At 42.3% G+C, this 144179-nt stretch overlaps 1 protein-coding gene and 1 pseudogene across 2 annotated transcripts; one reads left to right on the top strand and one right to left on the bottom strand.

Annotated features, from left to right (window-relative positions):
* Positions 1–81680: 81680 nt before the first annotated feature.
* Positions 81681–123730, bottom strand: LOC147446403 (uncharacterized). 2 transcript variants are annotated; one of them, XM_086525639.1, is made up of 5 exons: positions 122562–123730; positions 121459–121511; positions 121222–121388; positions 120449–120582; positions 81681–82835 (listed from the first exon to the last, which is right to left on the bottom strand). In XM_086525639.1, the coding sequence occupies exons 1-5, from the start codon at positions 123643–123645 to the stop codon at positions 82414–82416; spliced, it is 1860 nt and encodes a 619-aa protein (XP_086381765.1). In that variant the 5' UTR covers positions 123646–123730; the 3' UTR covers positions 81681–82413. The 2 variants fall into 2 exon arrangements, with proteins under 2 accessions (XP_086381765.1, XP_086381766.1); XM_086525640.1 differs by lacking the exon at positions 81681–82835 and adding an exon at positions 84546–84843.
* On the top strand, positions 84850–88256 carry LOC147446404 (uncharacterized; annotated as a pseudogene).
* Positions 123731–144179: the final 20449 nt, after the last annotated feature.

Here is a 144179-nt window from a genome sequence, read left to right as displayed (position 1 = left end):
CGAACTCCGATTTAGGTGATCTATAGCCTCAATCGAAGAGCACGAAGCCCTCTACGCATTGATGTAAAGACAGAATTTTTCTGTGTAATGGAAGGCTTTGCTGTAACAGCATCTCAGAACTGAAAAAACTGTCAAAACTTTGCGTTTTTGTTGCCGACTTGAAGGCAATGTCAGACAAAACTCGCAAGGGTGGAAAAGCCACACTCGCCATGGAGAATGATGCAAAATCTCCAAGGAATTTGGATGCTAATCCAACCACATCGTCTACAACAACGGAAGCAATGATCATGGCTTACTTGATCTCGTTACAAGAAACCGTCAACAAGCAAGGTGAAGAGTTGCGCGCACTTGCAATGGAGAATGGTACTTTAAGAGTTCTCGTTGTGGAGAATGAGCACCTCAAGAAGGTTCTTGAAATGCAAACAACACGCTTGATGCATCTTGAGAATGAAGTTCAAGAATGTAAACGCTCTCTTGTGGACATGAATGTAGTGAAAGAGCGCTTGAGCAAAGTTGAGAGTGATCATGTATTGAAAGAGGAAACGATAGATACAATACGACATGATGTATGTGAGATGAGAAATGCATCCAAATCATGGGCTGATATATGTAAGGATAATGTGGTTTCTACATCTCCTATCACGCAAGCCGTTGTCCAAGCAAAGAATGTAGAGAATGTGGACACTCAAGAATTGCAAGAACGACAAAAACGCTCAAAGAACATCGTCATTCGTGGAATCAAGGAGGAAAGCATGGAAACACCCCAATCTCTTGCGGTTGCTATTGAAGAGTTTTTTGCTACACACTTTGGCATGTCAGGAATCATGGCTTATGGTGCACATCGAGTTGGAAAACAAGGAGTCCCTCGCTCGGGAGAAAGACCTATTGTATGTACCATGGCTGATGAGGTAAAGAGAAAGATCATCCTTGACAATGGTTGGATCTACCTCAAAGGAATGGGTTGTAATGTATATGAGGATCGCACTCTTATGCAACAAAATGTACGTCGCAAAGCATACGAGGAAAGAAGCAAGAAGGTTAAGGTATCATCTCAAGAAGAAAAGGCACTTGAGGAGGATGCAAGTCCACCCAACAAATAGGGACACATGATCTATGAGACCAACTCACGCTTGCGAATAAGCTTTTGGAATTGTAATGGGTATCCATGGAATGCGGGAATTGGCATTGATGAGCTTACCAATGACTCCGATGTGATACTTCTTGTCGAAACATGGGAGCATGATGCGCAACGAATTCTTGGATTTGACAAATACGATGTACATTCTTTGATGTGGGCCAAAAATGCAAGGCAACGAAGAGGCCAAGGAGGCGTAGCATGTATGACCAAAAAGGGTTTGAAAGATGTTTCCATTGTCAAAAAAGATAAGTATAAACGCTACTTATGGCTGAAAATCAGCCCACCAAATGGTCAAGTCATGTTTGTGGCCGGCTGCTACATTCCTCACTATGACTCCAACTTTTATGCTCGCTTGAATATGGATAGAGATCAGCCCTTTGTTGAACTAGAGGAAGACATTGCTCATTACAAGGATCAAGGTGAAGTCATTGTTTTTGGAGACATGAATGCTCGCACAAATATGTTACAACACGACACACAACAAGTCGACATGCCGCATGTATCAAGAAGAGTGGATGACTCATACATGTATAATCGAAGTTCTAATGATGCAAAAGAAGTGGATCACTATGGAAAGTCACTTCTACATATGTGCAATAGTACCGGAATGCTCATTGCAAATGGTGTATCTCTATGGCAAGGCACCAATGACTTTACATGTAGAAAGCACAATGGTGCTAGCGTGATTGACTATATGTTGTTCTCAGAAGCCACTCTAGAATGCATACAAAGCTTTACACTTGGTGAATGGAATCCGGAATCGGATCATAGGATGTTATGTATTGACCTCAAGTGTGGTAAACGGCCCGAGCATGTAGCCTCCAATCATGATGTGAATCATTTGTACCTACGTCTAGACTTCAAACGAGCACTTATATATGCTGATATGGTGGACCAAATGTTAAGCATGATAGAGCACCAAGGGAGCCCAACATTAGAATGCAAGTGGAAAGTTTTCAAAGAAGTAATTTTCTCTTGTGCGAAGGAATGCTTTTCGGCGAAACACATGTCTTGCAAAAGGTCTAAGAAGGGTAGCACCAAGAAGAAATGGTTTGACATGGAATGTAGTCAAGCCCGAAAACACTTGCTAAGATTGGATGCAATCAAAGACAAGGAAGTTTACTTGGAATGTTCACACACATACAAAGCACTTGTTCAAAAGAAGAGGAGAAGGTGGGAAGTCGAAAAACAACTTCTTTTAGCACAAGAGAAAGCACATGCATGTGGCAAGTTTTGGCAAAATCTAAAAGGCAAGCGCGTTGAGAGCTTTGGTGACTTGACTCTTGAGGATATGTATATGCATTGTAAGAACCCCTATGAGCAACCCAATGTTGATAAGATGGAGGGTTGTAGCTCCCTTCCATTTATGTCTCCCTTCTTTACCATTGAAGATGTATGCCACGCGCTTGAGAAACTTGCTACTCGCAAGGCAGGTGACCTTCAAGGTGTCAAGGCTGAAATGATTAAATGGACAAGCAAGAAAACACGATATTGGATATGCGATATGTTTAACCTTGCACTTCAGTATGGCATGCCTCATGATTGGAGTGCAAATTGGATCAAACCTTTGCACAAAGGAGGAGATGTAAACAATGTGAACAACTATCGCACTATAATGGTTGGTTCTTTGATGGCAAAGTTATTTGGATGTATCATGGAGATGAAGATAAGTGAATGGGCTGAAAAGAATTGCAAACGTGCGCTTGGCCAAGCAGGTTTTCGAAAGCATCATAGCACTATTGATCACCTTGTCACTCTTCGAGTTCTTATGGAAGCGTCTCGACTGAAAGGAAAAAAGTTGTATTGTTGTTTTGTGGATTTCAAGAAAGCTTTTGACATGGTACCACGAGGAAATCTTTGGAGACGTATGCAAAGCCTTCAAGTGCCGAGAGAATTTATGCATGCAGTCTTTCGCATCTACCAAAAAGTGATATGTCGATTACGTATGGGAGATGGAATTTCAGAATTTTTTGCAAGCACTATTGGTGTCAAACAAGGATGCCCACTTTCCCCAACCCTCTTTGGGCTACTCATTGATGAATTGGAATACATGGTTCTTGATTTTATGCAACAAGAAGGCATAGAAGAGGTTAAGATTGGAAATGCGGTGATCATGCTTTTGCTTTATGCCGATGATGTAGTGCTCTTGGCACATACCTTAGAAGATGCACAAAAGCTTATGAGTGTCTTGGAACGCTTTTGCCTACATAGCGGGCTGATCGTGAATGGATCCAAAACCAAGGTTATGCTTGTAAAGACCCTCAATGACGAAAATCCATGCATTGTATACAACAATGAGAAACTTGAAGTGGTAGATCACTTCAAGTACCTTGGCCTTGAGGTTCCATCCAATCATAAATGGAAGGATTGTGCAATGCGTCGCTTGGAAGCCGGAAAGAGGGCTTATTATGCATTTGAGAACATGTGCAATGCAGGAGAGATCAAGTGTTGGGCTCTCAAAAAGTACCTCTTTGACACATTGGTGACACCGGTGCTTCTTTATGGAGTGGAGGTGTGGGGTGGAAGCATCGGGAAGTCTACTTGGAAAGAGTTTGAGAATGTCCAAAAGCGTTTTCTCACCAACTTTCTCCAAGTCAAGACACAAACACCCTACATGCTCTTACTTCTTGAGTCCGGATCGCTTCCCATTGAGGTCTTGGGCATGGAAAGGGTTGTGGAGTACATGCGTAAGACACAACGTAGCCCTTTGCATCGACTTCCTAGAATCGCATATGAAGCAAGTCAAAAGGTTCAAAAGACATGCAAGAGCAAAATACTAAGTTCGGGGTGGATGCTTGATATCAAGAAATGGTTTGGAAGATGGGATGCATGTCACTTGGTCAAGGATGCGTCGATCGACTCCCAAGTTAATGAGGCCTTCTTACAACGCCAATGTATCATGGCTTGGGAGAAATTCGGAGGTTCTCGCTTCAGCCATTACACCACACACGTTGCCCCAAACTACAAATCTCTCTTCTTCTCGGAACGAGGTAACCGAACCCATTCCTACATCCTTGAGCCCATCCCGTTGAGTGCGATCCGCACCATTGCCTCCATTCGTCTTAGCTCCCATTCTCTACGCTGCGAGACAGGACGTTGGGGCACTGGCGAGGAGTGTCATCGACTTTGCACCTTATGCCCTCGTCAAGTGCGAGAGAGTGAGTACCACACACTACTTGAGTGCTCAGCTTTTGACCACATTAGGTCCTCTTTTTCCCATATATTCAGCCATGAGCTCTCCCTACATACCTTCCTCTCCCAACCACGATGTGGACTCTCTATTGCGACGCTCATTTCAGCCATTTTTGAGCATCGAGAGTCACTTATGAACTCCACTCACACCACGTGACATGTTCATTTGGTCCCATACGTCATCTTTGACCTCCGAGGAGGATAATAGAACTATCTATCTATCTATCTCTCTCTCTCTCTCTCTCTCTCTCTCTCTCTCTCTCTCTCTCTCTCTCTCTCTCTCTCTCTCTCTCTCTCATGCATGTTGTGTCTCCCTGTGCAATTGCAAGTTGTTGGCAAGCAGCTAGCATATTGGGTCTTCATCTGATGCACAAGACGAACTCCAGCTCCTCCTACTGCAGAATCATGCCCTCGAGATCATGCCCCATAGCCTGTTCACTCTGTGTACCCACTCTCCTTTTAAAAGGAGAGCAAGTCATTCTCCATCATCTGATGGATAAGAATGGAATTCTAGAGCTGAGTTGGTCATCTCCCCTTCTCTCTCTCTCTATCTCTCTCTCTCTCTCTCTCTCTCTCTCTCTCTGTGTGTGTGTGTGTGTGTGTGTGTGTGTGTGTGTGTGTGTGTGTGTGTGTGTGTGTGTGTGTGTGTGTGTGTGTGTTGGAGCCCAACTTGTCCAACTTTTGTAATGAGCCCACCTTGTAAAGCCAATCAAATTCCCATTTTTATGTCAAAGACGTCTTACCATTTTGATCCACTTGTCTAGATTATGTAAACATTAATTAGTCGTCCGGGACCCAGATGCGTTTCCACTTTGTAATTATGATGAGTAGAACTCAATTAAAACCCCATGTACATTTTGAGCTAAGGTGACTAAAGTATAAAGGTCACCTTAGAACCATTTTTTAAGAACAACATTTTTGAATGATTAATCCTGTGTTGTACGAGTCTGAGAGAGAGAGAGAGAGTGATTTTATCCTCTTCGCTACGCGCATCTCTCTCATCGGATTCACGAAGCGACCACACCATCACGGTAGCCTCTCCGAGAGCTACGCGCCCATGCCACGCATTCGCATCTTGGAGATGTTCGCGAGCGACCCTTCCACGAGCTTGTTTTGCTTGTAAGTAGCACAAACAGTGTCTGTTTTCAACAATCAAGTACTTTATGGAACGAGGGCGAGACTAGCGACGCATAGATGTTCATAGACTTAGGTTTCACACACTTTTAGGTTATGACATGTGAGTCTATCATGACTGTATTCGAGGTAGTTAGGGTTATAATCGGGTGAGATTGGACTTATAGGCAAGTGTATCCTAGTAAGAAGATAGCACCTAGCAAGTTTGAAGCAATTCTGAGTTCATTTGATGTACAAACGGTGTTATGGGCGTTTAGGGATAGAGTGGGTTGAAGTTAACAAGGATTAGTGATTGATGCATCATAGAAGTGCGTATGTGTAGGTTTGTCTCAACCTGACAAGCTAACGAGATTGCCTCTGTGCACCTACGGGTTAGTCGTGTCACCGGATGATAAGTATGTTGTCTGTGTTGTGCTTGTGAGCATGAGAAGGGGAGTAGTTTTCCCTAAAACATTGGCGCCGTTGTCGGGGACACAAGACCTTAAGTAGGGAGATCTACGTCACTCGTGTGATGGTTAGCCTACTTTAGTTTTGACTAGAGAGAGCTTAAACTTTTAGAACAAGATCCAGGAGAGGGTATCCTGAGGTCTAGTGGATAGCCAAGAAGCATGTGTCTTGCCAAGGGTCTATGACTAGTTAGATTTAGTTAGGTAGGATAATGTGGAGTTATGGTTTTGAGTGCTTGTTATGGTTGTGTAGATATAGTGTAGAAAAAACGTTGTGAAAACGCAAAACAAACAAAAAGAAGAAACAATAAGGCTGTTTGCTTGCCTTGAAAGCAAAACCCACACAATATACTCTTTAAGGGTGTGAAAAGAGTAGACATTGAATTTATGATCCAACGCTTGAGAAAACGTTAAAATTGCGACCAAAACCAACAAAAAGAAACAAATGATTGCCATAAGAAAACACTAACGGAACCTAGAGAGGCCAATAATAGATATAACCACTAGCCTGGGGTAAATTGATTGTGTCATGAGGTACAACTGATATTCACAAGCTTAAGTTGAAGTGTCATCAAATTTGCATCACTTTAAGTGCATTTGAGTTGTGATTGCCATAGAAAAGTGAAATTTGTCAAGTGTTTGAGTCCAAGGTCAAAATAAGTCCAAATTCAGTGAAACTCAGGGGATAGACTTATATGGGCACAGGGAAAACAACTGTCCAAAAATAGTAAAAAATCACATCCCAGTTGCTCTCTGGTGAGTCTATCGTGATAGACGAGTGATTTGGAGATAGACTAACAATCTGGAAAAAACCTTTATACCACAGGTTGAACACATCCATACAAGGGTGCTCACAAAAATTGAGTGAATTTGAACACCATCTTGACCACCAAAACTCAAGACTGGTGTTAGAGTCTGAATTCAGAGACAGTGTGGCAAGAAGTCTTTGACCAAATGTCCAAACAGTGCACAAACTTGTCAATGCACTATACAGGGAGTGGGGAAACTAGCAGTGGGGAGAACTTGTGAAAAAGGCCAACACTGGGGAAATTGCTGAGTCTATCGCAATAGACTCGGGAATTAGTAGGGGCTAGGGACATTAATTTTCAAATTCCTCCTAGAGAGAGCTTAAGCAGAGCCTAAATAGCACACACACCTAATTTCAAGGTGTTTAGATCACTGAAAGTGAATCTAAGGCCCCGATAGAGAATCATGCTATGACAAAAACACTAAAATTGGCCCAAAACCCAAACCAAGTGTCCAAACTTCATAAAACTTGAGGGATAGACTATATAGAGAGTAAGGGGAACTCAAAGGTAAAGTCAAAATTTTAAATTGACTTACGCTGAGTAATCTGTCAGTCTATCGCGATAGACTCAGAAAGGGATGATTCAGACATTTTTTTGCAGATTGTGACTATACTGCTAGGACATACACTTCACATAGATCCCAGCCATCATTTCACATTTGAAATTGGACCTCGAGAAGACTGACCAGTTGTCATAAAAAAAAGTGGTTGTTGTACATAATTGAAATATTTTCCTTGCTCAAGGAAAACCTTGGTGAACAGACTAACCATACTTGTGTAGATCCCAGAAGGAGATCATCACAGAGCCGCACAGGAAGAAGGAGTCCATGTAAGCTTTGAGTTTGCAATACAGCTTTGATTCTTATGTATTTAAGGTCGGGAGCCTTTTTTAAGTCAGGAGCTAAAAGTGTCAAAAGTCAAGTAAGCACCACGTCCACTGAATAGAGTGTAACTCAGGCAAGGCTAGATCCACTAGCACCAATTACTGAGGAGAGTAGTGATACTGACACTTCGTCAGACAAATCCTTCTTCATGATGGGTAGTCAACAGCCAGGAGGTTTCACCTATGACGGACCAATTCCAGGAGGAAGCACCTCCCTAAATCCATTGAATGATTCCAGGTTCACTGTAATCTTCTTAGAAGGAACAAACTCGAGGAGAGCCTTAGTTTATTCTAACTATCAAGGACGCAAGTGTATTTGTATTGAAGAAAGACCGGCTCAGAGAATGGAGATAATTCGAGGCTATGATGATGGAGATAGATTCTGAGACGAAAAGGGGAACCACTATCTGATAGTTAGTAACCTTGAGGATTACAACAGATATGGAGATAACGTGGTGAAAGGGAAAATGGTTTCAGAAACCCAAGAGCCGCCTCCAAACATTGATTGACCTGGAGCGCTTTTTATGTATGATAAGAAAACAACCAGGGTCTCAACTTATAATGAGAATGTGGGGATTTACAAGCATGAGAGCGAGGGAATAGTTTCCTACTTTCGTTGCAAAGAACCATACCCAAATGAGTTAAGCAAAGACAAGGTTCTTTACTTATTCTCTTATGAAATTGATATAGGGAAGGATATCGTTTTTGTTGATAGGTACGGACGAGAATACCAACGTATTCTCCCAGAGGAGGTAGAAAAGGCAACAATTCCAGGAGCATCAACATATGCCCCCGAAGAAATACCAAGAGCCACATACACCCCTAGCAAATCAACAAATCCATTTTCAGAGGAGTGTGACGCGACCTCACATTCTACCCGACAACCAACGTTCAACTACCAGGACCAACCAGCTACCCAACCATCATTGCAAGCATGGCTTCGACAAAGTGCAACATTAGAACAAGACCGAAACCGAGATGGTTATCAAGCCGCACGAGGGCTAAGGGATTTACAAGAACCACCACCCTATTCACGGTATCAAGGAGAGAGTAAGCCAAAGACTCAAGGGTCAATAGATCCTGGAAGACCACCCATAGAACGAGTTGGAAGAGATGAACCATCTCTTGCAAGAACTGTTAGAAATTATGGCTTAGGAGCACCACTGGGAGAGGAACCTGGCCACTACAGAAGACCAGAGGAGGTATATTGACTAGGACGTGGAGATCCAGTGATAAGATTTGTAGACCATCGTAGAATTAGACATTCTCAAGTGCAAAAATGGGTAAACAAGAAATACATAGGTAACAGGGATCCAAGGGATCATGTAGCAGCCTTTGTGCGGGTAATTAGAGCTAAAGAGGTGTTAGACTTCCCTACCCAATTTGCAGGGTTTGGACTAACCCTAGAGGATGATGCAACTACGTGGTTTGACTCTATGGAGCGAAGAGACTTTGAGTATATGGAGGAGGTGTTTGACGAGTTTATTGAGGAATTCTCACAAAGGGGAATAGCTCATAATACTGTCTCACAAATCCACAAATTCAAACAGAAAGAAGAGGAATCTATGAGAAAGGCAGCCCTAAGACTAAAAAGATATGTTAAGTTCTGCCCTGTGGAAGAACTACCAACTCAGTCCAGACTTATGCTTATATTTATTCAAGGACTGAGGAATGCAGATCTCCAGAAGGACTTACATATGAAGAGGAGCACAACATTAAATGAGTTAACTAAGGAGGCTCTTTACCTTGTAGAAAACTGTGCGGTCTACAAAGAGGGTGAATTCAAGGATCTTGACGACGATTCATCCTCACAACAAAGTGGAAGCAGTCCATTAAGATAGCACCAAAAGGAGAAGCCGCTGTAAACCAGGAGCAGCTTGTAGAGGAAGTGCTAAAAAATATTAACTTGTACGTCAAACCCCAGGCTAAAAAGCCCAAGTGGTGTGCTATTGAACAAAAATGGACAAACCATGAGACGGAGGAATGTTATTATAACAAGGGATATGTGAGAGAGAGACCTTACGCTCCCCAAGCTCAGGTAGCTTCTCCTCAAGTTCCACTGATGCCTAGGTATCAAGCAGGCAACTACCAGGACGTGTAGGTGTAGAGAGACCACAACCAGTGTTGGGGCAACAACCACCCCTACCAGGATTACGACCAGTCGGCATAAGATACACACCAACCGTAACCGAATCAGAAGAGAAGGCTTTGGTGCCTATGCATGCATATTACGAAGATCCCAATGAATATACTACAAATCCTGTCTATTATCCACCAAAAGAACCCTCCACACCAGAACCATGGAGCATGATAGGAAATACAAGACCATGAACAGGCAGCAGGAGAAGGGAGATATAGCTTGGATGAACGAACATTGTTGTTCATAGCCAACGGAGACATGAGCGACAGAGGCATGCACACCAACAAAGAGGAGCTCAAGGAGCACCTCAACAGCCTAAGGGACCATGCTACAAGTGTGGTGGAGACCATTGGCTGAGAGACTGTCCTCATGATGAAATCATTAGGGTCAATGCATATTGCACCGAGTGTGGAATTACTCACTTGAATCCTGATTGCCCTAAGAACCTAAGCAAAAGAGCAAAGACTACTTTGAATATGCTCGGAGCACTGCCTTCCATTGGAGGGTCAAAAAACGAAACTACGATTCTTGTTAAGGTCTTGACAAGAGCCCAAACAAGGAAAAATGACAATCAGCCCAATAGTAACGATGAAAATCAAGATGAAATCAAGACTGACAAGTCTAGCGTGAGTCGTGATAATCATTGGAAAGAACGAAGAGCGAAAATGAAAGCTAGACGTGAGTGAAAACAGAAAGTTGTAGAAGCTGAGCTAACAATGGCTCGAGAGCAACTTAAACAACAAAGAGAGTCTGACTCTCTAAAATCGACGGAGGGACCAAGGAGCGCAAGCTCAGGAGGGTCTGTATTGGTAGATAAGGTCAATGAACCCTTAGATGCAATCTTGCAAGCATATGAAGCAAGATTGAAGAACAGACAGACTCTAGAGCAAAGGTGGATGACATATCCATATCTAGAGATAGAAAAACAAAGACTAGAGATGTGCAAGCAGTTGATTGAAACTGCACAACCCTTACTAGAGCCTCCACCTATGGAAGTGAGGGATAGAATAATTAAACCACCAAACAATGAAACACCTATCAAAACTGAACAAAGGGTACCTGACAAGATAGAAAACGTTAAATCCTTGCCTGATGTAGAGGATGCAAGAATCGTGCCTAATAGCATTGATGAATCACTGAAAGATTTTCCACCATATACACCCATTGTGGAAGACATTGGTCTGAAGAGCTATGGGAAACGGTGAGAAAATCTCAAGAAAAAATATGAGATAAAAACAGTTGAGTCAGCGACTTTCTCAGAGTTGAACTTGAATAAACCTCCATGGGATTTAGACGCTAAATCATTTCAAGGGGATAATGGTTCAGTTGCATCCGAAGATAGCAGACTAGCATCACTCAGAACTTTGCCGCCATATATGGGAGACTACGAGGCAAGGTCGCAAATTCGAAGGGTACCTTCTCAAAGAATAGGAGGGTCAAATCAATTGGACACTAAAATTTTGACAGACTTGTTGTCTACTCCGGTCAAGTGTACAATCACATTGGCAGAATTGTTAAAAATTAGGCCAAGCATGTGGACGGAAGTGGGAAAATGTCTTGAAAATTTTGGTATAAGGACGCCTCTTAAGTTCTTCGAAACTGATCTTAATGACACAGAACCGAAGAGAGTCAGCACTAGACCAGTGCCTCTCAACAAGGTCGGAGAGTATTGTGAGGGTAAAGACGGCAACACTACTCTACCAGTCGAGTATAACGGCATAGAGACTAAGTCCATACTTGATAGTGGAGCTGGCATTGCCATTGCTACCAAATTTCTATGGAAAAAATGGGGGAAACTAGCAATACGAACAACTAGAATGAAATTGCAACTAGTGGATGGGCACATAGAAAGGCCTATAGGATTGCTTGAGGCAATTGTGGTATCTTCATGTGGCATAGATTATGAACATACATTTGCCATAATAGACTTCGGCAAGAAAAACAATTATAAAATTATCCTTGGTAGGCCGTTCATGAGGCAACTCAAGATGGTGCAGGACTGGGGGTATGATTATTTGTATCAAAGACATGCTGAAACCACTACATGTGTAAATATAAGGAATCATAGCTACCATGATGTCACGAGAACACCTGTGGAAGAATTCAACTTAGCCACCATTAGTGGATCAGAAGTCCCAGCGTGGTTCTGTAAGAAAAAAGAGATATGGATGTACGGAGCATCTCAATGTAGTGAATTCGACCACAATGAAAGGACACCAGAGAGGGTATTGGAAGACGATGCCTATATACGAGAGCCCTTCCCTGAAGAGAAGCTCGAATCCCTAGAATGGTCTCAAATTTTGGCTACATTGGATGTATACGTCAATGAAGTCACTCCCACAAAATTTTGTGACGAGAATGGCTATGATATCGTACCATACTACATGTTGAGCAAAATTGTGGAGGAATACGAGAACGAAGGAAACACTGAGAATAGGAGGGTCAATCAAATGGAAACGAAACTTGATATGAAGATAGTGGGTTATCTGGACATCCCCACTAAAAACATCAAGCAGAATGGAGAAGAATTTTATGATTCTTCTGATCAATGTGAAAACGAAGATAATGCGGATGACGAGAAGTCAGAAAATACGGAGGAAGAAGACCATCAGGATCAAGACAATGACGTCTTTTACAACTTCCCGAACCAAAGTGTGAGACGCCAAAAAAGATACAAGAGTAGGTGACACCATAACAGTCGACCAACTAGGTTTAGACCTATGCCCGAGTCCAGGAGCAAAACACATTTCCTTATGAACATTCATGCTGTTGATTATGCTAAGGATAAAGTGTCTGGAAGATTTCTTAAGGTTGCTGAAGATCCAGGTTTTAAGGCAAGACTGTTAAAACTTAAGAAAACCAGCAAGGCAAAAAAAAGAGTTGCAAGGGAAATATTGGATGTCTTTGGAGATCCAATTATAACGAAAGTTGAGCAGAAAAAGAAATACAATGATTTGAAACAAAAACTGAAAAATGTATGGACAACGAAAATGGAAAGTGGCGATGGATCGAACGCTAGTGATGGGAGTAAAAAGATAGATGTACCTCCTCACTATTGTGAGTCCACCATTCAGGAGATAAAATTGGTGGTCCAACAACAACTGATGAGAGAGCCTAAATCCAATGAGTCCTATGATGGGCCAGAGAATGCCAAGAAAATAGACCTAGCAGAGCTGAGAGAAAGTCCTCGACCTGCTTACATTGCCACAGATCTAAGCCAGGAGGAAGAGGACTTACTGATCAAAACGCTTAAAGAATTTCGTGATGTATTTTCCTGGTCATACAAAGATCTCAAGGGGGTGGATCCTAACATCTGTGAACATTCGATCCCTCTGAATTCGGATGCAAAGCCAAGCAAACAACGTCCGTACACGTACAATGAGACATTCGCCAAAAGGATCAAGGACGAGATAGACAAACTTATGGATGTTGAATTTATTTATGAGATAGAGCACACTGACTGGGTGTCGCCGATCGTGGTGGTACCTAAGAAAAACGGGAAATTATGAGTGTGTGTGAATCTCAAGAAGGTAAATGCAGCAACAATAAGGGACAATTATCCTCTCCCTATCACGGAACACGTCCTGGAACGAGTAGTAGGCAAGCAGGCCTATAGCTTTATGGACGGATTCTCTGGTTATAACCAATTGGGGGTCAAACTAGAAGATCAGTACAAAACAGTGTTTGCAACAGAATGGGGCATATATGCGTTCAGGGTAAATGCCATTTGGCATGACCAATGCTCCAGCCACATTTTAGAGATTAATGACACATGCTTTTAAAGAATACTTGCGAATATTCTTGGATATTTACATGGATGACTTGTGTGTCTATTCTCTATTGAGAGAAGACCATATAGATCATCTTAGAAAGGTATTCGAAAAATTCAGAATGTATAGGATTTGCCTCAACCCAGAAAAATGTGTATTCATGGTACGACAAGGTAAGATCCTAGGCCACATAGTCTCGGCTAATGGAATTACCACTGATGAAGACAAGGTAAAGGTAATCATAGAATTACCAAGGCTAAACACTATACGAGAGGTACAATCATTTATGGGACATTGTGGATACTACCGACGTTTTATCTACATGTATGCTGTAATAGCAAAACCCTTCTATAGTCTGATCACGATTTTCATATGGACCGACGAATGTGAAGAGTTATTCCAAAAATTAAAAGAGGCACTGGTATCTGCACCAATTCTAAAAGCACCAGATTGGTCAAAGATTTTCCATGTACATGTAGATGCTTCGGCATTTGCAATAGGCTGTATATTAGCACAACCAAGGGAGGGTAATACAGATTTTCTCATCAGTTATGCTAGTAGACAACTCAAGAGTGCAGAGAAGAATTATACCACCACTGAAAGAGAAGGATTGGGTATGATATACGCGGTAAAGAAATTTCGTCATTATTTGCTTGCGAACAAATTCACATTTTTTGTGGATCATCAGGCACTTTTGTGTAACACGGGTCGAATTGTAAGATGGTTCATTGTGTTGCTGGAGTTTGATTTTACAGTAGTAGTAAAGAAAGGAAAAATTCATCAAAGAGCAGACCACCTTTCTCGAATACTAAATGGCGAAAAGGCTACTGGTGTAGATGATGATCTCCCAGATGCATACCTGTTTAATATAGAGATGGTACCGAAATGGTCACAATAGATTATTCCGTTGTTGACATATGGAATGAATCTTGACAAAAGACACACGGTGGAAGATGTTAGACAAGCACAAAATTACACTATGCTTGCGGGAAGAATGTATCATCATGGTAACGATGGGATTCTAAGGTTGTGTATAGATCCAGAGGAGTACGATGCGTATCTAGAGGAGGCACATACACAAACAGGGGGATTCCATCGAGGAAATCAAATAACCTATGAACGATTAATAAGACTTGGAGTGTATTGGCCTGGAATGGCAGGCGATGTGGCTAATTACATCAAGAAATGCAACTTCTGCACCACCAATACCACTGTGGGTTATGCCACATTATACCAAGTGACGATAGCACCCGCATGGAGTCATGCTATTGTGGAATATTTAACTAATAAGGAGTTACTTGGAGATTGGTCTAAAGCCAGACAAAATGCTTTACAAATCAAAGCAAATAGGTACACCATCATTAATGACCAATTGTATAAAAGAGGAACGGATGACCAGTTGAGGTTAGTTCCTCATGAAAATGACTACTTTCCATTATTGGAGCAAGCTCATGTAGGCATAGCAAGAGGTCATTTTTCAGCGGAGAGAACCGTAAAAATCATTATGGTTGCAGGCATATGGTGGCCGACCATGATTCAAGATGCAGCAGAATTCGTGAAAAGGTGTGATGAATGTCAACGCACTAAGGTGCCAGTTAAAAGAGGCGACATGCCTTTAAGACCAATGATGAGTTCTCGAGCATTCGCTAAATGGGGATTGGACTTTGTTGGTCCTATTACTCCACCAGCTTATCGTTCACAAGCACAATACATCATAGTGGCCACTGATTATATGAACAAATGGGTGGAAGCAAAAGCCACAACAAAATCAGATGCTAGAACCACGGCACAATTCTTATATGAATATGTGTTTACATGATATGGCCTTCCAATCGAACTAGTAAGTGATAGAGGGACACACTTTGTAAATGAAGTTATCGAACATCTCTTGACTGAGTTTATTCATCGCAAATCTGCACCCTACCATCCACAAGCCAATGGCCAAGCGGAAGCAACCAACAAAATCTTGTGTACAGTTCTTACGAAATTGGTTAGTGAAAAAAGGACGGACTGGGATCAAATGCTATATTCAGCATTGTGGGCTTATCGAGTTGCACATAAAAAAACACACAATGCTACACCGTTTAATATGGTGTATGGGTTAAATGCAATACTGCCTATTGAATTTTTGATTCCAACGCTAAGGGTAGCTAAACGGTTGGACTGGACGGGCCATGAACTTTCAGAAAGGTTAGATGACCTAGAAAAACTAGATAAGTTACGACTCAATGCGGTAGCAGCCATTTTTGCAAAAAAAAGGCAACAGAAAGAGTTTTTTGACAAACATGTCAAAAACAAGGACTTTAAAACGGGGCACTATGTCTTGGTATACACCCTTAAACAGCATGCCAAGAAGATAAAGAAAAGAGGAATGGGGCCTTATTTGATACAAGAAATCTCGTCTAGCGGAGTAGTAAAACTGTCGACACTAGATGGAAAAGAAATGCCGAATTGGATTAGTGGGTGTCATTTGAAAAATTATCATTTACCTCTAACTCCTCGGATGTTGTTTCAAGTGCATTATGGCAAAGCTATAGATAGGAACAGCAACGAGTTCATGACCAAGCACAACAAGAAGCCAAGGAACGCATTGCTAAACAAAAGCAGTTTCTAAGGATAATAAACATGGTCACACCAATGATGACTGAAGAATATCCTCTTCCAACATTCCATACAATCGAAGCGGATATACAAAGCGAAGAATTAGCAAAGACAATCACAGACTTTATGGCTCAGGATGACAGCACCATTGACACTTTAGAAAATACATGGTGTAGTCCTTACATAAAAGCATATGCAGGCATAGAACAAGTAGAAATCTATGCATTGCTTGACACTGGAGAGAAATTGAATGTCATCAGCTTTGAGCTCTTTCAAAAACTTGGACCAATGATGAAATTATCAGATACACACAGGTTGAGAGTAGCATCGGGTGATGAGGTGACCACGTTGTGGTCTACTATGTTACCAATCATAGTGCAGGGGCACACGTACACTCCTAAGTTCCATGTGCTGCCACCAATTAGATCGGCAACGCCGTGTATCTTAGTAGTGTCGTGGATGAAAGCTAGCAGGGTATTCATTGATTTGGATACTCATGAAGCACTGTTCAGAAAACTTTTCAGAACCCTTCTTATCATATGATAGATATATGTCAATGTGGAGACAGGAGTCAATACATCCGCAATGCATTCATCAACAACAACCAAAGTTTGGATGGCAAGAAATGTATTATCAAAAACCAACAATCATGCAGGGAACCAGGCAAGTTTGGGTACGACGTACAGATGTAGCCGAAGCATAATTTCATCAAGGGCAGAAATATCAATTTTGGCTCAAGCAAGACAGATTAATTCCTATAAAGGAATTGACAGAATAAAAGACAAAACACCCAAAGCCAGCAAAGCTTAAAAGAACAATTATTAACAAGCAGATCCGCAATGGACTATATTGGTATGGCGTCCAAAATTACCAATTCAGAATGAGCCAACAACACAGGTATGGATGTCGAAGAAGACCAACGAATAGTTGTCTACAACTGTCAATGACAAGCTAGACCATACAGCCATCACGTTCAAACACGTAGCGTCCACAACAACAAACACGCGGATCTGTACAACCAAAGTCATCACAAAGATATGGAAATGAAAGACACTTCAAACAGAACATGCAACAAAGAATACAACCATATTGACTTCAGCAGAGGCACAACCAAAAGTTCATACACCTTGGAAGACCATCAAACAAAGAGCGGCAGAATTACAACTTCTTATCGCCAAGAAAATCTGCCAGCCAACTCAGGTTACCACAGGAAACATCAACGATGAATGCCAATAAGCGTATCGCTTATACCATCCTCTTACACCGCATAATTTTTTTCTAAATGCATTGACTGTGCATGCATATAGGGCTACTTTACAAGGCCTGCATTAGCACGAGTTAACGCCCATGCACAGCACATACCCTTGACGATACCCTGTCATCCGGGAGGACTCCGACCAGGAGGGGGGGAGGCATTCCAAATGCGGACTCACGTCATATATTAGAGGGCAATGTTTGTGATTGATTTTTCAACCATTTTTGCATTTTAATTGTGTGATTTTTGGGAAAATAATATGCCCTCATAATTAATCAAGAGTGGGGACCAAATGATCATATATGGGCCCCTAGGGATGTGTATATACTGTAAAGCAAGTCAAAATTGGCCAAAAATCGTCAAAAAACACCAAACAAATAGGCCAAGGTTGACGATTGAGAGCGAGAATGTACATAAATGAGAGAAAAGTGAGCTACAAAGTGTTTTGCTATTCATTGATATTTTTATAGGTTATAATTGCTATTTTCGGGTTATTTTGGGATTTATATGCTTTATTTTAGCCATTTTCTAGCAAAAAATATAGAAAAAAATCCATAATCCAGATGAAACACAACAGAACAGACGCCTGATTAGAGCAAGGTAAAGAAGACACAGAAAAAATATGGAGTGCGAAGGTGACAGAGCAAAAATGGCCACCGTCATGACGGGACCTCCAAAATGAGAAATTTGCAAAAATTGTAGAACTAGAGCAAACGAGGTCCAAATCAAAAAACAAATTGAGCCTAAACCGCATCTCGCGAAAAGCTATGGCCACAGGTAAAAGATGGGAAAATTCCATGTCGAAGCCTTGATCACATATAGGGAGGCTAGGCAAGAAATCTCTCATTTGATTCATTTTCCATTGTGAGAGAGAGAGCTCCCTACAACATCCAAGACTTCCAGGAGCTCATCCATCGTGCATGATCACCAGATCGACATCAGATATGAGAGGTATGCTCGTCAACACTGACTCTAAGTGTTGTTTACTTCAGTTAGTCGCAAAACCTCGCGAGCACCACCATCACAACCTGTGCACACATACTGTAGACCGGTTGTTAGGAAGACCTAGAGACCACCAAATGGAACCAAAATTGAAAGGCACAATGCCTATAGCTTAGGGATCAAGCCTATGACCTCGAAAAGCGCAAAGAAAGCCTCCCAAAAAACCCTAATTTCACAGGGCCTACAGAAGGGCAGCTGACCCAAAGTGATCGGAAATGAGCCAAAACTCATAGACAGCAAGCCAATAACCTTGACAAACAAACTGAATGGTTAGACCATGAAAAAGTCAGTCAAAACTGAGCCTAAGGTCTCTATCTGACGAAAACTGCGCAAAGCGTCACGAAACTCTAACGGACCGACCAAGTGACCAAATGACACCAAATTTGACAGGGTACATCCAAAGGAGGTCAACTACGAGTTGGAATGTTGCCACTCAAGACGAAGCACTTCCACGAGGGAAAACGCCAGCAACAGGCCAGAAAGACGTTCAAATGGTCTTTCTTGGTGATGTAAGCACCAAAAGAAGAACAACTGCTTCGACGGAAGGTCAAAAGGAAAGGAAAGTCAGTCTGAGTCATACAATGACCAGAAAGTACGATGACCATCACCTAAGTGGTCTACTCCGACTCCAGAAACAGCCAAGTGCTGCCAATAGGGAGTACACTTTTCCAAATTGGTTAAAACTTAATCTGTGTGTCTAGGAGAGCTTACTAACACCATTGTGGTTAACTAACATTAAAAAAAAACTTGTAAAAATGACTAGATGCTGAGTCTATCGCGATAGGCTTGCTCATACACGTAGACACGTAAAATTTTGATTGTGACTTCATAAAGGGTACTAACAAGGCCTAATAACCCAAGATATCAAATCAAAGTGCAAATTTGCTCTATCTTGACCAAGAAACTGAGTCTATCGCGATAGACCAACTACTCTTATCTTTGAGGGGGGCTTTTCAAAAATTATCACAAGGATAGACTTGGGGAAGAATATGGAGGCAGTACACCAATTTTGAGACAAGATGGACTCATATGACAAGAAGAGATAGACTCGATAGCAGCTCAGAGTCAAAACGAGACACCTCAAGGACAGACAGTTAAAATTCACATGTGAGGGGTCAAGGGACCTTACATCAACTAGGAGAAGGCAGACAGATGACTACAGAGCAAAAATATAACAAAATGACACTAAGTCTGAGTCTATCGCGATAGACTAAGCAGAATGACACAGGGCCATTTGATCAAAAATTGGAATCAACAGTTGGCTTCAGCATGATACAAGAGGTCTACCCACTAAGTTTGAGACCAAAACAACACAAAATAATGGAGATAGACCAACATCTCCTTGGAGGGAATCTGGAAAAAGGAAAGTTGATCCAAAAGGGGTTCACTTGACATCCATTTGAGATGGAAATGGAATCAGTTCATATACAAGACATGGGGAATCTGAGTGTGAAGTCACATGTGAAAATAAAATCCCCTCTGAGAAGATACTGAGTCTATTACGATAGACTCGGCAGGGTGTGAACTTGGCCTGATTGTGAAAGTGTGACCATATGGAGAGTTTAGAAACCATATGCACAGGTACCACACAAAGTTTCAAAGCATTTGGACACATTCTCCTTCATCGACATCATTAATTTGAAGCCGCCAGAGTCAGACACTGAAAGAACTTTTCTATTTGCTAACATTTTTCATTAACTCATCTTGGGACTAAGAGGGCTCACCTAGATGCATGCTTAAGTGATAATCAATTTAGAAAAGAAGTACTATGTTTGTACATTAACCATTACTTGTAAATACAGGATCCATGGACGCTTCTCCGGGAAAAAGAAAAGGCAAGAACCTGGCAATGGAGGGTGCAAAACCCTATACACTCCTACACAATTCATTAAAGCCAGGAGCCACATGGATACCTGCAGACGTGCAACAGGCAGCAACTTTCCAAATCTACCAAGGTTCTTATGTGGATGACAAAGGAAATTTAGTGGATACAATATTGATCCCCAAGGAGGCAGAAAACTACCTGAAAAGATCCCCACAAAGATCATGGCTAAAGAAAGTTGGCTTATGGAACTTTGTTTCACTGCCACTAGTGGGGATAGATTTCAAGAGGGTACAACAACTAATTGAGACTATCCAAGAAGACGGAACTTGCAGGGTTGCAGGCATGGATAATGAGATGATGGAGATTCAGATCACCAAGGAAATCATCAAAGAAGCGTTAAAATTGTCTGATCAGGGAGCCAACATGAGAGAAAGAAGGAAGAATCTCACAGTCTACCTGCAGAGATCCAAACTACCGTCTTTTGAACTCATAGCAAACCCAAAAGTGAGGGTACTGACATAGGTATACAGTCAATGTTTGTTGAGCTACAGCAAGAGACCGCCTAGATACACTACACCTCACGGGGTCATCTCAACAACAATGACCTGGGCTATGGGAATGACACATGATTTCTATATAGATCATGCATCATATCTATTTGAGGAAGTAACAAAGCTACAGCAGGACAAGCCAAATTACATTGCAGGAGGAGAAGTACTCACCAGAATGATATACCGTGCCATAGGAGCGGCAGATCAGCTACCACCTGCTCCTCACAAGAACGACTAGCTGGTGCTACGAGAGAATATTGAAGACAGACAACAAAGGCGAGTACCTCCCTCTACTAACACCATTGGAGGACGCAGTCTAGAAAGAGTCACCAAAAGTACACAGGAAAAGATGAAAGAAGAAAGAAAAGCTAAAGAAGAGAACTTGAGATTAAAGAAGAAGAAAGCGGAAATTGAGAACAACACCAGATTGCAGAAGGTAGCAAAGATGGAAAGAATGCTAGAAGGCTTTGTACTAGAAAGATCTCTACGAGGCGATGTAGGCGCCACTTGGAGACCCTCTAGTAGCACTTACACATTAAGAACAAAGAATAAACACAATCCATCTTTTGAGTTGGACTGGTTTGAGAGATACATCCAAGAGAGGAATGCTACGGATGAGCCAGAACTACCACTTGAAGAGGAGGATCTCCAAACCTTGAGAGATCAATTGAGACCAACTATACGAGATGAGGAAACACCACCTCCATCTCCAAGGCCAGAGACAAGTGAAAGGCAATCAGCTCCACCTATTGACTCTCCTCCGCATTCAGAGAGCTCACATTGTGATGAGAGAGTTCCTACACCACCCAATGGAGAAGAAGAAGAAAGGACAGATGGCCATCTAAACACTGGAATAGTATCAAACATTGATAAAGGCAAGCACATAGAGGTAGATCTGACAAGATAAAAAGCTTCCTCCTCTCAAGAAATTGAGTTGGAAGCTACTTTAAACCTGGATTTACAGTCAATGGAGACTCTACTAAACCAAACAAGACTGCACAGTCGGTTGTTAGCTGACCAGAACAGGGCAAACAAAAAGAAATTGGAAACAACCCATCAAGAGGTTCTGAAGTTGCAGGAACAAAGAGATGACAACCTTAAACTGATCATCATTAAAGATGCTGAGATCTTGGGTCTCAAAAGCAGAGTAAACCTCCTCAAAGAAAATTTACAGGAGTCAGAAAGTTTCAATGCCATTTGTGAAGATACAATCAATGTGTTTCATGAAGATGTCAATGACAGAGATGAACAAATCCAGAGGTTGATGGCAGAAAAGCAAGATGCCCTGGAGACAGTCAAAAATTTACAAGTCATAATTGATGACTTACAAATTGAAGTGAAGGATTTGAGAGCAGTAACCGACATACAGGCAAGGGAGATAGAAAGAGCAAAGAAACAAAAAACGCTGCTACCAGCAACACCGGTGGTCCAACCGCAAGAAGACGTGGAGGTACTGAAGAGAGAGCTGGAATTGGAAAGAAAACAGAGATTAATGATAGCCGAAAGTGCACTTAGAGCTGAGGATCGATTGCAAAGGCAAATCTCGGATTTACAAAGTGAACAACAACAAGGACCAGCTCATGATAGTGAAATAGAAAGCCTCGTTTCCAAGTCCATCCAGGAAGAAAATGAGAATCTGCACAACAAAGTAAAAGAGTTAGAAGAGGCTGCAACCCAAAAAGAGATGGAATTTCAAACACTCCAAATCAATAATCGAACATGGCTGCACAAATTGCAAGTCTCCAAACTGCAAAGCAACCCCAAGGGCAGGTGTGGGTGCACATGGTGCAAGCGACCACGGATTTGGTTGGCCTAGCATAACTATATGAGGGTGATGATGACTATGAGGAAGGATCAGAGGACCATGGGGCCCAAGATACACAGAATGATCAAGCTGGCTCCAACAACCAAGAAGAAGACGAAGATTCATTCACAAAACGTGAAGAGCAGAAGCTGGCCGAAGAAATGGAAAAGCAATCAGAGATGATGTGGTACAAGGCCATGAAACTAGATAAGGAGATGCTACAAGGACTCTCGAGATCAGGCAAGACAGCAACAGAGCTACGGGAAGAGTGGAATGCCCCAATGTTACCTTATGCTCTGCTGAAATATGAAACACCGACACATCAACGGCACCTATAGCAAAGGAAGAACAAGTGCCACTATTTGAAGGAGAATTACAGGTTCGGGAACATCAAAGTAGAATAGTAGATAGCTAGCCAAAGTGGAGGCGTCAGTGGCTTTTGGATCATCCTAATAACCTGATCCACTTAGTCAATGCACCACCTGAGCTCAGAGATGATAGAAATTTTTGCCCAACACCCAGAACTTATACTTACAGCCAACATAAAGCCTTACAAAGCAGAAATCCCACATGGCTGAACTATCCAATTTTGCTAGGACCGGTCAAAGGAGAGAGAATACCCGGTTCTTACATGGTGAAAGACAGACAAAGACATTGAAGACAAAGCCCGTCATGTCGTGGTAGACATGAACTAGGAAGGGGGGAGTGTTGGAGCCCAACTTGTCCAACTTTTGTAATGAGCCCACCTTGTAAAGCCTATCAAATTCCCATTTTTATGTCAAAAATGTCTTACCATTTTGATCCACTTGTCTGGATTATGTAAAGATTAATTAGTCGGTCGGGACCCATACGCGTTTCCACTTTGTAATTATGATGAGTAGAACTCGATTAAAACCCCATGTACATTTTGAGCTAAGGTGACTAAAGTATAAAGGTCACCTTAGAACCATTTTTTCAGAACAACATTTTTGAATGATTAATCATGTGTCGTACGAGTCTGAGAGAGAGAGAGAGTGTGTGTGTGTGATCTTATCCTCTTCGCTACGCGCATCTCCCTCACCGGATTCACGAAGCGACCACACCATCGCTGTAGCCTCTCCGAGAGCTACGCGCCCACGCCACACATTTGCATCTTCGAGCTGTTCGCGAGCGACCCTTCCACGAGCTTGTTTTGCTTGTAAGTAGCACAAACAGTGTCTGTTTTCAACAATCAAGTACTTTATGGAACGAGGGCGAGACTAGCAATGCATAGATGTTCATAGACTTAGGTTTCGCACACTTTTAGGTTATGACCTGTGAGTCCATCGTGACTGTATTCGAGGTAGTTAGGGTTATAATCGGGTGAGATTGGACTTATAGGCAAGTGTATCCTAGTAAGGAGATAGCGCCTAGCAAGTTTGAAGTGATTCTGAGTTCATTTGATGTACAAACGGTGTTATTGGCGTTTAGGGATAGAGTGGGTTGAAGTTAACAAGGATTAGTGATTGATGCATCATAGAAGTGCGTATGTGTAGGTTGGTCTCAGCCTAACAAGCTAACGAGATTGTCTATGTGCACCTACGGGTTAGTCGTGTCACCGGATGATAAGTATGTTGTCTGTGTTGTGCTTGTTATCACCTGTCACGCGGGTGACCCGGGTTTGATCCCCGGCAGCGGCGCCAATGTTTTAGGGCAAACTACTCCCTTAATCATGCTCACAAGAACAACACAGACAACATACTTATCATCTGGTGACACGACTAACCCGTAGGTGCACAGAGGCAATCTCGTTAGCTTGTCAGGCTGAGACCAACCTACACATACGCACTTCTATGATGCATCAATCACTAATCCTTGTTAACTTCAACCCACTCTATCCCTAAACACCCATAACACCATTCGTACATCAAATGAACTCAGAATCGCTTCAAACTTGCTAGGCGCTATCTCCTTACTAGGATACACTTGCCTATAAGTCCAATCTCACCCGATTATAACCCTAACTACCTCGAATACAGTCACGATAGACTCACAGTTCATAACCTAAAACTGTGCGAAACCTAAGTCTATGAACATCTATGCGTCGCTAGTCTTGCCCTCGTTCCATAAAGTACTTGATTGTTGAAAACAGACACTGTTTGTGCTACTTACAAGCAAAACAAGCTTGTGGAAGGGTCGCTCGTGTGAACAGCTCGAAGATGTGAATGCGTGGCGTGGGCGCGTAGCTCTCAAAGAGGCTACCGTGATGGTGTGGTCTCTTTGTGAATCCAGTGAGGGAGATGCGCGTAGCGAAGAGGATAAGATCTCTCTCTCTCTCTCTCTCTCTCTCTCTCTCTCTCTCTCTCTCTCTCTCTCTCTCTCTCTCTCTCTCTCTCTCTCTCTCTCTCTCTCTCAGACTCGTACGGCACAGGATTAATCATTCAAAAATGTTGTTCCTAAAAATATGGTTCTAAGGTGACCTTTATACTTTAGTCACCTTAGCTCAAAATGTACATGGGGTTTTAATTGAGTTCTACTCATCATAATTACAAAGTGGAAACGCATCTGGGTCACGGCCGACTAATTAATCTTTACATAATCCAGACAAGTGGATCAAAATGGTAAGACATCTTTGACATAAAAATGGGAATTTGATAGGCTTTACAAGGTGGGCTCATTACAAAAGTTGGACAAGTTGGGCTCCAACTCTCTCTCTCTCTCTCTCTCTCTCTCTCTCTCTCTCTCTCTCTCTCTCTCTCTCTCTCTCTCTCTCTCTCTCTCTCTCTTTGATCATGTGCAACAAAATATTATCTGCAAGGATGTTGAGTCCAATGCTAAGGCTGGAAGGAGCAACCCATGAGCATGTCGCAGGAAGAGCCCCTACAACTTGTGTGCCAGCTCCAGTGCATCCGGCGGCTTCCTTATCTCTCTCTCTCTCTCTCTCTCTCTCTCTCTCTCTCTCTCTCTCATATATATATATATACACACACACACACACACACACACACACACAAACACACACACACACACACACACTTTTGGTCTCATAGATCATAATGGCCTTTTGGAGGTATGGATATAACAATTTGTTTCATCTCTCTCTCTCTCTCTCTCTCTCTCTCTCTCTCTCTCCAATGTGGGACTTTGTCTATCAATTTTTAGCTTAATGTATCCTAAGTTCTTTCAGTGTTGAATGCCCTCTCTTTGCATCAGCTGAAAACACCCTAGAGCGTATGCACAGTAGGGCCAAAAATGATTCAAAAAGGGTTGTGTAAGAAATTGGTTAACTTACTAATTAGAAGAGCCGTTTATGGTCAAAACGGCTCCAAATTTGGCCGTTTTGATCATTAAAGCATATCTACGCAATCTAAAATGTATCTAGGTACATATCTCTAAATATTCAAAAAGATATTGTTTTCTTCACATTCCTTTGCGGCTCACCTCGAAATTTGTTCTCATTTACTCCACTTGACGGCAGTATTTTCCACTTTTGAATCACTCAACCTCTGTTTTTTCTCTCTCACCTTTCACGAGCTCTCTTTCTTTTTTGATGCACCTTGTTCTGCTATTACGTTATCTCTATTATTCTTTCTGTGTGTTTATTACTTACAATGAGTAATACATCTTCCATTATTGATAACCGCAGGTTTCACTTGAACATTAAGCTAAGCCAGGAATATGCTACTACGCTGAGTGTCTATCAAAGACCACTTACAAATGCAATTGAAGCACAACAACTTCACAACAAGGGAAATAAACACAATTATATATGGACAGATGGGAGCTTGTATTTACTGGATCCCAGCACTAGAAGGTATCCATCTTTTCACACACCTCATGATTTGATGAGATTTGTTGGAGATGGGGTTGATGGCTTACTAGGATATAGTTCTAGGCTATCTCATTTACACATTGAATCATACACATTAACTGAATATCTCAAAATTGTTTTGTCTTCAAATGCAACAAGAATTTTAGAACTTGAAAACCAAATAGCGTCTCTAAAACAAGAAAATCATCAGCTTCAGACTTTAAAAGAAACTCCAATCGGTTTAAGAGCACGACTCAAACAAATGAGAGATGTAGTAAACTTAACAGAAGGTTCTGGACAAAGAAGAAAAAGATTAAAGATTACTAGAGAACATGTGACTAGCGTTTTAGGACTTATATGTCCAATGTTCAAGAAAGGGGGAGATTTTTGAATGAGCTAATGAACAAAAGTGACATTTTGAAAATACCTAAAAATCAAACTCAAAAAAATTGGTATTTCAAAATTTACTAAAAGATATGGGTTTATTGGTCCAACCTTCTCAAATGCAAGAAGCTTGTGACACAGTGGGGGTGAGTAGAAGGGGTTACAGAGCCATCTCTAAAACCTGGTTTCAGGTTTTAGAGTACTACAAGATTAAAGCTTTTGGGTTGCCTAGGCCTCAAAATGTTGGGAAAGTAAGGACTCTGTTAAATGAAGAAATACCCGAACATTTTGAAGAGTACTATCATATAGAAGGAACGATGCCATACGAAAGACAAAAAAAAAAATCTTCTTTTGAGTATAATGTTTGTAATAACATTTGGATGAGTATAAAAAAAGTTCAATCTGCTATGGTGAGATACTATAACATGCGAGAAGTAGATTGTGAAGGAAAACTTATATTTGTTATAAAATTGGATGAAGCGCAAATTCAAAAATGTCAAAAAATGGAAAGAGTGCCCATATCCCTAATGAATAGAGCATTGGATTATAGCCACGGTAAGCTTGATTACCCATACCACAAAAATCAATAAAAAATGGAGCTTTGGTGGATTGAAGCAGCTCAAATACCAGTAGAAAATCACGATACATTGAAATGGCTCTTTTTGCAAACCGATATCCCTTCTGTTATACAGGACCAAATGCAGGTGAACAACACCGTGTAGATGGTATGGGTGACTTTATTGTAGAATGACACTTGAGTGCCAACCTCAAAGCATTGAAGTGCATGTTTGGTGTATGTGGAGGTGCCAATATCAAGTATCCATGTCTATATTGTATGGCAAGCATTGGAACAAAAGAATGGCTAGCAAAACACGAGGTTGGAAAACCACCATCGAGAAATAGTGTGAACATCATTGACTACCCATCGTCTTTTATGATTTGGGATCCAATTCTAACGATAGATTTAAAAAATGTACACATATGTACAATGCGTGTAGAGATTAGAATCTTGGACAAATTGCTTCAACTCCATCTTGATTATGCATATTCTATTAAGCCAAGTAATCTTGCAGACGAGTGCAGAGAAAAATGTGAGGCTTTGCTTTCTCGAATGGGTTTTCATGGTGGTCAAGTGCATCTAAAAAATGATCCTACTCTTTCAAAAGGAACGGGTGATTTTTTGCAAGATGTTTCAATGGGTGGAGCAAAAGCCAGAAGATTTTTGAGCAACCATGACAACAAACAAGTTGACGCTATGTGGAATTTCTGGAAGGATCTTTGTGTAATACCAACCAATGTCAAAAGTAGACTAGACGTAGCCAACAAACGTATGGAAGTGTGGAAGAAGTTGGACACCTTTTTGAAAGTTTTGAGACAACAAGTTAGCTCTGCTACTGATGCAAATGACTTTAAAAAGACAATAAAGCTTTTAATAGCTGGTATCACAGATGCTTGGGGAGCAAAAGATATCACATATTACTTGGTGAGTATTCAATTACTTTTTAAAGTCTGGATAGTATTTTACATTGCATCCTATGGGTTCAACTAACCTTTTTTCTTGATTTTTAGCATATTATGTACCTAAAGCCTTTCAACTTTTCATTTCCTAAACTCGCCCTTTATTTATGCATTTGAGATGTTTGGAAAGGATTTTTACTTTTTCAAGATTGGAAAGCCCTATAGCAGATCTTTCATTTTATTAGGCAAAATCTCGGTCGATTCTCTCATGATCTTCTACATTGCTGAGGCAAGGCACTAAAAGTTGCAATGCATTGAATGGATCCGAACTCGCAACCTGACGCACAGTGAGTCACTGTGCTAACCATCTCAGTGCTACAAGAACATTGTCGCCACTGAGATATTTTTAATAGTAGTAAAAAAACTTTCATGTCTTCTCCTTTGTCATCCTCTCATACAAACATGTCTCTCCCACAGTCTGACAGTGCCGTTCTCCTCACTTGGCTTCACTGCTACCTTCGCTCCTTCATCCCTAGCTCGTCATGCCGCCCCTTCCCTTTCTTTTACTTTTGGAATCATCTTGCTAGATTCTCGTTAATACTTGATTTTTTAAAAATTATAGGCACATACTATGCATTACGTGTACTTACTCGGTCTATTTCCCAATTCATTAATTATTACATCCAAGAGCATCTCATTATTAGTATTGGCGCCCAATCCAAAATTGAGGACACCTTTCACCTACTAAGCATTTTTTTTTTTTGCAAAACTCACAATTGTGAGTGAATTATATTAATCATCCCAAAAAATTACAAGGTCTTGCCATGCTCATGTTGAGCCATGACATCATCCAAGGACCATTATTACATCAGCTATCTGGGCAACCACGCCTAACGACCCTCCCCCTTATCCTTGATACACAAGGTCAATTATCATGTTCTTTTGAGCTCTTCCATTTACCAATGGCCAAGATTTTCCCACTTCTTAGGCATTCCATCTGCTGACAACAAGGCACAAGTAGTCCTAGACCAATCCTCCTAGTTTTGCTTGTGCCCGAGCGTCCATATTAGCACATTGCTTTCTTGTATAATTTATGTGAAGCTTGCCACCTCAGCACCTCCTTCAAACACACAGCGGTTCCTTGTCTGCCATACATTATGTAAGAAGAAGGATGTCATAAAATCTAATATCTAGCTTACCCAAATGACTTTCTCATATTAAACTGATCATTTAATGTGGGAGAATAAACGGGAACAAGAGTTAGAATAGAGACATGTGCTTCTAGACAACATATCTCAGCAGGGGATCAAAAGGAGAGATGGTTGCATCTCAATACGGGTCCAAAAGGATATGGTCTACCAAAGAGCAATGTGCAATAAGTGCTTCTAGACTTATCTCAATAGGGGACCAAGAGGAGAATGGTTACATCTCAATACGGGTCCAAAAGGAGCTAGTCTATCAAAGAGCAACGTGCATCTAATGGAGCTTAAAAGACCTTAGGGTTAGCTTCATTAAGACCTCCAATAGTTAGTGTTAAAAGTCCTTTGGCCTTAGGAAAGCTAGGACTGATCTTGAGGTGGGAACCTGACCTATGCTTGAGGTGCTTGTCATGCTTGATGACTAAGGTAATTGAGGTGCTTGTCGTGCTTGATGACTAAGGTGCTTGAGGTGCTTGTTGTGCTTGATGACTAAGGTGCTTGTCATGCTTAATGAGGAAGGTGCTTGAGAAGCTTCCCATGCATCGGGGGTAATGTGCTGGAGTCAAAAAGAGACCCTACAAAGGAGGAGGAAAGCCCCAAAGTTAGGGGAATCTTTGACTTAACCTCCCACTCACCCAAAGGGCACCCCTTTTCTCAAGGGGCACATGGGACACCTGTTAGACTCTCCCTATGCTAAAGAGGGGTCCAATGAGCTTCTAGTTCCATTCAATAAATATCTAGATATTTTCAAGCTCTATCTCTCTAAGGGGTAAGGAGGACACTTGTCCAAAGACTACCCATGTACTTGAAATGCATGGTGCATATGATTAGCTAGGGGGGAGAGGGGTCCAATGAGCTTGAGGCATGAGCAAAAAATAGAACTTGCATCACTATTTTGTAAATCTCTTTCATCACTTTGTTAACAAGAAAAACCTCCAAGCTATTAAGTTCATAATGGGTAACCAGAAGGTCAATGGTTTTCCAGCTCTTGCTATCACTGTCCTAAAAGTGCCCAAGTCAATTCAGACCCTTATTATTTAGCTTCCTAGCTGTTTCTATCCAACAGGACTTTGTGGTGGATCTACAACTTTGGAAATCCAGGGGGACCAATGCAAAATGGAGTTCTTGAAGTATCTGGTTTCTTCCCCCCACTTTAGGACTCTTGCTGCTCTATTGCATTTTCTTACCAATTCTCTTGAGCTACCCTAGTCTTAGGGGTGGGCTAATAGTTTGTCATGAACATCTACCCCTCTCCACTTTCCACCTTTCAAGCCAAGTTTAGTTGCTTCTATCATATAACTAATCATAACAGCCCAATCTTGATCCTGTTTAGCAAAGGAAACAAAAAATTTGGTGCAGCAAGCTTCTGCGTGGGCCACAGGGTTGAGAATTCTGAGGCCTCCTTGATTCACCGTCCAAGCAACTAATTCCCAACAGGCCCATTGACATGGTCTGGAGGATTTCGTGTTGTTTTTCCATAAAAACCTCTTTACTGGTTTTAAGAACTCTTTCTAGTGACACTTAGCCATCTTGAGAAGCGGGCTAGTGAAGGCAATGTAAGGGATCATAAAGGCATTAATCACTTTTATCCAACTTGGGAATGGGAGAAGAGCATACTCCCACCTACTCATTTTTGTTTTGATTTTTTCAAGCACCCACTTAAATCTTTGTTTGTGAGTTACGTCCAAGGGGGCTCCTAGAAGTCTGAAGATATTCCCCTTTGTGACAATCTTCCGCGACCAGCCAGAAGGGTCAAATGAGTCATTTTTTGACAGGGAGATCAGCCTTGACTTCTCTATATTACATTGGGACCCCAAAGCTATTGAGGATACTTGTACAATCTCCATAGCTTTGGTGATGACCTGGGGGCACGCATTCAAGAAGAGAAGAGAATCGTCTGCAACAAATAATTTTGCTAGCAGTTGGCTATTTCCTGGTAAAGCCAGGCCTTGCAACTCCCCTTGTTCCACACTAGCTTTGAGCATCGTGATTAAAGGATGTGATCCTATGGCAAAAAGAAGGGGGGCCAGAGGGCATCCCTGCTTAATAGACCTTTTGACCTCAAAAGAGTCCACAATTCTACCGTTAAATAGGAACGCTGACTGGCTTCCAGTCCCCAATACACGTACCAGACGACATAGGCAAGACCCAAAGCCCAGAGCTTCCATGACGGCTTCTATATATTTCCATGTTATTATGTCATAAGCCTTATCAAGGTCCAACTGCAGCAGAATTCACTCTTGTTTTGTGAAAGTTGCGTATTCGATGCCCACCATTGCTGCCAAGATGTTATCGTAAATGGATCTTTCTTTGATGAGCCCATGTTGATGGGGAGAGATGATCTTGGTTAGTAAGGGGGCTAGTCTGAGGGCTACTGCTTTAGCAATAATTTTGTAGGCCACCAACACCATCGTTATAGGGCACCAATGTTTCAGTTGAGAATAACAAATCTATTTTGGGATGGGTTTGATAAGCCCTCTCTTTACACTTATCTCCAACGACCCTTCCACAATGGCTTTATTGTCCAACCTTGTGACTGGGACCTTGAGATCATCCCAAAATTCTCTAAAGAATTCCACCGTCATCCCATACCAACCAGGGGACTTTTCCTTGCCAAGGGCTTGTAATACTAATGAACATTCATCTTCGGAAAATGCCCCTTCCAAGCTATTAACTTTTGAGTGGGGAATCTTCTTTTTGACACTCTGAAGTAAGGTCCCTCTAGCTTCTTCCACTTTCTAGGACTGGATTCTCTGGCCGTCCAATGATTTGACTAAGATAGATCAAGATCAGACCAGCCATCTCATCTTGGTTATGAACTCCTATCCCTTTCTCATCATAGAGCAAGCGGATGTGGCCCAGGCTCTTCTTGATTTTTGAAGCCCTAAAAAATTGAGCTTGATTCGAGGCTTCACGTTGTAGGAAAGTCTCCCTGGAGAGAAGCCTTGCCTTTCTGATATCTTCTAGCTGCTCATTAGCAAGGTTAGATTTCGCTTCGAGCCATCATTTGTGCTCATCCTCGGTAGCAAGCCCAGTGGCGTTTAAAGAGGTAAGCAATTGTACCTCCGTTGTAAGATGCAGAAGGTGCACCTCCCTAGCTATTTTGATTAGGGGGGCCGAGCTTTTGATTGCTTTTTGGATGCTCCGAGCAAATTGGTCCCACGCATTGTGTTTGTTGCGGTCGACATCTTTTTTGATCGTACCCAATGCTTTCTTGGTTAGATTCCTGAAAAGAGGGTCTTTGAATAGATGTGCCCTTGTTACTAATAGTTTTTTCCCACCTCTTGGGGTCTGCTCCTCCCCTTTATTCTTCTTAAAATGTATGTGCAGAGGCATGTGATCCGAAAGGCTTTTTGTTGGGACTATCTTCATTTCCATCAACAACGGTATCCAGTCAGCTTAGTGTCAACAATAACATTTGTCCAGCCCGGAGGCAGTGTGGGCATACTGGAGACTTGTGTAGGTGAAACCAGGCATGCTGTTCCATGGGCCGACTTCCCATAAGTCGATCATCGCCCACTTTTTGCACAAACTTTTCCATTTATTCCTTTCCAAGCCAGCCAGCATACTGAAGGATCCTGTTCTATTCCTACTCTTTTCTACCATATTAAAGTCACCAATCAACAACCACTCACCTTCAATAGGAGTATCTCTAAGATGCATCCATAATTTAGCTCTATCTTTTGCATTGCAAAGGCCATACACATTCAAAATGGTGAAGGGATTCCCTTCCCATTTGATTCTATTCCCCAAGATTCTATCGGATGGGTGGTTTAGAACCAACTTCAGCTCCAATTCCCTATCCATGCAATGCTGAGGACGCCACCAAAACCATTACTTCCTTCTCCATAGAATACGAGTTTCTTTCCTAGCACCTGCTTTCTCTTGCTATGAGCATCTAAGTGGTGTTCCTGGATGGCCTAGATATTGACTGCCTTCTCCTTTTTTATTTCCTCCCAAAATAGGGTACTCTTCTTATGAGTTTTCAACCCCTTTACATTCCAAGATTGGATAGTGAGAGACTCCATCATTAATTAGGGGTTCATTGGGATAGAGGAACAAATTCTTCAGCATCTGAATCATGCCCACCCCCCTTTTCCTTAGTCTCAGGAGAGTTCGGGGGTTCCAAGTCAGGGAATTTCTTTTCTTGCAGTGCTGCAAATGGATTGTGTAGTGGGACAGTGAACCCCCCTCCTTTCAAAGGGGTGGAGGATGGAGTAGATCCTTTCACCTCAAGTGTTCTCACGACTTCAAGCACTTTGGAGTCTCTTGCCACCACTACCTTCACCTTTTGGCTCTTTTTAGACCAGGGACTTGAACAGTCGTCACCGTTGTCAATGTCATAAATTTTGGGGTAGCAGCAGGAGTAATGATCATATTATTATTGCATTCAGAGATTCGTTGTATGGGAATCGATTCCTCCACAAAATTTTCCTGCATCTTTATATCCATTTTGTAACATACCGTATCTTGTTTATCCTTCCCTGCATTTGCCTCTTCGTTACTGCCTCCTTGCTTCTCCAGCCCTTCCATCAGGGTTTCCTTTCCACTAGGGACCTATGCTGCTGGAGCTGCATTACCATTAGTTTTCAAGGGGCAATCCTTGGCGAAGTTTCCAAAGTTGTTACATTCAAAACATGCTCCAAAGTATGTCCCAAATTTTAGCGGAATAGTAACAAGCCCAGCTCCAACATTGATTACCATGCTCTTAGGTGGTGTTTTACACACATCCCAGCCTATACAAACCCTGTTTGAGGTTCTGCCAAACCCTCTCTTGCTAGGTATAAATAAGGGAGTGCCCAGTTGAAAGGGCAAGGGGACTGGAACATGCTAATCTCCACCCAGCCATGCCCTATATAGGCCCTTGGCCTACTAAATATAGGGACCCCCTTGACAGCATGTCCATCCTGGCCCTTGGCCGTGACTGGTCCTACCCTTGTCCTGACATTACTCCCCCCTTGGAGAAGCGTTTTCGTCCGCGAAAACACAAGTCATGGTATCTCCATATGGTACCGGTTTCTATCCAAACATAGTGTGTAGACTCCATTTAGAACGCTCATGAGCATGGTAAACGAGTTTATCACAGCACAGGTGTACCAAAAAGAGTACCTCTTGTCACTATCCATGAAAGTAACTTGCTGACATAACTCATCAGCCAAGTTTAAGTCCTTGACTTGTTCCCAATTTTCATCATCAGTAAACAACCCCACCCTAACGAGTGTTCAAGGTTGAGAACCTGAGTTATACATGAAGGGACTACACCTAGTCGCAAACATGTTTTAATTTATAGTAAGCAAACTCTAAGTAGAGCAATAAATGCTTACTAATTTTGTCGCTTGGTGCTAACATACGCACTTTGCATATCCTTCAGCACCAGATTACACTTTGTAATTTGCCTATCCCCTTGGATAACTGACAAAACTGAGGTGTGTTCCCTCACGGTTTACAGAGAGTCGTCCCAAATGACTAGTAAATGGAAATCACAATATCGTGTAACATTGTTGAGGAATCAACAATGTCTGGAATAACCATCATGGTTTACTTGAGAAATCCACAAACACCCAAATCGAGCCATGACCTCTATTGGGGATTAGTAGACCCAAAAGTAATCTCATAGAGCTACTGCACATAGAGTGCAAAAATGCTTCATAAGCAACAACTTGAGGAATATGCATGCCATTCCAAATCAGCCTTTGCTAAACACTAGGGCCCATAACACCTAGTGTGCATGCATTTAGCAAGAAACAGATCCGAACCTGTATATCCATGGTGAACATTGCCAATACTTATGGAAAATGTGATGCGCCTAGCACACATTAAAAAGGAATGTAAATAGTTCTGAAAAGAAACTAAATACTTTCAGTTGCAATCTTTTGCAAGCCTTGCTAAAATGTCTGAATCACAATAGAAGGTGAAACACTGATCACTTCTAGGTACAGACAATGAAACTTTTTCATTAACAACTTATGGCCTTGCTATATGTATAAACAACCATCTGTAATGGTGTTTAGCAGTACTTGTAGCTGAACAAGTCATTCTAAGTATCCGACAATTTTTTGCCACTGAAATTGCTCCTGATACGTCGTGCTGAAAATGGTCTAGAAAATAGATGTGACCAGCACCTAGGGACTTTGTCGTGACACATATTTGAAATAGGGGGCACCAGTGTCAGTCCCAGAGACTCATATTTGCCACATGTGGAATATGTCTCAACTAAGGATGTCTGAAAAAGAACATCCTTCAAGTACAAGATGTACTTGTATGTGGAGGTAACTCTGAACACTCTGTGACAAGAGTGAGAGGGACCCTCATTCATTGCTCCACGCTGGCTAAACCGAATTCCTTGAGTTCCTAGACCATGTTGTATCCCATGTGACAACATGTGCCAAATCGAATCCTACAAGTGGATTCATAACAGCATAATGTACTTTGGACACTACGGCCCAAAATACTTGTTTCGACATGCCCTTGGCATGACCTTGGGGATTTAATGGAAAGGTCAGTTACCCGTATTCAAATGCACAGGAGTACGTCTCCCACCTGTGAAAAACCAACCAACATTGCACGGGAAACCCTGGGTGTTGACTTCTCAATCCAAACCAGTTGGGTAGAATCTACGTAGTCAACCCCTTGGAAAGACCCTTTGTAGAAACTGCTCAACTAGCAGGTAATGGTAACCAACATAGTCAACCGTATATAAAAATGATGGGAGTCAACTTGAAAGTTGAATTTGTCCACAATCCCTTAGTAGATTGCAGACTTCTTTCCTTGAAAGTACAACTGAGATAGATCAAACTGTGATCCTCAATGCCTATGGGGTGATTTAGTAAACACCCGTTGGGTCTTACCCCGAAACTGTAGTACCATAGACACTCATAGTGCTATAGAGAGAGCAAGAGATCCCCACAAGTGAGATGCCTAGCTCTTATGAATAGCCATGCTGCTTGCTGCCTCTAGACTCCGTGGTACAGATCAACTGATGTGAGTTTAAGATTACAAAAACTCACTTGAGCGTCGCACTAAAAACATGGAGTGCAAAAATGACACCCTGAATATCCGTAATGACAAGACGCTTGCTTGTCCATTAACGTCGAGGTGTTCGTGGTGTATTCCACTAGGCAGATCTGTTCGATCATAAGAACAATCACCCACAGAATGCCAACCGTTGGGTCGTACCCGAGATCCGACAATGACTCATAGTCACGTGTGTAGCTCATAGCCCTAATGGCAATTAGTGTTCAATGAACAAACCGATGAAGACTAATTTAGATGGCGTCTTGCCCTATGTCTAGCTGAGAGTTAGTGCACCTTGGCTCAAGCTAACTTTCAAACAAACATGTTCAAAAGCGTCATAGAAATTTTTCATTATTCTATGAGAGAAATAAGAAAGAGAGAGAAAGAGAGCATGCTGGACTGAGGAACTTTCCTTAAGTGTGTGCATCTTATGCATAGCGTGTAACTTATCCTATAAGCATGCAATAATCTGGCTGTATAATGCTCGCAGCGAGAGATGTAACAGAAAACACAAGTCACATCCTGTTGCACTTATCATGTAGGGGATCGTGACTGTACGAAAATGACTTAAATATGGCACTTTTCTTGTGAAATAAGTCCTATTTTTAGGTTCCTTTGAGTGTTGTGGCGTGCTTATAGCAATCAAAAACCATACTAAACAATCCATCACTTATCGTGTCCTTGACAGAGTTGCGAGTGTGATAGCGAAAGCGTAATTCATGAGGCGGTAGAGTTAAATTCACCCAACCATCATGCCTTGCATACAGAATTGTAAGCCCTGGTCGAGAGCGATGGCCGCAAACGTGAGAACCAAAAAGTGCCTTGTTGGCTTCACATAAAAATGTCAAAGCACTTTTCTTTGCACAATGTACAATATTGTTCAGAATAAATGTGAAAACATGAAAAACAAGTAAAACTTAAAATTGTCTAACCTGGTCACCCCGTTGGAACCAATTTTCTTGAAAATCTGAAGGAAAAAACTCGTTGGAAGATGGTTGATATCCATAGCTACTGTGCGAGAGAGAGTTGTCGTGTATATCATATACACCCTCTTGGCATGTAGAAGAACATGCTAACAAACTGACAAATTCCTCCAAGGTTTTATGCTCATAGCGTAAGCCAGATGAGAAAATGTCAATGCAAGATGCCGAATTGGAAGCCTTGCTTCCCTTAACAACGTATGGAGTTCAGGTTTCTGGTAGTTTGTTTGATTCCGGCACCTAGCGAGATGAACTATGCACGGGAGTTAGCATATGTATCATATACACATGCATGGAATGTAAAATTATGGCAATTGTTTCCCATTTCGTATTCTAAAAGCATATTCCATACTGTGGAAAACGCAATGCCAAATACCAAAAGGAAGCCTTGCTTCACATAAGTTCTCATGTAGTTCTGATGCAGATAGCAACCAGATACGCTTGCCAGTTGAGAAGGGCATTCACAGCTTACTCGACCATGTCGAATTGTATTATGTAGTGAAAAAACAAAAGAAAAAATTCATGCAAAGTATGTACCTTGTACCTGATTGGCTGGATTATTGTAATTCTGAGGATTTGTAAATCGATCTCTACTCCCAGGATGGCATAGAAAACTCATCTAAGCATGCTTGTTGAGAATGGGTAGATCTTGTTGTTGCCTGATTTCAACAATGACAAACAACTGGCCGAGGAGCCATGTCCCAGCAAACTTGGTTTACAACTTCGTGAAAATGTAATCAGTGGTTGGCTTTGCCAAATATTGGCACCTTAAATGCCACAGGCCTTGCCTGTACCAGTATGGCATAAGCCTTGCCTGACCCGGAGGAGCAAACATTGTCGAGGATCAAAAATTTCCAAACCAAAACTGGGAATTTGACAGCTATAACTGTAGACCCGAACTTGCTCAAATTGCTCCATGCTTTGCTTGTTGTGCGTATAATGCAGATAGATCTGCGAGATTCAAAGAAGTTATCATTAAAAATATTAAAGTCGACTTGCTTACTAACTCTTAGAAGTCCATTTCGAACGGCAGAAATAGTAGGGGAAACATGTCCATCCGTGCCAGAATTTTTCCCAAAGGTCGTGCATGCGATGCCCTTACTGTGACAACATTGTGCATGGCTTTGTTATGGTTGTCGATCTCGTGAAATGCTATTGGATGCACCATGAGGCATCTCCCATATACCAAACAACTTTGTCGTGCTCGATGAAGATTGCGAATGACTAGCAGCAACTATGAAGCCTTGCGATGCATGTAGTCCTGGTTCATCTTGCATGATTGCGCAAGACTCAAGCTCTGCATATTTGTGAATGTGTTTTGCTTTTGCTAAGGTTGCAGAAATTCTGTAATATTGTGCCTTGACAATCTCTCTTCTTCTCTCTCTATTGACTCTGGTATTTTAAATAATGAGGAGACAAGATGGGAGCCACAGTCACATGCACCCCATTTTCCTAGTCACCAGAGTGGGACACTCACTTCAATTAGAAATATTGCTAAATCCTCTCCTCCTTCCCTATATAAGGAGGCCATGAGAGCTCACCAGGAAAACAAAAACACACACAACATCACCAAAGAAGACACTATGCATTGTGTGTGCCTAGTGCATACACACACACCCACACCATCACCATCACCGCAATCACCATGCTCGTCTTGAGCATGACCTCTACACCCTTGGGCTATGGAAGATGAAGGGCAGCTAAATGAAGGATGATGGCCATAACCCTCGTGCGAGTCTTCTCCATCAGCTCCCACCTATGCGCCATGTGCTCTACCACTCTCTCCCTTCTCATTCCCCTACCCTATGCTCCCCATTTCATTGCCTTATTCTCTAAATAAAGCTTGAGGTTTTGTGAGTATGTTTTCCTGCAATGTTTTCCCCATGTGAGGTGTGCGGAATCGCCACTTAGTCTTGTGTTTGGAGTGAGCTTATGTATGTGTGAAGGGTGTGCGGATTTGCCATCCTTCTATGGTGCCTAAGTACTAAGACGCAATACCCCCTCCCTCACTCTCTCTCTCTCTCTCTCTCTCTCTCTCTCTCTCACTTGATCTCATTTCCCTTCCTCTTCATCATTACTCCCAAGCATCCATCTCTCTTGGATGAAAACTTTGTTATGGTGGTGTGTTGTTTGCATCCTAGCCGCTGAAGCTAGGTGGTGCCCCCTGTTTGCTTTACCATGACAGGCTCGAGGCGCGCCATTCGGTCCCCGGTGTTTTAGAGGCCGTCGGGGTTCGGGGTCGCTTTGCTCCCTTGATTTGGTGCCCCCACTGAGGACCTTTTCATGAAACCCTTCAGTTTACAAGACTGAAACCCCTAAACTATTGTGAATGGATGAATGGCTAGCAGGATTTGCTAATTGGACGACAGAAGAAGAAGAGCTCCAAGCACAACTAGACGAACTCTGCATCTCCATCAAAGCTCGAGTGCCAGGCATAATGGTAATCGATTTGCAGTGGGAGAGTCAACCAATACGCCAAACCCAGTGGATATACATAGGCCAAGTGCCAAGAAGAAGAAGGAGAAGGTCGAAACCATGTCTGCAACCTACAACCAATCCACAACAACAAAATGGAAGGAGCTCTACACAATAGAGAATCAACACTATTCTACTTTGAGAATCGGGTAACTCAAGTCACTGAGGTAATTATCACATTCAGTTTTCAAGTCGCACTTGATTGTGCAGTACAGATAACGGAATCATTGGCTCACACTCTCACTAGAGAAACTAGGGATCTACTGAGTTTTGCAAGCTAAGCAGTGTGTCTTTCTAGCTCTCTCTCAGTAATCATGGCAAGTGTAGCATTTCCAACATTTAAAGGAAAGAAGGGGGAGGATTCGGTAACAGACTTCCTAGATGACATTGAAGTAGCATGTGTAGTGAGCAACAAAGATACGGATGAATCCTAGGTTAGAATCTTTAAGCATCTCATGAAGCTAGAAGCTAGATCATGGTACAATGCACTTCCACAAGAAACCAAGGATGACTGGGAACCCTTAAAAATCTCTTTTAAGAGGCGCTTTGGGGGAGGTACCACTTCAGAAAAGTTGTGGGACAAGTTGAGAGACTTGAAGCAGGAGGGTCTTTTAGAATATGCCACCTATGAGTCCAAATTTGTGGATTTGTGGGAACGGTGGGTTGAGTCACTGGCAAGGGGGGAAGCTGCACCCGATTTCCTAAAAAAAGATCGGTTCATGCATGGCTTATGGCTGCTTCTCAAGGAGAAGGTGAAAGGTAGATTCCTGGCTACGTACGAGTTAGCCGTTGAGATTGCTCGCCTTAAGGACAAGAAGCTGTGAATGAAAGCCAAAGAAACCGAGTCAATAGAAGCAGGAACATCGCGTCGACCAGCAACTATGACAACCACCATTCCACCACCACCACCGGCTCTTGGGGTAAGAGATGACCAACAAGATATGTTGGCCCATATTACTGACCAACTGCAGAGTTTGTCTGTCCACTTAATACAGCAAGGGAGGAGACAAGAAAGAGATCAAGCCCGTGGAAGAGCACGACAACAAAACAGAGAGTATCACTGCTACAACTGCAGAGAAGATAGTCACGGTATGTACTACTGTCCCAAACCACGACAAAACTATAATAGAGGAGGTAGGAGGAACCAATTGTCACCCCCTAGAGAAAGAACACCCCCACCCCGAGCACCAGCCCCACCAACACAAATTCTACGTCCGCCACAATCACCACTTACAATCATCCTACGCCCACCATCAATTGGTACCCGCACACCAAGTATCATTGGTCTTGCAGAAGAGGTCAAGATGAAGGTAACCGAAGAAGGATCAAGCGAGAAGTTTATTCAAAGAACTGAAGCAGTGGAACAAGAGGTTAAAGAATCAAAAGATGCTACCCAGGTGGGGGAGGTAAGTCAAGAGAATTGTGTTACAAATGTGAGTACATCTTTAACCTTGAATAAAATGGGCACCAAAGCGATCAATCGACAGCATTGGGCAGTAAGGGTAAGAAGGTGTAAAGTGTTGATTAGGCCTCGTCAGAGTAAGAGGAATGCAAAGGGCATGAAAGATACAAGAGAAGAGGAAGACCAGCCTGCTAGCAAGGCTTTGCAGAAGGTGGACAACATATCAAGAAAAGGGGAGGGCTTTGAAAACGGAAGCCTGTGCACCAGCATGGACCCAGGACAGTGTAGCAAGCTAAAGGAATCTTGCATCAAGGCAGTTTCACTTGAGGACCATAACGAAGAGGTAAGTATGACTGAAGGTTTGGAGTTGGATATTGCTCCAGAGGCTTGGCAGTCGAGCAAGACTTTATTGTGTAGTGTTATAGACTTAGAGATGGGTAATGCCTCTAGTCTACTAAAGGGTGTTATAAACTTGGAGATGGGTAATGCCTCCAGTATATGTGAGGATGTTCATAGTAAGTTTGATGATCAATATGTTGCCAACCTTTTAAGGATGTTCCAAACTCCTCCACAACATAGCATTGTGTTTGCATGGGATGCATCACACCTATGGCTATGGCTAGCCGCTATAACATATAGAGAGAAGATCAGCATGGAGATAAGAGCAAAGGAGCCATGGATAGACAAAAACCTGATAGAATGCAAGAATGAAGACCTCCTTCGCAATTTGGTACAATTTTTTACAAATAGTGCATCCTCTCTTTGGAGAAAGGTAAGTGGATTACGCTTGTATTTAAGCCGCAAGGTAGGTGGCTTGCTATTAGCATCAGTAAAGGAAGTTGACATGTTTCAGCACACCCAAAAGAAGCATGATATGCTTGCAGTTTTTTCCAATCATGGCAGTAAGCAGGATTCTGAAAACAACTGGAGCTCACCACACCAACAAGGCGGCCATATATGGTGGATTCTTGGCACACTCTTGGGAATCATAATTTTTAGTTCTGTCTTTGCAGGAGCCAAGATGCTCATTTCCCCTCTCGCTACTGGTGGTTACAAATTTGGTCCAATTTGGCATGCAAATTTTATTGTTCGGACACTGCAGACAATGATCCTATTTTTCACTTGGGATCCAGGAGGACATTGGCACAAAGTTCTGGAAGCCATGGGCTTCCCCTTTAATCAACCGACACTATTCCAATGAACAAGCTATCACCCGGACCTGTTACAGATTCATGAATATCCCAGAAATCTCACCAATGGCCAAATGGAATGGCTAGTTCAGAAGGCAACTCGATATCGGATCCTACAGCTCAGCGGAAGAAGAAACAGAGCTAGAGACATGAATGCCTCTAGCCTTAGGGGGAGGGCTAATGAGGCAAGCTTTTCCATGCATGGGAACCCCCCCCCATATATTTTTGCCCTTTTACCAAAATATTTCCCATTATATAAGTTTCTTTTGATTTTTTCTTCCTTTTTCACAAACGTTTTAGCCCTTATTAAATAAATAAGACTTATGCTAATCAATCACGATGTAGCATAAATAAGTAAGCTTTCTTTGTTGATCTCTCTTTTGACCTTAAATATTAAATATATATAAATTACATTATATATTTTAGTATTTTCTAATATATTTTTCATGTATGTATATTATTCCACCCTACCAAATATTTTATTTACTAGTTTTCATTTTCAAACCTCAACCCCACTTTCAAATTTCAATAATACCTCCATCTAGATGATTGCCAATCTTTTCAAAACTCTTGGTCATGTTTTCATACACATGAAGCAGCTTACACTTGAAGGCAAGAGAGAAGTCCACTCAAAGGGGACCACCAAAAGACTTTTGCATCCACAAATAATACATTATTTGGCTGAATTTTTTAAGTAAAGAAGAACCCCGAATCTAAAGGAGCATTCAACATGAAAGATGTAGCTCGTGATCTCAACTTTTAGCTCAATTTTTTTCAGAATTTTTGGAGTTATGAACGCGGAGCTATGATTTTTGTAGTGGACCCCAGTTTTCTCATGTAATGGTGACACAGGCCATCCCTAGTTTTCTTCCCTTTAGAATGGCTATGGTTCTACAAGTCTTCAAGCATGATTACAAGAGACAAGGCTATTTTAATGAGGTCTTGGCAAGTCTAGAGTGATTCTATCACCATTTTTGGAGGATCCATCCTCATCAACAAATATCCACCTTCGACAACCTCTCTTATAATTTTCTTACCTCTCTCTTCTCTCCCTAATAAGCTTATGTCTAGCCAAAGCTAGACTATTGTAAATATTTCCTATCCTCTACATCCTACCCACATTCTCTCTTCTTCTCTCTCTATTGACTCTGGTATTTTAAATAATGAGGAGACAAGATGGGAGCCACAGTCACATGCACACCATTTTCCTAGTCACCAGAGTGGGACACTCACTTCAATTAGAAATATTGCTAAATCCTCTCCTCCTTCCCTATATAAGGAGGCCATGAGAGCTCACCAGGAAAACAAAAACACACACAACATCCCCAAAGAAGACACTATGCATTGTGTGTGCCTAGTGCACACACACACACCCACACCATCACCATCACCGCAATCACCATGCTCGTCTTGAGCATGACCTCTACACCCTTGGGCTATGGAAGATGAAGGGCAGATAAATGAAGGATGATGGCCATAACCCTCGTGCGAGTCTTCTCCATCAACTCCCACCTATGCGCCATGTGCTCTACCACTCTCTCCCTTCTCATTCCCCCACCCTATGCTCCCCATTTCATTGCCTTATTCTCTAAATAAAGCTTGAGGTTTTGTGAGTATGTTTTCCTGCAATGTTTTGCCCATGTGAGGTGTGCGGAATCGCCACCTAGTCTTGTGTTTGGAGTGAGCTTGTGTATGTGTGAAGGGTGTGCGGATTTTCCATCCTTCTATGGTGCCTAAGTACTAAGACGCAATACCCCCTCCCTCACTCACTCTCTCTCTCTCTCTCTCTCTCTCTCTCTCTCTCTCTCTCTCTCTCTCTCTCTCTCTCTCACTTGATCTCATTTCCCTTCCTCTTCATCATTACTCCCAAGCATCCATCTCTCTTGGATGAAAACTTTGTTATGGTGGTGTGTTGTTTGCGTCCTAGCCGCTGAAGCTAGGTGGTGCCCCCTGTTTGCTTTACCATGACAGGCTCGAGGCGCGCCATTCGGTCCCCGGTGTTTTAGAGGCCGTCGGGGTTCGGGGTTCGCTTTGCTCCCTTCACTTCCCTCGGTCAAATTTCAATTTTTGATATACCACGCATTTTGAAACATACTCTTGTATGTTTACTTTTCATGGTAGACCAACATAAATACATTTCTACTCCTCAAAGAGTAGATTATGGAATCCCCATTTGCCCCACATAAGGAGAAGCATGGGATTCATACATGACTTTCTTATTGTATGAGTGAGTAACACATAGCCTATTGCCGTTTGGAAGATAACCATCCTCCAAGGTAAATGGTTCTTTTTTCTTCCCTAATGCAAAGGCTATAATTACGTACTTAAAGTCTCGGTCAGTAGTATACTCATGTGTCATAAAAGATAGATCATTGTGAGTTGTTATAGACACCACATTTACCCTTGGCCGTCGTAAAAGTGCATCAACCACTTGATTGTGCTTGCTAGCAATGTGAGCAATATGAAATTTAAATTACGAAAGAAAATTTGCCCACCTCATTTGTTTGTCGGAGAGCTTGGTTTGCGTAATGAAATTCTTGAGGCTTTGTGAATCATTTGTAGGATGAATGGAGTCCCCAAGAGATAGTGTTTCCACATGTCTAGGGCATATAGAACGACTAGTAGCTCTTTTTCATATTTGCCCAATAATCACGTATTAGAGTTGATTCTTCGACTCTCATATGCTATGACATGCCCTTCTTGAAGCAAAATAGCTCCAAGGAAATCACCACAAGCATCACATTAGACCTCAAATGGCTCTGAGAGATCTAGTAGTGTGAGCACAAGTTGAGAGATAAGCTTCTTGCACTTTTGCAGACCATGAATACTTAACGTTATTTTTTGTTAAGTCATGTAATGGGCCTGCTATTAGTGAGAATTTTTCTATGAGTCATCTATAGTATGCATGCATACCTATAAAGCTTCGTACCTCCTAAAGATTCCTTGGATTAGGCCATCCTTTTATTACCTCTAACTTTGTTGGATCCATACGGGTGCCATCTTTAGAGATAATGTGACCTAAATATTGAATCTGTTGTAGGAAAATTTTACTTTTCTTTTGATTAATGAAAATCTTAGTCTCTCTCACAACTTGAACGATTACCTGGAGGTGTCGCTTGTACTCCTCAAGAGAATTTGAGTGGCGGGAAGATTTTTTTCCGCATCATGAGTTTGAATGTGGTTAGAGAATTTGTCAGGCCAAAACTTGTAACTTATCGAGTAGATCTTCTACCCGAGGCATGGGAAATCTTTTTGTTATAGCAATCCTATTTAGTGCTCTATAGTTGACACAGATGTGATATGTGCCATCTTTCTTTTGCACTAAAAGTAATGGTGAACAGAATGGAAAGGAGCTAGGCTTCACCATCCCTTTTTTTACCAATTCATGCAATTGCCTCATGATCTCCTCTTGTTGAGCTTGTGAAACTCAACAAGGAGGTTTATTAGGCAGTGAGCTTCTTGGTAGGAGCTCTATTGCATGGTCATCATCCCTCTTTTTGGAGGTATTTCACTAGGGATGTCATCAATGAAAACATCTTGGAATCCATTTAGAAAATTAAACAATTCTAATTCCTCTTGATTCCCTTTATTGCTGCTTGTGAAACCATCAGAATCATTTACAGGTTCTCCAACAAAAATCATATACGCAGAAGTAGAGCTTTTCATGGACTTATCTAAAGCAAGCGTATTTACAAGGGATATGGTGTTCCCCGACTCAATAGCATCTATGTACATGCTCTTTTCCTTGTATGTGAAGTAAATTCACCTTTTAGGGAACTTCCTGTTGGAAGCCATGCGGTTAAACCATGGTGCCCCTACGATAACATCCTCATGTTTGAGAGGGGAGATGAAGAAATCCTCTTTGTCCACATAGATTTGGACATGAAACCTCAATTTTCCACTTAAGGGAGTAACTGAGATGTCTTGTCTCTTGATAGCTCCATCGGCTTTCAATGTATCTTCCATCTTGTGGGCTTGTATGCCTAGCTTGGTGGTCAACTCTGTGGATATAAATATGTGAGTTGAACCAGGGTCAAACAAAATAAAGGCATCATGCTCTTGCATCTTTCCTCAAGCATAGAACAGGAGAAATCCTTGGCAATGAGCATCCTCTTTTGGAGCTTCAACCATAGAGGCTCTAGGTGGCTCATTGCACACATTTCTTTGGGGGCAGGCACAGTAGGCCTATCCTTGCTCCTCGCACTTTGAAGCACCGGTTATCTTTACAATAACTCTCTAGCTCCTTGGGAGAAAGTCAATTCTTGCCTTTGTAGACTCCTTTCTCCTTTGCTTTATTAATGTTGATAGAGTTGCCTTGGGAAGAATTTTGAGCGTTGTTCTTCCCCTTTGCTTCACTTCAATCTTTGTTTTCCATGGGCTTGGCATTACTTTTAGCCCCTTGTTGGAAATTGATGTGCGAAGCAACCATAGAGTGGTGGATTACTTACATGATACAATCAAGTCGTTGGGTGTTGACATACGAGGCCATTTCTTCAAGTAATCTCGCACAGAATTGTTGCTTTTTCTTGGCAAAGTCTATCTTTTGAAAAACAGTAGTCTTGAGATGTAAATCCCAAAACTTGTCCACATATTTGTGGATGGACTATCAGAGAGAAGCTTCAAACCCCAACATTTTGCTAAGCACTTTGTCTTTTGCATTCCTTGCAAGGAATTTCTTCACAATGCAAACTCGTAGATTTTTCCATGTCTTTGGGGATTCATCGTTGCCATAAAGGCAACATTGACGAGTAGATTTTTGGAAGTGCATAGCTACATGACATATCTTGGAGGAATCTATGAAGCCCTCATCTCCAAAGGCCGCATCAAAATGTTGGATGAAGGCCAGGGATTTTAATTACGCGATGACGCATTTTGTTAAATGTTAATTATTGTTGTTATTATCACTATTTTTTTCATCTTAATAACATATCTAATGTCATGACTTACGAAAACCGGTAGAAAACGTAGAGCCGGCGGGGCAACCAATAAACCTCGGCAGGCCCGGCGGGCACTTTACAAACCCCGGCGGGCCCGGCGGGCAAAGCAAGAATCCCGCCGGCCCCGTCATGTTCCCCCTCCATATTTGGCGGCTCTATATAACCCTGTAGTAGACATCACATCACATCACCGCTTCCTCTAAATTTGGTCATCCTTTAAAATTTAGAAGAAAAACTAAAGGTAAAAAAATGAATAGTCTTTAAAAAAAAATAAAACTTAATGAAACTATGATCATGGATCATTAGTTCTTTTTTGGACTAAACTGATTCTTGAAAGGAGGTAGAAAGGTGAATCTTTGGGTCGGTATCTCTACATTTGGGATGGACTAATCTCATGTTTGGCTCACCGTTATATTTGCTAAATTGATTGCTATATTGATTAGAACTTCTATCATGGGTCATTAGTTCTTTTTTGGACTAAACTGATTCTTGAAAAGAGATAGAAAGGTGAATCTTTGGGTCGATATCTCTACTTTTGGGATGGACTGATCACATGTTTGATTCACCGTTGTATTTGCTTGCTATTCCGATTAGAGCTCCAATCATGGGTCATTAGTTCTTTTTTGGACTGGACTGATTCATGAAAGGGGGTAGGAAGGTGAATCTTTGGGTCGATATCTCTACTTTTGGGATGGACTGATCACATGTATGAATCACCGTTGTATTAGCTTGCTATTTCGATTAGAGCTCCAATCATGGGTCATTAGTTCTTTTTTGGACTGGACTGATTCATGAAAGGGGTAGGAAGGTGAATCTTTGGGTCGATATCTCTACTTTTGGGATGGACTGATCGCATATTTGACTCACCGTTGTATTTGCTTGCTCATGTTTGAGTACATTGAGGTTTATTCCCTTCAGGCTTCACTACTACGCTTGTGTGTGATATTGATTATAACACTAATGTTTGGTTTGAATAATACTTGAAAGAAGAGATAGCATACTGAGCTATGTTTATTGGTATTGCAGGCATCCAATAAGTATGTCTTCCACCGGGAATGTGAGCGGTGATGTTGGTGTCTCAATCCTGGCTTCCTTGAGGAGACCTCCTACCTCGATGCTAGGTCCTGCTTCGCAGGGCACCACTTCGCAGGGCAAGCGAAAGGCAGGTGGAAAAAGTCCAGGACCCGAGTGGAATTTTTCCACAAATTTAAATAAGTATCAAGATTGGAAATGTAACTTTTGTGGCGAAGAGAAATCTGGAGGAGCACCAAGAATAAGGGATCATTTGCTAGGTGGCAATACCAGAATCCAAGGAGGAAAGTGCAAGGGCTTAGGTGCAGAAGAAGCAGCTATGCGCTTAAAATCTTTAATTGGTAAGCTAATTTCCACGAGCAAAAGATCAAAACTCTCTACTTTCGACCATCACACCCCCGTATCGATAAGATCAAACCAGTATGAGGGATCATTGGGTGTAACGCCCACCAATGGAATCACTCAAAGTAGGGAACCAACTTCTCATATCGATGGAAGTACACCTCCAAACCATGGATCTCCTGACTTTCAGGTAGGATCGTCAAAGTAGACAGGTTAGATTACAGACGAGCTTCAAAACACTTGCCTTAGAAGAAGCACAACTTGCACTAGCTAAAGCCATCTATTTCACTGGGGGATCATTGGCCATTGTCACCCGTGATGCATGGAAGTCAGCTTGGAAACGCATTGGGGAGTATGGTGTTGGATTTACCCCTCCAACATATCACCATATGAGAAACCAACTGTTGGATAAATGTTACACAAGCACACAACAGGATATTCAAAGGGTAATATTAAATGCAACAAAATAATTTGGATACACCATAGTTAGTGATGGTTGGTCCAACGTTCAAAGGCCGCCATTGATCAACATCATGCTTGTATGTCCTCGTGGTGAATGTTTTATCAAAGTTGTGGATAGCTTTGGTCAAATAAAGTCTGGCAGTTTTATAGCTGACATCATTGGCGACGCAGTTGAGGAACTTGGAAAAGAAAATGTTGTCCAAGTAATCATGGACAATGCCAAAAATTGCAGGGCTGCAGGTAGAATACTTGAAAGTCGCTTCTCTCACCTATATAGTGCTAGTTGCAGTACACACAGCTTGAACTTGGTATTGCAAGATTGGTACAAGTTTTTATTACTCATACATCATCCATGGCGCATAAAACCCAATTTTTAAAAGTGCTTTTATAAGTCACAAGTCTCAGAAAACCCTGCTTCATAAAGTACATCATATATCCATCAAAAAAAGGCTACACTCATTTCAGAGGGAGGGCGTAAGCATTGTTCTGGCTGGGCTTCAAATCTTTCTAATTCTTCGTCCAAAAGTGCCAAGGTCTTTCTGTCTGTGGATTTCTTCCTCACCCAACCTTCCACAACAATCCTAGATATGGCTTGTACCTCCACTGAAACCTTATGTTTGAACCAATCTGTGTCGTAGTAGTCAGAGCTCTCCACAAAACTTACAAAATTGCCATATCACCCATCCTATGGCATACACATCTGTGGCCTTGGTCCATGGGCATAAATTCTTGCCATCTAGTAACTCAGGAGCTTGCCAAGGATGAAGCTTTTTCCAGTTTTCATCGGTATTGTTGGTCTTTTGTGTCTCTAAGCCAACACGCAGAGCCAATCCCCAATCAATTATTCCAATACGGGGAGTGAGATCCTTGGTAAAGTCCAACATGATGTTCCATGGATGGAGATCATTGTGGATCACTCCCTCGTCATGTGCGAATCACAATGCCTTCACCAAGGCATGGATCAACGAGGGAGCATGATTGCACAGGCTCTTGATACGTGTTTTCTTGTCTTCAGAGGGCTGCTCCCATTTAAAGTCTTCAGGGATCTTTCCTTTCCCCTCTTGATGCGCTACAAGCGTCGTGAAAGAGCCATGTGGAAGGGGCACTGTCTCCATAAGATCACCTAAAGTTCCCCATTGAAGTAGGGGAATATCAGAAAACATGGCAACGTTACAGAGTGGGCAATACTCCTCACAATCCCTCTATGGTTGAGGTCTACTCCACTTTCTGATGCAAAGATTTTTCACTAATGCTTGGCATGTCCTTTGAACTCCTTGGCACAATAAGTATTCGTTGCAGGAAGGAAACTGATCCCTTTGATTTAACTTGCCACCCTGTGCCATAAGCCCCTGACCCAAGTTTCTTGATCTTCTTAATGGACTTATTTGGAATGCCCAAAGTCATACTACATTCAGAATTGTATATACGGCTCTCTAGGTGACTGGCAGAAGCAGTAGAACCCGATGTTCCCTCAATGGCAGCCTCCTCAATAAACGGTTCTCCAACTTGGCTGCTCCCCATAACTCTGGTGATAGCCATTCGCATTTTCTTGCTTAGGCCAAACTGTGTGTCTATGTGGGATGCTCGCCTTGACCTCTCCTTCTCAGCTCTCCATCTCGCGTTCCAATGCTCTAGCTTACCCTTGTCTACTTCTTGAGGGCATTCCTCTTTCAAATCAGAGGCCACCTTGGGCAAATTGCCCACCCAACTGCTCAATAATGAGATTATTGATTCGGTTGTTTTGTCTGGATATAACAACAAAATTTTGCGGGCAATCTCACTGTATAATGATTGCAATCTAAACTCATCTGCAACAATTTGCGCTATATCGTCGGGATCTAGTGCACTGACGATTGTAATCAACAATTGTCTAATTTTCTTTTTGAACTCTATCATTGAAGTAGCAGAAGGATCCATTTTGCCTGCAATGGTATTATTGCAAACAACACATTGTGAAATATAACTATGTGCCACTCCATTTGGATCTTTTCTAAATTCTACGTGAAAGAAAAATTGCAGTATAGACCATAGATCTCGTACGCTTTTGCAGTGACACACCTAATCGCAATTGCAACCATGTGCCAATGCCTCACCGTACAACAACTTACAAACAGATTCTCCTGTCATTCTAGCAGCAACACACATAGTCGCAATTGCAACCATGTGTCGAAGCATGAATGACTGGGAGCAACATAAAACATAGTCACCCTACGCTTTTGCAATGACACACCTAGCCGCAATTGCAACCATGTGCCAGTGCATCCACTCACGGTGACTTCTTTCAAACAGATGCTCCTGTCATTCTAGCAGAAACACACCTATTCGCAATTGCAACCATGTGCCGAAGCATGAATGACTGGGAGCAACATAAAACATAGTCACCCTACGCTTTTGCAATGGCACACCTAGCCGCAATTGCAACCATGTTCCAGTGCATCCACGCATGGTGACTTATTTCAAACAGATTCTACCGTCAATCTAGCAGCAACACACCTAGTCGCAATTGCAACCATGTGCCGAAGCATGAATGACTGGGAGCAACATAAAACATAGTCATCCTATGCTTTTGCAATGACACACCTAGTCGCAATTGCAACCATGTGCCAGTGCATCCACGCACGATGTCTTCTTTCAAGATTCAAGCATATGAAACATTATGAAATTATTTGAGCACACATTCATGCATTAGATGCTACCGTCAATCTAGCAGCAACACACCTAGTCGCAATTGCAACCATGTGCCGAAGCATGAATGATGGGAAGCAACATAAAACATAGTCATCTTGCGTTTTTGCAATGACACACCTAGCCGCAATTGCAACCATGTGCCAGTGCATCCATGCACGGTGACTTCTTTCAAACAGATGCTCCTGTCATTCTAGCAGCAACACACCTAGTCGCAATTGCAACCATGTGCCGAAGCATGAATGACTGGGAGCAACATAAAACATAGTCACCCTACGCTTTTGCAATGACATACCTAGCCGCAATTTCAACCATGTGCCAGTGCATCCACGCACTGTGACTTCTTTCAAACAGATACTCCTGTCATTCTAGCAACAACACACCTAGTCGCAATTGCAACCATGTGCCGAAGCATGAATGACTGGGAGCAATATAAAACATAATCATCGTACGCTTTTGCAATGACACACCTAGCCGCAATTGCAACCATATGCGAGTGCATCCACGTACGATGATTTGATAAAAGAAATTTTATACCTTTAAGTTTTAACGCAAAAAACTCAAAAAAACATCAATAAAATAAGGAAGGGATTAAAAAATTACTGCTACACTGCTTTGAGAATGTGGAAAGCTGCCAGAAAGTTTGGTGAAGAAGACTTTTCAATGTACCTCTCTTGTGAAAAAGACAAGCACTGGCGTCGTCTTTATATAGCCACGGCGGGCCCGGCGGGAAAGTTGATTTACCCGACGGGCCCGGTGGGCCATTTACTTAACCCGGTGGGCCTCGAGCCGGTCTCCAAGTCTCCTTGCAGGTCAAAAAACATGAATGTCAATTAACGTAATATTTGTTATTTTGCATTTCTATTGTTATTAACCTTAAATTACAGTGTGATCACGTCATTTTGAAATCCCTTATGAAAGCCAATAGTTTGTCGGTAGCACCAAAGGTGCCATCATAGGTGAGAAACGAAATACTCTTTCCTCCCTCTTTGAGCTTCTTGAGCTTTTGGGACCTTCGCCATGCAAGGTAAGATTTGCGATGTCCTCCCCTCTTGTATTCTCTAGGAGAATAGCTATTGCTTTTGTTGGAAGAGGAGGAAGGTGAAGAAGAGTGAGAAGAGGGTGACCTCTTTCTTGATGTTTTCTTCCTTTGTTTCCTCTCTTTCCTTTTGGAGTGACGAGGAGAAGGACTGTGAGGTGACCGTTTCCTCTTGGGAGGAGTTGTTGATCGTTTAGACCGCGGTCTTCATGGAGCCACATCTTTAAAGGAACTTAGGGATTCTCTTCTTCTACCACCTACTTATGCTATGCGAACTAGGACGCAAGAGAGATTTTGTCACAACCAAGAACATGTGCCACAAAACACACACAAGCAACCTCACACCAAGACACACACAAAATGTACCAGAGAGAGCTAGAGCAAAGGGAAGAGAGAGAGGAATGGATCTTGCATAATACCTTATTTGTGACATTCTCTAATGAAGATGGTTCGTTGTGATGCTATCGTAGACCTTGTATAAAGCTAACTCAATGCTTAGTGAATGTTAAACATTGCCAACACACACACATTGTCTTAGGGTGTGGGAGACCTCTCACCACAATACACTCTTACAATGGACACAAAATTGGCAATGAAAGCACACTAAAACACTTTCTAAAGCAAGATCAAACGATAGAAACTCAAAATACACAAGTCACCTTGAATTCACCAAACCATATGGCACAAGTGGAAGGACAAAGATTTGAACATCGAATCACGTCTTTTATGCACCAAACCTCAATTTATTGATGATGGAGGCTCAATAGTGGTTTTGAGATTTTTGAACTCACACTCTAGAAATGTGTAGCTTGAAAGCTTCTCTCACACCAAAAGTAAAGCTCACAAAGTGGTTGCTACGCCTAAGTCTCTCTTCACGCATAGAGTGTTGGGGTGCTATGTGAGAGATATTGGAGGTTGTTTTACAAGAAGGAGAGAGGCCTATTTATAGGTTGGAGACCCCTCACTAAGATTATTGGAAATTCTAATTTACAAGCTAACAAATATGGATTATGATTTCTTTTTAATATCAAAACATTGCGGGCCTTCTTTGTCTGCTTGAGTCATGGATGTGGGCTCAAAAGAGAGCATTATTGATGGTAGATAAGGTGAAAGTAGAGTTTTTAAGGAATGAGAGAGAGAGAGAGATTTACTATGCACATGTCTTGAGGTGAGGTGTCTTTTATGGTTAGGTCAATGGCTATTTTGTGTTCGTATGTTAGTGGTTAGTGTTAGTAATCACTAGAAAGTTAATGTTATATTTTACAATGGGTAGAATGAGGTGGATGGTTGAAGTAAGATGGTTGAATGAAGTGAGGAAATCCTTGTGATGGTGAATCTTGAAGAAGGACTTACTTGTGTAGGTTCCCAAAATGACTATCGATCCTCTTCTTCTTCTTCTCTTTTTTATGCCACTGCCGTCAAGGTTTATTACCGCGATGAAAATGGCAATTCGTTGATGAGATCTCCAAATTTTCAGAGGTTAAGCATGGTTTACATGCTGAATTTTATGTATATAGAGAAGGGTAAGATGCAATTGTACTTTGGAAGTAATAGAGAGAGGCATAGAGATGTTGTATGTAGCTCATATGAGAGCTATGGAAGTAAGAGGCGAGGTTAATGGTAAACAAGATGAGAGAAACCATGGAAGGTGCAGGTTCCAGTGAGAGATTGAGAGGAATGAGTGTGTGTGTGTGTGTGTGTGTGTGTGTGTAGAAGTGTGGAAAGAGGTGAGAGAAGACTATGGGCTACTTGTGAGAAAAGTGGGTAGACTGTGGTCCACTCAAAAAATCCTAGCTCATCCGTGGTTGCTCCAAAAATCACCAAAATTTTGGAGGTGATTATCAGTTTTTGGTCCACATTTTATCTTTTGACCACCGCTTCAAATTTGGAGTGGAGATGGATATAAAAAATCCCACAAAAATACCTATTTTTCTTCACAAAAAAGTCTTCAATGGCCCCCTTTTCTTGAATTTGCATATGGCTCCAAAGGTGAGCCCCTTTTTGCATGAGAGCATGACCTAATTGATTCTTAGAGGTTTGAAAATATGCATGGTTGTGGATTATGCATAAATATAATATATGGATATGATGAAAAAATGAGTGTGTGTGTGTGTGTGTGTGTGTGTGTGTGTGTGTGTGTGTGTGTGTGTGTGTGTGTGTGTGTGTGATGTATATCCCCCCAACACCCCCCTTGCTTGCTTGGGGTGAGTTGTAGCTTTTACACATGTTTCAAGCTCATTGGACACCTCTCCCCCTAGCCAATCACATGTAGCATGCATTCAAGTACATGGGTAGTCTTTGGACAAGTGTCCACCTTACCCCTTAGAGAGAGAGAGAGCTTGAAAATATCTAGATATTTGTTGGATGTAACTAGAAGCTCATTGGACCCCTCTTTAGCCCAACCAATAGCATTCAAGCACACCATGTGGTTAAGCTTAGGGAGAGTTTGACATGTGTCCCATGTGCCCTTTGAGAAAAGGGGTGCCCTTTGGGTGAGTGGAAGGTTAAGTCAAAGATTCCCCTAACTTTGGGACTTTCATGCATAGAAAGCTGCTCAAGCACCTTCCTCATTAAGTTTGTAGGGTCTCTTTTTGACTCAAGCACCTTTCCCCCCCAAGCATGGGAAGCTTCTCAAGAAACTTCCTCATTAAGTTTGTGTGGGAGTGTGGGCGGAGAGTGTGCAAGAGAGGGAAGGAGAAGGGGAAGGGGATGAAGCACAGTACACAGCAGGGAGTTTGGGTTAGTGGAGAGGAAAGTGAGAGAGAGAGAGAGAGCAACTCTCACCCTTTCTCTCCCTATATTCATTTGGGTGAAAGTATAAACAGGGGCGGTTTCCCACGACCACCTGGCCTACACCCCAACAACCTCCCACTTGAAGGTCACGATGGCCAATAGTGGCATGAGTATAGTTAGTCTATACAAAGTTGATGAAGCATTGCCAAGGCTTCATCCTACACCCATAAGTTCTATACAATGTGTAAATCACTCCGAGGCTAGGCTCTTTGTGAGAGCATCTGCGGGGTTGTCGTCAGTGTGAACCTTGACAAGCTCGATACGCTTGCCAGCCAATGCATCTCGTATGACATGGTATCTGACCTCTATGTGTTTGGAGTATGCTTGCATTGGGGTACTCATTGACTTCCCCCCCTGCATACTAAAACGTTGCAAGACTTTGTGAATGTACTTTTCTTGAGATAATTGAAGAATTCCACGTTGCCTGTCTCTCTTGATGTGCATACCAAGAAAGTGATTGGCATCTCCCAAATCCTTCATGAAAAACTGAGTGTTTAGCATCTTTTTCAACTGATTGATCTCATCAATTGATTTGCCTGCGATAAGCATATCATCTACATACAAGATCAAGATGTTTAAAGAACCATCGTTCAATCTTTTTGTGTATAAGCAGTGATCCTCTTGACTTCTTATGTAACCCTGAGACTGCATGAATTTGTCAAATTTTTGATACCATTGCCTTGAACCTTGCTTGAGGCCATAGAGTGCCTTTTTAAGTCTACAAACCAAATCTGTCCTCGTTGGTTTTTGGGTTTCACATACGAGTTGTTTCATGTAGACATCTTCATCTAGATCCCCGTGAAGAAATGCTCCATTTGGACAAGTTCCATGTCCTGGATAGCAACCAAGCCAAGCACGGTGCAAAGTGTAGTCATCTTCTACTGGAGAGAAAATCTCATCAAAATCCACACCTTTTTGCTGCTTGAAACCCTTGGCAACTAGACGAGCCTTGTATCTAGGCTCGGGATCTTCCGATGTATACTTCTTCTTGTATACCCACTTGCAAGGTAAAGCATTTTTGCCTTTTGGTAATTCAACCAAATCCCATGTCTCCTTAGCCACAATCGAATTGTATTCTGATTTCATAGCATGCTCCCACTTAACGCTATCATCCATTTGTATAGCTTCTTTGTAGCAGGTTGGCTCTCCACTGTCAGTGACCAAAATGTGGTGTAGACCCAGCTCAAACCGCTCGAGCGCACGTGATACTCTCTCAGAGCGTCTCAGTGCCTGACTGTTGGACTCAGGTCTCTCCGGAGCAATAGTAGTATCTTGCACTTGAGGAGTAGGTGCAACACTACTGAACTGAGTTGGTTCGGAGGCTACATCCTCAAAACGAACACGTCTGTACTCAATATCTTTGATGGGCTTCTTGTGCATTTTTTATTCATCGAAAATCACATGTGAGCTACGAATGACTTTGTTTGATTCTGGGTGTCAGAGACGATATCCCATCTCTCCGTTTGCACCATATCCAATAAAAATGCATTTGTGTGATCTGGGATCTAACTTTCGACGAAGTTCTTTGGGCACATGTGCATATGCCTCACATCCAAATACACGTAAATACTCATAGCTTGTCCTTTTGCCAGTCCATAATTCCTCTGGAATTTTGAAATTCAAAGGAGAACTAGGTGACCTCTTGATAATGTGCACTGCTGTCAGAACAGCTTCCCCCCAAAACTCTGGAGTAAGCTTCGCCATAGACATCATAGAGACAACTCGCTCTTGAATCGTACGATTCATTCTTTCAACTATCCCATTTTGTGCAGGTGTGTATGGAGTAGTAAACTGCCGCTGAATGCCTCTTCTATTGCAACAATCCTTGAACTCTGTGGAGATGTATTCTCCACCATTGTTCGTGCGAAAAGCTTTGAGTTTTTTTCCTGATTGGTTCTCAACCATGGCGATGAATTTTTGGAACATCGAAAAGACTTCTTCCTTACGCTTAAGGAGATACACCCACACCTTTCTGGTAAAATCATCTATGAACGTGAGAAAGTAGTTCGCCCCCCCTAGAGTTTTATGGGGCATTGGACCACACAAATCACTGTGCACCAAATCTAGAGGTTCGCCTAGTTTCTTATTCAATGGCGAAGATGTCAATCTAGTCTGTTTTCCATATAGACAATGCTCACACAATGGAAAGTCCATGTAATCTAAGACAGGTGAGTAGCCAAAACGCTGAAGTGTTTTCATTCCCTTGTGGCTAATATGCCCTAGCCGGCTATGCCACAACTCAGAAGATGGCAGCTCGGCAACATAGATAGAGTGTTCGTCGACACTCAAAACAAACAAAGAGTACAGGGATCCGTTTTTATTACCTTTCATCATGATAAGGTTGTTCTTGCGGATCATCCAAGAACGATTACCAAAAACTATAGTGTAACCAAGATCATCCAATTGCCCTATAGAAAGTAAGCTTTTCGTAAGCTTGGGCACATGTCTGACATTATGCAGCACAAAAGTAGTGCCATTATGCATCTGAAGTTTCACATCACCAATGCCAATAATGTCAAGCTCATAGGAATCACCAAGCTTGACTATTCCATGCATGGATGCATAAGAGGAAAACCACTCTCTATGCGGTGTGACATGAAAACTTGCACCAGAATCAAGGATCCAATTTTGTGCATAACCCTCATCCTGTGCAACCAAAGCATCTAGAGTGAGATCTGAAGTGAAAATGAGAACATCTGAGGCATCTTCTGTCACCACGGCATGAATCTCTGTGGGCATAATGAGCATCACTAGAGGAGGAGCATCCTCTACTGCAGTGGTAGGTATGGGAGACTCAACAATATTGAATTCCTCAATCTTTATTGTACTTTTGCCTTTGCCAGAATTATCCTTTTGTATGTTTTTCTAATCTCTTAGGAAACTGTGGCAATCCTTTTTGTAATGACCGTTCTTGTGGCAATAGTAACACTCGACATTTCTGTCATTGCGGTCTCTACTTTGGTTCCTGTATCTGCTAGGACTACGAGGATTTCGCTCTCTACTTTTGCTTTTGTATTTGTTCCTGTCACAGCCTCTTGCCTTTGTTGAACTACCAGCCATATATGCATCTCCATGACTAGCACCATCGAGAGATTTACGATGAATCTCTTCAGTGAGCAACGCATCTGTGACAGCATTGAACTCTAACTTGCCATTCGGAGCCGAATTGCTAATGGCTGTGCAAAAGATATCCCATGAACTAGGTAGAGAGTTTGACTTGAGTTCAACGTCAAACTCCTTAAAGCCCTGAGATGTCAGCTGACTGAACAAGGAGTTGAACTCATTTAAGTGACCGAAAACTGTGCTACCTTCTTTCATGTTGAGCTTCATAAGCTTTTTCATGAGAAAAACTTTGTTTGATGCACTTTTGCTTTCCCATGCTGAACATAAGCTATCCCAAAGTTCTTTGGTTGTTTTCTTCCCTATGATAGTGAAGAAGACTGACTCGGCTAGATGTAGACGTATCATAGCCATGGCTTTTGCATCTAAAAGCTCCCATTGAGCTTGTGTATAATCATCATCCTCTGCACGCTCTTTCAACGGTTCTAAGAGGCCTTTGTTTATCAAAACATCTTTCATGCGATGGTGAAGTTGCTGCCATCGAACTTCCGAATGAAATACTCCTCCTTTTTTGAAGAAGAAGCCATCGCTGACAAGAGGGTTTGAGAGGTGCCAAACTATGTCGAGAAGCTGTAGAAATTTGGGCAGAGTAACCTTTGTATCGGGAGTAAAACCTCAACCGAAATAGACTCAAAAGTGCCAACAATGGAAGTCACGACTCGCGGGAAGTAAATCCGACAGAGTCTCCTTTGTATGAGGAGTCAAAACTCAACTCAAAATACACATAAATGTGCCAACTACACTAACTGGGCATCTGACTGCACAAAACCACTATTATGTGATTGCCAACTCGACCTCAAAAGCATAAATAATCATCCAGATACGTATCCTATGGCGAGGGTACCGTAAAGGGGAACTCCAGCTACCTGTATCACCGAAGGTGTCTCAACATTCGAGCACACCCCAGCTCAAAGAAAACCTCACGCTATCGACCCTCCAAAGGCTAATGCAGACACAAATGGACTAGCCACAGTCTTAGAAAGGGCTCTTCCGGTCCGAGTCTCAGAAACGGCCGAGAAAAACTGCCAAAATAACCAAAAATGGCTCCACACGTAGTACAGTGGGTAGTGTCCGCAACTCAACGTACATGAGTAAAACCGCGCTCAAACAGGTGCCAAGAACTGCTGCATGTAGTGAAAGCGATCCCTGCGGGGATATCTGCTCTCAAAAGAGCTCAGTAGCACTAAGTGTGCTCACAACAAAATACATCTGTCAAACGCATGTGTCCGCAGAGAATCTGTTGTCGAAATGACTGTCAAAACCCCTGTGAAAAGCGCTGTGTCTAGTAACCTGGAGAATCTCTGAGTGAATGGGATAAAAAACCACTTGTAGCCTGTAACCTGCGTGTCGGTGTCGCTATGTGCCAATTTCTATCGCCGGATAGAAATATGCTAGTCGAATAGCCGCCAAAGGTTTCGTATTCGTAAACTGTGTCGTACAGGGCGATCGATGCGCTCAGTGCCGATGCCGGGTGTCACTCCTCTATGACAGAGGTACCTCACCCGCGCATGTCGCAAGCACGGTCATCGATCGCGGGAACGCGCTCGTCTGGGGAAATGCCCTGTGTTTGGGTCGGATGTCGGAGATCCGCCGCAATGAGCAGTGTCGAGCAAGTGCGCATGAGCAGTGTCGATGTCGATGTCGCCTTCCGCCGTCGAGCGGAAGTGGCTAGCCGAGTAGCCGTAAAATGCCAATGCTCGAAGCCGGTATCGAAAGGTCAGGGCCGAGTCGGATCGGTATTGATCACAGATATCGCTCGATCTGTCAAGATCGCTCTCAAGCTTGTCGGACTCGGTGTGTGGACATCGAAGTTGGATGACGATGTCAAAGAAGTCGGACAAAGTCGGAGAATCACTGATGTCAACGATGAGATTTTTTGGTATTTTCCAATCTCTCTCTCACGCTTGTTTTTGGGGCATGTGTGTGAGCCGGTCAAGGAGTCGGGGGTCGGAGCATCAAAATGGGCTTTGTCGAGGGCTTTGTGTGGGAATGAACCCTTGCACACAAACTATGAAGTTTGAAATTAAAAAAAACAAATTCAATTCTCTCTGCCTGCAACTTTAGAGTTGACGACTCTGTGTGTGTGCGCGTGGGGTTTGGCAGCCTGGCTTTGCTCGCGCTGATTCTTGTCTACTGTTGCAGCTCGTTCAAGGCCAAGCACACACAGTGTGTGTGTGTGTGTGTGTGTGTGTGTGTGTGTGTGTGTGTGTGTGTGTGTGTGTGTGTGTGTGTGTGTGTGTGTGTGTGTGTGTGTGTGTGTGTGTGTGTGTGTGTGTGTGTGTGTGTGTGTGTGTGTGTGTGTGTGGGTGTGTGTGATACCAGGCTCGCATTGCCCACCGGTTGCAAATCCCCCCAGCCTGATTTTGCTTGGTACACACGGTGTGTTTACTGCTCGACAATGGCTGCTGCCTATCCACTTGCTGCCCGGATGATCCAAGCAATGCTTGGGTTTGCCTGCTTATACACACACACACACACACACACTTTGTGTGTGTTTGCTTGCTTCAAGGCAGCTCGCTGCAGCCCCCGAAATGCTCAATGTCGAACCAGCCCGACCTTGCTTTACTTCTCCCGCTCTCTGTCGAACAAAATCCTGCTTGATTACTACAGATGGAGGAATTGTTAGTATGTATTCCTTGCTTGGTCCACTGCTGCTTGACAATGCCCCAAATCTGCCAGCGCGATTCTCAAGCTCCCTGCAACTCTGCCTGCAAGCTCGTCACCTGCCTTGATGCCTTGCAGCTTGATTGACCCCCCCTGCTCGAGATTCAAGCCTGCCTCGGATGTTCGTTGTCAGGCCGTTGCATACAAAAGCCTTCAACCGTTGTCGACCAAGCCTTCCTGCTCCTTGCAAAGCCTTGAACACCTGCTCGATAGTTGCAGTCCAAAAAAAAAGCCTTGCAAATCCGATTGCCGAGCTTCAAGCTCACATGCTTCATTGGGGTTGCTGCGTGCACGGTTAGTCGAGGCTCGGGAGTCGGGTGCCCGGAGCTCTAATACCAATTGTGGGAGTGTGGGCGAAGAGCGTGCAAGAGAGGGAAGGAGAAGGAGAAGGGGATGAAGCACAATACACAGCACGGAGTTTGGGTTAGTGGAGAGGAAAGTGAGAGAGCGAGAGAGAGAGAGAGAGAGAGAGAGAGAGAGAGAGAGAGAGAGAGAGAGAGAGAGAGAGAGCAACTCTCTCCCTTTCTCTCCCTATATTCATTTGGGTGAAAGTATAAACAGGGGCAGTTTCCCACGGCCACCTGGCCTACACCCCAACAGTTTGTAGGGTCTCTTTTTGACTCAAGCACCTTACCTCCCAAGCATGGGAAGCTTCTCAAGCACCTTCCTCATTAAGTATGACAAGCACCTCAAGTACATTAGTCATCAAGCATGACAAGCACCTCAAGCACCTTAGTCGTCAAGCATGCACCTTAGTCATCAAGCACGCACCTTAGTCATCAAGCACGACGAGCACCTCAAGCTAAGGTCGGGTTCCCACCTCAAGCTCAGTCGTAGCTTGTTGCCTAAGGTCAAAGTACTTTTAACACTAACCATTGGAGGTCTTTAATGAAGCTAACCCTAAGGTCTTTTAACCTCCATTAGATGCTCTTTGATAGACTACCTCCTTTTGGACCCCTATCGAGATGTAACCGTCTCTCCTCTTGGTCCCCTGCTGTGGTAAGTCTAGAAGCACTTATTGCACATTGCTCTTTGATAGACCATCTCCTTTTGGACCCCTATTGAGATACAACCATCTCTCCTTTTGGTTCCGTGTCGTGACAGGTTTAGAAGCACATGTTTCTATTCTAACTCTTGTTCCCGTTTATTCTTCCACATTAAATGATCAGTTTAATATGAGAAAATCATTTGGTAGAGTTAGATATTATATTTTATGACACTCTTCAAAAACACGATTAGGAATCGACACGCCCAAGAGGACTTGGGTTACGTGCGACTGCAACAAGCAAAAAAATTTATGTGATTCTTGTGGTTCTTTCCTTGAGTGATACAGAACACTACCAAAGCTCTGATACCAATGTAAGGTGCAGTGGAAGTGAATGTTGAACTTTGCTCAAGATGCGTGCTCCGAACTGTGCTCAAGGTTCCTTTTACTTACGGAAGGGAGAGCCTTATGTTCCTTTAGTGAGAGAGTGCAATGGACACAAACAAAGTGATGAACACTGTGAATGAAGGTGCTTGAGACTGAGAGATAGAGAGAGAAGAATACGACACCAGAATGTTGTCAAACCCTCCTCTGAAGGCCCCACTCTCTATGGCGAGAGCGGTCTACTATTGATAGCACAAATCTCAACAATGCTTGGACTTGCCGGCGAGGTCGATACCGACGAGGACGACGACGAGACGGGCTGAAATCTGCAAATCTTCTATCTACTGAATTCTGACTGTATCTCAATGACGATGTCAATGACGATGATACAATGATGACCACTAAAAACGCAGATGCTAAAATCTGCATTTTCTAGGCTGAAAGTGCAAACTTTGCGGGATCTGACCGTGCGGTGAGGATCTGTTGTTGCAGGAAGGTGAGATTTGTGAGGTTCAAGGATTCTAGTGCGTAGTCTGACTGCTGAAAACTAAAAACGCTGATGCTATTGCTGATTCTATCGTGATGGAATTGCACAACGCCGGGGCTGATCTGCAAACCAAAAACGCTAGGGCTGAAAACTATCTGTTGCGGGAAATCTGCTAACGCTAGGGCTGATCTGCTATGTCTTGTGGTCGTCAAGGCTGATTTTCCATGCAGAAACGCCAAGGCTGGTCTTGTGGATGAAAAACGCTAGGTCCTTGCTTCTGATGCAAAAACGCTAGGCCTACTGGGAGTCCTGCTAAGAAGGTGCCTGTTGAACCGAGTTCCTACTGCCTCTTCGACCAGAAAGTGCTAGTGCTTATTTTCTTATATACTTCCTTGCAAAATTGCCCCACCCAGTTTCCCAACGAAAGTCACTTAAAAATAATAAGTGAAATTTGGCTAAAACGGGGAAAATAGGTCTATGCACTGTAAAAATGTGTTTGATGGGTTCTGATGGAAATTTCATGATCATGTTGTGTGCAACCAAAGGATATGCATCTACTCTAAGTGTCTGGATATGCAAGTTCTACGAACAGACTCACAAAGATGCCAGAACACTTCCTAATCTAGGCTGACTGAACTGAACTGAACCTATGTCATGAAGTTGCTTGTCCACGTACACATAGGGTTAGATGTGCACGTGACATCCCCTCCTTTTTAAAGTGAGGTACTGGTACCGAACTGTATGGTGTCGAGGGAGATTGCCAACAGCATCTGGATAAATCCTAGGAAGGACTCATTGCCGGCCCAATCTGATGTGTGGGTCGTGCGACTTCATCGATAGTCATGCTTCTACCTTCTTCAAGAATCTCCGAGGATGAAAATTTGTGAAACTACTTCCAACACAAAAACATGAACATACCCATTCCACGTAAAGTGACTGGAAAAATACTATTTCTTCGAAAAAATTGTGCATGCAATGCAGATGAACAAAGTGACGGAGTACCAAACCGTTCATCAAACACACGCAAACAATGGGATCGAATCTTGACTTTCTGATCTAAATCAATCAACAGTGGCAAATCACAGTGGAAATGCCGATGCTTGATGCTCAATTCTTCTTGTGCTCTTTTGGATATTGTGTCATGCCAAGGAAGAGACCATGAATGTTAATTCCTTGAATGCAACCATTTCAGCTTTTCATGAATAATCTGCAAACACTCATGCTCATTCATGAGTGAATCGTGTTCATCATGCAATATGGCATGCCTGTGAAAAGGGATCACATAAGGATAGTGGAGAGGGGGAATGGGGGAACACGCCCGGCACAAACACAAGGGCCTCTCTATAGCTCAGGGTATCCACAGCAACCCTATCCTCTCGAAAAACACCTTCACAAACACACCTTACACTAGAAGACCACTGCCTGCCCAATTTCCAATGCTCACACACTCTATAAATCCACCACACAACGCACACCTGCTGCCATAGTCTGTCTCCACCCTTACACACACTCACAGCCACTCAATCTCACTCTCTCACACAAAACACCGTCGGTCCGAGGGGGCACACACTTCCACACAGCCAGCTTCGAGGGGAAACATGAAAGGAGTAGAAAGAGAAGGGAGGAAGGGGAAACAACAGCAAGATGGGGCAACAGTGGCTTGATTGCATTTCAAAAGGCATGTACACTGGCTTGCACTGCCATCACTATGGCCATTTTCAAGAAAAATTTACAAAGGGGCTAGCTTGTCACGGAAATCCACTTTGCAGGCTTCAAACGGCACAAAAAACCAGGAAAAAAATCCCTAATTTGATTAAATTTTGACTTTTATAGGGGGGGGTTTCAATTTGGGAAATTGCCCTCTTATTGATCCATCTGGTACCCTAATTTGGTATTTTTGGGAAGGGGGCATCGCCTTGCTTCATCTGTTCAAACCTTCTCTCTTTGCACTTGGGGGGGGGGGGGGGGGGGGGGCAATAGCGACATCGCTATTGCCCCTATGCTTATCTTTATTTTTTGTTTTTTTCTCCTTCATTTTTACCCCTTTGTGGGGGCCTAGCTTTTCACTGCTTTTTTTGGCCCAATTTTGGTCCTCTTTGTCCGACTCACATTTGCCTTTTTGCCCTTGCCTCTGCTCTCTCCTCCTTTGCTTTTGGTCCTTGCTCGGCTAGCCTTGAAATGGGCCCACCCCCTTGCCCTTGTACTTCTAGTAGCTCTCGGACTCTCTCTCTCTCTCTCTCTCTCTCTCTCTCTCTCTCTCTCTCTCTCTCTCTCTCTCTCTCTCTCTCTCTCTCTCTCTCTCTCTCTCTCTCTCTCTCTCTCTCTCTCTCTCTCTATGCTTACTGTCCGCGGGACCCTCCCCTTTTGCTATCAAAGCGAGGTCGCTATTGGGGGGGGGGGGGGGGGGGGGGGGGGGGGGTGACCCCTCCTCTTAAAAACCTGGGCCCCGAGGGCCGTGGGCATGGCTGCTTCCAAGCCACGTCATTAGTCGACTTCACGGGCGCATCACGCCGCCGACGCCGCCTCCCTCTTCTTAAAAATCTAGGCCCCGAGGGCCGTGGGCATGGCTGCTTCCAGGCCACGTCATTAGTTGACTTCACGGGCGCATCCCACCATCGATGTGGCCTCCAACTCATGCGGGCGCACCTATGCCTCCTCACGCGGGCCAAAACGTCGCCGTCTTCACCCTGTCGGGCCGTGCGACACACGCCACAGCGCCCACTGGCTTGCGCCATAGCCAAGCACCACGAAAGGGGCTTATGTCGCTTTGGATACCCATTGGGGCTCATGGCCCAGTTCAAATATTCTACACTTTGTGCTCATGCCACCACATGTGGGGCCATTCAATGGCCACGTGGCGGCAACTAAGGCGCCCCCCTTTGGGGGTAGTCTCCAAGGTTTTCTTTTTTATAAAAAAGCCCTTCACACTCATTGTTTTTGGCCCCACTTCTCAAGTCTGCCACATTTTACTTAGAGGCCGGTTTCCCAAGCGCAAAACCCATCGGATTTCCACTGTGCCGGTCTCGGGTCAGGTGAGTCTTGCCGCCTTCTGCCCGATTTGAGCTCGCTATCCGAGGCCGTCCGAAAATCAAGGAAATTACCTGCAATGTCTTTCCTAGCACCTGCCGCTAATTTCGACTCGTCATATCTTTTGACCATGAACTCGATTGACAAACTGTCAATTTGTGCTAGCTCCACCTGATGTATACTATCGCCGAGAACCTTAGTGAGACCAAAAAGATGCCAGATGGTGCATTCTCTAGTGCGGTCGACTTGGCCCATAATTGGCCCCCGAAAAAACTTTTGATGGCCATAACTTGCTAACCAAATCTCCAATCTGCGATCCGAGAAGATCGGCATGCTCCACAATTCGAGCACTACACATGTATCCACTGACACCTCCTTGGGCCACCTGTCCCCAGCTGCCCTATCCGTCACGGATCTGCTACGCACTCTACCTTTTAACTTCAGTATCTTGCACACCGGGGCTGCGTTTGTCGAGCCGTCTAGACCAGCTTCTAGAGCACGTTGAACACTACATTCAAGGACACTGACTTGGCATTTTGGACACCTTCATCTGCCATCTCATCTGGACCATCCCGCAGCACTTTTTCCTAAAAAACCGCTTCAGACATACTTTTCCACTATCCTTTGGTTGCCCACGTCCTTGGCACCTACCCTAGCCTTCTGCACTGCACCTGCCTGCTACCTCTGCCTGGCATAGACCATTTCCTAGCTCGGACCAACTTTGGTTGCACCAATGGTGACTAAAATACAGGAAAGAATCACGAATGAAACACTCGAACAATGTGTGCTAACTAATCGTTTGAACACATAGTACTTCCTATCGGGGTTCTTTGGACCTCGACTCGAGAGCCAAGATCGGTTCTTTGTGATCTATCGAATCTGAAATGAGGTTAGCTTCACTAGAAAAAGTATCAACTAAACCATCATCCTTGTGAACAATCACGTCATTATCCTGCAAATCATCATTCTTGTGAGTAATCACATCTTGATTATGCAAACCATCCTACTCGTGAATAATCACATCTTGATCATGCAAATCATCATGCTTATCACTATCATGCAGTTCATGTGTGTCATGCTTTGGAAAAGAGGAGTCTAATAGAGTCTCCTTTTTCAGATTCTTTGCAATCTTCGCCTGCACATTAGAAATGAGAGATGAAGAATGAACAACTTGCTCTCCACGAATGACAAGGGAAGAGTCACTTTTGGCATTGAAAATGAACGTATTTTCCACCCAATCAATGAGAGTGTTATGCTCACAAAACCATCAAATGCCCAAAAGCATATCACATCCTGAGAGACGAGAGACTACAATTTTTTTGCGAAAGGACACTTGTTGAACAGTGAACAAAACATCAACGCACTCTTGCGTCATGAGAGAGTCCATACCAGGAGAGAAGCCAGACACCTCAAAAGAAGATGTGTTGCAAACCTCCAAGTGGGCTCTTTTGACAAGAGAGTCACTAATCAAATCATGCATACTGCCTGGGTCAAACAATATGACAAAACGCTGACCCTTCACATGACCATAACACTTAATGAGAGACTCATCAATGGGAGGATCATGAGAGACTTGGGTCACACTCGTGTTCTCATTTATTGCATTGACAAAGGAAGTGGGTTATGTGGGTTCTTTAGATTCATTAGATTCAAGCTTAGGACATGTTCTTTTTATGTGACCCTTGATGTGACAATGAAAACAATGACCTTCCTTAGAATAAATGCTTTGTTCTTTCAACGTGATGTATCCTCCTAAAATTCCTTGTTCTGCCTTTTCATCTGGGGTGAGCTTAGGTTTAGCAATTGTGTTAGCTTTACTCTTAGGTTCATTTTGTGAGTTGTTTTCTGAGAGACTATTGTAAGAATGGTCACGTGACACATCTAACCCTATGTGCACGTGGACAAGCTACTTCATGACAAGGGTTCAGTTCAGTTAGATTAGGAAGTGATTTGGCACTTTTGTGAGTCTGTTCGCAGACCGTGCATGTCCAGGCACTTAGATTAGATACATATCCTCTAGTTGCACACAACATGATTATCAAATTTCCATCAAAACCCATCAAGAGAATTTTTACAGTGCATAGACCTATTTTCCCTATTTTAGCAAATTTTCACTTATTATTTTTAAGTGACTTTTCTTGGGAACTAGGTAGGGAAAATTCAATAGCCAAGTATATAAGCAAACCTAGCGCTAGCACTTTTTGGCAAAACAGGCAGCAGGAACTCCTATTCAACAGGCACCTTCTCAGCAGGACCTCCCACACCTAGCATTTTTGGATCAGCAAGATCAGCCAGCGGTTTTTCACTTGCAGATTCCCATCGACAGTAGAAAAACAGGTCAGCCTAGCATTTTGCATTTTCAAGACAACCGGTGACAGCAGAACCAGCAAAAGCCCTAGAGTTTTTGCAAGAGACAGTTTTCAGCCCTAGGGTTTTTGGTTTGTAGATCAGCCCCGACGTTTTGCAGTTGCATTGCGACAAATCCAACAAGAAGACCAAATTTTCAGTTTTCAGCATAGACACTCCGCAGAACAAGTCCTGAACCTCACATATCTCACCATCTCGTAGCAGATCCTTGTCGCACGGTCAGATCCCACGTAGTTTGCTAATCTAAAGTTTTTTATTTTTCACTAATCTACTTTGCATTGTATCTCTCTCTACTCTCCTTGCTACTAGATCCTATTCCGCATTTCTTACATGGTATCAAAGCACTAGGTTCTTGTAGCTAAAAAAAAGTACGATAAGTACTTGTATTACTTTGCAAAATCAATCATGTCGGCATCTTCAAGTGCTACTCCGCTTTGCATTCATCCACTAGGCTTCACAAAAGGCAGCTTGATGGCACCAACTACACATTGTGGAAATCTGCAATTTTGGATTTGTACAAATTTCTAGATATGACGTTTGGGAAAAATGGTGTAGACCCAAATCCCACATCAACAATTGATTCAACAAATCCAAGTTTTCTAATTCCCCCGGTCTTCTACGTGCCTAAAAAACAAGGAATGCAAATGCATTACGTGCCATTGTCATGTGTGTAAGTGATTATGTTCTCACTTTGGTTCAACATACCACTAAAGCACATGAAGCATGGAAAATATTGGCTTGCCAATATGAGGTGTACAATCACACCAAAATTCAAAATTTGGAAAATCAGCTTGTTGCTAAGAAACTTGTTGATGGAGAAAGGTGGAGGCCTTTACCAAACACATTAAGGATCTGTAAGATCAATTAGCCATTTCTGGTGTGGCTATTTCTCCTGAAGATCTAGCTCGGCGCTTCATTCGCAAACTTTCACCAAGCCATGATGGTCTTGTTATGGCATTCTACATTCCAATTTGTCCAACCCCTCTTATGTTTGAAAAATTGAGTGCAACGTTGCTTGAAGAGGAGCTATGACTCAGGACCAGGGATGGTGGAGGTGATGCTTCCTTCACAGCGAGTGCAAGAGGCAAGGGTAAATACCTCTACAAAGAAGTCCAAGAAGAGAAAATTTTCATATAGTTATTTTTACTGTGACAAGGGGTCACGTTGTTAAAGACTACAAAAAGAAGAAAGCAAACAAGAAGAACGACGCTGGATAGGGGGAAAGGGGAACACACCTGGAACCCAAACAATGTGCCTCTCTATAGCCCAAGATAATCATTCCACCCCAATCCACTAGAGTTCACTTTCAAAACTCAAAAAATCCGCATATAGATCACCATTCGCACGCATACTAATGCACGCACACTTTGCGCAATCAATTGAGAGCACACCACACCAATTTTGCATGTTTACATCAATCACACAACACACATCGCTCTCTAATCCTCTCTCACACACACAGAAGAACGGGGAGGCACACACATCTCACACAGCGGCACAAGATGGTTGGAAAAGAGCAAAGACGAGAAGGGGGGAAAGGGGGAAGAAACGGCATCCAAATGTATGATTTGCTTCAATTATGGCAAAAACATCATCTACAAACAACCTTGAAACCTGCTAGTACAACCGGCTCGGCATGACACCATCGAGCACAAAAAAATTGGGGCAATCACTAACTTTGCCACCGTGTGGCTCTCCTTGTTGAGAGCGGCCAAGAATGTTGGTGCCCTCGTTGGCACCAAAGTTTCTCCTGCAAGCTCCTCCCTTGAGCTTTCCAAAATAGCCCTGAGAGTTCCTTGTTGAGCTCTCCTCTGTCTTCCAAAAGAAACTGCACCCCTCCCCCCCCCCCCCCCCCCCCCCCCCCCCCCCCCCCCCCCCCCTTGCAAAAGGTTTGCCCCGCAAGGATGTGGGGGAGATCCCCTTTTCTATTCTTGTCGACCTCTCCTATTTTTGGATTGCATGGCGTGTGAAGGCTTGCCTCCTGCTATTCCCGATGTTGCTTTCACTCCAAGCATCACATCCTCTAAGTAGCGAGGCATTGATGGCACTGTCGGTGCTCCCGACCTTCACCTTCAAAAGTCATGGGCATTGTAGGGTGCATGACCAAGCCCTCTATACCGCATGCCATGTCATTACTTCACCGTGGATTCGATGGCCGTCGGCTCTACCCATGTCTGCCAAAATTGTCAGCATCTCCGCCCTTTGCAGGGCCGGTGAACGGTAGCCATAGCCAAAGTTCCACGATCTCACACCTCCCATGAGAAACCCCAAGAGGGCACCCAATATGTGCTATTTACCCCGCGTTGCAAGCTCGTGCCCTTGCTTATGGGTTATCAGACTCCACGTGTCACTGCCTCAAGAGTTGGCCCTCCAAGGCCTTCAAAAACCTCCAAAGAAAGATTTTAAAAAACCCTTTTTTCCCCACATTTCCATTGCATGCCATTTTCTTCTTTATGATCCAACCACCGAGCCGTGAGATTTCATGGAAATTTTACAACGTCAGCTTTGGGCCACATAATTCCTGCTACACCTCAACCTTGTTGGACCTGCGATTCAAGATTGCCAAAACTCCAAAAAATATTTGACAACTCCTCGTGTCACTTGGCACAAACTTCAACTCGCGATAACTTGCCGATTAGGGTTCCGTTTGATTTGTAGTCACTTCATGTAGCCTTCATACACCATATACTCTGCATATAAACCATGGCGAGGCTTCAAAAACCTCATTTGGCACACCGACTAAGGAGACCAAAGTGGCACAGAACTGGTCCCCCCATACATCTCTGTTGGGTCCCCCCATACATCTTTGTTGCCACTTGCCTACCCAAGCTCTCCATATATACTTTAGCACCTTACCATGAACCTGTCAACATACATACCACTTCTTGTGCCCTCTACTAGGGTCGACACACTTTGGCTGCACCAATGCCAAGAAAGCTTCTTGGAAGGAAAGAGAATCTGCCAACAATGTTGAGGTAGACCTTGAATTCTGGGCCGTTATAGAAGAGGTATGCTCATCATCAGCACAAACTCCGCTTGTTGATGGTTCATGGATTCTAGATAGTGGTGCATCTCAACATATGACTAGTAACAAGGACTGATATAGTTCTTGGAAGCCTCTACAGGAACCTCAATGTAATTGTTGAGAATAATGCAAAATATTCAGCCAAAGGGTCTGGGATAATTTCTTTTTTAGCATCCACATGTGAAACTAGAGAACTCTCTGCATTTGCGCCATGAGAGGTGAGCTCGGGACAGTCCGTACAGTTGTGCCACGTACATGCCTCAAATCAAGAAGAGTTTCTCTCCATTATTGCAATTATTGATCGTAGCCTTGAAGTCCGTTTCAAAAAAAGTGGAGCAAAAATCTTGGATTCTAAAGGCAACACAGTGGGAATGGATGTAAGGCGCAACAATCTCTACGAACTTTGTGCACTCACAATCACTACAAAAAAAGGTACAACTCAATTATGGCATTAGAGATTTGGTCACCTTAGTATTAATGTGCTAAAAGAGATGCAAAAAACTGGGATGGTTGCACACATGCAGCAAATCTCATATATAAATGAATTTTGTAAAGTTTGTATGATGGGCAAGCAACAAAGAAAGGCATTGCCACATGAGAGTAGCAATCGAGCTCAATCTCCTCTAGAATTGGTACATGCGGATCTCTGTGGTAAAATGTCTACTTCTGCTTTGGGTGGATCTTTTTGTTTCTTATTGTTAGTCGCGATGACTTTAGTAGAAAGATGTGGGTGTATTTCATTCGTGAGAAATCTGAAGCTTTTGGTAAATGTAAAGTGTGGCACAAACTTGTGGAGAATGAAACAGGAATGAAGGTTAAGAAGCTTCGCACAGATAGAGGAAGGGAATTCATCTCAAATGAATTCAATAGCTATTGCAACGAGCATGGCATCAAACGTCACCGTACTACTGCTCGCACGCCACAGCAAAATGGAGTTGTGGAACGTTGAAATCAGACGGTTGTAGAAATGGCAAGGTGCATGCTCAAAGCCAAGGACATGCCAAATTCCTTTTGAGCCAAAGCAGTAAGTACAGCACTGCACATCCTCAATCAAAGTAAAACAACTCAAGAGGCCTATTTTGGTAAGAAGCCTTTGGTCTTGCATTTCAAAAAAATTGGGTGGTTCTGTTACGCACAAATTCTTGATTCACAAAGAACAAAGTTAGAAGCCAAAAGCAAGAAGTGTGTATTTCTCGGATACAGTGAAGAATATAAGGCATACAAACCCTATGATTCAGAGGCAAAGAAGATACTCACCAGTTGAGATGTGGTATTTGAAGAAGGGCCACATGCGGTGGAGAAATCACGTTCGTCCACTTTCTCATCGAAAGAAGAAATAATTCACCATGTGCCACATGTAAAAACTCAAGAGGAGGAGTTTTTTTATAATGAAAACTCACTTAAATCTAACCAACTTGTTTACAGCTTCACAGGAAAAGCCACTAACAAAGTGGTCTCAACAGCTCTTTGATGCTTGTTGCAATCCTCAAGTTCACTATCCTCATGAAGAGGAGGGTGGTTTATGATGATCAAAGATAATAAAGAAGCAAAGAAGAGCCTCCGAACACATCATCGACATGTCTCTTAAGACAAAAATTGTGAGCTCTGTCAAGGAGCCAAGCTCCATCGATGAGGAAATGGCTAATCCAAAATGGAAACAAGCAATGCAGTCAAAGTATGACAGCATCACCAAGAATGACACTTGGAAAGTCTTGGATTGGCCACCAAAGAAGAAGGTCATCGGCACCAAATGGGTTTACAAACTCAAGCACAAGGCTGATGGCTTGTTGCAAAAGTACAAAATAAGGTTAATACCATAAGGTTTTTCACAGGTTGAAGGGTTTGATGTTAGCAAAACCTTTGCTCCCATAGCCAAAATGAATACTATCCGTCTTGTACTTGCTCTTGTTGCTATCTATTTGTGGGTTGTTTACCAATATGTGTTTTTTTTAAATAGACTTCTCAAGGAGGAGTTTATGTAGAACAACCACCAGGGTTTGAGTCACCTCATTCAAAAGAGAAGGTTTGCATATTGAAGAAGGCTTTATATGGCCTAAAGAAATCATCAAGAGCATGGTACGTCAGAATAGATAAGTTTTTAAAAAAACTTGGCTTTAGAAGAAGTGCTTCTAAAGAAAATGTGTATGTGCTTAGAGAGAATGGAAAGCAAGTCATTATAATCTTGTATGTAGATGACATGATTATTATAGGTGATCATGAAGAGCTCATCCAAAAAACTTGCAAGAGTTTGAACTCTAAGTTTAAAATGACAGACTTGGGACTACTACATTATTGTTTGGGGATTGAGGTTTAGCAATCCACAAAGGGCATCTTCATCTCTCATCTCTCAGCAAAAGTATGCAACAGAGATCATTAAAGCTTTTGAGATGATGGATTGTAAACTATGAGCATGTGAAACTCTCCATGGAACAGTCTTCTCCCATAGTCGTCATCAAGAAGGACACGAAGCTCGTGGAAAGTTTGATTTTCTCACTTGGATCTAGCGTGTTTTCTTAAATCAGCAAGAAATAGCAAACAATTGCTCTTTCTTCAACAGAAGCAGAGTATAAAGCTGCTTGTTTTGCAGCTTGTGAAGTTGTTTGGCTTAGGAGAGTTCTTATGGACTTAGGTGTTCCTTTTCATTTGGCAACAACACTTCAACGCGACAATTAGAGTTGCATGGCAATTGCCAAGAACCCTGTCTTCCATGCACACACAAAGCATATTGAGGTTCAGTATCATTATTTTTTAGAGCTAATTGAGGATGAGATTGTAGTACTAGAGTATTGTCCTATTGAAGATAATTGTGTAGATATCTTCACCAAAGCTCTTGGAAAAGACCATCTACTTTGACATCTCCATCATCTTTGGGTGTTCATTGAGGGGCGTGTTAATATACATGCAATACCCACCTCTCACTTTTTCCACCACGCTATATGTTGCATAGTTTGTAAGGAGCCCATATCAGGAGAAGCCAATAGTGTACATATATTTGGTGGATTCCAACTTTGCATGTTGATGAGATGTTTATTTGTGATCGTGGATAGTATGGAGAAAATTTATGGCAAACTTTGGGAATATTTCTTCTTGCCAGAATATCTTGGCCAAAAAGCGACCGAACGGTAATCAAAAAACGGCCACGCGGTGGCCGATGGTCCGTGGTCTTTGTCTGGTGGCCCGATTTCAATGGCCGATGGTCAAGTTCTAGACGGACTTGTCTACCCAAGAGCAACTACACATGGGTGCATGGGAGAGTCCTACTTGGACTTGGTTATACAATGGCGGCCACACACATGGACGCATGGCCAAGTTCTACTTGGACTTGGCTATCTAAGGACGGCTACACATGGGCATTTAGAGGCTCCCTTACATCTACATAAAGAGGCCTTCTCTATGTGTCATTATATATTAGAGGTGCGTACTTGACACACGCACACACACACGCATCTTCATTGAAGGATTGTTAGCCCCTTGTATTTCCTACTTACGCTAGTTGTCTAAATTTCCATCTATGCTCTACCTTAACAGCGCATGGGTGGATGATGCCATCACTTTGTAAGTTTGCTAGTCTAAATTTTTTGATTTGCCACCAATCTACTTTGCATCATATCTCTCTCTACTCTCCTTGCTACTAGATCCTTACTATATTCCGCATTTCTTACAGACCGCACATCACCCCCTTGCACATAGAGATAATTTTGACAAAGAAAGGTGAAAAGTGATACACACATGTACATGAGACATCCACACCTATACTTTAAGGTTTCATGCACCATATAAAATCATCATACAACCTTAACCATGATGCAAAACTGCCCCATCACTTTGATCAATCATATGCCATAATTTCACATGTAGGTGCAAAACAATATATTCCTATTTTTGGATACGCATACGACATACAAGAGAGAGAGAGTGTTTGACTTCATACCAATATATCAAGATTAGTCCTATAACATATACTATCACCTTGTCACATCATTGTGCCCATATGCGACTCATACTAACAACCGTGACACAAAAAGAAAGTTGTTTTATGCAAAACTTCCCATACAATTTGAATTGGCTAACCATACATCCATACATAAGTTTGTGGAGATAGAACACATGGAATCAACTCACCAAAACAAAGGTCCATAAAACATATATGAACTTCACATCAAAGGCTCGATATGGTACATATAGGTAATCTCGTACAAAAAGCAAATAACTCACACTCATGGAGTGATAACGATGATCTAAATACCCAGCATATTTAGTCAAGGTCTTGACTCGGCTAAGTGGGTTTTTCCATTCGATAAGTCTATATGGTGGCTCTCCAAGGAGCCTTGGGTCCAAAATGTTGATTAGTGCAATGGGTAGCAAGCTGTATTTTGACCATAACTCTTCACCCAAACGGAATTTTCACATGACACATAGAAGAGAAAGTTCTCTAAAAGACGTGAACAACGAGTGATTATTGGTGATTGAAAGGCTTCTTACTTTTCCGCAAGAGAACAATGATAAGAGCTACGTGGAGGATTCCATCACAAAGTTGATGTAGATCACATTCACCGTGAAAAGAGAAGAAGAAGAAGAGTATTTTAACGTCGTAGAGAGATTCTTCTTCTTCTTATTTCTAGGAATGAGAGAGAGATTCTTATGGAGATGGTGATGGAGAGCTTGCACCACCTCCATATAATATGTATGTAGAGTTTCATTGTATTATATGCTTCTATCAGCACCTGAAACTGAGCATTAATGCCCTTTTATACAATTCTTGCAAGCTAGAGTATTGCCCAAGCACAAACAAGGTGTCTGTCTCTGAATAGGAATAGCTCCAAGCTTTTGGGAAAAGCTACTCCTTTGCTAAAAGCAAGGTTTTTCTTTTAGAAGCCAACTCTTGGTCAAACCATTCAATTTTTATTCGAACAACACATTCAATAAGATAGAATCTAGACAACTAATGTGACCGTAAGTGAACTCTTGGTCAACCCATTCAATTTTTCTTACAGTTATCCATTCAATAAAATGCGATCTAGATCCATGATGCCCCAACATAATCACGGCACTCGCCGTATTGCCGTGGCGTATGGATGGTGCTCCTTTTTAAAACATAATCCTCATATAAAGTCCTATTTTAATCCCATTCTTCCAACATATGTTCTTTTGCACATATACAACGACTAAAAATAATATTTTTGGTTTTAAACAATATCAAAATGCTCATTGTTCTACGAGGAGGCCAAAAAGCACAAAAAGTAGAAAAAAGAGCGAAAAGATTTCACCAAAAAGTGTCAAAAAGCACGAAAAGAATATTTTTTCGTGCTTTTCGACCTGAACTAAGGTTTTCACCATTCTTTTCGTGCTTTTCGACCTGAACTAAGGTTTTCACCAAAAAGTGTCAAAAAACATTCAAAAATCATATTTTTTACAAAATTGAACCATAGCTTGCCTAGAGCTAGTATCTAAAGGATCCATCACTACTTTTCAAAAAAAATCATCGAAAAGCATAAAGAGTAAGAAAAAGAAAAAAAATAAAAATTGAACCAATCGTTGGTCTAGCCTCCACTTTAAAACCTACACTGTTGCGCTGTAAGCATTCTAAACCAAAAGTAAAGTAATATATATTGAAAATATTTCTTTAAGTTAAAAAGGACCGAAAATCAAGGATTTTACAAGAGATTTTTGAAGAATTGCATGCTTACAAGCTCTATATAAATGAAAAAAAAAAGTGAATTCTTTCTTGATGAGCTACGATACTTGGGTTCTATTATCTTTAAAGAAGGAATCTATATGGATCTAGACTAATAAATGAGTGATCAAAACCAAAGAACTTACATAAGCTAAAAAAATTTATAGACATGTGCTCTTACTAATAAGTTATTGAAGAGTTATCGGTGTTTGAAACCTCAATTACTATTATTAGAGATTGATCGGTTAAAGTTAATGAGTTATTAAAACTTTATAGGCATGTTTTCTTACTATTAACGATTTATAAAGAAATTCTCTATAATAGCCGAGCCACTATATGATTTAACTAAGAAAAAGGTTAAATATCATCGGACAATTAGAGAGAATATTTCCTTTAATAATTTAAAGAAAAGCTTATGGAAAAAATACTTTTGGTTTTACTAGATTTTCCTAAGCTTTTTGAAGTCCATTTTGATGCATGTGGTAAGAGCATTGGGGCAATCCTTTTCCAATCGAACATTTTGTTGCTTAAAAAAGTCACTGATTACACCTACAAGAGCAAGTACTTTGGATCTATGAAAAAGAACTCCTTGTAGTTATGTATGCATTAGATTTATGGAAAAACTACTTGCTAGGGACACCTTTCATTCTAGGAACATACCATCAAAGTATCAAAAGTACTTCTTACGGTGGTTGGTTTCCTTTCACAATTTCATTTCCATAGCTCACATTCCAAGAAAGAAAATTGTGATTGCACGTGCACTCTTACGTTGGCTTAGGGTCGATGTTGTCTCTAATGCATACAATCATGACCTTATTAGCATGCTTGGCAAGTATGTAGAAGATGGAGACTATGTAACTATTATGGTTGGACTAAAGAATGATAAGATTCATGAACCTTTCTCGCTAAAGGATGGATTTTTATTGCATTGGTTCACAACTATGCATAATAAAGAATGTATGTGAGAAGATTATGTATGAATCACATGCACCTCCTTATGCAGAGCACCATGGATTTCAACCCACAATCGTGATATAAACTTATTATATTGGCCCACTATGCGACATGACATTCAAAACCATATAAAGCAATGCATAGTATGTCAAAAGCTGAAGTATAATAGACATAAGATTTGTGGATTGTTGCAACCTTCAACACTGCCAGAAGCTCCATGAGAGAGTATTTCCATGGACTTCATCTTTGGCTTTCCAAAGTCCATACATTAAAAAAAAAAAAAAATGGATAGTTATTGATCAATTTAGTAAATAGGCTCATTTTATTCAGGCAAGAACTGACAAGGCAAACCCACACAAAATCAAAAGTTCTATGTAAAACTCGTTAAGAGGTATTGTGGTCTCTTTCAAATTAAAACGAATCAATGATACAATACTTATAAATTTGAGTTGCATCAGCATTGGCATATGCATAATGCATTTCATGTGGGTCTACTGAAGCCATTTAAGAATAAACTTCCAATGGATCCCATTGAAGAGGATTCTCCAGAACAAAAGAAGACCTTGCAACCTCATGCGATTATGTAACACAAAAACAACATTCTACAAAGTGAAAATGTAATACGTAAGTATTTGATTAAGTTTAAGAGTTACCCACTTAAAGATGCTAAATGGATGCAAAAACCTCGGCTAAAAGATTCTCGTCCTTTTTGTAAAACTACAAGTTTCTTCGTGGCTTAAATGTAAACTAACATATCAATATACAAAATATTCAATGATTTAATATATGTTTACCTTCTGTTAATTTAACATGCATTAAAATGTTCTTTATGTCCGTCAAGTTTTTTCAAGAATAAATTTTGCAATTATTGCATCACCAAAACTCTTATTACCATTTAGCCTAAGGAAAGTACTCCCACTTAAATGTGGATCTCAATCGAAAATAGATTACCTTTCACATGATCCATGCATAATCAAAAATGTCTATGATTTCAAGAGATCATATGTCATCAAAATTTAATTTTTGATGTAGTTTAGGTTTAATCATGGATTTTCTCTCTCGAAAATGACTATACTAGAGAGAGAAAGCACAAAAAAGTACATATCGAAAGACAATGACATATACAAGGAAGTGCATTCATGAGAATGCCAGTTTATAAGTGCATGAAAAAAAGAACTAAGATCTCACAAGAATTATATAAAGCTCAATTGAGTTTTTGAACAATCCAAAACAACAAAATACACCTTACATGGGTCAAAATGGGAGGCAAAGTGAATAGAAGGACACAAGGATGGACATGAGGGCTTAGAACATTCATATTCCTCTTCAAAAATTTGAATAGAGGCCAAATCTCCATGTTTATACTCTCATACTTTGAACTCTTCCACCTCCTCTTAGAAATTCAAAGTTACTATTCAAAGTTACGCCTTCACTCAATCGATCATACTCGCTCATACTGTAAACCTTTTTTTTATCAAAATTTAACTCTTTTCAAGCTCTGCAATTTTGTATAAGAAGTCAAAAGCTTATTCAAAGATTGCAATCGTCATATGCTAGGATTAAGAAAGACCATTAGAAATTTCAAAGGCCTTTATTAGTATTTCATATACTACTATGCTATGGACCTTCTTTCCAAGCTCATAATTGAAGGTCCATGGATTCCAATCATTTCTTTGCAATATACTTGTATTGATTATTTATTAATGATGCTTTGGAAAAGACAAGAAAAACATGTGAAGATCAAAGAAGCCACATAGTTGCTTTAGTCATGGAGATCTTAGCCTCCATCATCCTAAGTATACTCAAGCTTCTCTTTGTTGTAAAGAGCTCCAAGAGCATAAGTAATGAAAATCCGTACGAAATTTGGCCCTCAATATTGTGTCATCTCATGTTAATAATGTTTTTCTTAATTTTGGCTATAAGCATACTTGTAATATGTGTGTGGAAATGATGCTTGGTTGCACATCCAAAAATGTAAATATATGCTAAGGTGAATGTATCCCTACATCAAGCTAAATCTAATAAAGGTTTCATTGTACAAGTGAATCAATCATTTAAATGTAAGCAATTGTCTTTGCCCACATGTTTGGAGCTTTCATGGAAAGAGGTATTGAGGTTTGTGGACTGAAAACCACCCTCTTGAAGAGAGGCAACAAATCCTTTAGAATCGGACGTACTTGCCAAGCCTGGCAAAGAGCACCAATGTAGACAGTTCAACCATATTGCAATGCTTGGTATTGTTTACCTCTGTGATACCCTGTTTACCATAACATAGCCAACTCTCTTTTCATAAAGTGAGGCATTGATATCATATCCCTAGTGGATAGTAAGGTATATGGGGAGCAACTTCATGGTTGCCTTTCTTCTTTGTATGTGCCTTGCTCAATGATCAACCATAGCAAGATTGAAATTTCAATCGGCAAAAACCCCGCTATCCACAGTTTTGTAATTAGATCTATCGCTCTCTTGGTGAACGCAAGCATTGGTTGGCTAAGAAAGGCCAACAAGGCTTGGCGGGTCAAAAAATATATTGCTTGATGGAGAGATGCATTGTGTCAAAGATTGCATACTTGACTTCCTTATAAATGAAATGTGTTTCTTTGGTATCTTTAACAAGCTATGATGGGAGGGCTTGCATTGGCAACAAGTTTGTGGCGACAACATCTCTCCTCTAATATGAGCTTCTTTTGCACTACCTTCAAAGAAGACAATAGACATCACTTCATTTGCCCTTTGGCCACTCTGTTTCATACGCATGGTTTCATGTTGCTAGTGAATCCTTTTCACCATGTGGTTGGACTTTTGGAAAGTGCTCTCGTGCAAGTCATACAACTACTTTGTTACTACGGTTTCTAGCATAACTAGATCACGAGGAAAGCCTTTGTTTTTTTATGGTGCAAGTGGTGCTCAAAAGCATGTGTTCCATTTGAGAGGTATTTTGCTTTGGAATGTATAGTCCTTTCACCATTGCTGGGGTCATCTCCATGGCAAACGCTCAAGTCTGGAAGGGTGCCATCCTGGCAACATCTCCCATAGCTGCTTTGCCATCTTGGTTATGCGCTTTTCATGTTCATATCGATTATGGGACTTCTACTTTTTGTTTCTAGTTGTTTGATTTGTCAACACATTGCAAAAAGAAACAAGGAGAGAGAGGGGAAGAGAGGAAGACGTCAAAGATCTACCAGACAAGTTTGAACCAAAGACCCAACACTCAATAAGAACAGATAATTAAACTACAATAGATAATTAATTAAACTACACACTTCAGAGAGAGAGAGAGAGAGAGAGACACTTATAGCTACTTGCTCTCTCCAAAAAAATGGTGCCGACCATAAGATCCACAACAAACAATAGTGTTTTCGAAGTCCTCACAAATTGCTTTGATGCTCCAATGGGAGATGTTTATAAGGGGCTAATATCTCTTTGCTGTCAATGGAGACATGATTTTGAAAACAGATTTCCCCACAGCCTTCAGTGTGGCCCTCACAAGACGTATGACATTGACGAATACAAAATGCATGATAATGAAGCCCACCCCAATTTTCCTCACTCAACCGAAAATAGCTTCAAAACTGAAACCTTAAGCAAAATATATAGCTGGCTGATGCACAAAATACCTCACAACATGCTCCACAGCAAAGCCTCTTCATGTTCTGTGCTTTATGTTCGATGATATTTCAGATGGAAGCTGCTGAGCATTTTTCTCATCTGAAGATACTCAGAACATCAACTCAATCTTACCTTCTTGCTGAGAAAATTCACTATTTGGGTCTGCCAAGGGAACGCAGATGGAGCTTGAGAAGGTTGAAGATAATCTCAGGTGGCCAGCATTGAAAAATCTGCAGGAATTGCACATTTTTCTTGGTATGAAAAGGACCTCACAAACATCACTGACGTGAGTACAACAGCTGCCCTTTGATGATATACGATGCGGCAGCTGAATGATCTCCCACATGTTTTTAGACTATAATAAGACGCGCACCTTCTAAGCTTCAATCTTCTGGCAAGAATGTACTCTAATAATCTTCAGTGCCATGTGAAGGAGAAACACTTTCTCCTCTATCCCTTCTCTTTCCTCTGACAATACTTTGACTGCCTCCACTATCTGAAGAATCAATCGACCCCTCTCTCAAACCCTGAGCCTCTTGCACCTTAGTCACACGCCCTTGCCTGTGATAAAGTACTTGTTTTGCTTTCCGTTTTTTAGACTTTTTGCTCCCAGCAGGAGTGTCTGGGGCCTGTTCTTCACCAGTAATATCCAGAACAAAAAGATCTTCCATCTCAACTTGATTATAAGCTTTTTCTGTCAATGCGGCATCCTTTGCATTGTCTACATCGCCCTTTCCAAGACTCGTTTTCTCATCAGCCTGAGTATCTGGAATTTTAGTCCCATTAACAAGAGCTTCAAAATCTGAATCATCCAGTTGTATTAGCCAGCCTGACAATTCAGAAAAGAACCTCATTAACTGTAATTAAAAAAGAGCCAACATTCACACGAGTTTGCAACCGCGTAAGGCAAATGAGCCTAAAACAATGTACATGCCATTCCTGCTTTATGTAAAGACGATTAACACTGGCAACATACTTCCAGCTACGACTACTAGAAAAAGTGAAAGCGACATAACTACCCCTTTTTACTGATGTCCCACAGAAACCGACAACCTATTCCTCTCTTTTTTGGGGGGCACTGGGGCCTATTGCCGCCGCCCAGAGGGGGGTTGGAGGGCGGGGGGGGGGGGGGGGGGGGGGGGGGGGTTCTCATAGAGGCCAAAGAGAACTGGCTTATGAGACAAAACTCTCTACAAGATGTTTGTGTCATCTGGATGCCAAGATGCAACTAATCATAATATACATATTACACAGTGTTTTTTAGATAGGATTTATATAGAAGAACACGATATATAATCTATGGAAAGCTTTCCCTTAGTCAAGTTTAAGGATGTGTGAATTGACAAAACAATTTTGGTGCTTAAAACAAACCCGTATTGGCATGTACTATTTTGCGTTATATTTGAAACAAATAAACACAAACATAATTTCATGCTTAGAAGAAAGACATAAAGAAATGAGGGTTTAAAACAGCCCGCATCAATGTGGACTGTGACGCCTATTTTACTTCGTGTGATTTGAGAAATGTGTAGTTGAAATAGCCAGAGTTCACATGAATTAAGCGGCCATCTTATTTCATATTTAAAATAAATAAATGCCAAAAAAATTCCATGCTAAGAAAAAATTGAAGGAAACTAGGGTTTGAAATAGCCCGCGTTGACGTGGACTATTTAAACACCTGTTTTTGGCCATGTCTAAGGTTGTGTGAATTGCAAAAAATGATGCTTGAAACAGCCCGTGTTAAAATGGACTGTTTCTAGCACCTAGTTGGCCTTATATTCAGATATATAAACACAATAGAAAATCAATGCATAGCTAAATAACTTAAGGAAATGGGGGCTTGAAAAATCCTACATTGATGTGGACCATTTTCTACATCTACTTTCATTCAAGCTTAAGGTGTGTGAATTGCAAAAAAAGGGTGCCCATTCTGCTTTATACATAAATCAATAAGTGCGACAAAAAATCATGTTGAAAAAAAAATATAGGATACGAGGGTTTCAATTTTCAAATAGCCCACCTTAACGCAGACTGTTTAGACACCTATTTTTCTCCGTCCTTGAAAAGAGCACCAATCACAAGTCCACATTTACAAAAAGAAAATGCCACAATATATGATTCTTGAAACTATCCATGTTAGCATTGACACATTTACGCACTCGTCTTGCATCCTACTTGAGAAAAAAGTGAAAAAAATAGATCACGCTCAAAACAACCTACGTCTGTTTTTAGCACAATTTTTTCTATCTTGGAAAGATAATGCCCAAATTGTCCTTTTCTTGAAAAAATATTGAAGAAACACAATGTTTGAAAGAGTGCATGTCAATGTAGGCTCTTTAAAGCAACTACTTTTGTCCATTATTTAAACAAGAACACTAAAGAAATACATTATTTTTTAGCATTAAAAAGGAGATCAAGGAAAATGGGTGCTTGAAATAGCTCATTTCAATGGAGCATCCATTTGAAAAGAAAAACTAAAAACAGATTCCATTCTCGATGAAGAAACCAAAGAAAATCGATACTTGAAACAACCCTTGTTAACATGGGTTGTTTTGAGCACCCATTTTGTTTCATATTTAAAAGCAACACCAAAAAAAAACCATTCTTGTGCAAATACACGAAAGAAAAAGGGAGTTCGTAACACCCAATGTTAATTAATGCGGGCTAATATCTTATACACGGAAGACATGAGAGTGACTGGCCTCCACTGTCGAAGTGATGATGCATCTCCGCCTTTCAATATAAGAGAAATGAGCCCCGAAGCCATAGTGGTCATAGCCTCTGTAACAACTGGCTGAACCTCCTCTCTGGCATGCATAACATCATCGTGATCTGATCTGCAGTAAACAAAAGCTCAAAATGGTCTAAAGCTATGCCAAAAACCTCATCAGGATTTGTATGCAACCTGTCTGTAAAATCCTCATAGGTTGAAAATGCACGAAGAAATCTTTATTCATCATAGCTGCCTCGGAGATCCATGTTGATACCAAAGCATGGCAGGACAATTCAGATTTATCCATCTGAATGTGGTTAAGATTCTCTTTGTTGTCAATCTCGCACCCCCCAAGAACCCATCTCTTGGAAACACCTCAAGCTATCTACATATGCATCCCAAGAGATCCTGTAACTCTCTCTCCTTGCAAAATAGCCGCATCCCCACTGCCTGTCTGCAAGCCTAAGATGACGCAATAATGCATGCATCCAAATGAGAAGCTGGATTTGTAGATCTAGTGAGAGATCAAAAATTCTGAATCATTTGAGACAAAAGAGCATCTTGCAATACCAAGTCAAGAATGCGTGATCCGCACACGTCCAGGCATAGAAGAAGTCTAAAATCTCAAATGCAAAGAAAGGAGGCATGATCAGATAGCATTGTAGCAGGCCAAATCGGAACTATCCCACCATGAGATGCTGCCCAAGAACCACCATAGAGTCTATCTAATCGCTCTAACAAGTGACCTAACTGTCTCTTGAAACCCCACGAACACTGCAAGGACTGAAGTGTGAGTCAAGGATGGAACATGCCAGGCATCTATACCAGAAACAGTAAAAAGGAATCTATCCCAAGCATCAGCTCAAGTGGCGAAATAGAAGGCAAATTAGGCGGCAGAGCTCCCCACCACTCAGCAAAAGTCTCAAAATCTCCCCCCACCATGAGTCCACAGTAGGCAATACATCCACAATCTACTGTCAAAAATCAGCCCAGCATAGATACACATCACTCCAATCTCCGAATCCACAGTAGGCAATACATCCACTGCAAAGTGCAACGGAAGTGAATGTTGAAGATGAGAGCTCCGAACTGTGCTCAAGGGTTCCTTTTACTTACGGAAGGGAGAGCCTTCCGTTCCTTTAGTGAGAGTGTGCAAATGATCACAAACAAAGTGGATGAACACTGTGAATGAAGATGCTGAGACTGAGAGAAAGAGAGAGAAGAATACCACACCAGAATGTTGTCAAACCCTCCTCCAGGGGCCCCACTCTCTATGGTGAGAGAGGTCTATGCCATAGAAACAGGAGACGGGGGGACGTGGCCCATTTGTGCGGGGACGAGACGGGGGACGTCGGGACGGAGACGAGGACGCGTTTCTGAGAGGGGGGGATGTCCCTCACAGGGGACGGGGGGTGGGACGGGTCCCGGGACGCACGTCCCTGGTGACACCGGCAGATGGGACGCAGACAAGGGGCGGGCTACAGCCAACGGGGGGCGGGACTTTCAAATTTCAAACAAATGCCCACTTTTGGGGGGTCTTTCAAATTTCAGAAGCCCACTTTTGGGGGGCCTTTCAAATTTCAAAAGCCCACTTTTGGGGGGCCTTTCAAATTTCAAAATTCAAATTTCAAACCCCCATTTTGGGGGGAGCTCTAGCCTCTTTCTACTTAAGAGCACCCAACTTCCAAGCCTCAAGGCTCATAGCTCATAGTATCATACCCAAGCCTCAAGGCTCAAGGCCACTTACTTGAAGTTCCCATTGCCCAAGCCTTGCAAGTGCCAAGAGCCAAGTTTGAAGTTGCCCTCCGACTTCCGAGGCTCCACCCTTGAGTCTCTTGAAGCTCGAGTCTTGAGTCTCTTTCTCCTCTCTCTCTCTCTCTCTCTCCCTCTCCCATCAAGCTTTCTCCTACTCCTCTTTCCTTCTCTTCAAGCTTTCTCTAATATCTATCATCAATGGCATCTCAAGATGGATCCGAAGCTTCTCTAAGCCCTCCTCCTTCTCCTTCCTCCGGCCCCGCTGCCGCTTCTCAACCCCCTTCCTCCGCCGACTTCACATGGACATGGTGGAATGAGGTGATTGCTCCCAAGTCCGGTGTTGGAGGTGGAAACAAGCCATGGAAGTGGCTACGAGCGCAATGGTTCCGTGAGGAAGTTGCGTGCCCACTTCCTTCACGAAAAAGGACATCAGGTTCAATTTTGCCCGCAAACCGGCTCGGAAGAGGAGAAGCAAAAGCTCCTAAACCTTGAGAAGAATCTTGCGGATATAAAAGAAGCCAAGAAGAATCGTACCAAGCGTCGCACGGTGAATCCGAGGGAGATGGCCACGGCAGCTTTCATCCGAGCATCGGCATCCCCTTCTTCGGCATCATTTTGTGCATCAACCGGCACCGACGGTGACCTCCCACCTCCACTCTCTACCAACCCTTCATCGTCATCTGTCCCTCATTTTCGTCCACCCAAGCGGCAAGCAACTCTTGGAGATAGTTGGAAACCGGCCTTGAAAGAGGAGGTAGATGTCGTCGTAGCAAGATTTTTCTACCACGACCATATTGCTTTCAATGCAGCGCGGTAAGCTCTATATAGTATAGACTTTAAATTCTAAGGCTTAAGCTAAGCTTTAAACTTTAGTTTATACAATGTATATCACTCAAGTCGCATTTACACTTTTTTTTTTTGACATAAAAGATCTCCATATTTTAAAGAAATGGCACGGAAGATCGGAGAGTTTGGACCCACATATATCCCTCCCTCTTCGGAGAGCTTGCGCACCACTCTTCTTGACAGGGAGAAAATTATGGTGGAGGCGGCATGTGCATCCACAAGGGCTTCATGGAAGAAGAATGGGGTATCCCTCATTGTGGATGGGTGGAGTGATACCCGTCGCCGCTCCATTCATGGCATGGTGGCATATTCTCGGGGGGAGATGTATTTCATTGACTCCCATGATGCATCGGGGACCGGGAAGAGTGCGCAAGTACTTCGGAGTGAGCGCTTACCATTGAGAAGGTGGGAAAACATGATGTCATTGCCATCGTCACCGATGGAGAAAATAGCAATCGTGCCGCCGAAGCCATCATCGAATCCCTTTATCCACAAACCACGGTCACATATTGCATGGCTCATTGCCTCAACAATCTTCTCAAAGATATAGGCGCCTTGGAATGGATTTTCCCCGTCATTGAGCATGCGAATTCAATGGTGACTTTTGTCAATAATCATCAAAAGGTAATCACTAAGTGTTGACCAATCTTATTTCAATTCGAATCTAATTTCAATATGGAAGGCCAATTCTCGTTTTGAATGTTGAAACTTGATCTTTCTAAATAGGTGAGGGCTGAATTTTCAAAGAGGTCAAAGCTAACTCTCCTCAAATACTCGGAGACTCGCTTCGCCTACAACTTCATTATGCTCCATCGCTTGAGTTCATGTAGTGGGGCATTGAGGGGACTCTTCATTAGTGATGAGTTCTTGGCAATGCCCGAGTCAAAAAGTGTCAACGGAGTGGCATGCCGAGCATGGGCCGACATGCCGAAATGGTGGGAGGAAGTAAAGACAATCTCCAAAATGGTGAAGCCTATCATCCACCTCTTGCGGGTGTTGGATTCCATGAAGCCTTGTATTGGCAAGATATATGAGGCCATGGACACCATGATTGACTCTCTTGAAAAACTTGTGACCAACCCCGATAGGTATTCATGTCGCACGAGTCACTTTTAAGTTTTCCCTATGCTTTACAAGTTTACTCTCTTGAGTTTGTAACTTTGTTTTGAATCTTCATAACGTAGCTGCGAGGAGATCCAAGAATTGTGTGTGTCAAGGTGGAATGCCTACCATTCTCCTCTTCATGCAATTGCTTATGTAGTGGATCCACAATTCCAACAAGGGAACCAATGGAAGGACCAAGAGGTGATGAATGATTGGCAAACCATCCTTGCACGCCTTGTGCCCGACCCAAAGGAAAGGACCGAGATTCGGAGGCAAATCAATATACCTAGATGAATCCAGGATAAGCCCAGATTCACCCTTAAAGGAAAGTGCAAGGTATAGACCCATGGTAGTCACCCACAAGACAATATAACCATCAACTCCATCATGCATAATATTGACTAAATACCACGACATCCCCACTAACGTCATCAGTGCCCAATAGTGGGTGTAGAACTAGGTACTAACATATGCTCCCAAACACAACACACACCACATGCACACACATATGAGCATACATCAACACAAAGTTCAACGTACTGATTTCTGTCATGACTCCGGAGATCAAGGGCATACTCAGCCATAATGAAGCCTAACACTAAAAGAAGCATTAAATCGAAAAAATTAGCACAAAAATGAGGTAGTTGATAGGGCATATGCACCACAAAAGATAGAAAGAATTAGCACAATATCAACTGGTCGTAACTCGGACGAAAACTTCACAATGTGAAGTCTGCATGTCCGCTATATCAATGTCTACAGGAATGGAAAGGGAGAAATTTGTCATATGCCCGATGCACAAGCATCTCGCGTTGAGATGGGGAGTGCTCTTTGGTGGGAGGAGTTCGGGGCAGGATTGGGCGGTTAACAGGATTTGGCTATTTGCATTCTTAGCCGAGCATGCACTACGAGTTGCTTGGAGCAACTTTGGAGTGTGTATGCTCATGTAGCTTCAAAGAAGAGGAATCGTCTTGATGTGCAGAGAGCCAATGATCTCATATACGTCTCATCAAATTTGAAGATGCTTTCTAAGTCATACCAAAGTGATGATTTCGCGGAGTGGGCACTTGTAGAGGATGATCCTATCCCAGATACACAAATAGATGCAGAGGTGTCAGAGGCAGAGATTGAGACAACACCACTTGAGGATGATTTTTTGGATCAAATGGACTATGCATAGCCAGTTGACATTCAATTGCACCATGGGCCAACATGTAGAGTCTAGAGTCTAGACCTCTTGAGTCTCGAGTCTTGACTCTTAACTCGAGTCCTTCCCTTTTTGACTCCCATTTATGCTAAACTCTACTTATCCACTCTTCACTTGTACATCATTATGTTTTGCCCCTTAGCGAGGATGATTGATGCTTGATCACCACACCAATGGTGTACTGTGTCATGCACGCCGCACGCCCTTTGTTGTATTTTGGTATTATGTAATATAAATGCTACAACCACTTTTTCTTTGCAATCTTGTGCTCTTAGTGTTCACTATTGTCTCAGTATTAAATTTGCAAAGAACTAGTGTTTTTTAAAGCGCGTCCCCCGTCGCCCGTTTTGCCACGTCCCTGTCCCCGGGACCCGCCACATCCCCGAGACCCGTCCCCATCCCCATGTGACTAAGGTCTATACTATTGATTGCACAAATCTCGTAAAATGGTCTAGATGCAATGGACTTGCCGATGATGTCGACGACAATGATGATGGCGACAAGATGGGCTGACATCTAAAAACGCTAGGGGCTGAAATCTGCAAATCTGCTGAATTCTGACACTGTGTCGGCAAGGACGGTGATGGCGACGGCGCGACGACGATGCGCTGAAAACGCACATGATGAAATCTGCAAACAGCGAGCTGAAACTGAAAACGCTGGCTGATCTAACCGTGCGGCGAGGATCTGCGGGGAGGTGAGACCTGCAAGGTTTAGGGCTGTACTTGCGGAGTCTAACTGCTGAAAACAGAAAACGCTGATGCAATGGATGTTCTGACGCTGAGAAAACTGCAAACACTAGGGCAATCTGCAACTTGCAAACACACCAAGCTGATGTGGTACTGCTGAAAACGTGAGGGCTGATCTGCTGTAGAAAAACGCTCACTGGTCTTGATGGCTGGTAGTCCTGCCGGTCTTGCTGAGAAGGTGCACTACAAGTGTAGGTACTCTGCTACCTCTTCTGCCAGAAAGTGCTAGCGCTAGTTTCCTTATATATTAACTTAGACAATTTGCCCTACCCAGTTTCCCAACAAAGTCATTTATTAATAATTGGTGAGAAATGGCTAAAATAGGGAAAATGGGTTCTATGCACTGTAAAATGCTCATGATGGCTACCGACTCTCATGCTAATGATCATGTTGTGTGCAACCAGAGGATATGCAACTACTCGAAGTGCCTGGACATGCACAGGCTGCGCACAGGCTCACAAAGGTGCCAGAACACTTCCTAAGCTAACCCGAACCCTAGACGTGAAGTAGCTTGTCCACATGCACATAGGGTTAGATGTGCACGTGACATCCACAATCTACTTCCAAAAATCAGTCCTCTCACAAGCTTAAGTGGGAGTAGAGTTACCAGGGGGAACACCCCTACCAGGGCCTTGAACGCCAGAACGACGTTCCGGCCGGTTGCAGGTGCACCGAACGGCAAGGCGTTCCAACAGACCGGGCATCACCAGAACGGCAAGGGGGAACGGGGCCGGAACGGCAGCAATGGTAAGAAAGCATAAAGGGGCAGATTTTGGGTGTGTGTGTTTCCTTCTAAATTGCTTCCCCACCCCTTTCCTTCACAAATGCAACAAGCCTCAAGGCTCTCTCTCTCTTCCTTGCTCTCAAGCTCTACCCTCGCGATCGGGCCTCAAGCTCTCAAGCTCTTTCCTCAATGTTGCTAAATTGGCTTTATCTGACAGAAAAATAATTATAAATGAATTATTGGATTTAAAAGTGAGAGGGTTTTATCGCTTGGAACACCAGAAAAGAATAATTCTATATGAATTATTGAAACTTTTAAGTGAGGGTTTTTCACCGGAGACAGCCGAGTACAGAGTATTTCTAGTGCGTCATTCAGAGTAATGACGAGAGCACTGTGAAAGGGAATATCCATAAGGCCATCAAGAACGGGTACTTCTGATGCGTCACATTGGATGGGTGACAGGGAGCATCGGGAAGAAGTATCCGACCATCCGGGACGGACATCTCGAATGCGTCATAGGATGGGAGACATAGAGCATTGTGAAGGAGAATGTACCGTAAGTTCGGTAGGAAAAGACTAGGGGATGGGTATTCTTGATGCATCACAAGGTGGGTGACGGGTGCATCGGAAAGGGAATATCCATAGTCAAGAGGAAATTCCGAACTGTGTTAGAATTGTGCACAAGGAAAAGCAAGCACTTGAATGAAGATGGGTTCAGAGGAAACTTTGAGGAAAAACGGATGCTTTCTGAGAAAGCAGGATTGCTTTTCGGGAAAGCAGATGCTTTCCCGCAAGGAAGTCTATGTTTGCATTGCAACTGTGCATGTGATTGCATCCAGGGACGCCTGGGAAGTGCTGTGAAAGCATTGTTTTTAACTTACAAGGTTTTATTGAGTTTTTGGGCAGATTCAGACCATTTTTAAAGGTGACCGGCCGCTTGTAACAAACTGCTGACGTGTCAAAGCCTAAAGAATGGAGCCAACTTACAGATGTAGCCGAGGAGCCTAAACCCTAAGAAGAACAAGTAACAGAAGAAGTCCTACCAACTTATAGGGACCCCGTTCGATGGGGCCCCAAGTGACATTAAAAAAGAAAATAAAGCAGGGTCCGGACACACGCAAAAATTGATGACATGACAGATTTTTGAAAATTGCACTGGCATGATGACGTAGCAGGCTGTACGGATTTCCACGCTTTGTGCTGGCCGATGACGTGGCAGGCTGTACGGATTTTCATAAATTACGCTGGCAGCTTTTGGCATTGCTTTTTGAACCTTAAGCTTTTGAGTTATAAAGCTTTTTACTGTAACTGCTTTCAGGCCAAGGACCTTTAAATATGAGGGTAGGGCTCATTCTCTGGCATGCTTCTTGGAGAAGGTGCAGAGTCTGGAGTACCGGCTTGTACTGTGTTGATGCAATATAAAGAAACACCGAAAGGGGTGCCAAGGTTTGGGGCCAATACTCTCTGGGGTGGAATTCTGTCGCTCCTTGTCGCGTGTCGTCTCTCTCTCTCAATTCAGTTGTTATTTAAAGTGCTAAAAGTCTGTTCAGTCTGTTCTTTTCTATTGGCACATGGTGCCCGTCCTGTGAAACCGGCCACTTGATAAGTGGGCAGCCCATGATTAAATAAAGCAACCAACGACTTTTCTCTCTTTTTCTGGCAGAAGAGCCAACGAAAAAAAACACACACACGAAAAACGGCCGCGATCTCTACGCAAGCAGCCAATGCTCTGCTATCTATGTCGTGGCCAGGGAGCTATAAAAGCATCACACACCCTATGGCCACGAGATCAGGGAAGATCAGTTTTTGCAAGAAGAAGATGCTGCTGCAGATTTCATCCGCAAAGAAGACGTTGCCGATGATGCCCATGACTGTCCGAAGTGTACCAGATGTCGCCAGGACCCAATGCGCGAGTTCCCTCACGAAGAAGGGCCTACGGAGCGGGTTTCCATCGCAACAAGCTGCTGTTTTTCTTTGTCTTCAGCCCATAAACATCGTAGACGGGACTGATTTACGAGAAGGAACCCAAGAACACGCCTCTTTTGTGTGTAGGATTGGAAGAGAGGATTTTCTATGTAGATATCTCTTCTGGGGAATTGCTTTTTGAGAACCGAGTTGCGTTTCGAGCGTCCAGACTTTCAAGGTAACGATTTTCATGTTATGATCTCTAAGTATTTGTTTGCAGGTGTACTTCCTCTTAGTGAGGGAATAGGAGTAGAGGAAGACATGAGCCTCTGCAGGAGAAAGCGCTCTGACGAATAAGAGCCAGATCAGCCCAAGGGTTTCGTACCCGAGTTTGGGAAGTAGATCCACGGATCCAAGAGTGATAGACTCTCAAGATGTGATCCGGAAGTTGAAATTCCCAAGGAAAGGACTTCATGTCCGAGAAAGTAAAGTTATTCTGCAAGAAGAGGACTCTGGGAACAGAGTCGGAAAAGAGTTGGAGGACCATCCTGAGTCTGGAAGGTAAGATCGAGAGGCGAGAGTCTTGATTCTCGAGGATTTGGAATAAGGAACTTCCAATAGGGTTTTGCCCTAGGAATAGGCAGTCGAGGCTTCCAGGAACCATCAACTCTTATTCTAGAACAAACATGGTAATACGTTCGGTTCAAGTGCTTGTATAGACTTCTCCTCATTAATAAAGATACTATTACGGGGGGGACCAACCCATCTTCTGGTCCCAGTCCTGTGTCGATCTTCTCACTCTCTATCTCTCTCTCTATCTATTTCTCTCTATATCCTCTGGCTTCAGTATTAAGTGATAAATCCTATTTAGCCAAATGTATTTTATATTGCTATGCGCTCCCATTTGTGACAGTGGTATCAGAGCGTCTCTCTCTCTCTCTCTCTCTCTCTCTCTCTCTCTCTCTCTCTCTCTCTCTCTCTCTCTCTCTCTCTCTCTCTCTCTCTCTCTACGCTTTCGTATATCGACTTTGACAATCCGAACATTGCTAGTTGATGATGATGCAAAAACAGTACGAATGCTACCAATTAATGACGTGGCACATACTTTTATAAACCATGGTCATAAAAGTGAACTGATTTAGTTTTTCTCTAGAAAGAAAGGTATATCTCATCACCAGACCAATACACATGATGCTCATCCACACAATAATATACATGATAATGGGACAAAGCACTACGCACTCTTATATTTGTATTAATGTGTAAGGTGCAGCGGAAGTGAATATTGAACTTTGCTCAAGATGAGTGCTCCAAACTGTGCTCAAGGGTTCCTTTTGCTTACGGAAGGGAGAGCCTTCCGTTCCTTTAGTGACAGAGTGCAATGGACACAAACAAAGTGGATAAACACTGTGAATGAAGGTGCTCAGACTGAGAGATAGAGAGAGAAGAATACGACACCAGAATGTTGTCAAAACCCTCCTCCGAACGCCCCACTCTCTATGGCGAGAGCGGTCTACTATTGATTGCACAAATCTCTACAATGCTTGAACTTGCCGACGATGTCGACGACGACGAGACGGGCTAAAATCTGAAAATACTAAGGGCTGAAATTTGCAAATCTTTATCTGCTGAATTTTGACTCTATGTCGGTGACGATGAAACCGGCCCGTAGGGCGGTAGGCGTTGGCTTTCACCCGAAATTCTTTACTTTAGACACACACAGAGAGCACTTTGCAAAGTAGACCTGTAACCGGAATTAACACTTAATCACACACACGGCTCGGAAGCTAGAATGCTCCGAGCAGACAACGACAACCTGTAGGCCCCAAAATTGGCACCCCTTTCCGTATTTCTTTATTCTTTAGGAGGGTAAAGTACAAAGAAGAGTCCTGGGAATCCTTTGAAGAGGCGATGCTATCTCTGCAAAATTTCTGATAAACCTTCTATAGTAGGAACACAATCCCAAGAAGCTTCTGACATCGTGCACAGTCTTCAAGTCTGGCCATGTCTTGATAGCTTCGACCTTTGCGGGATCCATTCTAACACCATCCTTTGAGACTATGTGGCCCAGAAAGTGGATCTCTTCAAGAAAGAATTCACTTTTCTTAGGATTGACAAGTAACCTGTGACTGCACAGCTCTTCAAACACAATGGTCAAGTGACGTCTATGCTCCTCTTCATTCTTCGAATACACTATCATGTCATCGAAGAACGTTCCAACAAACTGTTGATGCGAGCGGAAAATCCGATCCATCATTCTGTTGAACGTGGCAAGAGCATTTGTTAGTCCAAACGGCATCACTAGAAACTCATAAAGACCAAATGTCGTTCTAAACGCAATCTTTTGCACATCCTCTGGCCTTATACGAATCTGATGGTACCCACTCTTAAGGTCTATCTTGCTGAAAATTGCAGCACCCTCTAAACGATCGAGAATATCATCAATTCTAGGAATAGGGAACCTATTCTTGATGGTATTCTTATTCAACGCACGGTAATCAATACACATGCGCCATGAGCCATCCTTCTTCTACACTAGGAGCACTGGGGAGCAAAAGGGTGAAGAACTAGGCTGAATCAGCCCCTTCTCTAATAACTCCTCAACCTGGCCCATAATCTCTTTCTGCTGCGCCGCACTAACCCTGTAGGGAGGTCTATTTGGTGGGCTACACCCTGGCACCAAATCTATCCGATGGTCCTCAGGTCTCTCTGGCGGCAATTGCGACGGTAATGAATCAGAAAAACAGTCACTAAACTTTTGCAAAAATGATGACCTTTCTTTATCTAACACAGATAAATTTGACTGATCGCTATCTGAGACATCACGTGCAAAAATCAAGTACGCAGAAAGATGATTCTTTATTACAGAAGTGATAGCAGAAGCAGATACAATAGGGACTGACTCTCCTTTAAGCTTTACATCCAAGATGTGAGTTTTGTCCCTATGCTGTACAGTGATCTTTTTATTGTAGGCATCCAAGACTCCATGCACTCGGAACATCCACGGGATCCCCAACAAGGCGTCACAACCTTCCAGCGGCATGATGTAAAACTCATCAGTGTCCACATACGACTGAATATGCAAACGCAGTTTTCCAATGATGGGAGTAACACACTCTGAGTGGCCAGGACATGCCAACCGTGCCTCTGCTGTGTACCCCATCACTTCAACTCTGATGCTCAGCTTCATAGCTAACTCTAGTGAGATAAAGTTGGCTTTGGCACCTGGATCAAAGAAGATGAGTGCCGTCTGATCCCTAACTTTATCCCATGCCCTGCATAACTCACTGGCATCTGTGCTGGGCCTGTCACCCACCATGTCTGGCACTAAACCTGCCGTGGGTCTGCATGCCGATACTACCATACATGGGGTTTGGCATGATGCCTTGCATACCCCCGAACACTGTTCCTGGCATGTATGGTTGACTTCCAGGCGCATAACCAGCCATACTTTGGAACACTGATCCACCCCCGAAATACCCAGGATGTATTGTGGGTGGTGGAAAAACTGAGTGCATAGCCTGGTATCCAGCTCCCTGTCCATTCAAGACAACATGCTGGCTCTAAAAGGTGGCGGGCTGAACTGGCATAACCTGTGGAATAGGCGTTCTAGCCACCTGTTCAAGCACGGGAGGAACCTGCTTTGGAGCCCCCGACTCCGCAACATGCGAGTGTTCCCTTTCCTCCTGCGCCACATGAAGTACTTGGGCTTGAGCATCAACAAGCTCCGTACGCGGCGTAGGTTGCCTATTTTGTTGTTGCACTGGCAGCGCTTGCAAGAATTCCATAAACCTCGGATTCTGCACCAGCTGCGAAAAGACATTCACCGCGGCAACTAACTGAGTCTTGAACGCATCATCCTCAAGTTGCCCAGTCATAAAGCCCTGTACTACTGGAGGGACATTCACGTTGACAGGAGGTACAGACTGGCGTGGCCGTGAGCTCTCGCCAATCTCAAAAACTATAGGAATCTCCTGCCTGTCCTTTGAAGAGGAACCCTCTTCCATAATTCCCTTCCCCTTGTTGGCCATAGTGTAATCTCCGCGTTCTTGCACTGTGTGTCTTTACCCTAAACAATCCAGGCTCACTCTTTGAGGAAAAAGTGATTGATGTCCCGGCAACGGAACCATGAAACGGGCCAGTAGGGCGGTAGGCGTTGGCTTTCACCCGAAATTCTTTACTTTACACACACACACACACACACACACACAGCACTTTGCAAAGTAGACCTGTAACGGGAATTAACACTTAATCACACACACGGCTTGGAAGCTAGAATGCTCCGAGCAAACACCGACAACCTGTAGGCCCCAAAATTGGCATCCCTTTCGGTATTTCTTTATTCTTTAGGAGGGTAAAGTACAAAGAAGAGTCTTGGGAATCCTTTGACTGTATCCCATTAGATACCGCCTGTTTTGGCCAAATTTCGGCAGCATAACAACCCCTAAACTTGCGCGAAACCAATTCCCCTGCTAGAACTCGCTTCTACTGGCGTATACCCTCTGATTCCTGCCCAAAAACAGTAAATTCAGCACGCTGTATTTACTGGTTTTTGCCCTGTTTTCAGCCCCAAACAGTCCCCTAACTGTCCTCTGCCAGTGGGGCACGATTCCCAAAGGTTCTGGCGTCCGTATGGCTGAAAAACAGTAAAATTACAGCGCATACACAGCGCTGATTTTGCACCCGTATGGTGAGGTTATGACCCTCACCAGTGCCTGCTTTGGAGTAGGAGCTAGCTACCCCTGTTCCTGCTAAGGAGGCTCTTGCCTCAGCACAAAAGCATCAACCCACACAGCTGTACACCAGTCAAATGAGGAGCCCTCTTGTGGGGCATCACATAACTGCACGTAGGGGAGAGAGAGAGAGAGCAGTGTGTAGTGTGTAGGGCATCACTCCTAGCACCACACTGTACATGAGAGGGAAAGCAAGCACTCCATAGCTCTTAATCTGTGACAAATGCTGAAATGAGACCTCTCCCAGCTTAAAAATCAGCGCCCATTTTTCTGCAAGGGGAAAGTTCATGAGAAAATGACACTTGGCGCATTTACAAGCATTTTCCCGTTTCGGGTTCGCCGCTTAAAAATATCCTGACCGGTTGCCCGGTTGACTTCGCGGCAGAGTTGTAAAATGTTCCCCTAGTCATACCGGAGGTAATGACCCGAACACATTTCACGGCCCAAAATAGCAGTTCCCTAAATTTTAGGAGATGCTTCTGTTGGGCTCCCACTGGTCTTCTGACCATCTATCCTCATTGGGACCGCATCCAAAAGTGCAATGTGGCCCAACTGTCGGATACTTTTTGTTGGTAATCCCACCTTGACTTTACGCCTTAATTGAGTTCACTTCCTAGTATCCACCAACTTGCTAAGTGCGACATGGTGACCTATATGATCTTGCTCTGAGCCTAGACATCCTCTTACCATACGAATTCCAGTGCCGACCACTTCTCGTCTGCGGGTGAAACTACCGTTCACATTGGCCATACAATGTCCGACCGTTTGCTACTTCAAAAAGAGGGTCTCAAAACAAATAAAATAAACCCCATTGGAAAGAAACCAACAACCAAGGTTAGCAGTTGCCACATCTTTGTGACATGGTTAATAACTGCCACGTCCTCGTGACAAACGATGTCGATGACGACGATGCAACGACGACGCAGTGAAAACTCAGATGCTAAAATCTGCGTTTTCCGGGCTGAAACTGCAAACTTCAATGGATCCCACCGTGAGGCGAGGAACTGTTGCGGGAAGGTGAGATCGGCGAGGTTCGGGACTTGTTCTGCGGGTTCTAAATGCTGAAAACTGAAAACGCTGATGCTTCTTGGTGCCTTGTCGCGACGGAAATGCAAAAACGCTGAGGTCTAGGCTGATGCAAAAACGCTAGGGCTGATTTGTCTTGATCTACAAAAACGCTCCTGATCTGCTGGTGCAAACTGCTAACGCTAGGGCTGATCTGTCTTCTGTTGTCGCCAGGCTGTTGCAGATGCAAAAACGCTGGCTCATTTGGGTTCTTGTCCAAAAACGCTAGGTTATCTGCAGTGATGCAAAAACGCTAGAGAGTCTTGGGGCCCTGCTGAGAAGTTGCCTGTGAGCAAGGTGCTCCTGCTGCCTCTTCTGCCAGAAAGTGCTAACTTTGGTTTTCTTATATATTATCTTAGCAAAATTGCCCTACCTAGTTCCCAACAAAAGTCACTTAATAAATAAGTGAAAAATGTCGAAAATAGGGAAAATAGGTTTAATGCACTGGAAAATTTCCCTAATGAATTCTGATGGGAATGCTAATGATGAATTCTAATGATCATGTTGTATGCAACCGAAGGATATACATCTAATCTAAGTGTCTGGACATGCACGGTCTGCGAACAGACTCACGAAAGTGCCAGATTGCTTCCTATTCTAAACTTGACTTGACTGAACTGAACCCTGGTCATGCTGTAGCTTGTCCATGCACACATAGGGTTGGATGTGTCACGTGACATCCCCTCCTTTTCAAAGTGACGTACTGGTACCGAACTGTATGGTGTCGAGGGAGATCGCCAATAGCATCCGGAATCCTAGAAGGGACTCTTCGCTGGCCCACTCTAATCTGTGGGTCGTGCGGTACTTGAACTTCATAAAGGTCTGCAACGCTTGCTTCTTTGGGCTGCGCCTGTCACGTGACACATCCAACTCTATGTGTCCGTGGACAAGCTACTTGATAACAAGGGTTCCATCGGTCCAATCAGTCTAGATTAGAAGTGTTCTGGCACTTTTGTGAGTATGTTCGCAGAGCGTGCATACCCAGGCACTTAGTATAGATGCATATCCTTTGGTTGCACACAGCATGATCATAAGCATTCCCATCAGAATCCATCAGAATCCTTGAGGGGAATTTTCTAGTGTATTTTACCTATTTTTCCTATTTTTGACAATTTTCACTTATTAATTTATGTGACTTTTGTTGGGAGCTAAGTAGGGCAAATTGGGTAAGATAATATTAAGCAAACCAAGGCTAGCACTATTTGGCAGATGAGCAAGGAGAACACAGGCCCTCGGCAGCAGGTTCACCCCCTCTCTCGGCAAGACCAAGCCTTGGCAATTTCCTCCAAGCAAGCACACCCCAGCGTTTTCATCAACAAGCCTCTATCGCTAGAAGACATCAGCCCTTGGCGTTTTCAGCAAGCAACCATTGCCATAGCCTCCCCTTTTTGCTAGCGTTTTTCCTCCAAGACGGCATTGCAGCCCTAGTGTTTCCAGAACCACAATCGCCCCCTTTTTGCATGGTGTTTTCAATCGACAAAGCATCAACAGTTCTCAGCCTTTGACCACCCAAAGGAACAGCAGATTTCAGCCATCAGAGACCCAGCCATATCACCGTTCTTGGTTCCAATAATTTGCAGCCATTAGCGTTTTTGGGACAGCAGAAAATCTGCGTCAGATTTCAGCCAGTAGCGTTTTTGGACAGCAGTACAAAAGCATCAGTTTTCAGTCCTTAGATCGGTCTCGCCATCTCCGTCGTCGTCATCGATCTAGCCTAGACTTGCATCAGTCATATGCATCCACCTTGTACCGGTTTGTGCAATCAATAGTGGACCACTCTCGCCAACGAGAGTGGGGCCTTCGGAGGAGGGTTTTACAACGTCTTCGGTGTCGTATTGTCTTCTCTCTCTATCTCTCAGTCTCATACACTTGCACGCACAGTGTCCATTCACTTTGTTTATGATCATTGCACTCTCTCATTAAGAACGGAAGGCTCTCCCTTCCATAAGAACAAAAAAGGAACCTTGAGCACATTATGGAGCACTCATCTTGAGAAAGAACAGCATTTATTCCGATGCACCTTACATTGGTATCAGAGCTTTGGCAGTGTTCTGTATCACTCAAGGAAAGAACCACAAGAATCACAAGAATTTTTTTTGCTTGTTGCGGTCGCACGAACCCAAATTCACTTGGGCATGTCTATTCCTAATCGTGTTTTTGAAGAGTGACAGGAATCCCACGAAAGAAGGGCTTGTCCAGCCTCCCCTTGTGCCTCTTCACTCATTGAGAGCGGACCGTGCACTTAGCTGCCGGCCAATCGACGTGAGGTGGGAAAAAGCAACCTTGGTGTGAGCGCAAGGCCGCCAAGGGGTGCGCCCGCGGAAAAGAGCAGAACTCGGGTGAAGAGAAGATCCTTCTCAAACACAAATTGCAAGCAAAAGAAGACCCTCAAGAACCTCAAGAACCCAAGACCCGCAAGAACCCAAGTTCCTCGTGAACTTAAGAACCAAAGATCATACATAGTGCATGGTCATCACCCAAAGCCGAATGGATACTTCGCATACAGGTGATGAGCATGGGAGTGGCGAAGAAGAGTTTCCCCCACCAGGAGGTTTTCCCGACCCTCCCCCTTCCCCATCTACCCCACGAGTTGTACGAAATTCTATGGAGGCGATGGTCAAGTCGATGATAGAGATGATGACACAACAACAAGAAACGACTCGAGTCGCGATGGCACAACTAGAAAGAAAAGCAGAACGACAGGAAGCCTTGAAGCATGAATGCAAACTCAGACAAGACACCTTGGAGCGTGAACGCCAACTCAGACAAAACACCTTTGAGCGTGAGCGTGATCAAGCGCGCGTGGCAACCGAAGAACAACAAGCCGAGCGTGCGGTACAGAGTGAACAATGCATGCAAGAGTTGATACAACATGTTCTCGCTTCGAAGTCCGAGCCAGCCAAAGATGTTCGTAGTTCCTCAAGTGGAGCAAGCCGCGATTCGGACTTCAACAACCCAGTCACGAAGAAGTTGACTTCAGTAAGTATGATGGTAAGATGGATGCTACGGTTATTCATTCTTGGTTGCATCAATTTAATGCTTATTTTGCGACAACTAAGAAGACAAGAAATAGCAAAGTTTTGACGGCAGCCATGTCCCTTGCTGGTGATGCCATCAATAGGTACCACGCATGGCAAGAGGCCCAGTTAGCCGCGCACCTAGAGGAGGCCGACAAATTCACGCCCCTTTCATCTAGTTGGGTTGATTTCCAAGACAAGCTCAAGGCGCGGTTTATGCCTCCTCAGTACCTAGCACGATTGAAAGAAGATTGGTGCAATCTCAAGCAACATGGTATGCCAGTCATGTCTTTTTCTAACCGTGTTTTGCAGCTCGGCACTCAATTACGCAAATCGGATGATGAGCGCAAAGAGGCTTTCCTGTTTGGGTTAGACGAATACATCAAGTTTGATGTAGAAGTCTTTGACCCCGCGGATCTCAACAAGGCGGTAGTGATTGCTCTCTCCCAAGAGATGAAGCACAACAAGGGAAAGCCTAAGAAGAAGAAGACTTCTCAAGGAACATCTCAGAATTCTCAGAACACGGAGAATGGTAAGAACGGTAAGAATGGTAAGAATGGTAACTCTTCTAGCCCTTCTTCCTCTAATTCCTCGGAAAAGAACTCTAACAATGAATCTAAGGGTAAAGCTAAAGCACCTGCAAAACCTAAGCTAGCCCCAGATGAAAAAGCTGCACAAGGAATTATAGGTGGATACATCACGGCTGAAGAACAAGTGATTTATGCTAAGGAAGGTAGATGTTATCAATGTCACGTCAAGGGTCACATTAAGAAGGCTTGTCCTAAGACAGCCCCACCTAAAGAACCAAAGGCACCCACAACAACCACAAGCAATTTAATGAACCAAGTTGAATCTTCTCATGTCTCTGAATCACACATTGATGAGTCTCTCATGAAGTGTTATGGTCATGTAAAGGGTCACCGTTTTATCGTATTGTTTGATCTAGGCAGTATGCATGATGCGATTAGTGCCTCTCTTGTTGAGAGAGCCCGCCTAGAGGTTAGTTAGAAATCTCCTCTCAAGATTTCTAGCTTCGCTCCTGGTATGGACTCTCTCATCACGAAAGAGTTCCTTGATGTGATGTTTACCGTTCAACAAGCTGCTTTCCGTCAGAAATTTCTTTTGTCTCCTCTCTCAGGATGTGATATGCTTTTGGGCATAAGATGGTTTCGTGAGCATAACCCTCTCATTGATTGGGAGGCTCACACTCTCACATTAAATGCCAAAATTGACTCCCCCCTCATCATTCGTGTTGAGGAGGGCTTGCATTCTTTGCCTCTAATCTTTCATGTGCAGGTAAAGCGTGAATTACGACGAGGAGCACAAGCGGCATTCATCTATGTTGCTCCAGTTTCCCAGAGCATTCAAGCTCTTGCTAAGTATTCAGATTTGTTTACCAAGTTTAAACATCTCTTTTTGCAGGATGATCTTCCACCTCGTCTCCTACTCGAGCGGCCGGAGGACCATCGCATCGAGCTTATGGAGGGGGCACAGCGTGCCAGGAAGGCTCCCTACCGTTTAAACAAGACACAGGAGGAAGAGTTAGAGCGACAACTCACGGAGTTGGTGGCTAGAGGATTCATACGTCCTAGTGTAAGTCCTTTTGCTGCTCCTATTCTGTTTGTTCGCAAGAAGAATGGTTCGTCTCGTTTGTATATTGATTACAGGGCATTAAACAAGATGACCGTCAAGAACAAGTTTCCGATGCCTCGTATTGAGTATATCCTAGATAGGCTCAATGGGGCTAAGGTTTTCAGCAAGGTCGATCTCAAGAGTGGATACCATCAGGTACGGGTATTCAAAGGCGACATCTTCAAGACCGCTTTTCGCACCGAGCGAGGGCAATAGGAGTATATTGTTATGCCTTTTGGATTGACAGGTGCCATGGATACATTTAATCGTCTCATGGTAGGTCGTTTCGGCGATATGGTCAGTGTATGTGTGCTTATCTTTTGGATGATATTCTCATTTTTTCTGCATCTTGGGAACAACATGAAAGAGATGTCGAGAGGGTACTAACCCGTTTGGATGAGTGTCAGTTGTACATTGCAACTAAGAAGTCTGAATTTTTCTTACTGAAGTCACTTATCTGGGATATATCATTTCTACAGAAGGCGTCAAGCTAGATCTCGCGAAGGTGGAACAGGTTCATAATTGGGATTTGCCCAAAACTGCGTATGATGTGCGTTCTTTTCTTGGGTTATGTCAAGCATATAGTTCGCACATAGAGAATTTTGCACGCATTGCTGCACCTATGACTGATGTCTTGAAAGGAGTAAAGACTCGCCGTCAATGCGTAGACTTGCCCGAAGCAGCCATTGAGGCTTTCGCAGCTCTCATGGTTGCGGTGACAGAAGTACCGTGTCTTATTCTTGCCTCTTGGGATGATCCTTTGAGGTATGGACGGATGCGAGCAATGTCGCCATAGGCGCTGTGCTTCAGCAGCATGGTCGTCCTGTAGCTTTCCTTAGCCAGAAGCTCAATAGTGCGAAAAAGAATTACTGAGTTTATGATAGAGAACTTTTGTCTGTCCTCCACTTTTTCTATTCAAGGTGTGTCTTTCGCCAGCATGAAGAATCAGTATGCGGATTCCGAGTTTGGTAAGCATTGGTTGCAGGCTCTTGCTTCCCAAGGGCCAAGCAACTATCTCATTCGTGATGGTTTGTTGTATTTTCGTCAACGTTTATGTGTGTTGCCCTCTCTCAGGCCAACAATATTGCATGATGCACATGATTCTCTCACGTGTGGGAATAGGGATATGAACAACACTTTGGCAAAAATAGAAAGATTCTTTTATTGGCCTAAAATGCGAAAGCATGTGTTTCGTTATGTCACACAGTGCACTATATGTCAAAAGGTAAAAGCTCCTCGTGGTAAGCAGCAAGGCCTCTTGCTTCCGCTGCCTATTCTCGCTGGACCTTTTCAAGATATTTCCATGGATTTTGTGTCTAACCTACCACCAAGTTTGCATTCAAGGAACACTTAATGTTTGACAATTGTTGATCGTTTCAGCAAGTTTTACATGTTGAATCCTTGTAAAGCCATAGTTACTGCACAAGATATAGCACGGTTGTTCATTAAGCATTGGTACCCCCTCTGTGGTTTGCCAAAATCAATTGTTTCAGATGGGGATTTGAAGTTCACGTCCAATTTTTGGCGCGCACTCTATGAAAATTTTGGCACTAAGTTTAATTTTTCATCGGCTTTTCATCCATAGTCAAATGGTCAAACAGAGATTTACAATCATTTGGCTTTTGATGTTTTAAAGTCATATGTACATGATGAGCAGTCTCAATGGGAGCTCTATCTCCCATTGGTTAAGACTATTTTGAATGACTCTTTTTCTTCTGCCATTGGTCGAACTCCGTATGAGGTAGCGTTTGGTCGTCCGTTCCAATCACTATTAACTTGCTCGGTCAGTCAAATGCCTGATGCCAATGCTGAAAGTCAGTCATTGGATGAGATTTCTGAGAGTGTGAAGCTTCGTCTAAGCAAGGCTCAAGAATCTAATTCAAGGTAGGCTAACAAACATCGTCAGGATGTTTCGATCAAGGAAGGAGATTGGGTGTATTTAAGAATCATGAAGCAACGTCTTCAGCAAGTTGGAAAGAAATGTCCCAAGTTGTTTTTTTGTATGTTTGGTCCATTTCCAGTCATTAAAAAGATAAATGAGGTTTCAATGAAATTGTAGTTGCCTAACTCATGGTCAATGCACAACCTTTTCCATGTTTCTTGGTTGAAAAAAGTGATCCAAATTCAAAAACTCGTGGATCGAGGGCATTAGTAGACTCTCTAGAAGAAATCTAAAAAGTCTAGCCAGATTTTGTGGAGGAGACTATTTTTGTAGAAAAGTGACATGACCAAGTTTGCTCGAAAGAAAAACTCAAAATCGCATCAAAATTAACTGATAGGAAAAAAACAACAAAACATACATTTCGAACACAAAATTTGGGATTTTTCAACTTTTTGGGATCCGAAAAGTGTTTCACGGAATCACGGAACACCTCCAAAGGACATTACAAAAGAAGAACCGGAGATCATCGATGAAGCTAAAGTCATGGAGCCAGAGCAAGTGTTGTTGCATCGGTTTCGACATGGTTCGAAGAAGCAAGTGAGACAATACTTTTTGAAGTTCAAGGATCGAGGGACCCACGAACGGTGTGGGTCAACGAAGAGTTTTTCAAAGACTATCCAGAGTTGTTGGCAGACTACAAGGTAGCCATGCAGCTCGGTACCAGTACCTCACTCTAAAAAGGAGGGGATGTCACGTGACACATCCAACCCTATGTGTTCGTGGACAAGCTACTTGATAACAAGGGTTTCGTCACTCCATTCAGTCTAGATTAGAAGTGTTCTGGCACTTTTGTGAGTCTATTCGCAGACCGTGCATGCCCAGGCACTTAGTATAGATGCATATCCTCTGGTTGCACACAGCATGATCATAAATAAGCATTCCCATCAGAATCCTTGAGGGAAATTTTCCAATGTATTTTACCTATTTTTCCTATTTTTTACAATTTTCACTTATTATTTTAAGTGACTTTTGTTGAGAACTAAGTAGTGCAAATTGGGTAAGATAATATATAAGCAAACCAAGGCTAGCACTATTTGGCAGATGAGCAAGGAGAACACAGGCACTCGGCAGCAGGTTCACCCTCTCTCACCACAAGACCAAACCTTCGCGATTTCCTCCAAGCAAGCACACCCTAGTGTTTTCATCAACAAGCCTCTATCGCTAGAAGACATCAGCCCTTGGCATTTTCAGCAAGCAACCATCGCCATAGCCTCCCCTTTTTGCTAGCGTTTTTCCTCGAAGACGGCATTGCAGCCCTAGAATTTCCAGAACCACAATCGCCCCCTTTTTGCATTGTGTTTTCAGCAGACAATGCATCAACAGTTCTCAGCCTTTGACCACCCAAAGGAACAGCAAATTTCAGCCAAACCCAGCCATATCGCCGTTCTTGGTTCCAATGATTTGCAGCCATAAGCGTTTTGGAGACAGCAGCAAATCTGCGTCAGATTTCAGTCAGTAGCGTTTTTGGACAGCAGTACAAAAGCATCAGTTTTCAGTCCTTAGATCGGTCTTGCCATCTCCGTCGTAGTCATCGATCTAGCCTAGACTTGCATCAATCACATGCATCCACTTTGTACCAGTTTGTGCAATCAAACGTAGACCACTCTCGCCAACGAGAGTGGGGCCTTCGGAGGAGGGTTTTACAACGTCTTTGGTGTCGTATTCTCTTCTCTCTCTATCTCTCAGTCTCATACACTTGCACGCACAGTGTCCATTCGCTTTGTTTATGATCATTGCACTCTCTCATTAAGAACGAAGGCTCTCCCTTCCATAAGAACAAAAAAAGAACCTTGAGCACATTATGGAGCACTCATCTTGAGAAAGAACAACATTTATTCCGCTGCACCTTACAGCGCCGAAAGTGACTCAAAGTCTTTTGTGGCTCCTTCGATGCTTCAACTTCGTCTAAAGTCATGCTTCTTTCTTCTTCAAGAATCTCCATGGCTGAAAATTCCTGAAACAACTTCCAACACAAAAACATGAACATACCTACTCCATGTAAAGTGACTGGAAAAAATCTTGTCTTTCTAAAAAACTGTGCATGAAATGTAGATGAACAAATAGACGGAGTGGCAAACCGTTCACCACTTACACATAAACAATGAGATCGAATCTTGTCTTGCTGATCTAAATCAATCAACTGTGGCAATTCACAACGGAAATGCCCATGCTTGGTGCTCATACTTTCTTGTGCTCTTTCTACAACTGTGTCGTGCCAAGGAAGAGACATGGAATGTGACTTCCTTGAATGCATACTTTTCACCTTTTCATGAATAATCCGCATACATCCGTGCTCATTCATAAGTGAAACGTGCTCAACGCACTATATGTCATGCCTAGGAAAAGAGATCACATAAAGACATTGACTAAAATACAAGAAACGATCACGAATGAAACACTCGAACAATTCGTGTAAGGTGCAGGGGAATGAATGTTGTTCTTTCTCAAGATGAGTGCTCCATAATGTGCTCAAGGTTCCTTTTGTTCTTAGGAAAGGGAGAGCCTTCCGTTCTTAATGAGAGAGTGCAATGATCATTAACAAACTGAATGGACACGGTGCATGAGAGTGTATGAGACTGAGAGATAGAGAGAAAAGAGAAATACGACACCAGAGACGTAAAACCCTTCTCCAAAGGCCCCACTCTCGTTGGCGAGAGTGGTCTACTATTGATTGCACAAACCGGTACAAGGTGGATGCATATGACTGATGCAAGTCTAGGCTAGATCGCTGACGACGACGACGGGTGTGACGAGACCGATCTAAGGGCTGAAAACTGATGCTATTGTCCTGCTGTCCAAAAACACTACTGGCTGAAATCTGATGCAAATCTGTTGCTGTCCCAAAAACGCTAATGGCTGAAAATTGCTGGAACCAAAAACGCTGATGTGGACTGATGTCTGATAGCTGAAATTCGCTTGTTTTAGGCTGACAAACCGCTGAAATTTGTTGATGCTAGGCGATGCTGAAAACGCTATGTAACTAAGTCAGACTTTGTAAATAATTAATTTATTTACGAAAAAAGAATTATCTAATTAGTTGTGTGCACACCAGAATAGACCTAGCAGTTCTAAGGCCTCAGGTGAGCCTAAATGCGGGCTAGAACACCTCAGAGGGACCTTAGCAGAAATTACCCTGAAGCCCTAGTGATTGGGAAATCGGGTTTTCAGAAAGGGGTAAGCAGTAGCCTCAGATTTTAGGCTCAGGAAAAATACGCGCGTCAATACAAGCACATGAATGAGATGGGGTCCTTAGAACAGTGACCCTAAGGCTAATAAAGCTAATAAAGCCTTAGGGTAAGTTTTGTGAAATTAAATTTAGCGGTCCGTGCCCGGGCGGGTGGCCGGACAAGTGTGAACAGGTAAAGGCGGTGCAGTGCCCGTGCGGCATTGCGCCGGCAGACCTTTGGTGTTCTCATAAAAGAATCATTGGTAGCAGTTGTTAGTTAGTTGCACATTTATTTAATTAATGAGCTAGAAGTTTTTAAAGTCAAAGGTTGAATGGTTTTTAAGTTTTTAAAGTAAGTGTGCCAAGTAACACACTTACCAATGCAAACTAACTCTCTCTCACCCTCTCTCTCTTCTTAGCGCCCCCTCTCCCTGATGGCTATTTAGGAGCCCCCCCTCCCCCATTTTCAGGGCTGGCAGTGCACCTACCCCCCCTAATGTGAGCGTGCTCTACGCGGTGGAGCCCTCCATTGAAGCTTGAGAGCAGCCCCTTGCGACATATGTGGTAGCCTTGTGCTCCCATTGTCAAGAACAAGGGATCTCACAGTCATAGACACCTTCTGGTGAAGTTTCATCGCGAGAAGCTGCCGTAGACGCTCTCTTAGCAGAGTGTGGCTGCTGTAATTCTCTGTTTTCATCCCCTAATCACCTCGATTAGGACTGTTTTCAGCAGATCAGCCATAGAAATTCTCTTCTCTCTCCTTATCCTAAGTCTACATCAAGTTTGGCGCGATTCCATCGCGAAGAAGACCTCTGTTTTGGCGTAGGGGTGTGCACAGGTAAGAATTTCAGGTTATGTGCAAAAAATTGCAGCAAGCATGTGCGTGTGCATTTTGCTTGTTTCTCTTTTGTGTTCGATGCATGAATGAATGAGCATGAAGGCAACACATAACAGAAGATGGACTCTCCTCTGTGAGAGCTTCCGATGAGCTGTTTCGGAAGATAGACTCTCTTTTCGAGAGCTTCCAGCCAGTCTCGCAGAAGAGGGGAAATCCCCTAAGCAGTAAGAAAGTGGAAACACTTTCTCAGTCAGTAGTAAGAACAGAACAGAAGAAAGAATAGAGGACGGGCGTATGCCCCGTTCCTGTGCGTGTAAAGATTCTCCCTTATTAATAAAGATATTCTCTTTATGGGGGGGGGACCAGCCCATCTTCTGGTCCCCAATGAAGTGTCAAGTTTTCTCGCTCCCTCTAATTCTCTTGAGTATTTGAAGTGCAATTAAACGTCAGTTTACGCTTCCGTATTTTTGTGACACGCTAGGCAAAGGGGGCAATATGGGGTATTCTGGAAACGACAGGGCTAATACTGTGTGGCGATGAAGCTATAGCTGAAAAACGCTAGGTACTGTAGTCCTTTGGCAATGAAGTTCTGCTCTTGGAAACGCGCAAAAGGGTGTTGATGGCGATGACACCTTGTTGAAAAACGCTAGAGCTGGGAAATTGGCGATGAGGACTTGTTGATGAATCCGCTAGAGGATGCTTACTTGGAGGAAATCGCCAAGGGTTGGTCTTGCTGAGAGAGAGGGGGAACCTGCTGCCGGTGGCCTGTGTTCTCCTTCTCTTCTGCCAAATAGAGCTAGCCTTGGTTTGCTTATATATTATCTTACCCAATTTGCCCTACTTAGTTCCCAACAAAATTCACTTAAAATAATAAGTGAAAATTGTCAAAAATAGGTAAAATACATTGGAAAATTTCCCTGAAGGATTCTAATGGATTCTGATGGGAATGCTTATGATTCTGATGTGTGCAACCAGAGGATATGCATCTATACTAAGTGCCTGGGCATGCATGGTCTGCGAACAGACTCACAAAAGTGCAAGAACACTTCTAATCTAGACTGACTGGACTGACGAAACCCTTGTTATCAAGTAGCTTGTCCACGAACACATAGGGTTGGATGTGTCACGTGACATCCCCTCCTTTTTAAAGTGAGGTACTGGTACCGAGCGGCATGGCTACCTTGTAGTCTGCCAACAACTCTCGATAGTCTTTGAAAAACTCTTCGTCGATCCACACCAGTTCGTGGGTCCCTCGATCTTTGAACTTCAAAAAGTATTGTCTCACTTGCTTCTTCGAACCATGTCGAAACCGATGTAACAACACTTGCTCTGGCTCCATGACTTCACCTTCATCGATGATCTCCAGTTCTTCTTCTTTCGAAATGTCCTTTGGAGGTGTTCCCTGAAACACTTTCAACCAAGAAACATGGACAACGTTGTGCATTGACCATGAGTTAGGCAACTACAATTTCATTGAAACCTCATTTATCTTTTTAATGACTGGAAATGGACCAAACATACAAAAAGACAACTTGGGACATTTCTTTCCAACTTGCTGAAGACGTTGCTTCATGATTCTTAAATACACCCAATCTCCTTCCTTGATCGAAACATCCTGACGATGCTTGTTAGCCTGTCGTGAATTAGATTCTTGAGCCTTGCTTAGCCGTAGCTTCACACTCTCAGAAATCTCATCCACTGATTGACTTTCAGCATTGGCGTCAAGCATTTGACTGACCGAGTAAGTCAAAAGTGACAGGAACGGACGACCAAACGCTACCTCATACGGAGTTCGACCAATGGCAGAAGAAAAAGAGTCATTCAAAATAGCCTGAACCAATGGGAGATAGAGCTCCCATTGAGACTGCTCATCATGTACATATGACTTTAAAACATCAAAAGCCAAATGATTGTAAATCTCTATTTGACCATCTGACTATGGATGAAAAGCCAATGAAAAATTCAACTTAGTGCCAAAATTTTCATAGAGTGCGCGCCAAAAATTGGACGTGAACTTAAAATCCCCATCTGAAACAATTGATTTTGGCAAACCACAGAGGGGGTACCAATGCTTAATGAACAACCGTGCTATATCTTGTGCAGTAACTATGGCTTTACAAGGATTCAACATGTAAAACTTGCTGAAACGATCAACAATTGTCAAACATTAAGTGTTCCTTGAATGCAAACTTGGTGGTAGGTTAGACACAAAATCCATGGAAATATCTTGAAAAGGTCCAGCGAGAATAGGCAACGGAAGCAAGAGGCCTTGCTGCTTACCACGAGGAGCTTTTACCTTTTGACATATAGTGCACTGTGTGACATAACGAAACACATGCTTTCGCATTTTAGGCCAATAAAAGAATCTTTCTATTTTTTCCAAAGTGTTGTTCATTCCCCTATTCCCACACATGAGAGAATCATGTGCATCACGCAATATTGTTGGCCTGAGAGAGGGCAACACACATAAACGTTGACGAAAATACAACAAACCATCACGAATGAGATAGTTGCTTGGCCCTTGGGAAGCAAGAGCCTGCAACCAATGCATACCAAACTCGAAATCCAAATACTGATTCTTCATGCTGTCGAAAGACACCTGAATAGAAAAAGTGGATCTTGACACAAGAGCCAAAATCTGTCCTTTGCGACTCAACGCATCTTTAACAGGGTTAGCTTTTCCAGGCACATACTCAATCAAACCTCCAAATTGCTCAAAAAATTGTGACCATCGTGTCTTGCGATCACTCCAATGTGCACTAGTGACTAGGCATAGACTGGAGCCACTTGAGAGCTTGATGATCTGTGCGAACTGTAAACTCTCTACCATAAAGAAAATGCTTCCAATGCTTCAGAGAGTGAATGACAGACAAAAGTTCTTTATCATAAACTGAATAATGCTTTTCCGTACTATTGAGCGGAAAAGAAAATGCTTTCAATTCTTAAGAGAGTGAATGACAGACAAAAGTTCTTTATCATAAACTGAATAATTCTTTATCACTATTAAGCGGCTAAGGAAAGCTACAGGACGACCATGCTTCATGACATTGCTCGCATCCGTCCATACCTCAAAGGGATCATCCCAAGAGGCAAGGATAAGACACGGTGCTTCTGTCACCGCAACCTTGAGAGCTACGAAAGCCTCAATGGCTGCTTCGGGCAAATCTATGCACTGACGGCGAGTCTTTACCCCTTTCAAAACATCAGTCATAGGTGCAGCAATGCGTGCAAAATTCTCTATGTGCGAACTATATGCTTGATATAAACCAAGAAAAGAACGCACATCATATGCAGTTTTAGGCAAATCCCAATTACGAACCTGTTGCACCTTCGCGGGATCTAGCTTGACGTCGTCTGCAGAAATGATATAACCTAGATAAATGACTTCAGTAAGAAAAAATTCAGGACTTCTTAGTTGCAATGTACAACTGACACTCATCAAAACGGGTTAGTACCCTATCGACACCTTTTTCATGTTGTTCCCACGATGCAAAAAAAATGAGAATATCATCCAAAAAGATAAGCAGACATACGCCAACCATGTCGCCAAAACGACCTACTATGAGACGATTAAATGTACCTACGGCACCTGTCAATCCAAAAGGCATAACAATATACTCCCATTGCCCTCGCTCGGTGCGAAAAGCGGTTTTGAAGATGTCGCCTTTGAATACCCGTACCTGATGGTATCCACTCTTGAATTCGACTTTGCTGAAAACCTTTGCCCCATTGAGCCTATTAAGAATATACTCAATGCGAGGCATCGGAAACTTGTTCTTGACGGCCATCTTGTTCAATGCCCTGTAATCAACACACAAACAAGAGGAACCATCCTTCTTGCGAACAAACAAAATAGGAGCAGCAAAAGGACTTACACTAGGACGTATAAATCCTCTAGCCACCAACTCCGTGAGTTGTCGCTCTAACTCTTTGTCATGTGTCTTGTTCAAACGGTAGAGATCCTTACTGGCAAGATATGCCCCCTCCATAAGCTCGATGCGATGGTCCTCCGGTCGCTCGGGTGGGAGACAAGGTAGAAGATCATCCTGCAAAAAGAGATGCTTAAACTTGGTAAACAAATCTGAATACTTAGCTGGAGCATGAATGCTCTAGGAAACTAGAGCAACATACATGAATGCCGCTTGTGCTCCTCGTCGTAATTCACGCTTTACCTGAACATGAGAGATGAGAGGTAAAGAATACAAGCCCTCCTCAACGCGAATGATGAGGAGGAAGTCAGTTTTGACATTTAATGTGAGTGTTAGCCTCCTAATCAATGAGAGGGTTATGCTCACGAAACCATCTTATGCCCAAAAGCATATCACATCCTGAGAGAGGAGACACAAGAAATTTCCTATGGAAAGCAGCTTGTTGAACGATAAGCATCACATCAAGGCACTCTTTCGTGACGAGAGAGTCCATACCAGGAGCGAAGACAGAAACCTCGAGATGAGATTTCTGACTAATCTCTAGGCGGGCTCTCTCAACAAGAGAGGCACTAATCACATCCATGCATACTGCCTGGATCAAACAATATGATAAAACCGTACCTGATGGTATCCACTCTTGAATTCGACTTTGCTGAAAACCTTTGCCCCATTGAGCCTATTAAGAATATACTCAATGCGAGGCATCGGAAACTTGTTCTTGACGGCCATCTTGTTCAATGCCCTGTAATCAACACACAAACAAGAGGAACCATCCTTCTTGCGAACAAACAAAATAGGAGCAGCAAAAGGACTTACACTAGGACGTATAAATCCTCTAGCCACCAACTCCGTGAGTTGTCGCTCTAACTCTTTGTCATGTGTCTTGTTCAAACGGTAGAGATCCTTACTGGCAAGATATGCCCCCTCCATAAGCTCGATGCGATGGTCCTCCGGTCGCTCGGGTGGGAGACAAGGTAGAAGATCATCCTGCAAAAAGAGATGCTTAAACTTGGTAAACAAATCTGAATACTTAGCTGGAGCATGAATGCTCTAGGAAACTAGAGCAACATACATGAATGCCGCTTGTGCTCCTCGTCGTAATTCACGCTTTACCTGAACATGAGAGATGAGAGGTAAAGAATACAAGCCCTCCTCAACGCGAATGATGAGGAGGAAGTCAGTTTTGACATTTAATGTGAGTGTTAGCCTCCTAATCAATGAGAGGGTTATGCTCACGAAACCATCTTATGCCCAAAAGCATATCACATCCTGAGAGAGGAGACACAAGAAATTTCCTATGGAAAGCAGCTTGTTGAACGATAAGCATCACATCAAGGCACTCTTTCGTGACGAGAGAGTCCATACCAGGAGCGAAGACAGAAACCTCGAGATGAGATTTCTGACTAATCTCTAGGCGGGCTCTCTCAACAAGAGAGGCACTAATCACATCATGCATACTGCCTGGATCAAACAATATGATAAAACGTTGACCCTTTACATGACCATAACACTTCATGAGAGACTCATCAATGTGTGATTCAGAGACATGAGAAGATTCAGCTTGGTTCATTAGAGTGCTTGTGGTTGTTGTGGGTGCCTTAGGTGGAGCTGTCTTAAAACAAGCCTTCTTAATGTGACCCTTGACGTGACATTGATAACATCTACCTTCCTTAGCATAAATCACTTGTTCTTAAGCCGTGATGTATCCTCCTATAATTCCTTGTGCACCTTTTTCATTTGGGGTTAGCTTAGGTTTTGCAGGTGCTTTAGCTTTACCCTTAAATTCATTGTTAGAGTTCTTTTCCGAAGAATTAGAGGAAGATGGGCTAGAAGAGACCATTCTTACCATTCTTACCGTTCTTACCATTCTGTGTGTTTTGTGACTTCTGAGGGGTTCCTTGAGAAGTCTTGTTTTCCTTAGGCTTCCCCTTGTTGTGCTTCATCTCTTGGACAAGAACAATCGCTACCGCCTTGTTGAGATCGATTGAATCAAGTACCTCCACATCATACTTGATATACTCGTCCGATCCATAAAGGAATGCCTCCTTGCGCTTTGCATCCGATTTGCGTAATTGAGTGTCGAGCTGCAAAACAAGAATAGAAAAAGACATAACCGGCATACCATTTTGCTTGAGAGCGCGTCAATCGTCCTTCAATCGTGCTAGGTACTGAGGTGGCATAAACCGCACCTTGAGCTTGTCTTGAAAATCAGCTAAACTAAAGGAAAGGGGCGTGAATTCGTCGGCTTCCTCTAGGTGCGCGGCTAACTGTGCCTCTTGCCATGCGTGGTACCAATTGATGGCATCACTGGCAAGGTACATAGCTGCCGTCAAAACCTTGCTATTCCCTGTCTTCTTAGTTGTCGCAAAAAAGCATTAAATTGATGCAACCAAGAATGAATAACCGTAGCATCCATCTTACCATCATACTTACCGAAAGTCAACTTCTCTGTGACTGGGTTGTTGGAGTCCGCATCCCGGCTTGCGCCACTTGAGGAACTACCAACTTCTTTGGCTCGTTCGGACTTCAAGGCAAGAACTTGTCGAACCAATTCTTGAGTGCGGAGGTCCGTTTGAACCTCCTGATCGGCCTCGAAGGCCGCTCGTCTTGCTTCGGCTTCCAAGCGCATTTGCTCACGCTCACGCTCCATAGCCGCTTTTCTTTCTATTTTTCTTTCTTTGCGTTCATCGCGCTCGCGTTCCCTGTCCTGCGAGTCGCTTCTTGTCGTGCCATCATGTCCAACATCGACGTGACCATTGCCTCCATAGGATTTGGTACAACTCGTGCGTAGATGGAGAAGGGGGAGAGTCGGAAAAACCTCCTGGTGGGAAAAATTCTTCCGTCGCCTCTCTCATGCTCATCACCTGTATGCGAAGTATCCATTCCACTTCGGGTGATGATGATCTTTGGTTCTTAAGTTCACAAGGAACTTGGGTTCTTGCGGGTCTTGGGCTCTTGAGGGTCTTGTGGTCCTTGAGGTTCTGGAGGGTCTTCTTTTGCTTGCAATCTGTGTTTGAGAAGGATCTTCTCTTCACCCGAGTTTTGCTCTTTTCTGCGGGCGCACCCATTGGCGGCCTTGCGCTCACACCAAAGTTGCTTTTTCCCACCAAGTGCATGATCCGCTCTCAATGAGTGAAAAGAGGCACAAGGGGAGGCTGGACAAGCCCTTCTTTCCTGGGATTCCTGTCACTCTTCAAAAACACGATTAGGAATCGTCATGCCCAAGTGAACTTGGGTTCGTGCGACCGCAACAAGCAAAAAAATTCTTGTGATTCTTGTGGTTCTTTGCTTGAGTGATACAAAACACTGCCAAAGCTCTGATACCAATGTAAGGTGCAGCGGAATGAATGTTGTTCTTTCTCAAGATGAGTGCTCCATAATGTGCTCAAGGTTCCTTTTGTTCTTAGGGAAGGGAGAGCCTTCCGTTCTTAATGAGAGAGTGCAATGATCATTAACAAACTGAATGGACACGGTGCATGAGAGTGTATGAGACTGAGAGATAGAGAGAGAAGAGAAATACGACACCAAAGACGTTGTAAAACCCTCCTCCGAAGGCCCCACTCTCGTTGGCGAGAGTGGTCTACTATTGATTGCACAAACCGGTACAAGGTGGATGCATATGACTGATGCAAGTCTAGGCTAGATCGATGACGACGACGGGGATGACGAGATCGATCTAAGAGCTGAAAACTGATGCTATTGTCCTGCTGTCCAAAATCGCCTACTGGCTGAAATCTGATGCAAGTCTGCTACTGTCCCAAAAATGCCAATGGCTGAAAATTGCTAAAATTAAAAACGTTGATGTGGACTGATGTCTGATGGCTGAAATTCGTTGGTTTTAGGCTGTCAAACTGCTGAAATTTGCTGATGCTAGGCGATGCTGAAAACACTAGGCAAAGGGGGCGATTTGGGGGATTTTGGAAACGCAAGGGCTGATATTGTATGGCAATGAAGCTATGGCTGAAAAACGCAGGTACTGTAGTCCTTTGGCGATGAAGTTCTGCTGTTGGAAACGCTAGCAAAAGGGAGTTGATGGCGATGACACCTTGTTGAAAAATGCTAGGACTGGGAACTTGGCGATGAGGACTTGTTGATGGAAACGCTAGAGGATGCTTGCTTGGAGGAAATCGCGAAGGGTTGGTCTTGCTGAGAGAGAGGGGGAACCTGCTGCCGGTGGCCTGTGTTCTCCTACTCTTCTACCAAATAGTATTAGCCTTGGTTTGCTTATATATTATCTTACCCAATTTGCCCTACTCAGTTCCCAACAAAAGTCACTTAAAATAATAAGTGAAGAATGTCAAAAATAGGGAAAATAGGTCAAATACATTGAAAAATTCCCCTGAAGGATTCTGATGGATTTCTAATGGGAATGCTTATGATCATGTTGTGTGCAACCAAAGGATATGCATCTATACTAAGTGCCTGGGCATGCACCGTCCACGAACAGACTCACAAAAGTGTCAGAACACTTCTAATCTAGACTGACTGGACCGACGGAACCCTTGTTATGAAGTAGCTTGTCCACGGACACATAGGGTTGGATGTGTCACGTGACAATGCGTGCTGAGAAATCACTCGAACACACATAATACTTCCTGTGGGGGTTCTTTGAACCTAGGCTCGAGAGCCAAGATCGGTTCGTCGTGTTTGATCAAATCTGCGTGGGGGGGTGATGTGAACCTCGACTCGAAAGTCGAGATTGATTCTTCGTGAATGATCGAATCTGCAACGAGGTTAGCTTCGCTAGAAAAAGTATCAACTAACACATCATCCTTCTGAACAATCACATCATCTTTATCGTGCAAATCATCATGCTTGTGAGAAATCACATCTTGATCATCATGCAAATCATCATGCAAATCATTGTCATCCAAATCATCATGCTTGTCATTATCAGGTAATTCATCATGCTCATCATCATCCAAATCATGTGTGTCATGCTTGGAAGAAGAAGAGACTGAGAGAGTCCCATTTTCCTAAATCTCTTGCATCTGTGCCTGCACTTGAGAAAAGAGTCGCAACATCTCTTTCATGTGTCGGTCGTGCATGGCTTTTCTTGCTTTGTTCACGCAATCCATTTCTGCTTTTCTTTCCGCGCATTCACGATCAAATTCTGCCATTCTTTCTACTCTTCTTACTTCGCGTTCTAACTTCCTGTCCATCATCATCATGTCGAAAGCCTCCATAGGAGGTAGTGCAATCCTTTGCGTAGATGGGGAAGGGAGAGGGTCGCAAAAACCTCTTCGTGGGGAAAATTCTTCTTCGCCTCTCTCATGCTCATCATTTCCAAGCGAAGTGTCCATTCCGCTTCGATGGATGACCATCCACTGAAGTCTTGGGTTCTTGTGGGTTCTTGTGGTCTTGGGTTCTTAAGTTCACGAGGAACTTGGGTTCTTGGGGGTCTTCAGGTTTTTGGGTTCTTGAGGTTCTTGAGTTCTTGAGGTTCTTCTTTCGCTTGCAATCTGTGTTAGAGAAGGATCTTCTCTTCACCCGAGTTCTTCTCTTTTCCGCGGGCGCACCCCTTGGCGGCCTTGCACTCACACCAAGGTTGCTTTTTCCCACCTCACGTCGATTGGCCGGCCGCTAAGTGCACGGTCCGCTCTAATGAGTGAAAAGAGGCACAAGGGGAGGCTGGACAAGACCTTCTTTCTTGGATTTCCTGTCATTCTTTAAAACACGATTAGGAATCGACACGCCCAAGAGAACTTGGGTTACGTGCGACCGCAACAAGCAAAAAAAATTATGTGGTTCTTGTGATTCTTTCCTTGAGTGATACAGAACACTGTCAAAGCTCTGATACCAATGTAAGGTGCAGTGGAAGTGAATGTTGAACTTTGCTCAAGATGAGTGCTCCGAACTGTGCTCAAGGGTTCCTTTTACTTACGGAAGGGAGAGCCTTCCGTTCTTTTAGTGAGAGAGTGCAATGGACACAAACAAAGTGGATAACACTATGAATGAAGGTGCTGAGACTGAGAGATAGAGAGAGAAGAATACGACACCAGAATGTTGTCAAAACCCTGCTCCGAAGGCCCCACTCTCTATGGCGAGAGCGATCTACTATTGATTGCACAAATCTCTACAGTGCTTGGACTTGCCGACGATGAGGACAACGACGAGACAGGCTGAAATCTGAAAATGCTAAGGGCTGAAATCTGCAAATCTTTATCTGCTGAATTTTGACTATGTCGATGACGACGATGCAACGACGACGCGCTGAAAACGCAGATGCTAAAATCTGTGTTTTCCAGGTTGAAACTGCAAACTTCGATGGATCCCACCGTGCGGCGAGGAACTATTGCGAGAAGGTGAGATCTACGAGGTTCGGGACTTGTTCTGCGGGTTCTAAATGCTAGAAACTAAAAACGCTGATGCTTCTTGGTGCCTTGTCGCGACCGAAATGCAAAAACGTTGAGGTCCAGGCTGATGCAAAAACGCTAGGGCTAATTTGTCTTGATCTGCAAAAACGCTCCTGATCTGCTGGTGCAAACTGCTAACGCTAGGGCTGATCTGTCTTCTGTTGTCGCCAGGTTGTTGCAGATGCAAAAACGCTAGCTGATCTGGGTTCTTGTCCAAAAATGCTAGGTCATCTGCAGTGATGCAAAAACACTAGAGAGTCTTGGGGTCCTGCTGAGAAGTTGACTGTGAAAGTGCTAACTCTGGTTTTCTTATATATTATCTTAGCAAAATTGCCTTACCTAGTTCCCAACAAAAGTCACGTAATAAATAAGTGAAAAATGTCAAAAATAGGGAAAATAGGTTTAATGCACTGGAAAATTTTCCTAATGGATTATGATGAATTCTGATGGGAATGCTAATGATCATGCTGTGTGCAACCGGAGGATATGCATCTAATCTAAGTGTCTGGACATGCACGGTCTGCGAACAGACTCACAAAAGTGTCAGATCGCTTCCTATTCTAGACTTGACTTGACTTGACCGAACCGAACCCTGGTCATGTTGTAGCTTGTCCACAAACAGATAAGGTTGGATGTGTCACTTGACATAAGCAAACATAAAATATACATGTCAATCAAACCTACCTTGCAACTTTCTTTTTCCGAATATCTGACTACTAATCTTATAAATAGACATCTTTTGTTGACAACAGAATACTCACCAATTAAAGCTCGATTATTCCGAATTTCCTTCTGCGATAAGCTCCTCTTTAGTTTACAGGATTGTAAGTAGTCCACAACCTTGGGAGGAACAGCTACGTAGCAAGCTACATCTTTCATAATATCATACTTCGTCCTATAAAACAAAAGAAAACATATTAATGTTTTTTGGATATGATACTCCTCCATCACATGCGAGGAAAAGTAAGACCAGATCTTGGTGGTTCAAACAACGCACGACAAAACTTATGTGGCTTTACCTATGAAAACCAGGCAGAACTTGAAAATATAAACATGCTAATAAAGAAATTATACACGTAGTTGTTCAAAACATATATGCTTAAACATATACTCTGCAGTACTAAATCACACAATAAAGAGTAGAGTTGCACACCAAAAAGAGTGAAAGACATAAGCAAAATGTCAAAAAGAAAGTTAATCTGATTTCGATAATTATGAAAAGGAGAACTCAGACTAAAGAAGCATCGATCTAACGAGAATAGAAAGCACAATCATACACAAACATTTTAAGCGTATCTTTTTAGGAGGCATTGAAAAGAGCAACAGAGCACATACAATGTAGAGTCTTGAAGAAGCAGCTACCAGATCCTTACAACCACAATGCCCATGAGCAAGAACCAAGTTAATTAAATGCTGCTTCAAATGTATGACACACAGCAAGAAAACAATGGAATGCACCCAGTGCAAGCCAAAAAGGGATAGAAAATGAAAGAGGAGAGTTGAAATGTTTAAACACTCTTGCTGAACCTTTCACCTCTGTTTGGAAGCATATTTCCTTGCCACACCAATTCTTTTCACAAAACCCTCTAGACCCTTTTTGCCTCCAGTCAAAGTTTCGACATTGTTCTCCAAAAATCCATGACTGTATAAGAGAATGGCTTTATAGACTGAAACACCCACAAGTGACTTTTCGTCATCGTCCTGGTCAAAACATAGTTGAAAGATCAGTTTTTCGGTTCAGACGACTTTACTGAGGTAAAAGGTCTCTTACCAGCAGACTATTTAAAATAGACATGTCTGACTGTAGAATGTCCAGTATCGAATCTGAAGGCAAAAGTAAGCTTTGCTTATGAGTCTATAGTTGTGCAAACCTATGTAGAATCAACAAGCACGCGACAATATAGTGACTTTTAAGGTTTGTCAACTTTTCCTCTTTAAGAAAATCATATCACACATTTTCAACATTAAAAAACTTAATGCGAGAGTACAATTATCAATAAGATGGAAAGAGAATCAGCACACGGATCCCCATCCATAAACCCATAGTTGTCGACCCTCAAAGATGGGAACCACATAACTAAATTTTTAAAAATTGTCCATATAATGCATGCAAGTTATCTCAATTCCAGGAGCTTCAAACTAATGTGAAAATACAAATTTTGATAAGTTGTGAGGCTCAAAATGTAAGTGATTATCTAAAAATTTTCTCTCTTTGCCTCCTTGTGTCTTTGCATTTTAGTTGAGCCTTCTTGAACTAGAAACTAGTTCGATAGCAAATGATGGCTTAGAGTTTCCTAAAACTGCCCCTTTTTAGATGCTTAAAGTTGAAATTTGTGCAAAAAACTTGCTTACATGACAGCCTTTGTTTAGCCTATCGAAATATTTTGCTTGTTATTTTCAATGCAAGCTTTATAAATCAGACACTTAGTAACCCCCTTACATTATTTGCCACATGCAATATTACAAAGGCTACAAAAACTATTTGAAAAGTGGTTGACTACTCTCAAAGTCTTTGCGATCATAAGCTACTTTAACTTGAAGTCCTAAAAGATGAAACTGCTACTTGATAAAAATCAAGGCGTCCACTGAAAAATTCTCATCGCCAAAGGCATAAGCTTGAATGAGTTTCCACTTACAAACAATGAGCATCTATCGAATCTTCGAATGATTAACTAATAATAGTGGGCATATGCATGCATGGTGAAGAAATGCCATTTTTTTCTGTAAACTTCTTATGAAACAAACTAGCCATTGCACCCCCAAAAAAAAACCGCATGTAAGAAAAAACATTAAGAGAAATTATATCTTGGCACATCAATTGTAAATCAACAAAAGCACTAAATCTTGCCAGAAGAAACAAGAAAGAAACATTACCAGATTGACCAGCAGCTAAGCCATTAACTGCAATTCTCCCCACCGGCTCCTTAAGAAGCCCTATGTCACTATTCACCATCTTGTCTCCACCTTTTAACTTCTGTCTGCAATACAACACCTCTACAACGATATAAAGCAGTAAAAACTCTGATTTCACAATATCTGCGAGAAGAGCAATTCGAACTTCTGGAGGCTTCAAGGCACTTGCGGCGAGCTCAGAAGCAAGGGGGAACATGCGGCTGAGCTTCGTTGCTATGGAGTGAGTCTCTGTTTGTGTGTCAGTGCCTTGAAACTGGAAGGCTTTGAAAACTGCCTGACACCCATCAAGTAGAGCTGAAAAAGAAAGGGTCTCTTTTGAATGATTTTTAGCAAACCCTTTTGTGAAATGCTCTTTGTAGTTGATGGCGACGGTGAAGCTCAAAACCTCTTTCATAACACTTCGCAAAGTCTTCAACTTGCTAACATCCTTGCTGACCTGTTGCAAAGATTCAAATATGAGGGGGATGAGGGGAGCCATTGTGACCATGGCAACAGAAGCATTCCGATCAATAATCCAAGGCTTGAGGCAGTGAAGTAATTCAGATGCGGAAGCACAGCTTCCACCATCAGTATAAGTAAACTTCACCGCTGCCAAGGCCCAGAGAATGTGTGGAGCTGGATCACGAGCAAGAAGAAGCTGAATTTCATCATGGCTAAACACATGGTTCCCAGAAGCATCTGTGAAGGAGAAGGCTGCCTTAACATCAATGCAATGTAGTAGTGTTTCGAATAGATGCTCTGATGCAGTAGAGGTAAGGAGGACATCATCATGGAGCTCAAGTTTTACAGAGAGAGCTCTAATTGCAATCTGCAGAGCAGAAATAAATGCTTCCAGTTGGCTTTCCTGTTCAAGAATGCGTTGGAGAGTGGCACGAAGCTTTCCGGGAGGAAGAGAGTCTACAGATTTCCCCAAGGCCTCCTTCAAAGCATGTGTGTTGCTTGCGACGGAGAAGCCGCTGTCGCTGTTGTTGACAAGCTCCTTTGCCAAGCGGGAGATGAATCCCGTTGCGAGCTTGCCATCTTCACTTCTCTTGGCGCCCACCATTGATCCTCTCCTTCTAACCTTGCAGTGGGCTCTGGGAGGTTTCTCGTCAAGAACGTTTAGTAGGCCTACTAGGCCTAGTATGTGACCCGCGCACTTTGCCACGGCTAGAAAACGCATGTCTTTTATTCTTACAATTACAAAGGTGAAAAATCATATAAATTTTATTTTTTTACATATATACATTCTTTTGCATTTCAAAAAAACGATTCATAACATCTCTCTATGGATTCTAAAAAAAAATTATAGATCCATTAGACTACAAATATTTTTTTAATATCAAGCTTGATAGTTTCTCATATGTTATGTAGGATTTTCTAGACCTTATCCAACAAATCTATGAGTGCTTTATAGCTATTGAAAAGAGAAGAGAGAGACAGAGAGAGATTAATATTTACATTCTCCTCCTCTTCCTCTTTCTCTCTGTTTAATTGGTGGATAGTTCTTTAGTTTGTTTGTAGTTGTTTAATTTTATCATTCTCTCTCTCTCTCTCTCTCTCTCTCTCTCTCTCTCTCTCTCCCTCCCCACGTCCAAAAAAAACTTTAAATACTAAATACCTTCATATTTTGTAGGTTTTCTTACCTTATAATTTAGAACCTAGAGGTAACATTCAAAATTTGTAGGTGACATTACATATTGTTCTCAAGCTTTGCTCCCAAGTCATGAAGTCTCCAACGTTTATGGTGTTTGTTGTACACACACACACACACACACACATAGTCTAATTGTCTGAGAAAAAAAAGAGTTACATAGGGCCTTCCAATTCCATGATTAAGGAGAATTTAACCTTAAATAGCTTCTCCAACGAGCTGTTGACATCTTTGGCCAACATGGAAGACGATCATGCCTATGTGTACCACATCTGAGAGATGCAATTGGCCATGGACGTGCAGAAGATGTGTAGTGCCATCATCACCCAATGAGCCATCTTGTGAGGAGTACCATTGCCACTTGGTTGCACTCATATCAAGCTCGTATGCTTAAAATGAATGATTCCAAGCCTTCAGAAGAGGTGAAAAGAAGCATAGCTCATGTTTGCTAATTGGATGACTTATACATCAGACTCGACATTCTCGAGTCCATGGGATTGGCTCCTAGCTTGATGTAGAAAGAGATGAAGAATGGTTTACAGACATCGAAGCATGTTGTTGGGCCGCTAGCCTTCAAAGGATTATCTCCATACCCATCTCACATTCAAACAAACCAATAGTTCAAGAAACCATTTATGTGTTAGCCATCATGCAAGGTCTAGATGAGGGAGAAATTGCTTCTTCACCATCATTATTAGATATTGGATCAATGGTACCTTCAACAAATAATGTGTAAGGCACTTCGACACCTTCCCCTCCCTACTGAAAGTCTCAAAGCTTTCATCTATAACATTGATTTTGTGTATTCCAATGCTGGAAAAAGGGCTAGCTTTAGTGCAATCACACCTAGAAATGTAGTTGAGTGTAAGCTTACTGCAATCATAAGTAGATTTTCTAAGAAAATATTGTGTATTTGAGTGCTAAAAAAAACCTAGGTTTAGTGTGATCTCACTTGCAAAAGAAAACCTACAAATATAGTAAATTTTCCTTTAAAATTTCTCATACGTAGGTTTTCCAAATTTTTGGGAGAAAGTATTGTGTCTTTGAATGCTAAAAAAGACCTATTTTTATTGTAATCTAACCTACAAATTTTGGGATTTACCTCTAAATTTTAGATTTGAAGGTAAGAACTCCTACAAAGTTTCTACAAATTTAGTGTAAAAACCATCAAACGCAATAAATTTGCCTTAAAAATTTCTCATAGGTAGGTTTTTCAAATTTAGCATTGTATGCCTGAGTGCTCAAAGAAAATATAAGTTTAATGTAAGTATAGTAAATTTACTCCTTGAAAGTGACCCTAAAGAGTAAGAACCCCTAAGAATGGGGGTGCCAAGGGCCACATAAGTGCCTTCCAAGAGGTTACATTTAAATACGGTGTACATGTTCACCAAAACATTTTGAAACGGGATGGTTTTTTTAAAGAGCCCCTCAATATACATTTTAGTTTGCTTATGCCAAGTGCTTGCATGATGCCACATGCCTTTGAGATATAAGGACCCAAAATTATATTCGGACACGAGTCCTCACCTTGCCTCACGTGAAAACTACTCACAGCTTCTTTACCCTCACCCTTCTCCTTCCAGACATATGCGGCATCCTAAACTACAAACATTAATACCATCAAGAGCTTGTTTTGTGTTTTTTAGTACATGATCACGCTTAGTGTACATGTTGAGTAAAGCATTTTCAACCACAATCTTTTTTTTGGGGCTCCAAGAGCCCATGATAGGAATCTCATTATGAGTTCTTTCATTCATGTCAACTTGTTGAATGTCGGTATTGAATAATACTAACATACCTTCAAGGTTCAAGCCAATGTTCGCATCATTTAGGCCATTTAATAAGCAAAAAAAATGCTAGTTGTGTTGGCATGCAAAGCGGGTGACTTGGATGTAAGGTTTTAGGAAGGGAAACTATAAGTGATGCCTTCTCAAGTTCCTTATTGAAAGCCCAAAGATTGACACCAACAAAACACACTCTAGAGGGATCCACAAGGTAGAGAGCTTGAGGAGTTGCAAGTTTTGCTAACTTTGGGACCAATTAGTAGGGATGAATTACAAATCAAATAGAAGGCATTCAATGATCATCATACATGCAAATTGAGAAAATCAAACTTGAAAACCTTCAAATATAGTAAATTTTCTTCTAAAATTTCTCATGCATAATAATTTTTTGTAGGATTGTCCCTTGATGGAAACCTCTAAATTTAGCAAAAATCCTCAAATTTTAGATGCAAATCTCCAAACTTTTAGAGGAAAATTTTAGGAAAATCATGTAAAAATCTTCAAATATAGTACATTTCCCTTTAAAATTTCTCATATGGAGGTTTTTTCAAGTATTTGGAAAAAAGCACTATATATCCAAGTGCTCGAAAAAAAACCTAGGTTAAGTGTAATCCCACCCACAAATTTTGAGGTTTACATCTAAATTCTAGATTTGAAGGTGAGAAAACCTACAAAGTTCATAGAAATTAGCAGTATGAAATACAGATCAAAGGGAAGACATACAATTATCATCAAACACACAAACTAAGAAATTCAAATATAAAACCCTTCAATTATAGTAAATTTGTCTCTAAAAGTTTATCATATGTAGGTTTTTCAATTTTCAGTTTTTTGTGGGATTCCCGAAGAGCCCTTGATGGCAACCTCCAATTTCGTAAAAACCTTCAAATTTTAAAGGAAAATCTCCAAATTTCAGAGGAAAATTTAGGAAAATCACGCAAAGATCTTCAAATATACTTTTCTCATATGTAGGTTTTCCAAGTTTTTGAAAAAGAGCACTATATATCCGAGAACTAGTACTAGGAAAAAGGCTAGGTTTACTGTAATCTCACCTACAAATTTTAAATTCTAGATTTGAAGGTGAGAAAACCCATGCAGTTTATAGAAAAGTATCCAATTGCTCGAAAAACCCTAGGTTTGATGTAATCCCACCTACAAATTATGAGACTTCCTCTAAATTCTAATTTGAAAATGAGAATGCCTATGAAGTTAATAGGGAAAAACCTAGGTCTAGTGTAATCCCACCCACAAATTTAGAAATTTACGTTTAAATTCTCATTTGAAATTGAGAACACCTACAAAGTTCAGAGAAATTTAGTGCAAAAACCTTTATACAAAGTCAACATTTTACTCCACCTTCCATCGTTGCTAACTTGCAATTGCTCGCCACCTAGATTTTCTCCCTATCCTAGATTCGTCAACTTGGCTTACTCGCCTTTGTTCGTGATTGGCTATGGGACCAAAATCTCTCTCTCTCTCTCTCTCTCTCTCTCTCTCTCTCTCTCTCTCTCTCTCTCTCTCTCACACACACACACACACACACACGCGCGCGTGTACATACGCACACACAGCCTTGGGTGCGCACACAGGCTCCCTCAGCTAGATTGGACTCTCTCACAATCGCATTGTAGGTTGAGATTCAAGTCTCATACACACACATAGCCAGCAACCAATCGCGTTGCTTCTCTCTCTCTCTCTCTCTCTCTCTCTCTCTCTCTCCCCCCCCCCCCCCCCCCCACCCACACTAACACTAACACTAACATATGAGCACACTACACACACACACAACATGGAGATGAACACGCACATAAGTAGCTGTTTTGCAGGTTGAGGTTTGTTTGGGACCTTTAAACGCTGAGGTCATCGAGCTGCAGTTATTTTATGGAGTTCCAAACCTAAACGGTTGTGCAAGTTATAATGGATGACACGTGGGAGGCCTCTCCTTGCTTGGAAAATTTAAGGTCCATCATATATATGTATAAATTTACTTTAAAATTATTTCAATTAAGAAAAAAGTTTTGGCACTCTCTTTGAAACCTCTCTCTCTCTCTCTCTCTCTCTCTCTCTCTCTCTCTCTCACACACACACACACACACACACACACACATGCCTTTCCATTTTGGAGCTATTCGAGACTACTGTTCAATGTTCGATTAAAATTAGGGTTTAATGTGTTAATTGCAAAATCTTAGCGATTTCAACAATTTTGATAAATCAGTAAAATTTTGGTAGCGTACATACGAACAATTTCTTAAGTCATAAACTTTTATAGCAAGTTGACCCACCCTCCAATTGGCTTTCAAAAGAAAAAAGGAAAGTCTTAAAAAGCAAAAGTCATTTTGTTTTATTGCTTCGAAGGTTAAAAGTTGAAAGGTTGAAAAGGTTCACAATTCCAACGTTCCAAACTTCAAAGAAATGAGAGATTTTATTAGGTTTTCTGTTAAGTGAAGCAGTGAGTAACACATGGAGGGTCTCTCTTTCCTCAAAAAATCTAAGTTGTTTCATATATAGTATAGATTTCTCAGAACGTAGAGGAAAACAGTATGATGTCATTCTTGAAAGCACGAACTTTTTTACTACTTCTTCAAAAACCTATGAGAAATTTAAGTAAGTTTTCTCACCTTTAAATTTCAACGGTTCAACCCCTGAGGACATGAGGTGTGGGTGAGTGGGCGCAATCACATAAAACTAGCTCGCGCAAACGAGATGGCAAAAAATAAATTAAAAAAATTAAGGGAGAATCTCTATTTTTTGGCTTTTTAAAAGAAACCTTAAAGGAGAGTTAAGTTAGGCATACTTTCAATGTTTTTAGTGATGATTGAGACTTACCTTAAATGTTATTTCAATTTTAAAATATTAAATATATCTTTTTATTTCACCTTTCATTTAGCATCCTCACATGGCTTGACTTCTCTTGCATTCTATTCTTTTAGAATGCTAAAGTGAAGCTTCACCTTGCATAATTATAGTTAATTATGCACACACACATATACATACATACATACATACATATATATATATATATATATATATCAGGAAAGAAAAACCGATGAAATATGTGAGAACTTAGTTCAAAAATCCTTCAAATTCCAAAGATTTTGCTAGTATTTCCCATTTGCTTCTTTGCAAGGAAGAAATCAGTCGCTTAATAAAAGAGACATTTTCGAACAATGCTCCACCTTATATAATTTTAGTTAAACTCAACCTAATGATTTTATCACTTTCTTATTGTTTTAAAAAGTCATTGTGACCCGTTCACTTATTTTGTGGGTGGGATAACACTAAATCTAGGTTTTTTCTTTATTAGTCTTCTAAAGTTCTAAACTTCTTGTTAACTCACTAGGTAAATGCATTTGACTACGTATGCACAAAATCGTAGGAGTCTTGAGATCTCTATTCAATTGTAAAGGGAATGATGAGTAGTGGCTTGCCACCTTCATGCTTGAACCTCGGGCATACAGGCTACCAATAGGTTGCACGATAAGTTATTTGTAAAACGTTTTAAACCTGAATACGTTTAAAAGTAATACGTTCAGTTATATAATTCAAACATATTAAATGGTGACATGTCATTGTTTTTCAAACTCTAATATTTGTTCTTACATATGGATCTATAAGATTGTCAATTGATAGTTATGGATCGATATGAATGGGTATAAATACTATAGATTTTTATTTATTTTTAGCATATCTCGCTTTCTTTAAGCTACAAGGTTAACCCAAGCATTGAAAGGTATAGAGATTTCCTTTTAAAAAAACATTAAACTAACTAGTCTCGTCGGTTGCCTTCGGTGGCCTCTCTCTCTCTCTCTCTCTCTCTCTCTCTCCGCCTGTGTCGTCAAGCTTCAGGACACACTCTTGCTGAGCTCCGCCTGTGTCGTCAAGCTTCAGGACACACTCTTGCTGAGTGAGCTGTTGTTGACGCTTGGCAGGGAGGGGAGTCGGAATCCCTCCCCCATTTTCTATAGTATAGATATTTTAAAAATCAAATAATGAATTGGCTACTTAAATGTAGCCTAAATATAGGATACTCTAATTTTGGCTTTTGAAGAAATACAATATTGAAAATAGATGAACCTTAAAGAAAATTTTAACTCTATTGTTTTTCGATACGTAAAAATAGTTGATGTCATTGGATAACCATTGGCATTGTTATCATTACTATGGCATGGACAATCCCTTGCCTATTAATAATTAAAGTATTAGGGTCATGTGTTAGGTTTAGAGGTTAACACATCATATAGGTTTACTTCAATGCAATATATGCGGCCATGTCTTCAACGGTAATGCAACTCGCATCAAGGAGCATTTGTTTGGTGTTGACACAAATGTGTTGGATTGCTTTGCACCACCTACCGATGTTTGGGTTCACTTTTCAGGCTATGTATTTCAGTGCGAAGAGAAAGGATGTCTTCTTAAAAAACACAAGGTTAAGTCATATACAATTGGACCCTCTAACCAAGCTTCGATGGAAGTGTGAGGACGTTGAAGTTGACAACATAAATACACCAAGGCAAAGAGGACAGTGTTCGAAGGCCCGTGGGTCAAGTGTCACAGGATCAACACAAATGAGCCCAAGTGTGTTGGGTTTCAAGTCCATGTTGTCATGGTCTAGCCCGTGGAAACTTCATTTAATGGTAGACAGATAGACACCACACCTACTTGATGTCTTATGCACTCTCAAAGCATTATACCATAGTGCAATGCCATGTATGTGTTTCATAGCATTGTAAGTTTACAATAACGTGCGTAGTGTCCTTAGCATTATCCAAAGATCTGTGCATAGCTAATGCAACATTTTGAGATGCTTGCATATTGAAACACCGTCTGGCAAGCATTGCTTGGGTAAGCTTATTGGCAGTTTTTATAAGCATCTAAAACGTTGCATTAGCTATGCACAGAGCTTTGGAGAATGCTAAGGACATTACATAGGATATTGCAAACATAGCTACGACAACGTAGACATGGCATTGCAGTATGGTAAAATGCTTCAAGACTGCATAAGACACGACTTTCCTCAAGACAATTAAGAAGGAGTACAATCACTTTATCACTTCTCTTGCTGCAAGGGATAATTTTCCCTCATTAAAATATATCACCTCACTCCTACTCCAAGAAGAGAAGAGATTTGCTAAGGATACTTCAACATCAAGAAATCAACAATCAACCTTTTCCATGTAGCAGCGAGGAGGGAGATTCAATAGAAGAGGTAGTGGAAGACGTAGAAGATGCATCCTCTACAAAAATAGCACATGGTTTGTGGCTTCATAAAGAATTCAACTTGAATCCATCAATCAAACCACCATTGCAAGAGAAGTGGAGGCAGCCATCAAGGATTCATTGGAAGAGATCACAGAAGAAGAACCGGTTATTGTTATAATTCTGGAATCCTTGGACATTGGCAAAAGGATTGTAGGAGGAGCCCAACCATAAATGGAAGACCCCAAATCACAATTGTGCCAACCAAAAAAGAGGTATCTAATTATGCATCCTCGAGTTCAAATCAGCAAATGAAATAGAAGACAAGTGGTATGTTAACTTAAAAAAGCATCCAACCACATTACTCATCATCATGATTGGTGAAAACCAGTTCAGTCCTTTGAGGGAGAATAGTCATCACAGGAGATGATTCTCATCATATCATTCAAGGAAAGGGAACTACTCAATGGAAATGTCAAAAGGTGTGAAGGGCTCGTCCAATGTTCTCCTTGTTCCAAGTATCACAAAAAATCTGATTTTAGTTTGTTAAATTGCAAAGAAAGGTTATGAGTTAAAGGTCAATCAATAAGGATGTCATATAGAGAATGATAAAGGAAAGGTCATTATTCATGGGGCACACTTTGGGCTTGAGCGCAACAATCCCTCCTCAAGCCCAAACCACTCGCAATGGGCTAAGTGGCTAGGTACCGACCATGGAAGAGTTGAACAGAACACTTGAAATAATGAGTAGAAGCCCCCCTTTGACAGCAACATTGGGGTGTGTGTACTTCCCTCATACAAAAATCATGGTGGAAACAACAAAACTCAACCAGAAAAAGACAACTTGGGAGGTCTTACCACTTTTCTTTGTGGTAGTGTCTATAATTTGTACAAATTTATTGACTATGACAACCTAAAGAAACTAAAACTAAAGGAAATCACTTTCAAATAGAAGCATCTGCAATTTGGTATCACCATCAACCATATTTATCTGACTTTTATTCTTTTTGAAACACCTATTGGAAGGATGGTTCATCTTACCACAATGAACACAAGGATTTTTGGTGAAGCAATCCCTATGATTACAAATTGCACAAGATCTAATGCCAGTGGATGGTTTGGCTAAAGTTGGGGTAGAGGTGCAACCGTTAACTGCATATGTTATGGGAATTATGGAAGAAGTAGCACGGGTTGCTCTTTTCTTCTCTTCCTATAAAGAATGAACAATACTATCCAAAGAAGGTAGTGGATATTTCTCCATTAAAACGGTCATGATTTGACAAAATTCAACGGATAAGCTAAAGTAAAATAGCTATAATATCTTCAACGAATATTGTAGCTTAAGCATACACTAGCTGGGTACTGATGGTTCTGATGCTTTTTAATCTATTAGTTAATCTTGCTATATTTTCAACAACACATAGGGTTAGAGAACATAATTTCATTTTAAGGCTCATCTTTGAATATTAGGCTTTGGCACCAAAAAGAGTCTCTAATTCTATCCAAGCATCACAAGAAGATCTAATATCATCTAAATAATGAATAAAATTGCCTTCTAGAGAAGTCAAAATAATACCTAGTGCTTTCATGTCTTTCTTCTATTGTTCGATAGATAAAGGTTTAGTGACTGCAGCCATTGTGCCCACTTCATCTACTGAAAGAGGCTTGACGACACTCCAGATATTTTTGCACATGAGGTATCCTTTGACTTTGGTTTTCCATGTATAAAAGCGTGACCCATTGAATTTGTCAATTTTGGATCCCATGTTTAATGATGTCAAACCTCTTGAGCGATGTGAGGCTTGATGACACTCTAGAGATTTTTGCACATGAGGTATCCTTTGACTTTGATTTTCCATGTATGAAAACGAGACCCATTGAATTTGTCAAATTTGGATCCCATGTTTGATGTCAAACCTCTTAGCCTCGCTTAAAAAGAATTGTCTCTTACAATCTGCTTCTTCAATGCATTTTGATTGGCAAGGTTGACCACTTCTTGAGACCTCCTATACTTCCTCCAGCATGTTCGGATGCAATTCATGCAGGACTAAAGCAATCCCCACCACCACTACCAGGAAGAAAACATTTTGAAAGGCTATGTATAGGAAATTCTTGCCAATTTGTGTGCCATAAGAGGCATTTTGAAAAGTTGTGCACAACTTACCATATGCTACCCATAAGGCATTCAAGATGCTCATTGTGGGAGGGATTGCTGCTTTGCGTTTGGTACCGCCTAGCAAGATGATGTTTTAGAATGCCATGTGCAAAGAGCACCCTTGTTGTATGTGGCTCCACTGTCCCTTGCAACATGCTAGAATGCACGGTGCCTGCACTGCCTAGGGTTGTGGCTTGTCTCTCATAACACATGATGAGTTTGCAATTATGAAGGTAGAAGCACAACAAGGCCATGGCAGGAGGGAAAGTGAGCAGAGAAAGGAAACGAGAGAGAAAGAGGGCTTTAACAAGACAAAAATTGCATGCTATATTAATTGATTATAAAAATCATTACATATATAGAGTTGGCCACTAGTATTATTCATGTGTTTTTATCATGCAGACTCCACCCAAGGGGTGGTATATGTCAATTATTGACTGGGCTTTTTCCGCACCGTATAGATTACACTCTTGGCTTGAACCCAACACCGAACACTTATGCAAGAGCCAACATTTGAAATTTTGGTTAGTTGCTTACAATATCTTCAAGAACTTTTAACTGACTAATTTTGGCACAATGGGAGCCCAAAAAAGTACATGTATAGTTGATGTGGTTCCTAGTGGCATGTCATTGTGTATAGAGGAGTCATTGTGCCCAAATGGTCTTAGTTAAATTTTCAAGGCAAGATGGTTGGTTTATTAAACTTTTATGCCCCTCATCACGCAATTGCTTGGGTAGACTTGTGGACTATGATTGTGGATGCTTTTGACTCTAGTGAGCACTCATGTGTTGGGGGGACTCCAAATGGGAGCCTTCCAAATTGTGCAACATATATTGTGGTGGTAAAACTGACAGGTGGGTGAGCTCCGAAGGGGGGAATGTTGGCGAATTGGTGAATGTTTGGCCATTTCAGTATACGGGCACCCATCTATCTAGACACTGCATTTTTAATGAATTTGTACTATATTATTTTTCCAAGCTAGTCTAGCTACACTAGGTGTAAATTTGATCCTAGAGTAGCAGGTTGATTTCATGATATATGTAAAGGTCCATGTGAGCTGGCCATTGGCCATCTAGAAAGTCCTAGGTATAAAAGATAATAAATTTAATGTGAAAAAGGGGGCTTATCTTTTGGAGAGAAAGAGCTCTATTGTACGTACGCTCAAGTGGCTTCTCAGCTTCGATTTGTAATCATCGTATCTAATGATTTCTAATCCAATTTCGATTCCAAATCTTGCATTGTGTTCCTCTTTCCTTGCTCTTTCAATTAAGTGTAAGCATTGCAAATTCGATTGTGGTTCGCGACTACGTATCTACGAGCCTAATCTTCAAATTTGAGTGCTTAAATCACTGTTTTTTGACGTTTTGACCATAAGAGAGTGCTATTAACCTTAGGGTGACCTAGCTGATTTGTTTGTTGCAATTTTTGTGACTTGGATCATGATGGATTACGATCCATGTAACTTGTTAGAATGTTGTCAAAATTTGTAGACTTGTCCCTTTAGGCCTAGTGAAGCTTTCCTTAAAGTTTCGTGACAATCCGAGTTAGTTTAATTGACGAAATGGCGTGATGACTAAAAGTGGTGAGAAAGGACATATGCACATTTTTTAATCATTGAGTGGTGTTTTTTCTTGTTGAGTCGATGTGTTTACTTGTTGTTGGGGTAAAAAGCCCAATGTGGTCGCCCAGGTAAGTGGGCGAGCCGCCAGGTATGTACACATATTCTTTTGTAAAACCTAATAAGAACTCACTATGCTCTACACATTACAGTAGAGCGAGTTCACCATATCGTCGTGCTCTTCTTCTCGCACTCTCTCTCGCATCGCACTTCCGCTCGTACTCCTTCAACTGGTATCAAAGCTCAGATCGAGGCTCGGGGCAACACTACAGGAGGCTAGAGTCACCAGCTCAGATTGGAGTGAAATTCGACAGGCGAAGACATGGCCCCAAATCTCGTGGGACAGCCCAAAGGACTAGGTGTGCTCAGAATTTCATTCTGAGGTCATCTCGGTCACCGTTCGGATTCGACAAAGGTCTGTGCAGGCCATTTTCGACGACGTGGTCTCGGCGGGTGCAGATCCGACTCTGCAAATTTGGGGTTTTTCGGCCTACGACTGCAGGTGCTGAGGATATCGACACTCCCAGAGTGTTGATTTGTGGTTGTCTACACATCGAAGGACGGCTCACAGTTCTTGGAGGCGTGTCACATACGACACGGGCGTATCTACACACAGACTGTAGGCAACATCCACTAGTTCATCAGGTAGCTTGTGTTTGCTGCTTGATATTCCAGATTTCATCCTGACATTGCAGGTACTTCCACATGGGATGTATTGTCAGAGATGATGTATGTCTGTTGAGGGTTTGCTGGCTGTGAGTCACGCAGCAAACAACCGCCGCAGCGGTTACAGCATACACTGGGAAATTTGTGGATGTATGACTTTGTGGGAAGTCTATGTACTGTTAGATTTACTGCAGCCTTTGTTGAGGGTCGAGTGAGGTTTTATTGAGCTGGGGGATTCTCGAATGTTGAGATCCTTTCGGTGATACAGGTCTTGGAGCTATCCCTCGAGCACCCTTAGATAGGCAGCTAGGATGTATTGACTGTGAGTTAGACAGTTGGGATTGCATCTTTGCTTTACTACCGTTGAGGCATTGTCGCAGTCTATGCTTCTAGGACAGTGACATGACAGTGAGAGACAGTACAGGTGCAGGACAGGTTTACCCGCAGCTTACAGTGTCAGAGAGACAGTGTTTTTGGAGCTGTTTTTTGGTCTGTTTTTGAGTACACCATAGCCATTTTACAAAGGAGACTCTGCCGAAATTTATGCAGAATCTGAAGCTTTCTTGGTTCATTTGACAGGTTGATATTGGTTCAGAGGTCAGTTTACAGGGGAAACTCTGCCAAATTTTTCCCAGGAAAGTAAACCACTGTGAAGCGTAGTTATGGCTGGATCACAGGACACTGCTCTTTACAATATCAAGAAGCTGGATGGAACCAATTTCCCATTGTGGAAGAAGCAGATTTGGCACGTGTTGGTACAAAAGAAGCAGATAAAACCTATAAAGCTCAAGGGGATAAAACAAGAAGATATGAACGAAGACGAATGGAGCGAAATGGATGAATTGGCACTTTCTACCATTATGCTGACTTTGGCAGAAAGCGTTTACTTCAATGTAGCAGACGAGATGTCGGCTTATCAAGCATGGTTAAAGCTGAGTGATCTTTATGAGAAACAGAGTGCAGCTTCACAGGTATACTGGCTTAAGAAGCTTGTTGACTTGAAGATGAAAGAAGGGACACCTATGTCCAATCATCTGAATGAATTCAACACAATCTATAGTCAGTGGTCAGCTCAAGGTGTCAAGTTTGATGAACCTGTCAGAGCTATGTTCCTGTTGATCACATTGCCGGAAAGTTGGGACACTTTTCGCACAGCTTTGAGTAATTCTGCACCTCCAGATGGTTTGAACATAGCAGGTGTAGAAGGAAGTCTGCTTACTGAAGAAACCAATAGAAAGACAATGGACAAAGGCAAAGGAACAGCCTTAGTTGTCAGGGGAAGGACCAAAGAAAAGTACAAAGGTGGAAAGAGGAATGAGTCTCGTAGCAAGTCCCGCAGTGCTAAAGGCAAGAGTGACATAGAATGCTACCATTGTGGCAAGAAGGGTCACATGAAAAGAGATTGCAGAGAATGGAAAGCAGAAAAAGGCAAAGAGAAAGCTGAAGACCATGGTGAGAAGAACAAGTCCTCAGTAAAGATTCAAGAAATAAATATGACAAACACTGTTGCAGAGGATGGCAGTCTAGTGTCAGGAGACATCTACTTCTTGAAGAATACAATGGACTCAGCTCTTCTTACAGCATCTGATGGAAATGCACTGAGTGACTGGATAATAGACTCAGGGGCATCACTTCATGTGTCTCCAAACAAGGAGTGGTTTACTTCTTATGTGACCACTAAAGATCATGTTCGGCTAGGCAATGGGCAGACATGTGAGATCTTAGGTGTTGGAGATGTTCAATTGAAGTTTCAGAATGGCTTTTCTTTCACGCTGAAGAATGTGAGACATGTTCCCGCAATTACAAAGAGCTTGATCAGCACAGGTTTACTTGATGATGCTGGCTACGTCACCACTTTTGGACAGAACATGTGGAAGATATCCAAGGGTTCTATGACAGTAGCACATGGAGTAAAGTCTGGAGGACTTTACATGATTTATGTATCAAATGTCTCTAAAAATGTAATCAATGTAACCGAGTAGCCGAACGTTTCTTTGTGGCATAGCCGGTTAGGACATATGTCCAAGAAGGGAATGGAAATCTTGTCTCGTTCTGGTTATTTGCCTAGCTTTTCATTTAATGATTTTGAATTCTGTGAACATTGTCTGTATGGTAAGCAAACACAGCAGCCACATAAGCATAGAAGCAGTAGAAGAGATACACAATTGGCACTTGTTCATAGTGATTTGTGTGGACCTATGCCTAACCTATCTCTAGGGGGAGCTTCTTACTTTATGGCATTTATAGATGATTACTCGAGGAAAGTATGGGTTTACTTTCTCAAGCACAAGGATGAAGCGTTTAGTGTTTTCAAAAGGTTTGTGACACTTGTGGAGAATCAGAGTGGCAAGAAGCTTAAATGCTTACGCACTGACAATGGTGGAGAGTATGTTTCAAAGGCCTTTCAGGAGTTTTGTGAGTCAAAAGGTATAAAATGTGAACTTACTGCTCCTTACAATCCTCCTCAAAATGGTGTTGCTGAGAGGATGAATAGGACCGTACAAGAGAAGGTCAGAAGTATGTTGTCTAATGCACAGTTGCCAAATGGGTTTTGGGCTGAAGCTGTATCAACAGCTGTTCATCTTGTAAATAGATCTCCTAGCAAGGTTTTGCAGAAGGATTCAGTGCCAGAGATGGTATGGTCAGGCAAAATGCCCTCATACAAGCATCTCAGAGTCTTTGGCTGTGAGGCATATACTCACGTTCCAAAGGAATTTAGGAACAAACTTGAGCCAAAGAGTAGAAAGTGCATCTTTCTAGGCTATGGTAATTCTGGTGAGATGGGGTACAGACTTTGGGATCCCGAATCCAGAAAGGTTGTCCGCAGCAATGATGTTCACTTTAATGAATCCAAATATCATTCTAAACCAGAGAGGGTTGAGGAGATTAGAAGAGTTGTCTTCCAAGAAGATGGACCTACACGTGCAAGACAAAATGTCACGGCTCAAGAGGAGCAAGGACAGGATAGAGTGGAACCACAGGTTGTGGCTGAGCCAGAGCCACCTATTGTGCGTAGATCTGGACGTGTCACGCGACCTCCTGATAGGTTTGTTCCATCTATGAACTATGTCATGTTGACTGATTGCAATGAGCCTTCATGTTACAAGGAAGCAGTGCAAATGAAGGACTCCGGGAATTGGCAATTGGCCATGCAGTCAGAGATGACAGCTCTGCATAAAAATGAGACATGGAAGCTAGTTAAATTACCACGGGGCAAAAAGGCTCTACCCTGTAAATGGGTTTACAGGTATAAGATCACCGCTCATGATAGTCAGCCAAAGTACAAAGCAAGGCTTGTTGCCAAGGGCTTTAAGCAAGAACAAGGCATTGACTTTGATGAAGTCTTCTCTCCGGTGGTCAAAATGACTACATTGAGATGCTTTCTTGCATTGGTTGCCATATTAGATTTGGTGTTGCACCAAATGGATGTCAAGACAACGTTCTTGCATGGTGATTTAGATGTGGAAATTTACATGCAGTAGCCAGTTTGTTGAGAAAGGCAAGGAAGATTGGGTATGCCAGTTGTTAAAGAGTTTTTATGGCTTAAAACAATCACCGAGGGCATGGTACCATAAATTCCACAAGTTTATGCTTTCTCAAGGCTACAAACGTAGTGAGTTCGATCACTGTCTATATACAAAGAAGGCTAAGGATGGTAGTTGGCTGATCCTTATTTTGTATGTGGATGACATGTTGATTGCTGGCAAGCACTTGGAAGAAATTTCAGCTTTGAAGTCAAAGATGGCAAAATCGTTTGACATGAAAGACATGGGTGAGGCAAGTCATATACTCGGTATGCGCATCGAGAGAGATAGATCAAGGAAGTTGATTTGGTTATCTCAAACAAAGTATATTGACAAGGTTTTGCAACGTTTCAATATGGAGAAGGGAAAGGCATTGAGTGTTCCATTGCCACCATATGTGAAACTTAGCAAACAAGATTGTCCTGTGTCTGAGGAAGAACAAGCTGAAATGGATAAGATTCCATATGCGTCTGCAGTGGGTAGTTTGATGTATGCAATGATTGCTACTCGCCCAGACATTGCATTTGTAGTGGGAGTAGTAAGTAGATACATGTCAAACCCAGGCAAGAAACATTGGGAGGCAGTGAAAGGAATATTGAGATACCTGAAAGCTACAAAGAGTATGCGTATATGCTATGGGAGTCAGGAGCTAAGTGTAAAGGGTTTTACAGACTCAGATTATGCAGGTGACTTAGACAACCGAAGGTCTACGTCAGGGTATGTCTTTACATTGGCTGGTGGAGCAGTATCATGGCGTTCTAGATTACAAGATTGTGTTACTCAGTCTACTACAGAGGCTGAATATGTTGCAGCATCAGAGGCATGCAAAGAATCAATTTGGCTTAATCGACTAGTAACAGATTTGGGAATCAAAGAAGAGATGCGTGTGTTATATTGTGATAGTCAAAGTGCTATACAATTGGCTCGCAATCCAGTTTATCACTCAAAGACAAATCATGTGGATGTGAAGTATCATTTCATCAGGGAAATGCTCGAGGATAAGCAACTTCATCTTGTCAAAGTTCACACCATAGAAAATCCTGCTGATCTACTTACAAAAGGACTTCCCTCAGAGAGCTTTGCGCATTTTCGCAAGCAGATAGGTGTAGGGTAGTACATCACTTCTCTACATCTCTTGTATATTAGCTTGTATAGTAGCTTCTCTCACACTTAAAGTACCACATTGGACTTTAAGTGGGAGGTTGTTGGGGTATAAAGCCCAATGTGGTCGCCCAGGTAAGTGGGTGGGCCGCCAGGTATGTACACATATTCTTTTGTAAAACCTAATAAGAACTCACTATGCTCTACACATTACAGTAGAGTGAGTTCACCATATCGTCGTGCTCTTCTTCTCGCACTCTCTCTCGCATCGCACTTCCGCTCGTACTCCTTCACTTGTTAGGTTGAGTTGATGGTTTACTTGTTAGGTTCACTTCTTGAGGTCAAATATTCCATGTGCCCCATCTGAGTCATTTCATGTTAGAGTCAGACTGCTATGCTACAAATCTTCGATCGTGGCAACTTGCTAACAATCTTTTCCAACATTGCATACATACCATCTATGACTCTTTATATAATAAAGAGCACAAACATTCTCCCAACATGCCTCCTTGACCTTTGAGATCTCATTTTCCAAAGGAAGGTCACTATATAAAGCTGCAGTGATTTCTCTAATCTCACCTAGCTTCTTGGCCAAAGAGCCATCTTGACTTTGAAGTTGACAAACCTCAACTTCACCCTAGAGAGGGCTCCTCGAGGGGCCAATGAAATCAAAGAACTCTCATGTAAGAAAACACCAGTCAGATTCCTACAAGATACTTATTTATAAATAGTAAATTCATGTCTTCATTTCTTGAGCTTTGATTTATCCTTCCTGGACTTTCCTAAGTGAGCCTCATGCCATAATCTGTCTGGATATTTTTTTGCATCCACTAAAATGAAGTTGGGTTGTGCCATAAACAATGTTTATGCTCTTGAATCTCTAAAATTTGGGCATGATCATGAAATTCCTTTCTCAAATCTAGAATCCATGTGCATCTCGCTATAATGGTGTGAAGCCCCCTTGCTCACCAAGGAGGTCATCCAATAGTAACATAATATGCTAGCACTCCCAAGGTGCCAATCAGAATAGGAGAGCTCTAAGATTCCTTGTTGTCTCACAAAAGCTTCATAATGCCATATTATATATTAAGAATTAATTAACCACAATTTCATACAAAATTCATCCCACAGTGCAAGCTCATTGCCATGTTTAATTGTTAGGGATCCAAAAGGGGGGACCATCTGCAAAAGAGCAATGTGCAACAATGGGCTTCAAAGACCCTAAGGTTCAACCCATTAAGACTTCCAAAATGCTAAGGTTCCAAAATTCAAAGGTAAGGTCCAATGGTCAAAACCTAGGAAATATTGGATGCTTGTGGGAAGACTCAAAAGTCTTACCACATCCCTATCTTGGAGGGGGTGAGCCTTTCTTGTAGGGGATGAGAGAGAAACACACACACACACACACTCTCTAGCAAGCTCCCTTTACACAAAGGGAATAGGGGACACATGTCAGCTCCCTAGCCCAGTTGCCCCCAAGGTGCATTCAAATACTATTGGATGGCCATAGAGGTGGACCAATGAGAATTAGGCTAGAGTACATTTAGTTTAATTCATTTAAAAACACTTGATAAAAGAACCAATAGGAATTAAGCTCTCTAGAAGACTATTGGACAGTCTCCCAAGGGGTCTAATGAGTATTCAACAGCCCAATGGCTTGTCTGATTCCTATTGGCTAGAAGATTAAGGGGTCCAATGAGAGTTTAATTGAATTAATTAAATACCTAAAGCTCTCACAAAAGGGGAAAGGGGGACACATGTCACAAGGCTATCACTTATGCTTCTTAATTATCATTGGCAAAGCTTTGCAGGGTCTAATAGGATGCCAGCATGAGTAAAAAGCAAGAGGGGTCGACCGAGAGAGAGAAGGGGCTGATTTTGGCAAGGCATTATCACACACACACTCACACAATCTCATGTGTGGAGTAAAGAAGGCTATCTCCTTCTCAAGCTTTAATCGAAAGCTCATCATCTACTCCAAGCTTGTGAGAAGGGAGGCCTACACCGACAACTCTTGGCTTTGTGATGCAAATCCAACCAAGAGCCAAGCTCCAATGCATGCTCATCTCCTCTACCACGCTAATTACTAAGCTATGCTAAGCTATTATGAGTGATTATGTGAGGAGACATACTTCTTTCTTGTAAGAATACTCCTTCCTCTCGATCTACTCTCATTCCCCGCTAGCTCTCACCAACATCGAAGGTGTGTGAGGTCTTGGGTCTGAGACCATGAGGGAATTGATGCTGTGTTTTATAAGTGTGAGCTTGGTGCTTGAAGCTTGAAGCTTCCATCTTCATTGCACCAGCAAGTTATTGAAGGAACACAAAGTAGTGTATTGTAAAATGTCTCCCTTGATGGGGGAAACCTATAATATAGAGCCTTTTGGAGGGGGGACCGGCTCCATGTAAATCCGGTCCTCAATTGTTGTCAATAGCTTAATTTCTCTCTCTTTTTGAAGTATTGTTCATGCCTATCTAACTAGGTGTTGATTTTTGTTGCTCTCTCCATCCAAGCACTCTTGCTATGCTCATTAGAAATCTATTCTAATGAAATGCTCACTATGTCTACGTTATTTTTCGCTACACACAAGTTACTAGACCATTAAATGTTACATTGGTATCAAAGCACAAGGTTTCTCTTTTCTTGCTCAAGAAGAGAGGTCCTCAAGCTAACTATAAATCGTTGGTATTATTAATTGCAATTGAGTAAGTAGAATAGGGATTTTTCAGCCTTGCAGTGTGCTTGCTTCGTGTAATAATGGGGCATCACTGTTGAGAGCTATTTTCTTAATATTGGAGTCCTATGGGGCTTGCCTATGGCTTAACCACTATTGAGCTATTAGAAGCTTGATAGGAGTCGGTATTGTTTTGGTGTTGAAAGACCCTCTCTTCTATTCCTTGCAATTGATGATATTCGAGCCATGGGTACAGGAGGAGTGCTTTTCTAAAGAGGTAAAGAGGAGTAGCAACTAGGGCTTGAAGTACACCTAAAAAAAAATTTACGCCTAAAAGTTGTTAGAATGGCTGACAATAGTAGAGAGTGAAATTAAAGTTGATAGCTTTGATTCTGCTAATGAACAAGCGTACATAAAGTGCATCAACAAGTATGAAAGAACTGCCATTTGTAACAATAAGCACAATCTTTCCAACTCCCTGAATCGGATAAGAGGCATTGTTGGCACAAGTGACTGAATTCCCATAAGGGACAGACTCGAGAGAGGTGAACAAATCACGATGTGAGGTGATGTGCTTTGTAGCACCACTGTCAAAATACCACACATGTGAATCTGCATCACAACTGACATGCATGTATCATTGACAATAGGATTATAGGTACACTTTGCACTAAAAGCCCATTCTGCATTAACATCACAATCTCCTTTCACAGAAGACTCAACAATAGCTGCATCTCTAGTGGAACCAGCATTTGCAGTGGAACCACCCTCTTTCTTCTTTGCCTCTTTGGCCTTCAACTTAGGACACTGCTTGATCATGTGATCATTAGCTTTACAATAATGGCAACACATCTTCTTTTTGCCCTTATCACCAGAATATCCAGACAAATTGCTGCCAACAGAAGCATTCGGAACAAGGGATTTTCCATTCGCAAAAGAACCATAAGAAGTGGTTGCATTGCTATTACCACCCTTTCTTTGAGAAGCAATAAAAGCCTGTTCAACTACACGCTGTCTAGTGTTTTTTTTTTTGGAAAGTGACTCTTGCAACAGCAATGTGCACAGTGCATCAAACTTGACAACTTCAGGATTTCCTTGGGTCTTTAGTCTCCGAGTACTAGCAAAAGTCTGGTAAGAGTCTGGCAAGGCATGGAACTATTTGAAATGACTTCACATGTAGAAATAAGTTGCTCATTGATATCCTTGACACCAGCAAGGAAAGT

Source organism: Adiantum capillus-veneris, chromosome 12 (genome assembly GCF_014529385.1).
Source record: "Adiantum capillus-veneris isolate H3 chromosome 12, ASM1452938v2, whole genome shotgun sequence".
Classification (NCBI taxonomy): domain Eukaryota; kingdom Viridiplantae; phylum Streptophyta; class Polypodiopsida; order Polypodiales; family Pteridaceae; genus Adiantum; species Adiantum capillus-veneris.
The sequence above is the reverse complement of the archived record's forward strand: the minus strand, read 5'-3'. Positions and strand labels throughout refer to the sequence as shown.

What these genes read in the sequence shown, in the direction of transcription:
- LOC147446403 (XM_086525639.1), bottom strand. Translation starts at nt 123,645, where the DNA reads ATGGTGGGCGCCAAGAGAAGTGAAGATGGCAAGCTCGCAACGGGATTC. An exon ending in CTTAGCTGCTGGTCAATCTG is followed by an intron (nt 121,512 to 122,561) that starts GTAATGTTTCTT and finishes TTTTGCCTTCAG; the next exon opens with ATTCGATACTGGACATTCTA. An exon ending in GAATAATCGAGCTTTAATTG is followed by an intron (nt 82,836 to 120,448) that starts GTGAGTATTCTG and finishes CTGAATTGTCAG; the next exon opens with GCTGGCTAATACAACTGGAT.